The sequence below is a fragment of the Barbus barbus genome, assembly GCF_936440315.1.
Source record: "Barbus barbus genome assembly, chromosome: 8".
NCBI lineage: Eukaryota > Metazoa > Chordata > Actinopteri > Cypriniformes > Cyprinidae > Barbus > Barbus barbus.
The window spans coordinates 4,162,498-4,287,426 of NC_136736.1; the positions used below are offsets into that span (position 1 = coordinate 4,162,498).

Consider the following 124,929-nt stretch of genomic DNA (forward strand, 5'->3'; position numbering starts at 1 on the left):
CTGGATAAAGAAGTATACAAGATACATGGGCATTCTGGTTATGTGGTGACAGCACTGTCACTTCCTTTTAGCCACAATTTGTGAGAGGTACTTTGAGAATATTCAGTCTCCTCATCGGCTCATATTAAATGTTAAATAAAAAAATGTGCAAATAGCTGCAGGGTGACAGACCATCATCTTCTACACGCACCTGATCTCATGCTGAGACGCCGCCTGCCCTTCACTCTCCTCCTCGTCTTAATTAAATCCTGACAATATGGCGCTCTTCACGCACAGCTTCGACTCCCAGCTAACAGTGACGTCCAAATCAGGTGTCAGTAACTCTACTCTGTACCCCACACATGTCTCTATGGCAGGTGATATTGGCATAATATTACATATAATACATACACTGATCAGCCACAACATTAAAACCACTGAATAACATTGATTTTATTGTTACAATGGCACCTGTCAAAGGGTGGGATATATTAAGCAGCAAGTGAACAGTCAGTTCTTGGATTTCGTGTGTTGGAACCAGGGAAAATGGCTAAGCGACGGGTTCAGAGCATCTCCAAAATGGCAAGTCCATTTCCCAGTATGCAGTGGTTGTTATATCTACCAAAATTGGTGCAAGGAAGGACAACCGGTGAGCCAGCATCAAGGTTATGGGCACCCAAGATCACGCAGAAGAGCTACTGTAGTTCAAATTGCTAAAAAATGTACTGCTGTTCATAATAGAAAGTCAGAACACTGAGTGCGTTCCAGTTTGCCGGAGCTGCATAGCTGCAGACCTACAATGAGCATGTGAGCGTCAAAACTAGACCACAGAGCAATGGAAGAAGGTTGCCTGGTTTGATACATCACGCTTTAGATTAGGTAGATGGAAGGTAGCCTGACTACGTCAGACTTCGTACTTCCGCTCAATTTCAGTTTGCTTCTGTACTCAGTCTGATATAGCAAACCAGCTCCCAGATTATCTCCAGCTCCGCACCAGCCGTCCAACCAACGAACAGAGGGCGGGCTGAGAGCCGTGATGTAGATGCTAAACGCAGAATTTAAAATTGTAGTTTAGGTTAGGTAAATCTAAAACGACAGCGGACATGGAGACATGGGATGCTACATGGAGGTGATGTTGTGGCCCTACTCCCAACAGGTTTTGAAGCTCGAACAGGCACCCTTTTGACAGGTCAGTGTCTCCTTTCTTTTCCAGTCCTTGAATATTTCCATATCATGCTGTAATCTTGTAATTAAGTTGCAGCATTTCCGACAGACTCGAAATGAACGAAGAGCTGTGCTTAACAGAACTAATCCTAACTTTTACAGTTGGCTGCAAATATTTTCTTGTTTGTCTCTACTGTCAAATATTAGTTTAGATGCACTAATTGTACCGTGGATGGGTAGATTTACTTCACATAATCTGCAAAAGTCATTCACAGCCATCTTCACTCCGGTATTTCGCTCAATGGTTTTGTTTTCGCCGCATACCTGTGATTACAGCGGAAGTTTGAGGCGGCTGAGCCGGGCGCATAACATGCATCATAACCAAACGTTATGTGATTGGCTTACGGGTACACCAATGATTTTAAACTTCAGAAGAAAGTAAACCCCCACAAGAAAGTAAACACTTGTCAATTATGCCCTTCCAGACTCTACGAAGCAAGGCGAAGTAGCAGAGTTTGGTATTACTAGGCTAGATGGAAGGGTGCATGTGCATTGTTTACCTGGGGAAGCGATGGCAGCAGATTCACTATGTGAAGAAGACAGTCCGGCAGAGGCAGTGTTTTGCTCTGGGCAATGTTCTGCTGAAAAACCTTGGGTCTTAGAATTCATATGGATGTTATTTTGACATGTACCACCTACCTAAAGATTACTGCAGACCACGTACTCCTACGGTGGTCCAGTAGTGCACAACACAACTGAAATAAGTCGCAATACAATAAAATTAGCACAACACAACTGAAACAAGCCGCAACACAACGAAATTAGCACAACACAACTGAAACAAGCCGCAACACAATGAAATTAGCACAACACAACTGAAACAAGCCGCAACACAATGAAATTAGCACAACACAACGTAATTAGTCCTATGCATTGTGTTGTGGCGATTTTGTTGTGTTGTGCATAACTAAGCCACCGTATACAGCTCTTTATGGTCGTGGTGTTCCCTGATGGCAGTGCTCTCCTTCAGCAGGATAATGCACATTGCCAAACTTCAAATATTGTTCAGGAATGGTTTGAGGAACATGACGAAGAGTTCAAAGTTGTTCATGTTTTTGATATCTCTCTTATCTGTCACATGCATTTGAGGTCTTTACTAATTGATGAGTTGAAACAATATGTTTGATTAAGGAGACATCTAAAATGTGCACTGTTGAGGGTTCTACAGGACCAGGATTGGGAAACATTGATCTATGGGATGTGAACCAGCAAAACTCAGAGAGATAAAATCTCTCCCATGACGAGAACGTTACACTGTAATCTTTCGGATAACAGGTCATTATTTATGAGAGCAACACACAGTTCCTTATCTTCATGAGATAATGAACTTATTTTCTCTCCAGAATTCCATAAAGAACCTCAACAACACTCTTTGAAGATCAAGCCAGATAGTGACACTGCTTTCCAAAGGCTCCTTCAGAACAAACCTCTGGTTGAGCGACTGAGCATATATGGGCCGCTTCAGTGAAAGGAGCTCTTTAAAAATACCCTCTTTCATTCGCCCCGTTCAATGCCTGATCAAACAGGTCTTGACAGTATGTGTGGCACTGCCAGCTGTTCTTTTTCTTCTCTGTTGATTTTTTCTTTCCAAATACAAAGTAAGTCAATTGCTGGCCCTCAGGGTGTTTATTTTTAGACCCAATAGATCTAGGTATTTGTATGAACTCAGAAGCATTGTGTCCAGACATGTAGGAAAGCCTTAAAGGGATAGCTTTCGCCAAAAATGAAAATTCGGTCATCATTTACTCACCTTCATGTCATTCCAAAATGACGCACAAAAAAAGATATTTTAAAGAATACTTCATACAGTGACAACTGAGTCCAAAACAACACTGGACCACACAATTGAATGGACAAAACAACACAGAAATTAAATTTTTGGATGAAATATCTCATTAAATGTCTAAGTATAGAGTGAGAATACTAATACATTAAAGGTTAAGTAGCTATATACTATAACTAATTATTTAATCTTCAATAGTATTACTAAACAAAGTCTTACAAGTAGTCTACAACCAAGATACTTCTTCTGTAGTTAATCATTTGAGACTGTAATCGTTGCTTTCACTTAACCGATAAGACTTCCTAGATAAAACTAGTACGATTTCCTAAATTTACTGTCACACATGCAGTAAAATGCATTAAGGAGATACTTGCAGAAATTGCTTTTGTGGAGTTGTACAGTTGTACAAAAGTCAACACAACGTTATAAATATTAGACCATCTGCGAGGAGAATGTTACTCAGTCAGCTTCGGCTGAAGACCTCATTTATCTGTTTCTCGCCGAAGAACCCTGAGGAACATCAGGACAGATGACGTCCAAGAAAAGTCTGACAACATTAGAGAAGAGCTTAGAGAACAACTCAAGTCCAAAAGGTGAGTTATCGTTGCTCCAAATCCAGATATATTTCAAGATAATTAGTTTTGCACACTTACTCAGCTCTGACTTCCACTCAGATATAAATGTAGATAAAGCATCTCAGTGGTAATAAATAAAACAAAAGAAAACGTGTAATTATTTATGATTCAAAGGCCCTATAATGTCAAATCAATAGACTTGATCAATGCCACAAAGTTGTTTACTTGGCAAACAACTAGTCTAAAATGAATCTCTGCTGCTTAACATTAATGAAAGAGTTTGCTTTAGATTAAATGATTTCATTGAACTCTTCTTTTGCCTTCAGATGCTGCCGGTGTTCATGATAAACTACAACTATAAAACTAACTATAAAATAACTTTTGAATGATTGAGGTTATTGAAAAACCTTAAATTACGGCTCAGTGCAAAATGACTATACATTCAGTTCATATCTGTGGTATGCAATGCATACAATGCAGCATTTTTCTCTGCAGAAAGCACTGGAAAGCGGCATATGCATGTAAATTACATAGTTAAACAGTATGCTCTCAAAAATAGCTCTTAGAAGCTTACTGTAATCACTTTCTACTTCCAGAAGTACTTTTTCACTCTGGTGCACTCGAGTGAAATTACACCTCAAGTAAACTTTGTAGCAAAGTTTCACTTTAAACTTACAATGCTTATATGTTTCACATAATCATTAAACTTAAAAGAGTATTTTTGCATCTCTTATGATGAACATTATATACAACTGTTGGTACACACACATTATCCATTGCTTTCAAATTCAGTTACCACACTAAAACTGCATTATGTTCCACGGGGCTGAATCCATGAAATAGCTTCACCTGCAGGGTGCTGCTGAGGAAATGTAATCAATCTGTTTACACAGGCGATGTCAAATTCTATTCCTCGCTCTGTCTCTGTCCGCAGAGGATGAGATCGATACGGAATGTGGGAGTCTGCAGGAGCTGACGGCTTCCTCAGGGGAATTCTCCAGTGGGAATTACCCCAGCAGCTATAAGAATGGCATGAGCTGCAGTTGGCATATCACAGTAGAAGCCAATAAGGTACCGGATGACACTTACCTCAGCTCATTAGCCGTTAGCTGCTCATTAGGACACTGTGAGGTTTAAATGACCTACATGCTTTGGTTTCTGAAAGCATCTTCCACACATAAGGCTTCAAGTAGAGACTCAAAGTCTTAAAAACATTATCATATTTTTGTTTTTCATGTTATATGTGCTGTTTGATTTTGCATTAGATTTTCAAGGTATGAAATTCCTTATTATAAGTTTTAATTGTGCCTTTAATCCAATTACAAAGTAATGGGACACCATTTGTACCTTATTTGTGGAAAGTGGCAAAATGAGTTCTCTTGGTTTCTTCTTCCAGGTGATCCATCTCTGGTTTGAAGACTTCTCTATACAGGACTCCAATACGTGTGAGGCCGACTTTATCACTCTCAAGGACGAACTGGGCATTATTGGTGAGTCTTGTGCAGTGGCTGGTCATTATTTTGGCAAACCCATTTCTATTCCCTGCAGAGAGTCAGGAAAAAAATCACTGTAAGTTAATTACCATGAGCACAGAAGCGATCTGCCTGCATTTATTCCAGAGGGCATGAGGCAATTAACTGACAGATTGACTGAATGTTACCGGTCACCATTTTTTGGCTGTTGGGCCATTGCTTATGCTGAGCATGTCCTGACAAATTTTCAGTTTGAATGAGAGGACGCACAACAAAACTGAGATTGGCCACTCTACCTAAAGCAAAAGCGATGTATTTCCCTGGATTTTCTAGTCCAGCAATTCTCAACTGGTGGGTCACAACCAGTTCAGCTCACAGATGAAGACTAAGCTGTAATGCAGGCAAATATATTTCACAAATGCTTATAGATCAATAAAATCGTTTGGTTAACATGATCACAAGACATTGGGGATGCAATATATATGATAGCAAAATAGAAACATGAGAAAATCTTTCTGTTGATATTAATGGCTGTGTTGAATCAGAATCAGTGTTTTGACACAAATTCATCTGTCACTTTGTATGGACAGGAATTTTCCAATTGAGCCTGTGCCATTTTTATGGTTTATGGTGTAATATTAATAAATTAGAATTACATAGTGTTTGATTTCAAGAACATTTGGGTTACACTTTATTTTATGGTGTCCTTGCTACAGTGTAATTATACATTTAAGTACCAAGTAATAGTAATAAATAACTTGTAATTACTATAGGGTTAGGATTAGGGTTTGGTTTAGGGTTATTGCATGTAATTATGCATAATTTACTGTTATTACTACAGTAAGTACGTATAACAAGGACACTAAAGTAAAGTGTTACCAACATTTGTTTACTTTTGTTTTATTGCTATTTGATTGCTATTGTAATGATTTCTTTTTGGATTATTAGTCAATCTCATGAATAAAAGGTATTAAAGGGAAAGGGAAGTGGTGTGTGGCCAAGTATGGTGACCCATACTCAGAATTTGTGCTCTGTATTTATTTAACCCATCCAAGTGTACACAGTAGTGAACATACACCCAGAGCAGTGGGCAGCCATTGCTGCAGCGCCCGGGGAGCAGTTGGGGGTTCGGTGCCTTGCTCAAGGGTCTCACCTCAGTCGTGGTATTGAGGGTGGAGAGAGTGTTGGTTATTCACTCCCCCACCTACAATCCCTGCCGGACCTGAGACTCGAACCCACGATCTTCAGGTTACAAGTCCAACTCTCTAGCCATTAGACCACGACTGCCCCAGCAGTATTACTCAAATCAAACGAAAATTACGATAATGCATCCAGCCTTTTTGTTTTTGAGTTTGTTGAATTATTCTCATGTCTAACAAATCTAGTTGCCAAAAAATACTACCATTCTAAAAAATAGAATATAATAAAAATGTAAATTAAAAAAAATTATATATATATATATATATATACAGAGAGAGAGAGAGAGAGAGGCAATTTTTCATAAAACATTAGAAACAAATAATAAATGCAAAAATAATACAAAATATCATTACATGTATATAATATTACATGTAATATTATATACATAATTAATATTATTTGTAATAATTATATTATTAATATATGCACTCATCGGCCGCTTTATTAGGTACACCTGTTCAATTGCTTGGTAACACAAATTGCTAATCAGCCAATCACATGGCAGCAACTCAATGCATTTAGGCGTCTAGATGTGGTGAAGATGATTTGCTGAAGTTCAAACCGAACATCAGAATGAGGAAGAAAGGGGATTTAAGTGACTTTGAACGTGGAATGGTTGTTGGTGCCAGACGGGCTGGTCTGAGTATTTCAAAAACTGCTGATCTACTGGGATTTTCACGCACAACCATCTCTAGGGTTTACAGAGAATGGTCCGAAAAAGAGAAAATATCCAGTGAGCGGCAGTTGTGTGGACGAAAATGCCTTGTTGATGTCAGAGGTCAGAGGAGAATGGGCAGACTGGTTAGAGATGATAGAAAGGCAACAGTAACTCAAATAACCACTCGTTACAACCAAGGTATGCAGAATACCATCTCTGAACGCACAACACGTCGAACCCTGAAGCAGATGGGCTACAGCAGCAGAAGATCACACCGGGTGCCGCTCCTGTCAGCTAAGAACAGGAAACGGAGGCTACAATTCGCACAGGCTCTCCAAAATTGGACAATAGAAGACTGAAAAAACGTTGCCTGGTCTGATGAGTCTCGATTTCTGCTGCAACATTCAGATGGTAGGGTCAGAATTTGGCGTAAAGAACATGAAAGCATGGATCCATCCTGCCTTGTCTCAACGGTTCAGGATGGTGGTGGTGTAATGGTGTGGGGGATATTTTCTTGGCACACTTTGGGCCCCTTAGTACCAATTGAGCATTGTTTAAACGCCACAGCCTACCTGAGTATTGTTGCTGACCATGTCCATCCCTTTATGACTACAGTGTACCCATCTTCTGATGGCTACTTCCAGCAGGATAATGCACCATGTCACAAAGCTCAAATCATCTCAGACTGGTTTCTTGAACATGACAATGAGTTCACTTTACTCAAATGACCTCCACAGTCACCAGATCTCAATCCAATAGAGCACCTTTGGGATGTGGTGGAACGGCAGATTCGCATCATGGATGTGCAGCCGACAAATCAGCAGCAACTGCGTGATGCTATCATGTCAATATGGACCAAAATGTCTGAGGAATGTTTCCAACATCTTCTTGAATCTATGCCACGAAGAATTAAGGCAGTTCTGAAGGCAAAAGCGGGTCCAACCCGGTACTAGCAAGGTGTACCTAATAAAGTGACCAGTGAGTGTATATTATTAATAATAATATTATATGTTTCTTCTGCAGGGAAGTACTGTGGCTATTCTTCACCTAAACCGATAGTATCCTTAGGAAACAGCCTTTTTGTGTATTTCGACACCAATGACAGATACACAGAGAGGGGATTCAAAGCCCTGTATCGTGCTGTGGCCCCTGAGACAACGTCAGGTAAAGACAATGGGCATTACATAATGACTTAATTACATAATAGTATTATTAACACGGTAGAAGAACATTTGAGATTTAACAATGCACGTCTGCTGCGCCTTTCATACCATCATTTAGTGACTGTATCTTACTCTGCCGGATACTGAGAGGCTGTTTTATGTGTCTCGCTGCAGCTGACCTAGAAAGAGGCACAGCGCGTTAGTGTATGTGTGTGTGTGCGTAAATGGGGTGTATTGGGAGGGGGGCTGTCAAAATACCCTTTTGGTGTCTCTCTTTGCAGCTAAATCTCTCTCGTTCCCATGCTTCAAGAAATAGTTGGGTCTGGTGGCGTTCTTCAAGGTGACCATGGGGAGCTGTTGACCCCCGGCTTTCCCTCACAAAACTATGTGCACTCTACCAGGTGCTTCCAATGATCAATATGACCTCTACACCTGCTCTTGATTTATCACAATCTATCATTTTCCAGTTTGTTCTCTGGAGTCTGTATCTTTGTCCTTTTCCACCTACGATCCGATTGCTCTGAACACTGTGTTCAATATCAGCTGCCTTACTCATACATAACCTTCACCATCAAAATGAATAACATTGAATGAATAAATCCCTTTGTTTCTAAAACAGTAATCATCACTATAACTATTGCTCATACGTACAGTAAGAAATTAAGTTCCTCAATTTCTATGTTACTATTCCAAGTGACAGGACTTGATTTTTTGGTATATGATAAAACAGATTAAAGGAATCCACTATGAAAAGGAATATTAGCCATTTTCTAAAATTTTCAGTCATTTTTGTCAATGCAAATGAACCCAATCTGAAGTCCTCTTTATATGAAGCCTATATTTTGCAATCTGATGCACATTTTTGTTTGCAAGTCATTGCATTTAGAATGAGAAAGAAGGAAATTTGTTTACTTTACATTTAGAATGATGTCACCACGACATCACTGCAAGTAATTGATTATTGTTGTTTTTGTCTTGATGTCATATCTAAAAAGAAAACTGACATTTATGTCAAAAGAGGGTTTTTTCAGCAACTATTTTATAAATATTCAGTCTCCTCCACTGCCCACCTTGTAAGACGTAAAAAAAAACCTATGCACATCTAGATCTTATTATAAAAGGCATGTGCGCATGGTATTTTTGAAACCGATTAACAAGATAGTACGATTCAACTTGTCAATTTTTTTCCTATTGATTAGATTGTTGCAGATCTACACCACTCTTTTAAAATACTAAATAAATTTAATTCAGATCAAGCTCAGCTGGATCGATTGAGGTGTTTACATGAAGCCTTTTCAATACAATTGAGCAATCAATCCAACTATAAAAGTATTATTTGGATGCATGGACATGTAGCTACTGGGGCTGGTTTCTTTTGACCGTGCCAATATGTAATCACCTAACAACCATCCAGAACAGACTAGCAACCAATGCCTTTGCACCCATTCATATCATTCTACCATCCTGGCAGAGGCGTTTTGCACATGCACATTTTCCTCACAACGTCAAAAATGATAGTTCCACCACGCTTTGACAAATTGTTATGAATCATTACTCCAGTGACACTCAGATTGCACATACACAGGAAATTGTGCAGTTTGTGAGGTGGATTTGATGATCAGTTTTGACATGAGGGGCTTTGATTGTGGAAATCAGATTGCTGGAAGCTTTCTCACAGCGTGGCTCCATCTGGCAGGATATTTACCCACATCAGCTAATCTACAGCCAGCCTTCCAGCCTTGACTTGAAACTAACTAAAGATGCATGAGAAAGCACAATTTCAATCACCAGCCCTGTCAGGATACCAAAATTGCATTTGGATCAGTTTATGCATTGTACATGTGCAAAATCAAAATGCCAAAAAATAGCAGTTTAAATACAATGTGTTCTAGTTATTCAAAGGTGAAGATTATATATAATTATATAATATATTTAATTTGCATGGGTCGCCCAGTGGATGATAAACGTACCTGATGGGGAAAAGGTCCGGCTAACATTCACAGCGTTTAACCTTGTCCCAGAATCATGTGGTGACTTTGTGGATGTCTATGACGGCGCTTCAGGTGGTGTTGCCCAACTGGGTAAGAATTGACATTTACCAAATCCAAAAAAGCTTGCCTTTGTTCCTCGCCGAACATCTGTGCACTCATTTGTATCTGCCAAAATATATAAATCTCAATTACTGTAGGTCGTTTCTGTGGAAACAGTCTCCCGGCTCAGGTGTTGTCTAGTGGCAGTAGTATGGTGGTACGTTTCTAGTCTGATTCGAGTGGGACTGCCAAAGGCTTCAGTGCCACCTATACAGTAGCTAGTGCACCACCAATTACAACCACTTCAACGACCACCACCAAGACCACGACCACTGGACCAACGATTACCACATCTGTTCAGACCCAAACACCTGCTCCTGTAGGTAAGTACAATCAAACTGAATCAATGCATCACATACCTGATCATATTAAAGTACGGGGCTGTTGTTCACTGAACCTCCTGTAGTCTGATGACTTTCCACTGACAAGAATAATAATTCTTTCCACAACTAAAGAAGCATCTTACATAGGGGTGGGCGATATAATGGTAGGCACGATTAAACGGTAGAAATTTGTCAACTGGTAGAAATTTTGGGCTATCGTCTCCATCATGGTTACACGCTCACAAGACATTGGACATGAAAAATCTATCATTTGATTGCACTGTTAAGCACTGAGGTTTAAAAACAAGTGATTTTAAGTCATTGAAATGCAATCAGCAGTGAAAGAGAACTAATTTCTCTATATGTGCATGCTGTCTGAGAGTCGAGCGCTCATGAATACTGCAGGAGTATTGAACGGAATTATTTTTGCTGCTTTATAGGCCTTGAGCGGTTAAATACACACACTTGTATGTGTCAAAATGCGTCTTTACAAGTATCCTCGTAAACACAGTATTGCAGGTTTTAAGTTAAAGTACACAGTTCAAAGCAGCTGAAGCATTTAAAGAGCTCTTTTTTGTGTTTTTCTTTAATGTGTGCATTGGGGTGTTGGAGGAATTTCTGTGGAAAATATAATTTAGTGCAACACTTGAACAAAATCAATTAAATCTACTCTGTTAACAAGCATTTAGCAGTGCCATACATGACATGCTTACTACCTTACATGAAGCCAGATGATATTTAAACACTGCAAGGTCTGAAGAATTTCTTTAGTGCATTATTGTTCCGACAATAACGCTTGCTCTCTGTTCAGACTCTGGCTGCGGGTCCCCTGGGAAGCTGTTTGGACTTAAAGGTCAGATAAACTCCAAGAACTATCTTCAGGCTTATCCTGCAAAATTGAAGTGCTCTTGGGACATCTCAGTGGATGAGAGCTTTCTTGTCAAACTGCACATCACTGATCTAGCCATTGTGGGTGAAGCAGGCCAATGCGGCAAAGATAAACTCATCGTCACAGATAGTCAGCAGTCACTGGGTAAGATGCGACTCTGAAAAGACAAAGGTACAATGGCATGTTACTTGCCATTTCTTGGTGAAATTTTCTAGCAATTTCAGAGTTTAAATGGTTTCAAAGTAAACTTTTATTCAGTGTATTTCTTTATTTTTAATAAATGGTGCTTGCAAACTTTTCAAGGGTATTACCAGCCTGATCTCACGCCAATTCGTACATATTTTACGAGGTGGCTAATTCGGACTACCTCACTTGTATAAATTCATACGATTTTTGCTAAATCGTACGTATTTTACGAGTTGCCAATTCGTATGAATTTATACGAATGACCTACAACAAACTCTACCCCTAAACCTACCTGTCACTGGGGTTTAGACAGATCGTACAAAATCGTACGAGTGAGGTCGTACGAATTCGCCACCTCGTAAAATACATACGAATTGGTCATGAGATAGCGTTGGTATTACTCTCAGAAAACATAATCTAGTCTGTAATCCATAGTATGCAATCTACAGTCTGCTCTAAACAATATTGTGTTTAAATCCAAAAATCACCTCATTTTGCAATTGCCCGAAACTGAATTATTAAAACTGGGCTTAATATTTGAACAGACTTGTCCTATTTATATGTGACACATCCTCCAGTAATTTAATTAGATGAAATGTGTCAAGCCAGCATAGAACTGTGCCAGAACGTGGCCTATCAGAGACGACCTTCGACTCTGTTTTGGGGCCCATAACTAACACTAAATGGCACCGCTGGCGCAAGAGTAGCTGGCGTTCTCATCGCTCTCTCTTATCCCTCGCACAAAGGGGCTGTAAAAACTGATTATCATCAGTCTCAGCGAGGCATGAGCCAGCAGGCGAGCATACTATAAATTACGGCTCCTTATTACTGAACATCAAACAGAGCTGTGAGCAGCTGATACGCTTATCTGCAGCAGCTTTTCAAGGACTGCACGCCAGATACTGTCAATAAGTCCCAGTGCAGGTTGAGGAAGAATGGTAGAAAACGTTTGAGGGAAAAGACCAAGAGTTTGGGACAAGGAAGGACAAAAAGGACAAGTGTTTCACTGGCTGTTTGCAGAGCACTGAACGTGTAGAGGAATAGTACTCTCAAACAAAGTCACCTCATGTCATTCCAAAGTCGTTTGACTTACTTTCTTCCATGGGACAAAAAAGATTAATCACTCTTGTCTTTGTGATTTCAGTGAATGGGGAACAGAACTTTCAGATGTTAAAAAGTATAAATACAGTACATCGAACTATGTACTAAGTAATTTAAATTTATAACAACAGATTTATGTGGAAAAACAGATGAAAATTTAAGCTATAAATGCATGAAAAAAGCAACCAGTCCATGCAAAGGGAAGTCAATGGAACAACATTTTCATGAAACCACTGAAATGCAATATAACAGCACACTGAAATTAATTCAATTAATGAAAACAAGTTTAGTTTTGGTCCACCAGCAGTCATGGATTTTATGGCTCATTTGTCTCGACACTGTGCCCTTACTTGCCTTACAAGTGTGTATGTGTGTGTGTGTTCTCCACATCACTTTCTTTGCCCTGGCTGTCAAGACAAAACGGTGTGTTAATGTTAGTTCTGCTGACAGCCTGTGTTACCCTGAAAAGAGGAATAGTACAAACAGTTTGAACTGAAATGCATAACAAACAATGTTAACCATAACTCAGCTATACAGTGAATTCACATCTTAAAAATACTAATATTGCATCTTTAAGTATGAAAAGCCCTCTAGAAGTGTTTATTTGCAGTACAAAGAATTTTGTCAGTTTCACATACAGGTTTTTTAGCTTAATAATAAAGAGCTTTTTCTTCGCTGACAAACGATGTGATGCATTTCCATTGTGTGAGCGAATCATTTAAACTGAATCATGAACCGATTCAAACTGTTTGGCTAACTGAACCATTAGACCGGTTGAGTGAAAATAACTGACTCAGTCAGAATAGTTATTTTTTCATAAAACTCAGACACATGACATGATACTGAAATATTCTCAGATTTTTTTTTTTCCCGTTGGAAAACAATCTCTTGTCAGACAAGGATTTAACAGTAAAATCTGACTGGAGTTGGATATGATTCTAAATTGATATTGTCTTGGTAAAATAGTGTCGCACAAGAGATGACATAAAATGCCATAGTTATGACATGAAAAGACGCTAATTCATTATTATGAGATAAAAAGTTCTAACATAAAATGCTAACATCATAATTACGACATTTAAAAGTTATATTTATAATATTAAAAGTTTTATGAGATATAAAGTTATAATTATAGGTTAAAAAGACAATGTTGAATTATGAGATAAAAAATTCATGATTAAAAGTCAATTATGACATGACAAATTTGTCGCAATTGCTTGTCTAAATTATGACTTTTTCAAATAATTTCGACTTGTCATAATTTGGACTTTTAATGATGTATGTCATAGTTTGGATGTACCGGTAGTATGTCATAATTTCATAATTCCTTCCATAATTATAACTTTGTGTCTCATAATTTCCACTTTTATCTCATAATTATAATTTACCAAAGCAGTTTTTCTTATGTTGCACAAATTGTCTTTCATAATCAGTTATAGCATTTATGACATTGAAAGTATTATGAGATAAAAAGTCATAATTCTGAATTAAAAAGAAAAAGTTGAATAATAAGATAAAGTCATAATAGTGACAAACAAAATCAATTATGACATGACGAAATTGACATAATTGCCTGTCTAAATGACTTTTTCTAATTTCAATTTGTGCCATAAATTTGACTTTTTAACCTCACAAAAATTATGTATGTCATCATTTGGATGTACTATGTCGTAATTCTTTACATTTTTAGTAATAATTATTGTGTAGTATCTCATAATTTCCACCTTTTATCACAAAATTATAATTTACAAAAGCATCTTTATTTATGCTGTGCAAATGGACTTCCCTAAAAGACCCTTTTAATGTACAGTACCAGCCTGTTTATTTCTAAGTGCCAGGAAACTTATTTCTAAGTGTCTTATGTAAAACTAAATTTCAACTATTGATGTCTTGTTGATGCAAGCAACTTTGACTAACCTTGTACTGTAGGTGGCATTGAGTACACGTGATGCAAAACCAGCAATGTCAATGCTCTGACTTTGGGCCAGGAGATGGAGAGTGGTGCAGAAACTTTCTCTTTTATCTCTTTCTCTCAGGCACACACTGCGGGTTTGTTCTTCCCCCGATACTAATCAGTGTCAGTAACATGTCGCTAGGTTTCCAGTCAGACGCTCGGCTAGCTGACCGCGGCTTCTCTGCCACATGGGAAGCAGTGTATCCAGAGGACCTTTTTGGTAAAACACCTTATAAAGACATCTATCCACTAACACCTACACACACATACACACACCTCGGATGAATCCTGCTGATGTGGCTGTGAGCCAACAGCCATCAGCAACCCTGTGTGTCTAGCGAGATTTTCTATGCGTGTGTCCCCTATGGATATTTTGAAGTCAAGGTAATGAGGGTAGAATAGCAATTCAGAATAACCGTAGGAAACAGTGTCATAAACACACAGGCAACATCATTTAACCGTCCCATTTTAACAGTATTTCAATAATATTTTAGAAATTTCATTTTAAATCTGTTGCACATCCACAAGCTGGAATAGTGCCAAATCACTCAAATAAATGTCCCGGGTGACACAGTGGCACTTAAAAGAGCTATATTTCACAGTAAATATACATATTCTTGGATTTATGCAAAACATTTCCCCCTTCACCAGATGCTTTACCCCTAAAAAAGGAGAGAAAACCATCTGTAGTCATGCTGATTGAGGCCTGCATTAACATGCATTGCAAGCGCTCACAGTTAAAGCTTGTCTCTGTGACATATTCTCCATAGACTCACAGTAAATTCTGCCTGCAGTTTCCTTCTGCCTGTGCAGCCAACCAGAAATTAACAAAAAGAAGGCCTTATAGAACATTTTATACCACATTTCTTTGCATTATAAAGGGGTCATATGATGCGATTTCAAGTTTTCCTTTCTCTTTGGCGTGTTACAAGCTGTTCATGCATAGATAAGATCCCTGAAGTTGCAAAGACTAAAGTCTCAAAATCTTTGTTTGGGATTCCAAAAGAGGACACAACTAGAAATCAGTGGTTAAATTGTATTTACAACACTGTTCCAGAACAGTTCAATCCAAATATTAGAGTGTGTGCAGCACATTTTATGGAGGACTGTTTCCTGATCCTGGGAGTAGCCTGCCAGCTAAGCACAAAGGCTATTTCTATAAAGGGGGGCAATTCCAACTTTGCACTTCTGACTCACAGCCTGTAAGTACGTTTCTGCTACTGACGATTCAAACGCAAGTTTTGAGCAGTGTAGAGTAGTGCTTGTTGTTTGTCGTTTCTCCGATCACAAATGCAGATATGGCAATGTTTACGTGGAGCGATGCAACGCGACGTGTAAAAAGACAGTATAAGTCATTATAATCAGTAATTATGTCCCCACTGGATGCAACAAATGCCTCGTTTATAAAGGTTTTTATTGTTTTTATCTCGTCGTGCTGGGACACGGCATCACAATACGATAAGGGGTGTAACATTTCTGTCTCACGCTTGAGGTATACGGCCAATCACAGCGCACCGGATAGTTGGCCAATCAGAGCACGCCTCGCTTCTCAGAACGATGAGGTTTGTAAAAATCGGCGCATTTCAGAAAGGCGGAGCACAGAGGAGCAACAATAATGTACAGTATGTGGAAAATAATGTGTTTTTTTAACCTTAAACCGCATAAACACATTGCATTACACCAAATATACAAAATAATGTTCTTTTTAGCAGGGTCATATGACCCCTTTAATAACATTTCAGGCTTTTTCTATAATACAAAAATGCTAATAAGCCACAAAAATATGATGAACAAAATAAATCCTTACATTTTCTGTGATTCTCTAATGTTGCACATGATTTTAGAAAATTTTTACTGTGCATTATGTATAAAAGTTTTGTTCATAAGGCCAAAGATGTCAGTCTTTAAAATGATTAGAGAAATAATTGTATTTTTATTGTGGAAAAATATGATTCTTTCTCTAATCATTTTAAATAATTAGAAAATAATTTTATTTTCATATTTTTCTATAATAAAACAATTCTATTAATCCATAAAACCAAAAATACGAGGGACAAAATAAATCTTCACATTGCTTGTGATTAGTGATTGTCTGATCTTGATTTTGCAAGTAGCCCACTGACCTGTAGAAAAAAATGGGACCAATTGTCTCTACAGACTTTTTAAGTAGCAGACACGCTCACCACATATAGTTTTTTACCGACAAAATTATGATGCTTTTAGAAAAAGCAGTGCACTGTTTGTCAGAAATATGCACGGAAAAACATCTAAATTGCAATTACAACAAAAATATCTAAAAAACATCTTCCATTGGCAAGTATAGCAAAGAATTTTGGACTCTGGTGACATGTGGCATGTCCTAGACCTGGGGCTAAAACCTGAGATGTACCAGCTGACTTCTGCTATAATGGCAAGACACAATTTTCTGACATTTTGCTTGGTTGGAACAATTCTACCTTTAACTGTCACAGTTTATAGCCGTTACTCTGTCCGAAGGCACCAAACCTCACTTATGATGTCCTGCAGATATCCAGGGATGTGGAGGTTTCTCACAGGAGGAGACAGGCATCATCAAGTCTCAAAATTGGCCCACGAACTATCCAGCTAACAGCATGTGTCTGTGGACCATACGCGTTCCCAAGGGGAAGACCATTAAATTGACATTCACTCATTTTGACGTGGAAGAGGCTGGCATCCTTTTCGGCCAGTGCAATGACAACGTGGTAGTCTACGATGGAACACAACCTGGAGCGAAAAAATACGTTGAGCGAGGACAAGGATGTTATTAAATGTGTTTTCAAGGGCGCCTGTTTATGAGGCCCTTCAAATCAGATAAAACTGTGACATATTTATAAGCTTCATTCATTCAAACCAGACGTATGTTTATAATATACTGTCCACTAAAATGGTATGGCTTTCATGCATTCAAGGTCTATAGAAGGCAATATATTCAAATAAATTTACTTTCTCACAGGCCCCTTTTGTGGCTCCAAAATGCCTGCTGTCATCGAAACCACAACAAATGAACTTGTGATACGTTTCTTTGCCGACTTTTTCATTGAAGCCAAAGGTTTTCATGCACACTGGACTACCGATTCCACCTTACCGACCCCTACTGACCCTCCGGTGCCGCCCAACCCTTGGGATGACATCAAGATAGGTATGAGCAAATACATTTAATGTAATTTCACATTTAACATCAGTTCCAGCAAATTAATATAAATCATGAGCTAATAATCCTAACCAGACATTGCACATCAAATCAGTCAAGTCAATGTATTTGCATAGCACTTTTTGCATAGACATTGTTTCTAAGCAGATTCACAGAAAATCACGATGTTTATATTTATTATATCTTAATATCTTATATATTATATCCTTTTTATATACTATATGTACTGTATGTATGCAGGTAAAATATGGAGCTGTGCAGTGATAGTTTTACAAAGTGTGTTGTATTGTCATATAGTTGTTGAACATGTCACATGTCAGAACACCTTAGCACTCACTATAACTGCACCACCCAGAACACCCTAGCAACAACCTGAAAACCAACTATAAAGGTTGCTAGGAGCAAAACCCTGACATCATGGTCATCATTTTGCAAGCATTGCTCACATTTTCCAGTGCAGTACCAAAATATCCTTTGAAAACTAGTCTGAGTAATTTAGAGCGAGGGCTATTCACAGCTGAAATCATTCCACATGTTAGAAATCTCTGCAGATAAAAGCCTTCACCTGAATGCTGAGCCCTCTTCTTTCACAGACTGGCCTAAGAGCTGCGGGAAGCCCACGATCCCTCCGGATGTCAGCACTCGCATAGTGAACGGAGAACCTGCCAAAGCTCACTCCTGGCCGTGGCAAGTATCCATGCAGGTACAGTTAAGCCTTCATCTAATCTCACACCTTACCCCGAAGAGATTTCAGCTATCCTATATTACAGGAAAGATAATGCTTGTCATTTCATCTTATTAAAGATAAAATTCTGTTTATCCAAATCTAATGATATGTGAAATGCACAATGATATTACCAGGGTCAGTGTGCTTGAGGTCAGTTATTAGTTAAGCTTGCTGCTATTATCATGCTGATAATTATCTGTGTTTGCTAAGGGAAGCATCAATATTAATATACTTAGGACTAGGGATTTGAACAAACCTTTAACCCTAACTATTAAATGTTTTATATATATACTGTATGCATAACTCATGCTGCATCAAAATATAAATATAATTTTATTCTCATTTTTGTTAAAGGTTTGGCGTGATTCTGAGCCTTCACCCAAATTCGGTCATACATGTGGAGGAACTCTCATCCATAAGAACTGGGTCCTGACAGCTGCTCACTGCTTCATCAGGTATTATATATATATATAAATTTATACACACACACACACACACACACACACACACACACACACACACACACACACACACATATATATATATATATATATATATATATATATATATATATACTGTAGATATGCTTTAATTTATCTCTAATGAAGTATTTTTGTGTCTGGGTCTCGATCATCCTGTGATCACACTGTGTGCTGTGTGTGTGTGTGTGTGTGTGAACTTTTATCAGGTATGCCTATGAGCTGCATCGCTGGAAGATGTGTCTGGGGAAACACAACCTGACCTTCTCTGAGCCGACTGAGCAGTGCTTTAACGTGCTTGGCATCTATCGTCACAAGGGCTTCCAGTACCCAACTGTGCCAACTGTGGAGTTGCCAACAACTACATTGATTTCGCCTGTCTGCCTTCATTTGAGGAGGTCCTGCCCGGAGGGAAAAAAAGTTACGCAACTGGCTGGGGAGATGAAACAGGTTAGGTTATGGTGTTGTCAAGCCACTGAATTATAGCGATAGAAATGATAGTTTTGGGGTGGTTTTGCAATACTGCTGTAATTATGCCGTATACATATATAAATAGATGAAAGAAACTGAAACCAAAATAGAAACGGAAAATATAAAAATAAAAGCTAATGAAAAATATTGATAAACACTATAGTAACATATACTAACATAACTATGCAAAATGTAAACAGCTAATTTTTCATTATATTATATTATATATAGATGTTTTGTCAGTGATGGATTTTTGGTGGCATCTTAACAGTGTGTCTCTCTGCTACAAGCAGCTAATATTAGAGTGATCGGACTCATGGCATTTTTACAGCTCAAGCGAATGGCTCAAAAATCATGCTTTTACTTTTTCAGCAGCCCCATCTGATTTTATTTATAAACATGTTTGCCCTGATGTATAAAACATGCACTAAAAATATAAAGATCCTATATAAACAATATATACTCACTGGCCCACATATCTGATAGTCCCAAAGACTCTGAAGCGATTGCGCCCTCTGCTGTGCAGTTATTTTAATGCATCCTGAAATGAAGAATCATACCAGGTTAGATTAGAATCCATATTTACCTTTCAGCTACCTTTGCCTCTGAGAGACAATAAGCAAAGTAACCACTAATACATGAAGTCATCTTGCCCACAGGTAACTCCACCGCTCCCAACGCCGCTGAGGCATCGAACCAGGTGGCTCTGCCGGTAGAGCAGTATGACACCTGTAAGCGCATGGACTATTGGTGGTTCCAGGTTAAGACCTCCATGATCTGCTGCGGCTACACTTTACCTGATGAGCTCAAGTCTGTATGCCAGGTATGGAGCGATTCTGAGATCAAATACAGTAAGCATCTGCTGTATTCACTTACTGTTACACATCTGCTGTATCCTATGCCACTTACTGCGTTGACATTTCATTCGGTAACATTAGGCAGCTTTAATTTATATACTGTTTAATGTTTGATGATCACATTATTTTATGCATCTGCTTACATATGTGATCACTTGATTATTGACATGACTTTTCCTGACCTTTAAATATTTAAAGCACACATTGTGATGTATGCAGCAGTACTACCTACCACCTGGATGCTCTCCCCTCTTTTCTCAATTGTTTCTCTATCACCCTATTAAATTCACTGAAATAGTAAATGGAGAACATAATCACTGCTAGGTTAACAGAAATACTGTTAAAAAGGATACATTGGACACTGTGTAAAAATAATTCAATTTTCTTCTCTGACCTGTGATGATAATCAGGACCAGAGAGGAAGGCCTGCTCAGCATCCTGCAGAGACAAATTCTGATGCCCAGTAATTAACAAGCTTTCACAACGAACGTGCTACAGTTTATTATGCTGTCAATTAGTCAACACAGGCTTATCATGCAACAGTTTCGTTAAATGAATGTGCTAACAATTCATTTTACAGCATTAGAGGCTAATATATGATGGCTATGCATTAAAGACTATTTAGCAAATCACAATGACTTCGGCTACGTTAACTTTCCAATGAAATGCATCACAATTGATTTTAATGTTAAACAAATAAAAATTGATTCACACTCTGATTGTCATCCATCTTCGCTGGTCCTCTAATTCGGTAGGCGTTGTCACTAAAAACCTATAGGGTCCTAGAAATGCGGTCCTAGGACTGCGTTCCTGAAAATGCAGCCTCCGGTTTTGCAGACAGATGCTACTCGAAAATTCTGTCAGTGGCGGGGAAAGAGTTAAAGCAAAGCAAAAAACCAACCAACAACATTCTACAAAAATGTCTGTTGCTTATAGCATTCATTTCATGTAATAGGTGGACCCCTAGTATGCCAAGACGGCCCCTCAGCTGCCTGGGAGGTGCACAGCATCACTAGTTTTGGTCTTTGATAAGAAGCCCAGCGTCTTCACTCGTTCCTTTGCCTACCTGCCTTGGATTGAAAAAATCATTCGCAAAGACATCTATGAACTCACCAGTACATCCACTCAGCATGCTGGACTGGAGAATCTTTCTCATTTTGGAATCAATTAAAGATTTTAGAGTGGAGTTTAAAACACATTCTTGTTTCCTGAAGGTTCTGGTTGTGGTGGACTAAAGGATCTGGGTGGAACGGAGGACATGCTGGCATCAATGGATCATCCAGAGAGTTACAGTGACAGAGCTTCCTGCCAGTGGAATATCCGTGTGCCCACAGGGAAAAACGTCTACCTTCACTTTAGCAGCTTCTCCCTGCAGGAGACCACGCTGTGCCTCAATGACAAAGTCACTCTCAGTGATAGCGTTGGCACTCTGGGTACGTAGACATATCCCATTTGGCTTGCCATATATACTAGTGTGCTCTCAGGTGGGGCATCGTAGTGTTTAGGGAATGTGGATGAGATATAATACACTGTGTACTCTGCCTCTTTTTCTCAGGTACCTACTGCATATCTCCTCCGAGAGATCTAGTCACGGCTGGGGACACACTGACTGTCAGTTTCTCCTCCAATGACAAAATAGTGGACACAGGGTTCAGTGCCATTTGGAAAGCAGTGGATCCTGCTAACTTAGAGGGTGAGTGAAAAAACTAGGGCCTTATGATTTCCGCAATGCAGAAAACACGGATGGAATCACAGTATAATGTGGAATGTCATGTAATTTGCCAAACTTTGGATGAATAAATCAAAAGTAGGTAAGTACACTTAAATTAAAATGCGATATGGACTAGTGTCTGTGAATATTAAGCCACAAAAAAACTATTTTAAAACTAATTCTGTTCTGTGTGAATGAATGGCGCAGATGCACAGTTTTGTTTACTACACACATACTGAAGCTCGAGTGATGCTTGTGTTGTTTTCAGCCTCTGCCGCCTCAACATATGAGTATATGAACACATGAACATGATCTCTAGAACTGCCCTGAGAGTCACTTCATGAGCATTTTACCGTTTATTTCAGGTAAAACTATTGTCATATCATATACACACAGAAGGTCTTCACAGTAACCCGTCAAAATAAAAGTTTGGTTTAACTTGAAGAAACCGTGACAGAAATATTACTTAATGTAATGATAGATAGTACTACTACTACTAATACAATTATTTTATAAAACATTATTTTTTTAAAGATATATTTACCAGAATTGTTTTTAGCTAAAAAAAACTAAATTAAATACACAACACAATATTTCTGGAAAATAATAAAATAAAATAATAATAAATTACTATTTTCCCCCTTGCTTTTGATTATTAATATTATAATATTACAATTTAGATGATTTAGATGAATAGATCAATTTAGATTAATACAATTTTAACCATTAAAACAGAGCCTAGAAAAATTTAAATGGAGAACAACAGAATCCAGATCAATTAAAATGAAAAATTTGGGGGAAAAAACAAAACAAAACAAAACAGATTTTGGGAAAAAATAAAACAGATTTCATAGGGACCTAAAAAACACAAAAAAATTTCACCCTCTGAGTAAACAGCAGTCATGCCATGAGATACATTTAAAGTTTCACATTTAGGTTATGGGCAGTGGCATTTGCTAAGGCAAGCATTATTATTTCTATTTATCATGCTTTAATTTTATTTAAACAAACCCCTAACATCAGAGCAACTGCATAGCAACTATATTCCTTATTTAATGCATAGCAACTAACTAACAACTTAGAATATTTAGAATTGCTCCCCGGGCATCGCAGCATAAATGGCTGCCCACTGCTCCGGGTGTGTGTTCACTGCTGTGTGTGTGCACTTTGGATGGGATAAATGCAGAGCACGAATTCCGAGTATGGGTTACCATACTTGGCCGTATGTCATGTCACTATTACTCTTTACTAGTTATAGCATGAAATAAATATGAATGAACATCAGAAGGTATCATTTCAACCACAGAAAGACTTCAATACACATAATTTTACAAGTTCAAGTCCACCAACGTTAATCTACTCCCCGGTCTGGTTTGTTTGTCAGACAAAACTGGCAGAGAACACCTGTCAATCAAACTCCCTGCAAAGGGTCAATTGCATAGCAATGAGCTAACAATCAGAAGACTGTAGCAACCACATAGCAACCACTCAGTATAAAAGGATATAATCAAAATAACATCATGTATTCTGTTTTCCATACTTTGGACTACTTTTGTCTGTTCATCTCCAGCTGCTGTTGGTTGCGGTGGGCACTTCACCAGTCAACAGGGGGAGCTCCGATCACCCAACTGGCTCAATGAGTACCCGAGCCAAGCAGTGTGCACCTGGACTATCTCCATTCCCTCAGCCACTGGACTCCATATCACCTTCACTCACTTTGAACTGCAGGCTGTTAATTTGCTGGGGCAGTGTGTAGATTACGTGGAGATCTTTGATGCTGCTGGGTCATTAAAAGGTTTGATTATGCCCTATAGCATCTAGTTAATGATTATGATTTTAAAATTTCATTGGTTTATAGTCAGCTGCATTTTCCCATTGTCCTACTGTATTTTCTCTTTATTTAGGAAACTTTTGTGGCTCTAACTCACCATCTTTAACTGTCAACGTGAACAAGGCCACCATCCGCTTCCTCAGTAATGATGCTAACCAGAAAAAGGGTTTCCTAGGACACTGGACCACCGATCCTGGTGTTTTCTCTAGAGAACACTTATAATAACCGTCTATTCACTTTGCTTCCATCTGGTAAGCGCTTCCGTAGCCCGATGGCAAAAACTGAGAGACTTAAGAGGAGCTTCTTCCCCCAGGCCATCAGGCTCCTAAACTATAACTCTGTGTCATAACATCACTTGACTCCATGTAAATATCACTATATCAATAAGCTATTCATAATTTTTTCTTCTTCATATTGCTGCCATTTAAATACCAAATACAACTTTTTTGCACATTCTTTTGCACATTCCTCTTATATTACTATTTAAGTCAACAACATACTGACCTGCACATTTATATTTATATTTTTTATCTTTTATTTTATTCTTTTATTTTTTCTACTTTTCTTTTTCTTAATATTTGTATACTATATAATTGCACTGTCCTTGGAGCGGACCTGACTTACACTGCTGGTTATACTCTGTATAATTGTGTATGTGACGAATACAAATCTTGAATCTTGAATCTTGAATAATGGGGAAGAACTGTTGAGCGATTGGCTGTACAAATAGATTAAACTAAAAATCTTTTTACAGACTGTCAAAAGCTACCGAGAAGCAAACAGACTGTTGTAATCCATAGAAACAACTTGAATCCAGGCACTCAAAAAGTGGATTTGCCATTGACATTTTGTCACATTTGTTGAATTTTGGGGTAAAACCCATATCCTAGGTTATATATTGGATTGACAACTCACCAATGAAATCTTTACCATTTTATATTCTGTGTACCTTTAAAGTTTTTGTCAGTATTTTTAGCTACACCCTGGAAACTTCACCAGTATAGTAATGACCTACAGTAACGCAGCCACTCAGAGCACTATAGCATCAGCATAGCAACACTGGCAGCCTCCCAGAACATCCCATTAACCACTACGAACACTGTAGTAACAGCATAGCAATCTCCCTGCTGCTATTGGCCAATGTGGTTACCATGACACCCGAGATCAGCTGGGTTTGCCTACCCGAACCCTTGTCCATCATGCCTGCCGGAGATGTGTGTTAAGTAACAGGCCGGGCAGTGAGAGAGGTCAGACGAACAAAGACCTGTTCATTGATTTAGTTAAGCATCTGTTGTCATTTGTTCCAGTTGCTATTCAGTAATTAGTGAGTATCAGAGGATATTAATGGTGCGTTTACTGCGAAGGTGATTAAGATGAGAATGTAAGGACATACTGTGCCCTTAGACCTTAAAGAAAACCCATCTGAAATTTCAAGCAGTACTTTTGCACAACTTGACACTTGAACACATGCATGAAAACAATAAATAATCAAGCTATTGTGCCCTTCAGGTGTGCTAATGCTTAACTGGAAATGTCAGTTAAATTCCAATATTGCACTTACTTCCTTCTAGTGCCTCCTGCTCCTTCACACTCGAAACAATCTCTTCTTTCAGCCCCTCAGTGTTCATTAGACTGACTCTGGTGGTCTGCTTGTGTGTCAGCCGTCATGAAGTGCAGCATCAAGGGAGATTCATGGTATAGTGAGTTTTGGCCCCGTGAGATGAGAAGCCCTGTTTTCACCCGTGTATCTGGCTTCAATGAGTGGACAGAAGACAACGGCAAGTGCTACATGCAAGAGACATTGGGAGATAAAAATGTAAACAAATGACAAGTAAACAAATGCACCTTTAGACAAGGTTTATTGTTTATATATTTTAATTTAGTGAGTGCTATGTAGCTGCTCAGTCTTACTAATTTATAAAATATATTTTACGATTAGGATTTCAAAATCCTCCATAATCATGAAGGTCTCATTTTAAAGTTTTACAGTTAGAATAATATGAGAAAAATTGTACAGTTGGGCAGAATTCCATGAATTGTTTAATCTAAAGACAAATGATTGAAATTAGCTTTGTAGACAAATATAATTGTTTGCGTACATATGAATTTATTTACAGAACCTCTAAACTTGTTAAAAGAATCCAGCATACATGAACTCCTTCAATAGTTTAAAAGCATCCCAGGATGCACCTCTTGAAGATGGTTAAAAGAATAAACAGGGTTCTAAACTGGAAATGGGACGTGACGTTGAAGTATAATATTTCAAAAATAAGATTTGCTTTGGTAAATCCATTATGTATAAGTTTAGGATTGTTTAACATTTTTTGGCCACTGCACAATAATCCCATCCATCCATTAGTGAAGCTTTTGAGGACTAGTACTCTTTGTACTTGTTGTGCAAAGACTTTTTAATTCAGTACAAAAGCCTGTGCATACAAATTTACATGCAGTTTATGTTAGTCTTGAATTTCTGACTTAAACTGGAAAGGAGATTCTAAAATATCATATACATGCAAAAAAATAAAAGCAGAAATGTTTCAGTTTTTACATGATTTAAGTTGATTCTTTAAAACGTATGAAGACAAGCAAAGGCACCTTACATCAACACTGAAAAGTTGTGAATTGGTAATTGATGCAGCTTCCTCTCATTTGCCCCATGTGGAGAGACTCTCAAAGGTTTGGGCCAGCTGGTCATGTGACTCACATCACCAGCCAATTAGAGCGCAGGGCTCAGATTTCATTTGGTGAGGAGTCACTAAGCTCCACTGAGCTTTAGGAAAGGGAGGCTGACTCCTCTGCTTAGCCTCTGAAGTTTTCAGATATGTTTAGCCCATCCAAAGATGGACTAAACAACACATTATGACCCGGCGACTTTGTTATGGGATGTTGAGGCCACAGTAAGAAAGGAGGAGGAATTTGGGGAATTCATCACTCTGCAGGCTCTTCCTGGAAGAAGAGGGAGATGGGGGCTGGAGCAATAACCATCTGTGTAAGTACAAAAAACATGCTGGTCAACTTCTTATAAGGGAGGGAAACTCTCAGTATGAAAGTGTGTGTTTGAGTTTACACATGATTATTATGGAGTTTCTGCATGCATCAATAAATTAAAGCCGCTGGACTGAGGTCATTTCTTCCCATCTGTTAACAATGTCTCTTGTGTTAGGCCACCTGGAACTGACACTCTCTTGTCAGCTTCACACTTAATGAAACTTTATAAATAAATTAACATTGCTTTGGTGCTTCTTTTTTTATTAGGACAGTAACCTCAAATGGACAACTTTGTATCTTTGTATTCATAGTAGTATTTTAAGTATACATTACTACTCTAGGGTACTAATATGCACCTTTTAGGGTTAAACAAGGTACAAAGTTGTCCCTTATCAGAACTGAATCAGTGACAAGCTGCTGTATCCCTAAGATGCTAATTTTTCAGAGTGTTAGTGCTGTAGACTATGTGCTTGTGTTTCTATAATAGCAGAGGGGATCTGCAGCTGTTGCTGTCAGGACCACTTGTATGTACGCATGCGTGACAGATATGAATGAACAAGCCGAGACTCGCTTTATTCCTGTGATCAAAGCTGAATTTTCAGCATCATTACTCCAGTCTTCAGTGTCACATGATCCTTCAGAAATCACTCTAATATGTTATTTTGCTCCTGAAAAAATATTTATTTTTGTCATCAATGTTGAAAACAGCATTTTTTGGAAGCTGATACAATTTTTCAAGATTCTTTTTTGAATAGAAGGTTCAAAAGAACAGCATTTCTTTGACATCTTCTGTAACGTTATAATTTAAAAAATTACTTATCTAAACTCTTCAGCTAGAAACAATAAATATGATTATGTGATATGAGGGTTCACTGAGGTGTATTTTGCAGTTTATGGGGGAGGGTTTGAAGATCCATTGACTTCCCAAAAGAGTCAAAGCAGGGGGGCATCATTAAGTGATTAGGACTTTGTCTGAACCTGTAATGGAAACTTGCAGCACAAAGTGAATGGCTGTGAATAGCATGCCAGTATGCTAACGCTTGGCTCTTCACATATGAAGTGTTGTGAGGACCCGTGTGTGAGGTTGGGGTGATTTCATGGACATCTGTTCCTGTTGGTCTCTCATGAGTAGCTCAGACAGGCTTATGTTCTTAATATCTAGGCTACTTGAGGAGCAAAATGCTAGAGACTTTAGAAAGAATATTCAGCTAAAAAAGCTTCTATGCTAATAATTAGTCATTATTATTTGAAAGAAATTGATAATTTTATTCAGCAAAAACAGTTTTTAACATTGATAATCAGAAATGTTTCTTGAGCAGTAAATCAGTATATTAGAATGATTTCTGAAGGATCATGTGACATGATGTCATTCAGTAATGATGCTGAAAATTCAGCTTTGATCACAGAAATAAATTACATTTTAAAATATATTCAAATAGAATTTTTAATTAAATAAATGCAGTGTTGGTGGGCATTTCTGTTAAAAACTTAAGAACAAATCTTACAGACTGTCTCACTGATTATGAAGCAAATAATGCCTTAGTTTGTGTTTGTGAAGTGACACTGAAGCAGATCACCATTGATTCATCTCAGATTATGCTGTCAAGCCTTCAAAAATAAATGCACTTATACTTTATGGTACTCCTACTATTCATTACATAACAACATAAAAATTACATAAACAACCCTTTAACAATCTACAATGGTAAACATACTCTCTGCTAAATTAAAACTAGCTATTATCTCATTACTTATCAATCTATGTTTTGAAAACTGTTAAAATTATTTTTTTTAATGATCAAAAAATGAAATTGTAAATAATAATAATAATTTAAAATGACAAATAAATATCAGTTTAATTTTTTTTTCATAATTTTTTAGCAAGCTAACGGTTAATCAGATAACTTTTTTGTTTTAAAAAAATCATGTTTTTTATTTCTCTGAATATAAATATTAGCTAATATAATATAATATGAGCAAACTATAAACTAAAACTTAATAAAATCTATATAGACATTAAAAAACATGTAACCTAATAAATACAACTTAATTCAAAATAAACTAAAACTTAATAAAATCTATATAGACATTAAAAAACATGTAACCTAATAAATACAACTTAATTCAAAATATTAACAAAAACTAAAATAATATATTAACAACACTAAAATAACACTGGCTTATACTTTGCGTGCAATACCAATAAACCTCTTCCTAGTTTAACTTCAATTTATTATAGTTTTCATTTAAAGAAAATTTTTACATATTGTAAATATTTGTTCACCATTAGTATAACTTCCTGAATGCATAACATTCAAAGCTTTCCTCCTCTAATCCATAACAAACCCTGTTCTCTAGGCACAGCTGAGTTTGATATACTGTCAGCTTGAGTGTTTCCTCTCACCTGGTTACAGGTGCATAGCAACCTCTCCTGACGTAGACAAACGCGCACACACACACACACACACACACACACACTAGACTCCCTCCCTTCTGTTTCCTGCCACTGACAGATCCCCCTACACCGGCAGTGGGAAAAATAGTCTCAGTTATAAAGGGTGATATGGACTAGGGGTCTTCAAGATGCAGACAGTCAGAACGGTAGATGTGGTTGACTGCTCTTTTCTCTTCTGCTTTTCCAAGCACAACAAGGCAGCTGTTCAGATCAAGGAGGACATGAAGAGGATGGTGCAGCTGCCCATGATCAAACCCTCTCCGGCCACCTCCACAGGGGGGAAGATCTTCGGGATGTCCCTGCTGGAGTTGAGTGATCTGGGACTTGTCAAGGACGGGGTTCCTGTGGTGGTCCAGAGTATGGTGGAGTATCTGGAAAAGCATGGTAAGTGTTGCTCTCAGCTCACGTGTTAGACCTGATCGCAGAAATCTGATCTGGGGTCAATGATAAAGAATTAAAAGTAACCTGAGTATTTCTTTGGTGAACCATTATAATGCTTTAAGCAACTTATAGCACATCACATCCAGGCCTACTGCATTTTCACAAAGAAGAAATCATCAGGTGACTGATACAGGCCTAAGAGTTACTGGGCAATTTATAATTTATGATCATTGTTTTCAGAGGTGTGGCAAATGCTATAACAAATAGCAGAATACTTTGTTTTGCCCTTTTGAACTTTATAGGGAATGATTCGAGGGCAAAAAATATAATATAATATACCTTTCACTTAAACTTTATGGGAATGATCCCAGGCGAGACACATACCCACACTCACACACGCACATATATATATATATATATATATATATATATATATATATATATGTGTGTGTGTGTGTGTGTATGTATGTATGTATGTATGTGTGTGTGTGAGAGAGAAAAGTTAAAAACCTGTATTATATTAAGTTAAAAACACAGTTTTCTTTCATATTTGTTTCATATTAATATATTGTATTCTTTTTCTGTGTTGTTTTCTATTTTTATTTTGACATGACAGGTTTTTTACATAATATAGATATTTTAATTGTAGGATATCAGAGACTGAATCAGACAAATTTAAGATTCGATCAGAACATCGAAACATGAGAAGCTGAGTTTCCACAAAGAGGGGCCTCAAAGCTGTAACAGGACAACGTCATAAATCTGTCCAAATCCTAGCGCCAACTAGTCTGAAGCAAGCAAACTAACCAGCAAGCCTCTTTCACAGAACAGCTTACAACCTTGAGACAAAAGAACACATTGATAATTCCAATTCAGGAAGGAGACTGTCAAATTTGGGGCAAGTAATCAAGACTGATGGTCACATGTAAACCTGTGATAGAAAATCACGAGCTACAGACTCTGACAGGGTCTCCCCCCATGCAAGACAAAGACTTAGACTGAAATTCCTTAGGAGACTTCTTATTAACCTCTCTCTGATCATCACAGAACATGCCTCTTATTCTCCATAGAACCACACAGAGACAATCTGTTCATATGCACTAAAAATAATCTATGAAAAAGGACCTATGAGTTATTTCTCTGCATAGAAATAACCTATATTATGTTTGTAACCCACACATTAGATTATCATGTTTTAATCAAATATTATGTATGGTTATTTTAATCACGTTTAATAGCATTTTCTTATACATGAACTTCAAAGTTCAAACTTTTTAAAATCAATTACATTTTCTTTTTGTGTGTGTGTGTGTGTGTGTGTGTGTGCTCCTTTTGAAGAATACTGTGGGTTCATTCAGTGCACTCGGACCATGTTGGCTGAAGTGAATGAACTGGCAAACAGTATGGTTTTCTACCTGCCAATAGTACATGTTGTCTAAGAACATAAAGTCACAGCTTTTACTACTTTAGTGAATGGCTCCAAGCCTTTAGCCAACAAAGACCAAGCTGTGACTATTACAATTAGGTAACTGGGTACCGGATCAAGGTCAAACCAAATAAAAAAGGAAAGATGAGTGCACTCAAGTACCAGAATGATTTGTAATCGTATTTATGTAAAATATTCTGTAATATTTATTTATTTACGGTAAAAATACTAAGTTTAACATTATACAGTCAGTAAAAAAAAAAAAAAAATTTAGGAAGCATTTTGTATTATTTATTTGTAAACACAAAAGATAATAAAAAGCACATTATTTAAAGTCACAAATATTTTAAAATGTACCAAAAACAATTCTTCCCACCTCGGTCCTCTAAAACTCATTTGTTAGTAAAGAACTGTGATTGACAACAACATGACAAAACTGCAAGGATGAAATAGAAAACAGTAATATTTTATATAGCAATACTGTTCAAAATATTTTATATTATATTAATTTCACTTCCTACTGACAAATAACATTACTTGTGTTAGAATTTTCCATTAAATTAACTTTCAATACTTAAAGACTATAATTCATTAAACATTATTGTTTATTACCATATTTGTTCCAAACTGTAGTACATACTGTACTCTGCTAAATCTGAAGCCTAGAAGCTGCAGTGGTGCTTGTTTTCCTCTGAATGGTGCTATAACTATATAGATGAAAATCACTTACTGGGCCTTTGACAAGTCAGCACGAAACTGTGCAAGTATTTTACTTGAGCTTGATTTTTCTGTAGACTTTATGCCGTTGATCAAATATCTTCTAATATATATATATATATATTTTAAAAGATTAGTTTGGAAATTAAGCTAAGAGTGTCATAACTATTGAAACCCTGAAATGTTGTTAGTTTTAACTACAAATTGACTTGTGTCTCTCTCATGGTGCCACTATCTGCCAGGTCTTCATCTGGAGGGTCTGTTCAGAGTGAATGGCAGCGTCCGGACTGTGGATAACCTGCGGAAGAGGTTTGATGCTGGAGAAGAGGTGGATCTTCATCAGGATGCAGACGCCTTTGCTGTAGCCAGTTTACTGAAGCAGTTCTTGAGGGATCTACCTGAAGGTCTCATCCACCCCTCCATCCACAGTCCTCTCATTCAGCTGTACCAGGGTGAGTCTGCTTTAGTCTTCATTCATGGGAGGTGTGGTGTAGTACATCTGGGCTGGTGTTAACAGAAAGATTGTAGGTTTAAACTTCATAGCCCGGCTTAAGGGGACATGGTGAGAGAAAAGATATGACATGGGAGGAAAACCCTAATTATATTTGGGAAGTAATCATTTTGACTTTCATTTATGCCTAATTATGTTAAGAAACCATGTTTTCAATTCAAAACGACCATTTTTAGAAAAAACGTCGATTAGTTTGTACCCCTGGGTATTTTACTGTCATTAGTTTAAGATTTAAAGTAAAAATGTTGTCATATTAAACGTTTCGCTATTTCCATCCCACCTCCTTCTCTTTCGACGATTCTCGCGCTGAAACTTGAAACAAATTAGAAAATTTAAGCAAAACTTATTTTGTGAACTCTAAACCCCGCCTACTTTGATTTGATTGGCCATCTCAATCGAGGCAGAGCCTAAATAAAAAATAAAATAATCACTGTTTTTGTCATCCTAACAACAAACATACATCTATCTCCATCTTCAAATATGTGAATGAATGACTGTGGTGTGAAGTTCACACCACAGTCATTCATTCACATATTTGAGCCTTAAAGGAACTGAGCCTTAAAGGAACACTCCACTTTTTTTGAAAATGGGCTCATTTTACAAGTCCCCAAGAGTTGAGTTTTACCGTTTTTGGATCCATTCAGCCGATCTCCGGGTCTGACGGTAGCACTTTTAGCGTAGCTTAGCATAGATAATTGAATCTGATTAGACCGTTAGCATCTCGCTCAAAAATGACCAAAGAGTTTAGATAATTTTCCTATATAAAACTTGACTCTTCTGTAGTTGCATCGTGTACTAAGACTGACGGAAAACGAAAAGTTGCGATTTTCTAGGCCAATATGGCTAGGAACTATACTCTCATTCCAGAGTAATAATCAAGGAACTTTGCTGCCGTACCATGGGTGCAGCAGGCGCAATGATATTGCGATGCGCCTGAAAGTAGTCGAGATGGTCCTCACTGCAGAACACAAGATCCAGGGGGTGTGCTTGGATCTAGATCCAACTCCTCCCACCTTACATATACCTAAACCTACCCATCTCCACCCCCTGATCCCAAAGCCCACCCATCTCAACCCCTAAACCTACCATCTCCACCCCTAAACCTACTCATCTCCACCCCTAAACCTACCCATCTCCACCCCCTAGATGTGGATCCAGCCCTGCCCCCTGGATCTTTGTTCTGCAGTGAGGGGCTAGTACTGAAGTAGTCCCCAGCTATTTCATAGTTAGTTACCTAGATGGGGACTACTTCCAGGCGCTGCATAATTTCATTGCGTCTGCTGCAGGGTACAGGGTCCACGACTGATCTAAAGTATCCAGACAGGAATTTTGTTACCCATTCTCAGTGGGAAAGTGCCCAAGGAACATTGCTCTGTGTATCATCAGCATAAGAGCCCTTAAAGGGATATGGTAATGAAAAATAAGCTGAAATGAAAAAAAATATATATATTTCATCGCTCTCAAAACGTTTTTTAAGGGGAACGCAGTCGTTTTACAAGATAATGCAAATGTTTTGCTTGCAAACGCAAAACCATTAAAATATAATTTTCCCTCTCATAAATTTCATCACCTAATGCACGTGTATATATATGTATATATATATATATATATATATATATATATATATATATATATATATATATATATATATATGTGTGTGTGTGTATTAACAGTATTTACATTAACATTATAATGTGTTTAATTCATAATAGCAAAGTAGGTCAGCGGTTTAGTGCCAGTCAAACCGGTTAAGCTGTTGATCAACTGAAATGATTTAGGTGAAGGTTATGGTTCTATCTTAAGCTCATGAGTCATAGTGAAGATAAAGACTGAGCAGAGCGGCCTTAGACTTTAGTGTAGACTATATCATAGTAAGTGTTTAAAATGTTCATACTGCCTGAAGAGCTCTAGGCAAGATTTTGGCTTCTGAACGGTGTAAAAGATTAGATAGTGCTTTAATAAATTACATTATTTTGCTGGCTTACGTCCATTGGGTCCATTCAAACTTGAAAAAATATTACATTTGCAACTGTATCATCCTTCACTGGCCTCTGCGACGTGCAGAGAGGAGACTTTGCTTGATTAACGTTGTCTTGCTGTCAGAGATCAGCGGTGCACCAATAAACACCTCAGTTTCATATTAATGCTTCCCAAAAAAAGATTTCCTGAAGGAATTATGTGAGCTGCTTTCTCCACAGACTTGTTTTCTGCAGTTTATTTCTTATTCTCCCTCACTGTTGGTGTCCCAATCTCCCTCTCTTTGTGGCATGTGCGAGACACTATATATCCTGTGCAGATGGTGCATCTCGGATGCCAGAAAACAAAGATTAAAACAGACACATATTTGTATTGGGAATGTTGTGTGCGCATGCAGATACCGTGGAGTTGCATAGAAATTTAAGATGAACTCTTGGATTTGATTTCAAACTCAGAATGTGAAAAAATAATAAATTGTTATTAATATGAATATATTCAAACAACAATAATTTGTTGCTGATTAAAAAGAAAATATGACATTTCTTCTCACCATTGAGCCCCCAACATCTACTATTTTAAATCTATATATGAAATATATATGATTATTGCTAGTAAATTCTCCCTTACCTTTCAATCATAGGGAAGTTCCTCTATTCCATTAGTAGTTATAGCAGGCACACTTCAGCACTTCAGTTCTCTTCCCGTTACTCCACCACTGTTTTACTACATGTCCACACACTATTAAAGCCGTCACCCTTCTCCTACTTCTTACAGAGTATTTCTGAGTCAGCTCTATTCACTTCCACATTTACTATTCACCTTAAAAGTGCCACAAATAATCCTTGTCAACACTTCATGTTTTGCAGCTTTTCCCCAGCAACTGTTACTGCTCTGTTACTGTTTCTGTGACAGCTATAGTTAAAATAGAAAATATATTATATATATAGCAGTGTATTTATTTTTTGACAAATGAGTAGTAGAATTTGTTACTGTTTTAAACAAAATAGAAAAAATATAACAATAACAACATTATAATATAAAATGTATTGTTACTGTAAATATTAATGATTAATACTTTATTTAGCTATTTAATTATAAAATACATAAGTACTGGAATTTGTCACCGACTTTATAAGGTGTTTAAATAATTGAAAGTAGCATTTTCTGTTTGTTTGACCACATTTCTTTTGTATTTAATATCCTATTTAATCAATGAAATTCTTTATTATATTTCTGTATTTTTCTGTCAGAATCCAGTGAGGATGACTTCTGTAAGGACCTGCGTGAGCTCCTACTCCAGCTGCCAGATATTCACTACAGTCTCCTGCATTACTTATGTCACTTCCTGTCTCAGGTGGAACAGGAACATGCTCATAACCGCATGACGGCCACCAACCTGGCCATGGTGTTTGGGCCCAACGTCTTCCAGTAAGTCACACAGTTCAACATGAGCAAACCAATCAAATATATTTTTCACTTCTATTAATTATATCAGCTGATCCATAATCAGCTGATATAATAACTTGAAGACCTATCGTGTCTTCAAGTAAATACTTTACTTTGCATTTAAGTACACACATTTTACCTTGAGCTATGCATGTATCCCCAAGCTATTTGAATTATGTTTCGTCCACTCATTGCCAAAAGCTGCATGTTATGTGGTCTGGGTGTCATGTTCTCAGTTTCGCTTGCACAGTGATGAATTATTCTGTTACTTCACATTATTATGTTTATTTATGTATACTGTATACTGTTTATTATTATAAAAAAAAATTACGGGGTATTTGACATGACTTTTTTTAGTTGATTATTCAATGTAATTTTTATGACTTCATATTAATTGAGACACTATGTAAAATATCAATTTGCCATATCACAGGACTGTTTAAATTTTAAAAAGCGTGATATTTTTCAGTAACACTTTATTTGAAGGACCAATTCCCACTATTAATTAGTTGCTTATTAGCATGCATATTACTAGCATATTGGCTGTTTATTACCACTTTTTAGCCCATATTATTGCCTTATTTTGCATGACCATATTTCCCCTTAATCCTGTCCCATACCTAAACAACTACCTTACTAGTACCTTACTACCTTACGAGTCAAAAAGTTGAGACAAAAGTTGTAATTAATTATTAGTTAATTGTGAGAATTGATCCACAAATTAAAGTGTGACCTTATGTTGCGGAAATAAATAATCCATACAAAAGTATCATAAAAAGTCATCATTAATCATTTGACAGCACTAATAAATTTCAACCTAAATTCTTGATGGTTTAAATTGTCATTGCATCATTAAAAGTAATGCTTTGAAATACATGTTGGGTGCAAGTCTTATGGCTATCCTGGCTTTGGACTCCAATAGAGGGGGCCAAAGTCCAGGTGGAATTCTTTACTGGATGTCAGCGCTAACACAAATATCACTTACATACTCTCTGTGGTCATAAATTACTTGGTTGCTATTTTCAGGCACAGAAGCACTGATTATTCACAAGTGAATAGCTCTGAGAAAAAAACAGCACAAGAAAAGCTCAGAAAGCATACAGATGTGAACCTCCATACATAACTATCTATATATCCAGATTTAAGCCAACACCCTTCAATATTTTCAATGTAGTTTATGTCTTACAGAGACTGGACGTGAAGGAATGTGATTTTACAAAATACAAGTTAATTGTTGCATCAATTCATTTTAAATATTATTTTATCTGTTCCATGTTATAGTGACTTGTAAGCAAGTTGCCAGCTGTTGCAATATAAACGCAACCCCTAATAATAAATCAGCCACTCAGTTTCAGGGAATCCCTGTGACTACAACATGTGCGTTTGACACCTCAGCGTCTGTGTATACGCAATGTGTGTAACCTCAGATCAGTGAGGTGGAGGTGACAAAACTGTTGCCTGTTTTAGGCACATACCTTTCTTCGCTGTACAACATGTTCTCTTTGTCGGGAATAATTAAACCACAAATACAGCTGTCAGACAAGCACTCAGTGACCCCATACAGTAGCAGCATTTACTGCACATTTTATTACCCTCTATCGTGGGACAGTATCTCAGTGTGGCCTCACACACTGAGAGAGTAATATTATTTAGTTTACAAAAAAGTTTTTTTTTTTCAAACCTTTTACCTAAGTGACAGCAAATTGAAATTGACTCTACATTGTTACCTTAATCCCGTAATGACACTTTTTTATAAAAAATCTATCAGATTTTATTTAGTTGTTTTATTCTTGATTTAATTTCGCATCAGCAGCAACACTATTTACTTTTATTGCATATTGCTCAATTGATTGTGATATGTCATTGCTTATGATTTATTACTAAAAAGGGCTTTAAAAAGGGAGGTGATGTTGTCCCTGGTTTTATCATTTAATGTGGCGGCACTGTGTTTTCTGCAGTGTGTCATCTGGTTTTGATGGTATACGGGAGCAGAATATCTGTAACAACATTATGGCCAAGCTGATCCAGAACTACAGCGCCATCTTTGAGTCTGTGGTGGAGAGAAGGCAGATCGAAGAAAAACCTTCAAACCTCATCATAGTCAAAGTGAGTACTGACAAAACATATTAACTCCCAATGCACTGCCACTTCACTTGCCCTCGGTTGGCAGTCAGCTATACCATAGACAAAATTATTAAAGAATAATAAATATAATTGTTCAGTGCAACAGAATAGTCCTTGAAATGGAGGCATTTAATATTAGTACATGTAAACAAACTAAAATTGGGGTTGAAACCAGTGTTGTTTTAGTATCCTTACTTTACTATCTTAGTATTTATTAAGATTTTGAGTTCTTTTTAAATTAAGAATAATAATTATAATTGTTGAGAAAATGAAAAATTAATAAATGCAAACAAACAAAAATTGGGATCCAAGCCAGTGTTAGTATCTTATACTATATTCGTGTTTTATACTTTCTGTTTGCCTTTTACTTTTAGTTGTTTTAGTCATTTTTTGTATTTTTTATATTGGAAATGTTTATTTTGCAACTATCATGAAATAATTTAAGAACAATTTTAAAATGTAAAAGTTTTTTATATAAGTTTTGGTAACACTTTACAATGTGTCATTTATTAACATTAGTTAATGTATTAACTAACATGAACAAACAATGAACAATGCATTTATTACACTTTATTCATCTTTGTTAATGTTAGTTAATAAAATAAAGTTGTTCATAGTTTATTCATGTTAGTTCACAGTGCATTAACAAACACAATTATTGTGATTTTAATAATGCATTAGTAAATGCTGAAATTAACATTAACTAAGATTAATAAATGCTGTAGAAGTCCAGTCATGGCCAACAATATCGGCACCCTTGGTAAATATGATGAAAGAAGGCTGTGAAAATTAATCTGCATTGTTAATCCTTTTGATCTTTTATTTAAAAAATTCACAAAAATCTAACCTTTCATTGGATAATAAGAATTTAAAATGGGGTAAATATCATTATGAAATAAATGTTTTTCTCAAATACACGTTGGACAGAATTATTGGCACCCCTAGAGATTCTTATGAGTAAAATATCTCTGAAGTGCATTCCCATTCATATTTACAATTTTGAGCACTCCAGGGTGATTACGAACATGAAATTATCCAGCCATGGCTTCCTGTTTCACAGAAATATAAATAGGAGGGAAAACAAAGCCCAAATTCCCTTTATCATCCATCACAATGAGAAAAACCAAAGAATATATTTCTGATGTGCAGCAAAAGATAATTGAGCTTCACAAATTAGTGAAGTGGCTTAAAAAAAAAGAGCTAGGGCAGTGAAAATTCCCATTTCCACCATCAGGGCAATAATTAAGAATTTCCAATCAACATAAAATGTTACGAAACTGCCTGGAAGAGGACGTGTGTCTATATCGTCCTAATGCACGGTGAGAAGGAGAGTTTGAGTGGCTAAAGACTCTCCAAGGACCACAGCTGGAGAATTGCAGAAAATAGATGAGTCTTGGGTCAGAAAACCTTAAAAAAAAAAAAAAGGTCAAACAGCACCTACACACCAGATGTTGTTTGTGAGGGTTTCAAGAAAAATTCTCCCAGCTCATCCAAAAACAAACTCCAGCATATTCAGTTATCAGACACGACTGGAACTTCAAATGGGACTGGCTTCTATGGTCAGATGAAACTAAAATATGAGCTTTTTAGCAGCAAACACTCAAGATGGGTTTGGTGAGCACAGGGATAAAAAGTACCCCACGTGTACACTGAAATATACTGCTGTATTTTTGATGTTGTGGGCCTATATTTCTGCTGGAGGTCCTGGACATCTTGTTTAGACACATGGCATCATGGATTCTATCAAATAGCAACAGATAAAAAATCCATAAGTGACTGATTCTGTTAGAAATCTTATAATGGGCCATGTTTGGATCTTCCAACCGTACAATAATCCAAACACAAACCTCAAAAACAACACAAAAATGGGTCACTGAGCACAAAACCAAGCTTCTGCTGGCCATTCCAGTCCTCTGACCTGAACCCTGTAGAAAATGAGTGAGGTGAACTGAAGAGAAGAAGCACCGTCATGGAGCTGTGAATCTAAAGGATCTGGAGTGATTCTGGATGAAGGAATGGTCTCTGATCTTGTCAGGTGTTCTCTAACCTCATCAGGCATTATAGGAGAAAATTTAGAGCTGTTAAACTGGCAAATGGAGGTTTCAAAAAGTATTGAATAAAAGGGTGCCGTTAATTGTGTCTAATTCATTCATTTCAATTACTGTAAATGTTTTTATAATTGTTTAGCTTTAGTTAAGAATAACAACACTGGTCCAAAAAGTCATGGTACTCTGAGAAAATCAACTGAGAAAATCAAACCCATGTGAAAGATGTGTTTCTATACGACCCAAAACATGTCAATTTCTCCTGCTTCAGCCTAGTGGTCACATGCATAGACTGTGTCTGCCTGACCTTGCTTTGTTGCTGTTTGCACTGACTCGCCAAAACTTCAAGACGTCATCATGCTATCTCTCTTACGCCACCATCAACAATGTCTGATTTTCTGTATTTTCACTTTAGTTTCAGTCATCACATGAAATTGTGTTGTCTTCTGGATGCATCAGTCATGTGCACTGGCGCTTTGTTGCTGTAGTCAGTGGGTTCAGGTGATCTCGCGTGAATTCCTGAGTGTATTGTTTTGTTCCCAGGAGGCCAACACAAACACTGAAAACACAGAGACTTCAACTTTTACTCCTGCTCCGAAGGCACACGCTTCACATGTCAAGAAGATGAAGGTACAGTTGATGGTATACAGTGTGTGTGTATTCGTAGATGTGTGTATGCCTGTATTATCAACCTGCTACGGTACACAGAGTCAGTGTGGGTTTGTTTCCACAGTCCATGTCAAATTCCAGTGACATAGCACTTCAAAACCACCAGCAATCCAATAACACTAGTCACCCTGAGGTGAAAGGTAGAATCACAAGACTCAGCTTTGAGTTTAATCCAAATGATGCAGATCTTAAGTCAGTCAAAGGCTGTTTTTTAAAGGAATAGTTGAGCCAAAAATGAAAATTTGTTGAAAATGTATTCACCCTCGGGCCATACAAAATGTAGAGTTTTTTTCTCTTCATCTGAACAGATTTGGCGAAATTTAGTATTATATCACTTGCTCACCAATGGATCCTCTGCAGTGAATGGGTGCCGTCAGAATGAGAGTCCAAACAGTTGATAAAAACATCACAATAATCCACAAGCAATCCACACCACTCCAGTCCATCAATTAACATCAAATCTACATGTTTGTAATGGACAAATCCATCATTAAAACATTTTTAACTTCAAAATGTCACTTCTGGTCCATAATCCATAATAATCCTTCCTCCAATAAAAAAGTCCATCTCCCTTTGTGCGATCACATTAAAACCAGCATATTTGTTTAAAGCTATTTTAGGCTGTTTTAGCATATATCTCTCCTGATTCAGACCAGATGACTTTCACTGGAGGAAGCAATATTGTGGATAGAGGACTTGTATTTTAGCCAGAAACAATGGTCTGAAGTGTAAAACATCTTAATAATGAATTCTTCTTTCTTAGAAACATGAAGCTTTTCACTTCACCAGACATTAGTTGATGGACTGGAGTGGTGTGGATTATTGTGAAGTGTTTATCAGCTGTTTGGACTCTCATGCTGATGACACCCATTCACTGTATAATGCTAAATTTCTCCAAATCTGATGTGATGAAAAAACAAACTCATCTACATCTTGGATGGCTTTTTCTTTAATAGTCATTTGGGTTTTTTTTTTTCAGCACTTAAAGACTTTTACCACAGATGTGCCTGCATGAGACATAAAACTGGGGGCTCGATTAAACCTCTTAGTATTTACATCATGCTGACTTTGGATCGGATTCTTGTGACCTTAATTCCCATTAAAGGGCCCGGCTAGTGATGTATTTGTCTTTCCGATGGGTATTAAAGTTACACCCCTGAGGAACACAAAATGTGTTTTTATGGACTACAGGATGTGTTTGCTCATGCACTGAGGAACAACATTGAGTGAAAGATGAAGAACAGATCTACAGTAGCTCGTGCCAAGTACACCTCTTGATAAACACTAAGTCAATAAATATATAAAGTCACTTAGTCATATTTGCTCTCTTGATAAATTCCACGAGCAGGCATATTGTAATTGAGTTTTCCCAGACTCTCTGAATTTACTCTTACACGCCGGATGTTAAGAGCTCTGTTTTCTGTAAATTGAATTGAATTAACTTTCCCTCTCAATTGGATGATGTCAGTTGCATATGACGCTGGTCATGCGTACGTGCTCAGAACCACTCGGTGTAGTGTTTACGTGTCTGCTGGAGACGGGCTGTGTCTCATGTTTGTGTATGTTCTCTCTATGAAGCAGTGTGAACCATGACCCTCTTAAATGACTGGCATGATGTTTTGATAACAATAATATTGTTTCTGTAGATTGAAAAACCTTGTATGAAAGTACTACTTACTACCCTCTGGGCACACGTTTTTCCAAGTACTGTTCAAAGGTGTGGGGTCAGTAAGATTTTTAAAAGAAGTCTCTAGTGCTGTCAAAAGATTAATCGCGATTAATCACATCCAAAATAAAAGTTTTTGTTCACATAATATATATGTGTGTGTGTGTACTATGTATATTTATTATGTATATGTAAAGACACACACATACAGTATATATTTTGAAAATATTTACATGTATTTACATTTATATATTTATGTTCATATAAATGATATCATAAATATATTTAATATAAAAACGTAACATATTTTTCTTAAATATACACTTGCATTTGTGTGTATTTATATATACATAATAAATATGCATAGTGTACACACATATATTTTGTAAACAAAAACTTTTATTTTGGATGCGATTAATCCCGATTAATCATTTAACAGCACTAGAAGTCTCTAATGCTCACCAATGGCGCATAAAACAACTGCTTTTTATTTGTGTGTATATATATATATATATATATATATATATATATATATATATATATATTCAAATGTGATGGAAAGCTGAGTTTTCAGCATCATTACTCCAGTCTTCAGTGTCATGATCCTTCAGAAATCATTCTGATATGCTGATTTGCTGCTCAAGAAGCATTTCTTATTATTCATATTATCAATTATGAAAACTCCTTAATATTTTTGTGGAAATAACAAAACATTATTTGACATAGAAATCTTTTGTAACACTATCAGTGTCTTTATTGTCACTTTTGATCAATTCAATGCATTCATGCTGAATAAAAGTATTATTATTATTTTTTTTAAATCATACTGACTTCTAACTTTTTAACAGTGATGTATTTCTGCAACTCTCTTTTATGTTTTATACAGTTTACTGTTTTTGAGATGCCCGTGTTTCTATAAACTTTAAATGTAATAAATTGTATGTTGAAATCATTTGATCAATCACTATCATTTTGTTAGGTCACACAATGCACTCCAGTTGAAAATTTAGATTATTCAAGAGAAAAGGAGACAAGTCCAGACAACCCTATAGCGACACCAAGAAAAAAGACGGTAAGAATCGCCAACATTCGCTAGATATTCTTTGTGTTTTAGAGACTTGCTTCGTCAAATAGACATTTGTAGTGAGAACCTGACTGAATTTACTAGCTCTTATCTTCTACAAAATATGATTAAGATCAATCTGGCTTCTTCATATGACAAATAAAACGTCACACTTCCTGCTTCTGGAACTGTTGTAAATTACAAACCACATTCACAAGTTACAAATCAATAAAATGGATTGCAGTGTCAATAAAGTTATGTGCAATTATAGTCGTTTCATGGTATAATCAAGTGCTTGTTGTGTAAATTCCCTATGGGCCTGATCGATTTATCATCCAGCTTTATTCTATTAACCAGAAGTAAGTGGAGTTTAGATCCTCATTGTGGCCTCCTGGAAGGAAGAGTCTTCACATTCATAAATCTGGAATATTTTCCCCCATCTTCCACCTTCCAGAAATATCTCAGCCGAGGAAGGTCTTAACACACAACGGCTTATGCTGTGTTTTTGTGTTATCTTTGAAATCCAAAGCTATTGAAAGTCCTCTGTTTACATAGACATGTAGTGCTGATCAAACCGAGTTTGACCAGATAAGGCCTGTGGGAGAACCGTCTAATCGGCAAACTGATGTCGTAAACAGGCTGAGAATTGCTGATGGAAAAAATACATGATGTGACTTTCATGAAAAATAAGACCACTTCCTACGGCGGAGACGTTTCCAATTACATAAGGGGTCAATGAAATCTTTCAGTTTAACACGTAGCGCTAGCCGAACTGGCTCACTCGGATTATCTCATTTTGTTTTGGGAAAACCAGCATAAATAAACAGAACTTTATACACGGGACATCTGTTGACATCTACGCTGATTATGTTGGAGTGATAGTTTAACAAGTTCGACAGACGTTACCTTGACTGTTTTGCAAGTTCATAGCAGATAAAGGAGATTGATTTTATTTATTGACTTATTTTATAGCATGAGTGAAATATGTTTTATCTCTTGAAACTTGAACATTTCCTTGTTTTGGAGGATTCCATTGTACTTGGCATTAAGTTTTATGATTATTTTTTTCTGATCAATAGTAAACACGTGATCACAGAATCATGAAGGAAATGGTTTGCTTATCAGTAGCCTTCACTGAACATGGGTCAAAGGTTACAGAGACCATATTTGTCCTACGTTTACTTGAACTTTCCATTGGGATGGTCTTGGGCATCTAGAACATTCAAAGAGTTTACAAAAAATGTACAGCATCTTTGGAGCTGCCACTATACTAACCATTGATATTTGATGGTGTCAGCTGTAGCTACCATTTTTTTTGAGTGTTTTGTTTACTGTTCAGTCGAGGTGATTGATTAGCAACAAGGAGGTGAATCTGGTAGGTGTGTTATAAGTCTCTGTTGAAATGTAACTAGGGACTCAGGTTTGTTATGAGAGGTGAGGACAGAGAAACGTCTAGATCTGGAGTCTTGGAAAAAAGTATGAAACTCTGGTTTATTAAAAACTCTGATACCTCAAATCATGCGGTTTCTTGTTTCAAAATTTAGTGGGTGTTAAAGTTGGCAAACAGATCCGGTAGAAAAGCACCACTCACATGCTGTACAGAAAACATCTAGTAAAAAATCTAGTTCTGTCATTCTGGATGTTGTTTTTAAAATCAGGTTTTACAGTTTACTGTAAACACAGAATGCATTGTTTATTAAAACTGTCTTTTTAAGATTTGTAGAGTGATTTCTCTGTGTTTTTGTCAGGTCACTCAATGCACTCCAATTGACAAAACAGACCCGTCTAGAGAAAGCGAGTCTAGTCCAGACAATCCTATACCAACACAGAGAATAAAGAAGGTAAGAAATGCTGCAAGGATTCAGCAAAGAGCAGAGAAAAGTTTACTTTAATGGAATAGTTTACCAAAAATAATGCAAACCATCATGTTGTTCAAACACCATATTACTCTCTGTTTTCTGTTTAACACAAAAAGTGAATTTTTATAGAATATGGCCACACTCTTCAATATAATATATACAACCATTCACCAAGTTTGGGGTCAGTAAGATTTATTGATTAAAAAAAATAATACATTTATTCAACAAGAACACATTAAGTTTATCAAAAGTAAAAACATAATCCTACAAAATATTTTTTATTTATTTCAAATAAATGCTGTTCTTTTAAACCTTCTTTTGATTAAAGTATCCTGTTAAACAGCACAACTGTTTTCAGCATTGATAATAATAAGAAATGTTTTTGAGCAGTAAATCAGCATATTATAATGATTTCTGGAGGATCATGTGACACTGAAGACTGGAGTAATGATGCTGAAAATTCAGCTTTGCATCACAGTAATAAATATTCAAATAGAAAACAGCTATTTTGAATTGTAATAATATTTACCAATATTACAGCTATTTTTGATCAAATACTGTAAATGCAGCCTTGATGAGCATCAGAGGCTTCTTTCAAAAACAAAACAAATCTTATTAATCCCAAATTTTTGAACAATAGTGTAAGTGAATGAGTACTGAGGCCAACAATTTACATAAAAGAAGTTTATATTATCTGTGCACTATATTCCAAAACTACTAAAGCCATATGTTTGTGGGACGAGCTGACTGAAATGTAACTTCTAATTTTCTCATTTAGATAACCTGTTAATTTAAGTCTATCATCTTAAAGATCACACCACAGCGTCCTGTGCTTTTACATGACGTTAATGTTTCGACCCTTCTACAAACAGTCAGTCGAAAGCGTTTAACGCAGAACTCAATAAAACAATGATTTTCCGGTGCTGTTTGCATCATTAACACATTAGTGTATCGATGTCCAGATCTCGCTTAGTTACTGTGCCTTAAATGGGTCCCACGTGGGCTGCGATCGATAGTTTCCTCTTTACCGTAGTCAAAGCCATTACCTACTGACCGTCTGTGCCTTCAGGACTAAGTGCGTTGAAGATCAATCTAATCCTATTGTAGTCTTTGTGTTACGTGATTTTGTTACATGATCTCATTTGCTTTGTGAGTTAAATTGGTTCATCTCTTCCACTTTGCTGTGAGAGATTGGCCTGTTATTCACAAATCAATGCTTAAAAGTTTGGATTTCAGACTCCCTTCTGGCCGAACACAGTTGCGGTCCCAGGATAATGGTGGTGTTGTTTGCTGCAGTCTTGAAAATACAAGTGGTTTAGTATAGTTTGTCTCTTTATCATTTGCATCATTAAGTGGCAATGGATCGATCTGAATTTGACTGGGCTCATGTGCGTGTGAGATTTTTTAGCTATCACACTTATTCATCTGGTTTCCGGCATGTACAGCCTTTATCGGTTAGAAAGGTAAGACACATGTGAGCTAAGTTTATTCATAAATACCTTTTACTTTTTATTGTGCTGTATAATTATCTTCATGTTGGTGTTTCCTGGGGTCATCAAACTAATGTATGTTCTTGTAATGATTTCTGTCCCTCTGTCTTCATCTTTCTTTTGATTTCTGTCTTTCAGGTGAAGAAGATAAAGACAGAGGCTGTGCAGAGATCTTTTCCTGAGCCGGCTCCCTCCGGTGATCCCGTCTCCAGGCCTTTGCCCCATCTTCCAGACAGAAGCTCGGGTGCTAGAGCTCAGTTTCCTCCACACTCTCCAGACCGGAGCATCAGCTCCAGCGACGACGGCATGAACCTCAGCCCTCGGACCGTGAGCCCTGCCAGATCCACAGAGACCTTCAACAGGTCAGTGTGCTTCACATGGACATTTACTGCTGCATGCTGAATTATTATTTTTTAAATACTTACCAAGGCTGCATTTCTTTGATCAAAAAATACAGTAAAAACAGTAATATTGTGAAATATTATTACAATTCAAAATAACTGTTTCTATTTGCATATAGTGTAAAATGTAATTTATTCCTGTGGTGCAAAGCTTAATTTTCAGCATCATTACTCCAGTCTTCAATGTCACATGATCCTTCAGAAATCATTCTAATATGCTGATTTGCTGCTCAAGAAACATTATTACTATTCATATTTTATTATTATCAATGCTATTTTTGTGGAAATCGTGATACATTTTTCAGGTTACTTGATTAGAACGTTCAAAAGAACAGCATTTTTAAAAAATATAAATCTTTTGTAACATTATAAATGTCTTTACTGTCACTTTTGATCAATTTAATGTGCCCTTGTTGAAAAAAAAAACTGTTCTGTATATATCATTTACTGTGTGTGAAAATGTAGAGCAGCAAAACAGTACATAACAATTCAAATATAATCATGTCAAATATTCTCTTATCAATATGTTAAACTATACCTATGTATGCAGGTTAATTACCTGCTTTAGGTTGTATCCCTTATCTTTACTGCAGGGCTACAGAAATGCCAAAGAAAGTTAAAAGATTCAAACCAGACAATAATCCTATGAAATCTAGAAAAGGTGCACACGGTTTCACAACATTAAAAACTCTTAAATTCTTATCTAAGCTGCCACAGCCTACTTGTGTGTGGGTTAGGTATTTATTTATTTATTATATTTCATTGTACTTACCAATATTTCCCCTATCCTGATCATCAGACACTGATAAATGGAGAACTGTTCTCACCATGATGGAGCCTGAGCAATTTCATTTAACTAGCTTATAAAGAAATCTCCATGTTTTTTTCCTTTTCTCATTAACTTCAATTTTAAGATTAACTTTTCACACTAAAAAGTGGTGTCATTCTTAGATAATTACTATCTGTGACTGAACTTTATAATCTAAATATACAAGCACTCAAAATTTCCTCTTATCAGTTAAATGATTGCAGTGATAAATATAACATTTTAGTATCCTTTTTCCCCTTTCACCCTTGTCCTTTTATGGCTCTGTAACATGTTGTAAACTGGGAGGTAATATGATGCTAGTGACTCATCATGAGTTTTTACCATTCAGCTGAAGTTAGATGAGCTCTTGCGTGCCAGATGTTAGACTAATTTTGTAGAGTCAGGTTAAGGGGTTTTAAGATGAGCATTAACATAAGACATGTTCATTCTAATACAAAATCTAGTTCAGTAAGCTAGTTGTCTCACTGTAAAACTGAACAGTGAAATGAATTAATTGAAATAATTTCACACAAATAATAATGAAAGTTCATTGGACTTAATTGAAATAAGTTCTGTAAACTCAAACCCCCGGTTTCACAGACAAGGTTTAAGCCTAGTCCCAGACTAAAATGTAAGTCTGAGCCGTTTCAACTGAAAGAAACTTGCATTGACTGATCTTTAAATATATCAGTGCCTTTGTTTTGTCTAAAGATGCACACCAGTAATGTTTTTAATAAGACATGTTTATAAAAATTACTCAAATGTCCTAATTGAACTATGGCCTAATCCTGGTTTAGTCTAAGCCCTGTCTGTGAAACCGGGCCAAAATGTCGTTGTAGTAAGGTGAACTAAAAATGATTGCGTTTTCTAGTTCCCAGCATGCTTCGCATCAGACAACAAGGGAAATAAATGTAGGAATTGTGTTATTTTGTGAGTTTTTGCACAAAATGAACATAGAGAGGCATAAGTTAGTACTTAAATGTTGTGTTATGTTAGGATTTACATATATTTTGAGTCAAATTGTTACATTTAATCAGTCAATTAAGATAATACACATTTAGGCTGTTACTAAACAAATGAAACCAGTATCATCAAAATGAATCTTTGCAGAAGTTGCATCTGAAGTGGCATTTAGATGTCATTTTAGATTTAGACATGTTAGATTTAGACATTTTAAACATAAAGCATTGAATACTGATATTTACAATGATTTAAAAATGAAAATAGACCTTAAATGTGACATTAAAACCGCCAGTAGACAGCAGAAAGTCACTGGTAATAAGTGAGTCATTGCGACTGAACCGAATCATTTAAACGGTTGATTCATTCAGGAACGAAGCACTGTAATGTTGCTCAGACACGCAAAACAGTGCTGTTTGGAATTATTTTTGTCGCGAAATGTAATACTGGTCTCAAATACTGGTTCTTCAGACAGATTCAACATGTTTGAAAATGTAGTCACTTGTCCAAAATAGATTTTTTTCTTACACAGACGCCACAAGCATATAGGTATGTCAATAAGAATAACTGATGTGAGAGTGTCTGTATACCTGACACACTTATGTAACTGGTCTGGGGTAAATGTCATCCCAAACAGTCCAGCAAATGGTGTTATGGTGTTCAGTTCAGCAGCTTACAATTTACAATTGTCTTCATAATCTTTCAGTGAAATTCAATAACTTGCTCCATCTCTGAAATGACTTTTCTTTTCGGAGCTGATGTTATTAAACCCAACACCTGGTCCCACTGTAGACTAACATTATCTCCAACTGAGAAAGTTTAGGAGCAGTTACTGCATGAGGATTGTGGCATAAAAAATGAGATTGTATTCACTTTTAGAAAACTATATTTGTAATATTTCATCCAACAGATGAGCCTTCCAACAATTAAACCTGGATTCAGTAAACAGTACAGTATTTCAGTTGCTCTTGCTGTCTTGTCAGCTTGCTGTCACTTTCTGTACGTATATGTGGACCTTGCATCTTCCTGTGGGCCCTTGAAAGGAACAGAAATCCCGCAAACTCGCCTTTGTGCCAAATATAAGATGGATTACAGAATACTTCTGTGCCTGCTGTAGAGTTATCAGTGTTTACATCTCGAGAATGGATTTGGTGGAAAGTTCTTGTGATGTTTGAACCCGGTTGATCAATAAAATTCTCCTTGATGTAGCGAAGTGGTACTTTTCCACCATTTCCGCAGAACAAAAGCTTTGTCAAAGGGTCTTGTTGTTCACTCGAGGAGGTGGTGGCTAAGCAGGATTTCCGTTTTGTAATTCATGACGACGGTTATTATTTTAATACCCTTGTCAGACTGTGTAACACCACTTAAGAGCTTCAGTGAAGTGGAAAAATATTTCCCTTCTACTCCGATTCTCCAAGAAATCTTGCGAAATGTCTTTTTAGGTACGTGCGGTACCCTAATTCTTAGCAGGCTTTACGGTGAGATGGCAATTTACGCATTTGACATTTTACAACAAGAGGGAAGCACCCCGCACACACACACAAACGCAAAAGAACTTTGTTTGGAAATCATGTGATTCTTCAGATTTTTGGAGCCAAATGGACTTGAATTTCTTTTGTTTCATTCCTGTGTGAACAGGACCTAAATCCTTTTTATTGGACTGCTGTGATTCAGTGCAGCCAATACTCTGATTATTTACTTCCCTTTTAACTCCCATACACAGCTTACAACAGCGTTCATGGCAATGCTGCACGTACTTCTGAACGCTGCGTGCCAAATCACTCAATGAATGGACCACATTTTTAAAACTTTTTTTTTTTTAAACCCAATCCAAACATAGTAATTAAATGATTTATAACAAGAATGTGCGCCCACAGAAACACAAATTACACATATTTAAACATCCATCATTGACAACGCTATACGCATATACATATGCCCCTTGCATTCGTTTATGAAATATTTTGGCTGATTTAATAAAATTTTCAGCTACATATAAAAAAAAGGGTCTCATTTTCCAGTTAAAAACCTAGATATCCTAAATAAATAAGATCATTTTAAAGATTTTTCTCAACTATTTGTGTTCAAAACAAGAAAAAACAACAGTAGAGCATGTTGCTAGCAATGCAGGGATGCAAACACATCATGGGTGAAAAAGGTCACAAAGACACAATACACTGATCCGATAAAATGTATTGAATACGATGTGAATTTCTTTGGATTAAAGCGTTTGATGAATACATAAATCTAAATGTAAAAGTTTTGATATTTAATATTCAATATATTTGAACAATTTAGATTCTCTAGTAATTAAATTTTATTTGATCATATTTGTATTATCTGTATCTGTGTTTATATGATCATATTTTCTCTCATTTATCTTTATTTTGTCTTTAGTTTAAATCATGAAAAATACCGATTTCAATTTAAAATTTTCATGTACCTAATGATTGCTTATCATTGTTTGTAAAAACTGAATAATCGGATTTATATATTTGTTTTAAAATCTATATGCTTCAAACTAAATAAATTATTTTACATTCAGAACTAAATAAGGTTAAATAAATGTTTTTACTACAAAAAGGGAAAACCAAAAATGTTTCAAATAAAATTTTCATGTATCTGATAAAAAAAAAACATATTTTTGTATTTGATGAACATTTAGTTTAAAGAATGTTTAGATATTTTTACTACAAAAAGTGCTTCAAATTTATGCACCTGATGATTGCTCATCAACACTTTCTAAAAATTGAACACGTCTTGGATGAACATGTATTTAGTTTGAAGGGTGTTCAAAAACGGAAGAATATGGATTCAAATTGAAGTATACATGAACCTTATGATTACTTGTTTTGCTAATTTATGGTTTATTTATTTATTTTTGTAGTGTAGTGTTTCCATTGAACACATTTGACCATTTTTAAGTCCATTCCACAGATAATCCTCTCAAAAAGCCAAGAAACTGTGATAAAGTCCACCTATGGTTACTTTATTAGCTGTTGTTTATTGGCATTAATGCAGTCCCTCTGGTTTCCTGGCGGTGTGGATTCTCAGTAGTGACATCAATTCCCAGCAAATCTGAATCTGTGGAACATCCACTCCTGAGCTCATTGTGTTTTGTTGGCCGGGCTCCAGCATGTGGAGTGGATACGGTTCTTTCCAGCTGTAGTAATTCCTGGAGACAAGTCAAACAAAAGCTCTGAACGGCGGCGCTGCGTGTGCATTGTTCACCAAACAATAGGCACCCTGAGACCCTTGGACCATGTGCTCCCAAAAACTGTTTTGTTTACTCCACATATGTTTAGATTAAACTTATCGGTGAGCCTGACCTCTATTTTTATTTTTAATTTTTTCAAGATGAAAGACCAATATCTCCTTTCTTTATTAGGTAGGACCACTATTTCTAGTATTTTAGTATAGGACCAGTATTTCTCACTCTTTCTTTATTTTTTCCCACTTTTGCTGAAAAACATGTTATAGTGGAGGCGCGAATGACATTTTATTGTGCAAACAAGGTCTCAGTTTAAACCCTCAGTTTGTCACAACTTTGTGTTCTTGAACATTCAGTGTCAGTAGGTGATGAATTCATGTAGTACAGCAAACATCACAAATGTGATTTGCACAAACCATCAGAATAGTACGCACAAATGATCCCTCAAACAACTGGAATCCTCTTAGCGTCACGTCAGGGACACGTGCTAATAGTTTCTGGTTGAATTCAGTCTGAGCGTGATGGATCCGGTAGTGAACAGTTCAAAACAAACCTCTCCTGTGCTTGTTTTCTCGGTTCCTTCATGTGTTGACTCATTGCATCAGCTCTGGTCCCCTCTCATACCATAGCAACTGACCCTTCACACATTTCCCATCACGTAGTCTACCGATGCAGCCCAGCTCTCATGCTCTCATTGGCCATAGTGCTGTGAATTTGAGCCTTAAAGGAATAGTGAAATGATGGCAGAATTTTCATTTTTGGGTGAACTACCCCTTTAAGGAATACAAGCAAATAACTTTACTAGTGTATTTTCTGGAACCTTTAACCTCTTGTTGGACTGAGTTTATGGTTGAAGTGTGTTTGCCCACTTGGCCTCATGTCAGATAAGTTGTCAGTCAGTGAATAAATCATTTTAGCCTGCCGAATATAGCTCTTATTAACTGTGTTCTTTTATAGTTCTGGAGTTTTATACTCCAACAACAGGTCATATCTATTGAGAGAGATATATATATATATAATATTACTGTACATATTGTACACATTACTGTTCAAGTTTAAAAAAATAAATAAATGCTCTCCCAGGCTGAATTTATTTGATCAAAAATGTATTCAAAATAGTAATATTGTGAAATGTTATTACATAAAAAATATTTTTGTTTGAATATATTTTAAAATGCAATTTATTCCTGTGATGCAAAGCTGAATTTCTTTGCTCCAGTCTTCAGTGTCCCTTCGGAAATCATTCTAATGCTGATGCTCAAAAAAGCATTTCTTATTATCAATGTTGAAAACTGTTCTGCTGCTTCATATTTTTGTGAATTTTTTGATGAAGCAAAAGTAAAAAAGAACAGCATTTATTTGAAATATAACATTAAATATAACGTTTTTTAACATTAAAAATGTCTTTACTGTTACTTTTTTATCAATTTAATGTATCCTTGCTGAAAAAAAATATTTTATTTATTTAAATAAAAGAAAATACAAATACAAATCTTACTAACCCCAAACTTTTTACGGTAGCAAAATTATTTATAAAGTTTATTAGTTCTAAAAGATGTGTTTTAATTTAGTGTGTGTGTGTATGCATGTGTGTATATATATATATATATATATATATATATATATATATATATATATATATATATATATATATATATATATATATATATATATATATATATATATATATATATACATACATACAGTGCCCTCCAAAAGTATTGGAACAGTAAAGAAAAAATTGCTCTGTTGGCTGTGGAGTCAAGACATTTACAAATATGATTAAAAGATGAATATGAGACAAAACTACAGAATGTCACATTTTATTATTAGCCGTTTCAACACATACATGTTTTACCAAGTAGAAAGAACAGCACTTTTAGAGTTCATTGATGTGAGCATAAGTATTGGGACAGTTGAACATAAGGCAGATATAAAAGATTAAAAGCTATTATTTAGTAGCAGATCCCTTGCACACAATCACAGCAGTGAGTCTGTGACCCATAGACATCACCAGACTCTTGCTCTCATCCTTTGAAATACTTTTCCCAGCCTTTAATGCAGCCAATTCCAGTTGTTGCTTGTTTTGGGAAGTTTCTGCCTTTACTCTCCTCTTCAGCTGGTGAAATTCATGTTCAATCGGATTTAAATCTGGAGATTGACTTGGGCAATCTAAGACTTTCCATTTCTTTGCTCTTATAAACTCCTTGAGTGAACTGGCAGGGTGTTTTGGGTCATTGTCCTGATGCAATATGAAGCACTTCCCAATGAATCTGGTGGCATTTTCTTGAATATTGGTGGGCAAGATGGTTTTGTATCCTTCCAAATTCATTCTGCTACTGTCATCATACATTAAGTCATCAGTAAAGTTGAGAGGGCCTGTTCCAGAGACAGCCATGCATGCCCATGCCATGACCCCACCTCCACCATGCTTTACAGATGAGGCTGTATGCTTGGGATCATTTGCAGTTCCCTTTTTTTCTCCACATTTTTGCTTTCCCATCACTTAGATAAAGGTTCATCTTTGTCTCATCGGTCCATAAACACAGACCCAAAACTCTTCTGGCTCACCTTTGTGCTTTTTTGCAAACTCTAATCTTGCCTTTCTATTTTTGGTGCTGGTCAGAGGTTTGCATCTTGCTGTGTAGCATCTGTAATTCTGTGTCAAAGTCTCCTGAGGACAGTAGATTGTCAGAGCATCACCCCAGCTTTCTGGAAGTTGTTGGTGATTTTACAGACACGTCTTTTAGGATTCATTTTCACAGCTTTTATGATTTGTCTGTCATCAACAACTATTGTTTTCTCAGCCGATCAGGTCGTTGTTGGTTGCTGGTGTCTTCCAAACTCTTGATTTCTCCATGCCCTTTGTTTAGCTGTAATTGACGTCCTCTTTTCTTTTAGCATCCAAATAGCTTGCTTTTCTCTCAAAGTCAGCTCGCTCGTCTTCATCCTGGTTTGTGTGTGTCATCATCGATTGCAGGATTCAGAATGTAGAAGTAATGGATATAACTGATACGACATTCCCTGCTTTTAATATCTGAAGAATTAATGCAACAGGACACAGCTGATCACTTAGAAAGACCTGTGAGGCAACTGTTCCAATACTTATGCTCACATCAGATAGGGGGATCATGTGGTGATCATCTTAGCTGGTAAAACATCGGAGTTGAATCACCTATTAATAAAATGTGACATTCTGTAGTTTTGTCTCATATTAATCTTTTAATCATATTTGTAAATGCCTTGACTCCACAGTCAAGAGAGCAAATTTGTCTTTACTGTTCCAATACTTTTGGAGGGCACTGTATATATATTAGTGTGTCATGTTGTCGTTTGTTATTATTTTAGGTAGCAAGCATATCCTTGAATCTGGCCTCTTTAATCAACTCTAGTTTGATTCCCTCATGTTACGCTGACTGCTGTGAACTAGATTTGGAAGATGACTGTATGGAACTTAACAGACTAGCGGGTTTTAGTGCCAGCTTGTACTCAGGCCAGTATTCAGGTCTCGTCATCCTCACCCCTGGAGTGCACCGTATGACCTCTGTGTTATGTAAGACCGACAAACCTCATCAAATCATCTTTAGTCCTCCGTCTCAATGCATAACTGTTCTCACTGGCCTTTTCTTTGTAGCCTTTGATACCATCTACGCTGACATCTACTGATCATTCCTTTTGATAGCGCTTGATACCAAGAAAATAGTTTGCTCATGGTGTTTAAATAGTGAGTAGTCAGCTGTGAGCGGGTAACTGGCTCTGACCCTGAGAGCGCTGCTGGTAAGAACACAACTGTTGTTTCTGGACCCTCAGCCTATTTACGGATACAAAACATAATGCCGCTATTTTTACTGTGGAGTCATTTTTGGAACTATCTTTCCAATCTACAAGTATTTAACTTTGTTTTTTTGTGGTAAATCGTAATTGTTTCTCTGATTTGGATGGTCGGTTGAGGTCACTAAACCAAAGATTTTTTGGCTTCAGTGACTGATTTCAGAGCAGAACATAATGATATTTTACATCAAAAGAAAAACAACATTAGCACAAAAATATATATTGAAGTAGCTCCCTAGAGACACAGACTCAAATGCAATACTCACTTTAGGGGGTCCAAAATCAATTGTAGATTGCAAGGAAAAAGATTCAGATATTTTCTTTGTAATATTTATGCTATATTTGGACCCAGGGCATCTTTTCAGTGCAAAATTGTGTTATTTGTGATACTAAGGCAATCCTAGAAAAATCAGCGAGTCTTTTGATGTCTGTCAGTCCTGTGTCTTGTGTTTCCCCTCCTCTCGTGCCCATATTTGGTCTAGTTCCTGTTTCCTGTTCTAGTTTAGTTCTCATTAGTTATTAGTCTCCAGCCGTGTTTCATTAATTATCTAGTTTTCCCCGACATTCTGAATGTCTATGGCCATTTCTCAATACCAAGTTCGCAGAGTCTGGACTTCCGTCCTTTCGAGTTTGGACTTGCCAAGTTCGACTCAGAAGAACGAACTCTCGAGGACGGGAGGACGAACTGAATTCTGGGTTATGGCCCGTATCAAGTCCGCACAAGTCACCTCTCGATGCATCCTCGGTAAAAGGGGCGGATCAAGAACTGGACTTGGCTAGATGTGAACTTTGAATTGGAACAGTACTTGGGCAGCGACTGATGATGTTTCACAAGTCCACAAGAACACAAGTACAGACAAGTACGCATATTGAGAAATGGCCTATGTCATGCCTTGAGTTCTGTGTCTCCTGCGACTCCTATGTTCTAACTTTCGTATGAATAAAAGCATGTTTGAAGAGTTCCTATGCCTCCTCGTTTCCCTGGCTCCTACGAAGTGTGACAATGTCATTGTCCTTTCATAACAAATTAAAATGCACCGAGTTGATTAGAGCAACCATAATGGATGAAAATATATGTATACTTTATATGGTAATGCTGTATTTTAAGGGCCAATTCGATTAGTAAGCGATTATACAGAGCCTTATATGACAATTTAAATTATTTTAATAAAGGATTATTCAAGCTTCTGAATAGCTAGAAGAGTTCCATTATTCATGTAATTAAAGCAATCATCGTTTAACCGTTGACATGTCTGTCTCTCTCTCTGTCCAGTTTTCTGGAGAAGACCATTCACTCAGCGGTTGAACAACACCTCTTCAACTCACAGATGCACACGGGTCAGAGTTCAGAGGGCTTGGGTCCGACTGCCCACTCTTCATCTCCTGTGACAACAGCCCGAGAGAGGAGGAGACATCTACGAGAACAAGAGGAGAACTTCAGGTAAGAGCTGGTTTCTTCTTTTTCTTGGGCTCTCTTTACTCTTTACTCCAAATGGCATGGTAGCTTGTCTGTGCAACCAGTTAACCAGGTCATTACAGAATGTCCAGTGAACTTGTTCTAGTCAATGTTTCATGTTTCTCGGTTGCTCAAGATGTTTTTCCGATCATCAAAAACAGTTTCATCAACTTGCATTGGCAGTTTCGCTGCAGTTGACATCTGTGATGCTGATCTGCAACTCCCACAATAATTAGCAAGTCTTTCGATGTCATTGTGAATGACAGAAAAATGCACCGAACTGACTAGAATAACTATATATCTATAATGTTACGGAAGATTTATATTTCTACTAAATGCTGTTCTTTTGAACTTTCTATTCATCAGAGAATCCTTAAATATATCGTTGTTTTTACAAAAAATATTTAGCAGCACAGCTGTTTTGAACATTGATAATATAATGAATTATAAATTACATTTACCATGTATTTTATTTAAAACATTTAAATATAAAAAAAACAGAACAAATTGAAAATGTGTGATGTCCAACTTTCCACAGCTGGCACTGGGGTTTATGGATATCAGTCCATTGCTGAAAATCTTAAAATGGACAAATATCTGCAAACCTGCCAGTCTAGGTAAAATACTGTATAATTGACCTATCACTAATTGTAACCTAGCAGAAGTATTTCGTTAATCCCATATTATTACAGAGATTTGATAAAACGTGGATTAGTAATGATCCATTCCAGCTTGGGTCATTGCTTGCTGGCTGGATCTCCGAGCGATCTAACTAATCCTGTTGACAGGAACTCTGGGCAAACTATCCACAGAGTCACTGAAAACATTAGATTAGTGGCTCAGCAGTTGTACTGTGTGACACACACTGATCCAACTCGAGACTGATGTAAATAAACAGTCAGATGAGGTATCACAGCGATAGCTTCATTTCTGCTCCGCTCTTATGAGTTGATCCCTTGAGTAAAGGGCAAGCACAGAAAGTCCTCATCTCGTGTTCATTTTATGGTGTCTGAAAGCGAACCTGTGTCTTTCTCAGGGTTGAAGGTGATAAAGAGAACGTCCCGTCTCTGGGTGTAAGGGTCACAGAGGGGGGTGACAGGCGTCTGCTGCTGCCGCCACACGAGGCTCTGAGGTACAGGAAGCCCAAACACAGTCCCACACTGACCGAGCACTCAGACAACCAGGATTCTCCCGCCGTAAGTGTGTTTTTTAGGCTTATCTCCATGGCCTTCTCTTTTTCTTCCTGCAAGCATCACTATTACTACTGCTCATACTAAGTGGGAGAGATTAACAAATCCAACTTCAACTTGTCCGGCAGTTTTTATGCTACAGAAATGAGTTCTATATATATATATAATTAACCAATAATGGTAAATTCACAATATCTGATGCAGTAACTAATGTTAATAGTTCACCAGAAATAGAGAGAAAATTATCATTATTTACTTGCTAAAATGTCGTCCCAAAGATTAAAGACTGACTGACAACTGTGGAATGCAGAAGTAATGCTTTGAAAATTGCACTGATAATTTTTATTTATTTTTGGCAACAAACAATGAGAGTAATTTTTGGGTGTACTATTCCTTTTATGTCAATGACTCTGTTTCTGGCAAGAGAACATCAACAAAAAAATGAATTTATACATGAGAGTAAACAGTGACAGGAACAGCTAATTGTCTTAAAATCCTTCTTGTCCTTGCTCATTTGGAGACAGCAGATAATGCATCTTTGTGGAAAATCAGAGGTAAATTGCAGGGCTTGCTTTTATCAGAACAGTGTTTTGACGAAGACCTCTCGCTGACTCATGTTTATGCTGTTAGGTTTGTGTTTGGATTCTGGATTCACCTCAGCAGATCAGACCACAGTGTTCAAAGCATCTGTTGGTACACCACAGTGACGTGCATTAGACACATTACAGATGTTTTGGTAATGTCTCGGTTTTACTAAAACATCTCTTGGTCAACTTGTGGTCGACCGATATGGGTTTTTTAATGGCAGATGACCAATATAATTAGATATATCGTTTGAAATGTAGTCAAAAATCTGACTCCACATTTTTTTTTTTAAATAATTGAAAATGTAACTTAGAGTAAACCCTAAAGCAAACATGTTCAATTTTAAATGCTAAGAAATTTTGAAGTTTTAATTTTTTTTTAAATCTACATTTCACTGAAACTGTTTCTCTCCTAGATTTTATAATGAAAACATTGGACCCTACTGTATATTGTTGAATTTAAGTGAACATTATATTTATTTTAAATCCACTTCATTGCCTAGAGCAGGGATCCTCAAATCTGTCCCAGTCCTGCAGAGTTTAGCTCTAACCCTAATCAAACACACCTGAGCATGCTAATCAGAGTCTTCAAGATCATTAGAAAATCACAGGTAGGTGAGTTTGATCAGGGTTGGAGCTAAACTCTGCAGCAGATTGGACCTCCAGGGAAAGATTTGAGGAACCCTGGCCTAGACTGTAGATATTGGACGTTACACTTGGTGGATACTGGCTGGTTAAATTGCATGTCACTTTGATTGCTGTACATGCAACTTGGACATGCAACATGGCTTTATGGCATTGCTGAAACTTTATTTTTAAGAGTGCAGTTGTTTTAAAACTAAAAAACATCTTAAAGTGAATTGAAGTGAAGTGCTATTGTTTTTTTAAATGAATGTCGCTCGGTTTATTTAACTTATGCAATGACATTCATTCATTTTTAAGAGTGGCTCAAGCATCCAAATACTTAGAGAGTCAATGAAAGAGTTGATATAGTCGCGAACATCCTGTGTTGAAATTTCTGTATTTATGGTTCAGCCTGTAAAAGGATCCAGTCTAAATCTGGAGATCAAACAATTCAGTTTCCTTTCTCTTCATCTTCCAAAGACGTTTGTATTATATTGGTTTTGCTAAGCCCAGCTTGATCCGCACTCATTGTGATACATGTTGAATCAGTGTGTAACTGCATGCCGTGCATGAGCTTCATGCGCTCTAACAGTCAGAACATGTTGTACCCAGCTGTGACACGTATGCAGTTCATTGTGGTATAGGAGCTTCTCACGTATTCGATAGCTGATTAGAGACTTTTTTCCGTGAACGTTTTGAAAAGCACAATCCTTTACTAATATGCAGTTAACCACAGTGTTTATGAAAAGTAATACTAAAGCTATACAGAGAATGTCAATTTATTTATTAATTTAGATATTTGCGATAAATGATCTTGTCACACTTTCATTTTTGCTTTTAAGATGCATTCAGTAATTTTGTTGTTTTATAAGTATTATATAGAAAGGAAATAGTGTTGGTGAGAAATTTATTTCATTTAATTTGATTTTTCATGCACAGATTTTGAACGCTTTCCCCTCCAACTTTCTTTCAACAAAAAACTTTTCTTCTCGGCTTTTCATAGCCCTCAGTTTGAGTTTCTTGACCAGATTACTGCTGTTTTGGCATCTCTGGATATGATTAGATTCCTAGATTGAAATATTTATATCCATAATAAAACAAATCTCATCAGTAACCAGCAATATAATCTCATTAGTTGTCACCTCTTTAATCACGACGTGAACAGGTGATGACAAGAAGATTATGTGATGAATTGTTTACTGTTGATTGCCCTTGATTGGAGAGATTTTAGGCAATGTTTTTCTGGGCCAAACATTATGTGAAAGCTGCAAATCTACCGAAAGCCTGTTGATCTAAGTCAACTGACTTCCACCACTTAAAGTCGTTTACGTCATAGTTTCAGCAAAGCATGCATACGTTGTCTATACATTGTTTTAAGAGAGCAGCTGGACTGTGCGTGAACTGGTGTTTAGTTTTGATGAGTGTGTATTTGTGCAGTGAGGCACATTTGTGACCCTGGACCACAAAACCAGTCGTAAGTCGCACATGCATATTTGTGGCAATAGCCAACAATACAATGTATGGGTCATAATTATAGATTTTTCTTTAATGCCAAAAATCATGAGGACATTATTAAAGATCATGTTCCATGAAGATATTTTGTAAACTTCTTACCGTAAATGTATAAAAACTTAAGTTTTGATTAGTAATATGCATTGCTAAGAACTTCATTTGAACAACTTTAAAGGTGATTTTCTCAATATTTAGATTTTTTTGTGTACCCTCAGATTCCAGATTTTCAAATAGTTATCTTGACCAAATATTGTCCTATCCTTACAAACCATACATCAATGGAAAGCTTATTTATTCAGCTTTCAGATACAAATATATTTACCCTTATGACTGATCCAAGGTCACATTTGTATGTGAATTCAAACAGATATTCACAGTTAAACAGATCTTCACATGCAGGAAGTCTGGACTGTATGTTTCCCATGCCGTTCCTTATCTCTTCTTGTGGTAATAAAGTCACATCCCTTGGCAGGCTGACAGGGGCACAAAGTCCTGTTCCCATGTTTGGATTGACACCATATCAGCAGTGTAGCAATTATGGACCATGACGAGCACGTTATGAAAATCACAATGCCACAAATAGCACGTCTGCAATGGCACAAGTGCGTTTCAAATCCAGTTGCATTAGCATGAGTAAGCCCTGTCTGCCGTAATATATCGGTAAACGGGACTTTCAGTCATGCTGTCAGTAATGCGGGGCATGTATTGAGGAAAAGGCCCCCCTCTGCTCCAAAAATAGACCCCGTCCCACGCCCCAGAGCCGGAAGTGTGTGTTTGTGCGAGTGACCGAGTTGCACATTTATTCCCTCTGTTTTAATATTGAACAATCATACAGGAGGGGCTGTGTAGGTGCAGATGGATCTAATCCAGATAAATAGGGAGAGTTTCGGAAATGCTAAAGGGAGAAATCGGGAAGGCATTTCGGACTGCAATCTGCCTGCGTGCTTTGCGTGCTCTGCATGTTCTCTCTCTCTCTCTCTGGGAAACAGAGAGAGAGAGAAAAGAACATAAAATTAGCCACACCTACCCTGAAAGGAAGGTGGGTGGGGTTTGAGCAGAGCAGGCAGCCAATCAGCAGGCAGGGGTTTGTCCCGCAGCGCCGCCCCCTGCCTCCTCCCAGGCTAAGTAGACGAGCAGGCTCAAGGGTATTGCTCAATTTAAGAAGCGCTCTGCCCCCACTCTGGTGTAGTTGGTGTTTATCCTCCGCTCTTTTCTCTGCTAGACGCCTGCCATGAAGATCCAGGAGGCTCTTAGTGGCGCAGAGCCGTGTGACGATGTCCCTCGACTGGACCTGTCTACTCTGACGGACGACAGTAATTGGGCAGGTCAGTGTTTTTATTTATTTATTATTTGTCTCTCTCTGCACATGGGCGGCAGCTGCAAGTCTGCCTTGCCCACATTGTGTCCTCATGCAGTGGATCTTATTAAGTCATTTAACATAGGAAGAAGATTAGAAGCAGTCTGCAAGCTGTTTTCCTCATATTCTGGATACGGTGTTATGTTTAATCTAAGAGAGGTTTATTTTGCATTGCAACAGAATGCTAGCGATGCATTTTTCTCTGCACGTTTGTTGTAAATATTGAGGTTGAAGCCACAGATTGGTGCTTCTTCAAAGCCCTGCAATGTCCCTGGAGAATTTTGACTCTGATGCCTCTGGGATTTATTGAGTTTGCACTGGATTCATCTGCGGTTCTTGCAGTTGCATGTTTTTTTCCCTCCTCACACTTCCCCTTTAGCCATAATCCTGTGTTTGTAAATACTAGACGGGCTACTGATTGCATATTTGCGCTTTTATATATGTTTGTATATATTAATGTATAGATGAATAAATATAGATTACAGCAGTTTTTGTTCGGAATATTAATTTTAAGTGCATATGTGTATATAGACACACATGTTTTAATGATTTAATGTATAAATTACTAAAATGTGTATAGGTTTTTTAATTCCATTTTACTGTATATAATGAATATAGATTGTCACTTTTTTTGTTTATTCATAATTTTTAAGATAAAATAGAAGTTATTTAATTTTAATGTATAAGTTGTTTTTAAAAATGTAGATTCTAGCATATTATTGTTTATTTGTTCATGTCGCCTCCTGAGATTTAATTGAATTTTAGTGTATAGATTAATAAATAGATTACTGCACTTTTTGTTTATTCAATTTGCTTGTCTTTTTTAAATATTAATTTATATATAGAATGAAATTTCATTTTAGCGTATAGATTAATACATACAGATTTTTTTGTCATTTTCCTTATTTTTAGCATTAATATCAATATGATTAATCGTGTTTAACACCATGTTTTATGCAAGCAATACACAGAACTTCACTGAGCAGATGCATCTGAATAAAATGGATTTTATCATTTATTTGATGCATTTTCACAGCTGTTGCATTTCAGTCAAGTTTAGGATTCACAGTATTTGTCATCTTCAGTGTTGGGACTAGAAACAAGTAGATGTGTAGCTTTACAAGTGGAGGGCCTTGTAGTCATAGCAACTGGGAAGTGAAACTGGAGGAGGTTTAAATCCAGGCGTCTGGGAGCTGTTGCTATGTGCACGTCACGTATCAGCCTTTAAAACTTGTCATGGCTATGCACAATAGTCCCCCTTCCTGTTTCCTCTTCAGTTCGTGCAGCATGTGCCAGTTGTAGACTTGCACAAAAATGCGCAAACACACCCCTTTTCACCATGACCTTGGAATATTTGTCGTGTACGGTCTCTGTGTTTAAGGAGGTCTGGCACGGATACACCCAAGACTGTGAATGGCACATAGCTTGTGGAGCAGCCCTGCTGAGAGGGTTGCCATGTTGATTCACAGTTACCCTTTACTTTAATATAGCGCTTAATATTGTGGTCACAGCCTTGGCAGAGTCCCTATACTGTAGCATGGACTTGTTCTATGGCACCCTCTACTGAGAGCTGTACACAGCTGCTTACATAATGACACATCTCGCTTGACATTTACACTAAGATGGTCAAAACATCGCCCTGTGGCTTTGCAAGGTCTTCACAGAGACATTCCTAGGAGTGCGACGGGAGATATTTCCTCTAGGCACTGTTCTGTTGCCTTGTGTTTAGAAATTATTTCCCAATGCATTTTAGTTTGGTATATGTATTGTGTAAAGTGCTATACTAGTGAATAAAATAGAATTTAATATTTTTAATCATTTTAAGGCCGTTCAGTGTGTTTTTGCGTACACAGATCTTTGCAATAAAGTTTGGCATGCTATGCAATCACATGATAATGATGAAAAATTAGTTTTGGTGTGCTTTACAAATAAATAAACCGCTTAATTTTGGGGCGCATTTTTCTAGTTTTTATGATGCATATCCTAGCGATTTAGTTTATGCTAAACAGAATGACTTAAGACGAACATGATGGCAAAAGGAACAATATTTATTTTGAAAAGTGCTATACAAAAAAAAGTTTTGCGCAAATCCTAGCAATTATGTTTGTTGTGCTTAGTGGAACAACTTAATTACAGATAACATGATGAAAAAGATGGCTTTGGGACAATATTTATTGTGAAAGTGCTTTCGCTTTCGAAAATTGACTTATTTTGGGGGCAGTCAAAATGCCATAGTGCATTGTTACCTAGTTATATGCCACAAATCACATAAATTTAGTTAGTTAAGCTTAGAAAAACAAAAGATAATTTTAGAACAGCGTTTTGAGAGCTACACAAATCAGTAATTTGAATAGTTTTCTGCACTTAACCTAGTTATATTTAACAATTATGTTTGTTATGCTGCTTAATAATGCTTAATCACAGATATCATGATGAAATTTATCCGCTTTATGTGTGGTAGAAAGCTTGATACAAATAAAAGCTTTAAAGCAAAGGCTGTGTGCATGTTCTACATATTGTAGCAGTTAAGTATATTATATGCAAAGTACAAAATCACAGATGAAAAGCATAAATGATTATACAAGCTAAAATGTTTTTGGAAGCATATGCTTGCTTAAAAGGAGCTCACGCGACTGTAAAATACTGTTGCTCCATCTCATGGTCGTGGGAGTGGTCAAATGAGGGTTCAGGACGGTATGTAATGTTGAGCTGCCAGACCTTTGTCCCACTGCGGCCGGTGCCAAAGCATATTGCGGTGACCCACTGCGGTGCCAAGAGGCAGCGGTTTTCCCATATGTTTGTCAGCTGTGATTTCCACAATCTTATTTAGTGTTTATTATACACTCCCTGCATTTTTGTTCGCTCTCTTGAGTAAAGCCTTTTCTTTTGCCTCTCTTTCCTTTTGTGTTTCAGATTCTCACTTCTTTACTGCCCCTTTCCTTGATTTTAAAAGCCTTTTAAAATCAAGTCACAATGAGGGTAAGGGCTGAGATCTGCTTTTGTTAACAACTTGATATCCCTGAGCCCCATCTCTCACCAGTGACCTTTAAACGCTGCATGGAAATCCCATAAAACACCCCAAACTGGCATGTACCCACCTAGCATATAACAACCTGCAGCTTCTGAGGACAGGCACAGTAATATGTGCCTTTATTTATGCCCGCAACGGCCTACTGAGACTTTTTGTGAGTCTTTTAGTGAAAGGCCATCTTGTACCACATGCTCGGATGTATTATGTCGGCTCAACAAAATGGCTCCAAATGCGCCATTAGGGAGAGGTCCATCTGACCCATTAGCTTCTCAAGCATGACTGTAACAAGCACATGACACGGTACAAAAAGTGCAAAGAAGCTGTGGGAATTCAGGCTCTACCAGATTGTTGCACAGCATTTTGGAAAGCATGTTGAGCTGCTGTGTTTGAGTGAGTGTGCATGGATTGAAATGATGGTATTGCTTTGACTGCAAAGCTCCATTCTTCTCTTTAAAATATATAAAAAATCTAGTCTATTTTCTCATCAAGTCCCATAAACTGTTGACGTGTAATGTTCTTTTAGAGCTCAGTTGGTACATCAATTAAAAAGGTGGTTATAATAGGCACATTGTTTGTTCTTATGAACGTCGCCTTGTGCAAACACTGAAGGTTGCACTTGCACTTCAGCGCTGTAAATACACCGATATCAACTTTATAACAACAAATAAGATCGAGTTTGATCCTTCATGCATGCCAGTTCAACAGGTCACTTTGCAGACAACGTTTATCGCAACATTCTTCTGGATGCATCATTAAATTGTCCTGACCTTTCTTTACGGTCACGGCATCTGCATAATAAATATACAAAACGCTCAGGTATTACAGCATGTGCTCGCTATGTTTGAGAAATAACCTGTAGTGTACGAAACTTAATCTTCAGAACACGGTTTCATTTAATCTACAATGAAAAGTACACGTGGACTGGGTGATAGTCTACTTCTATTTCTCAAAGATATAAATAGCTGGATAGCACAATTTTTTGTGGTTTCAGCTATAACAGTCGACCTCAAGGATGCCAGAAATAGCATCGAGGTAAATAGAGTATCAGTCCAGTTAAAATATAATAAGTACCAAAACATTTGGCTATATCAACAAAGACTAAATCTACCTTGTGGATGTCTTGGTGCCAGTTCTTCCCTGTTTGGCTTGCTACTTACTGGGTGACTTGCTAAAATCCAGACACGCTGCTTATTTCCCTCCATATTAACGCATGCATGTTTGCGTGTTGACAGAACCAGTCCCAGCCTACTCATCGTGGCAAAGGGAGAGTATGGACCGCGAAGAAGCTCGTCTGTCACCCCACGCTGGTGGAAAGCTGATTCGCCAGCTCCTGGAGGAGGACAGCGACCCAATGGTCTCGCCGCGGTTCTATGCTTATGGAGACGGTCAGCAGTATCTGGATGACACTGAGGTTCCTCCATCTCCACCCAATGCTCACTCCTTTGTCAGGTAAAACCACAAACTCTTGTGAGGTCTGGAAGATTAAAAACAATGTTTTTTAGAGGGTGATATTAATGATGTTCTCCATTCAGTAGGCGAAGAAGTTCATCATTAGGTTCCTGCGATGATGAACGGGAAGAGCTCACTTCAGCCCAGCTTTCAAAGCGGATCCATGTACTCAAGAAGAAGATCAGGAGGTTTGAGGAGAAGTTTGAGGAGGAGCGTAAATACAGGGTGAGCAATAGAGATGCATCTGATTGCATGACCCACTTTCTAAGCAACTTACATTGACTGCACTGATAACCCAATCCCATTATAATCAATAAAGCAGTCTACTCTGAAAAGCATTTTCTATATATGCACCAATCCAAAAGATCAATGCAAAACGTATTTATCTGGATTTGCTACAGATTTACAGTTTGTGTCTAAATACATTTTGGTGTTTTCGCTACAGCCTTCACACGGCGACAAAGCCGCCAATCCAGAGGTTCTGCGGTGGATGAACGAGCTGGCCAAGATGCGCAAAGATTTAAAAGGTATGAATATATATATATAGCGACGGTTACTGTTATGAAAGTGATTTGAATCACATAAGTCACACTAATCCAACCTTCATAATATGTAGTTGGAACAAAATGTCTCTGGTGTAATTTCTCCCTAACCTTTGTGGGTTGGGCCTACCAGGAAAACAACCCCTGATCTAATTTGCTCAGCTCATGGCTTGCAAAGTTCTTAAAAACAAGTGGCTCCATGTTCTGGCTTCACAGATCACAAGTTGCTAAAGTCAGAAGAGGATTTGACGCCCATCCCCCGCCAGCGCAGCAACACTCTTCCCAAGAGCTTTGGATCTCAGCTGGAGAAGAAACCCACTGAGACCAAAGCCCCCAAACCCCCTGTGGAGAGCACGCTAGAGGCAGTTATGAACAAACTGCAGGAGAAACGCAAGGAGGCTGGCCGACCTGAAGACATTAAGGTGCGATTTCAAAGATTTTTGTTCTTCATTTAACCCTTTTTATTATAAACAAATGCATGAATCTTTAAAATTTCATCCTTTGTTCTTCTTTAGGACATGACCCGTGAGCAGATAGCAGCAGAAAAAGTGTCCCTTCAGAAAGCTCTATTATATTACGAGAGCATCCATGGCAGACCAGTGAGTATGCAATGCTTCAAAAAAAGTGCAATAAGTTCACCTTCTGAAGGTTAAGAACTTAAGTCGAGGTTGATTTCAATGTCTCTCTTTCTGTCATCCTTTCTAGATCACCAAGAACGAGAGGCAGGTCATGAAGCCTCTATACGATCGGTACAGACTCATCAAACAGATCCTCTGCAGAGCGTCTGCCATTCCAGTCATTGTAAGTTATGTTTTTCCAACATATTTCTTGCTTTCCCTCTCCATTGTATCCTTGTGTCCCATTTCGGTTTCCCCATTTACTGGAGAAATCGTTCAAGTAGGAGTTCATATACAGCAGGAGTGTCCAATCCTGCTTCTGGAGGGCCACTATCCTTCAGAGTTTAGCTCCAGTCTTAATCAAACACACCTGAACCAGCCAGGTCTTCAGGATTACTTGAAAACTTCCAGGCAGGTGTTTTGGGATAGTTTGGAGCCAAACTCCGCAGGACATTGGCCCTCAAGGAGCGGAACTGAACACCCCTGGTTTACAGTTCCAAAACCTAGTGAGATACATGCACTTCCAATGTTGAAGGCTGTTGCAAAAGATTAATATGCAACTTTATTATCCTGCCTTCTACGATAGATCATTTTGGCCATATTTAAGCCAGCATGATTACTTCAGAGAATAATGTAGCACCCTTAAGAAAATTAACCATGGTTTTACTATAAATTTAAACCAAATATTATAGTTAAACCATGGTAACCACAACTTATCCATAGTTTTGCTACACTAACCATAGTTTAACCATGGTATTTGTAGTAGAACTGTTGTTATACAAATTGTAATCTACATTCCCAAAAAAACATGGTTACTACACTATACACTACACTTTTACTATAGTAAAACCATGGTTAGTTTTAGAAGGGGCAAGATGGCTAAGTGAGAGGAATTTCATTCAGTATTATAAAAATAAATGGGTTCTTTTACCTAATACTTGATCATACTGTGTATTTTCATTCTTATTTGAGTGTGATCAACTTAGCAACATGCTAACATAGCCTATTGAGTTTGCTGCCTATGTAGAGTGTTCCAAATCAGTCACTTCCATGACAGAGTTGCTGCCCATGTAGGCAGTTGGCAGCAAGGCAGCTCACTAAGTTTTGGAAAAAAGATAATACTTATCCGAGCCACGTTAGCAGACATGCATAAGCAAGTGTTATAGTATTAAAGGCTAGCTAGCTGCCATTTCTACTTTATTATTGAACTAAACCGTATGGATAAATCTCCACAGTATTAGTAGAGGAAATAGCATTAGCAGTAGCACAATATAAGCATTTAGCTGCAGCATTGATACGGTGGCAGTGCTGGGGCTTGTTAGCATCGATAAGCCTGTCTTTAGCAAGAGCTCAAGAGTAGTTCACTGAGGCCATATCGTGTAGCTGGATATTTGCAACAGTATTCCTTAATTCCTAAGTCTATTACACTTAGCATTAAACAGCCACCCTGGTCATATTCCCACACCGCTGATACAGAGTTTTCCCTCTGCTTAATGCAGTATGATATGTATGTGAAATACAACAACAAAAAACATCCTGAGTGCATGCAAATATCATACTGGTATGTTTCGGGTTATGTAACACAAAATGGATATTACCATTATATAATACTTGAAAGCCTGATTATATTTGGTGGAACTTCTGTGTGCGCTCATAAATTGTATTTTAGCTGTAGCTTCTCCATGTTTTAGTTAATGAGATGCTGTAAATTTTTGATTAGCATCAGTTTGGCTTCTCTTTAGCAGACCCATATGCCCAAAAACAATGGTTCCAAATCCTGGTCCTGGAGAACCCCCAACACTGCACATTTTAGATGTTTTCGAATCAAGCACACCTGATTCAACCCATCAGCGCATTAGTAAATACTCCCAAGACCTCAAATGTGTATTTCAGATCAGACATAAAAAAAAAACTTGCATTGTTGGAGGATCTCTAGGACCAGAATTGGGAAACACTGCCCTAAAACATAGGTCTTCAACAGTCCTGGAGATCCACTATCCTGCTAAGTGTAGTTCCAACAACACACCTGCTTGGTCATCGAGTCATCCTGAAAACCTTGATTAACTTGTGTGTTTGATTAGGGCTGAAGCTAAAACATGTAGAACAGGGTCTCCAGGAGCAGGGTTGAAGACCTCTGGCCTAAGATAATTTCTTGAAGTGTCACCTTCAGATTTCATGGTTTATGTAACATAAACCTTATAGTCCATTAGTGAGTCCTGCCCTGAGTGGGCTGATGTGTAGTTTACCGGGTTGTAATGTCACTATTAACACCACCACAGGGCTCGCCTTCCAGCAAGCGCAGAGGCCCCCTGCTGCAGCCCATTATCGAGGGTGTACCAGCCCTATTCTTCAGCGACACCAAGGTGAAGAGCTATTACTGCTCAACCAACCAGTGATTCGGCTGACCCACCTCCTTCCCCACCACTAGTTTCCTCATTAATCTAATCATGAATCAGTAACTGCATGGGAGTGCTGTGAGATTCGACTCCTGCTGATTCCATTGCCTTTTGATCACACCCCTATTGGGTTTTGTATTAAAGAAAAATTTGAATCGGTAACTCGTGTAAGGCAGTGCACTAAATGCTCCAGTTAGAATGAATATAATTTTCTGCACTGCTGGAGCACTGATGCTTTTCATTTGTACTAACTCTTATCATGACAGAAGCTTGATGCACAATGATTACTAAATGGCAATGAGGTTTGCCTTCTAAATCAATGTTATGCTTGATACTGCTCAGTCATGCTAGTATAAACTCTCGAAGTTAAGCTGCAGTAGAGCTAACCAGCACCATCTGCTCTTTTCCAGGAGGAGGAGGAGGACGGCTCGGACGACGACAACGACACCAGGACACAGTTCACAGTCACGGTTAAGCCAGAACTGAGCATGCTGGGACTTCTCGACCAGCTGGATGAGGACACAGATGGTTTCATCTCGCCTGTTGATGAACTCTCGCCCTCCAAGAACACTACTGACATGAGATTGTCCAATTTGCATGCTGCTACCATGTAAGTATAAGGTTTCGAGATGAAACCACATGTCTTAGGGCACTGACACACAAGATAATGCTTTAACAGTGTTTTGAGGATGTGGAAAAAGTCTGAATTCAAGTAGGAATATGCCAGATTTTTGAAAAACATCAAAAGTGAAGCAAATATTTGCATTGCACAACAACGCATCATGCAAATTTCCCACTCGAGTTGAAATTTTTCAACTTGCGCAGAAGACGCGGTTGAGGTGATATCACATGTTTGCTTTTAAATGAGCTTTTAGTGGGCACGCACCATAATGACCAGGTCTCTTTCAAAAAAGTGACTAACCTGGGCTGTTCCCCAAAAGCATTGTAAACCCAAGTAGATCGTAGAGACCATTGGTGCCAATGGATTCTACAAGCCATTTATGCTTAAGATGACTTTTTTGAAAACGCAGCCCTGGTAAAATAAAGGTGTAAATTGTTCTCAACTTTTAGATGCGATGTAGCATCACTTTTCCTAACCCTTTGAAATAAAATAATTTGGGATGTTCTCTGACCTACAATTGTAGTGTGTAAGTATCCCTACAGACCTTTCACTTTTCTTGTGTTCATAGTCTACCTTTTGTGGAGCTACAAGGCTGAATATACAATAGGCTAAAATTAATTTGTACGTTTAAAAAAGCTAAATGTTCAGTATTATGTACCAACTATTGAAACCTCAAATGATTGCATTGTTGCTGTGGTGGGTTGAAAGAGTCCTAAAACTTTCCACTCCTTCCCAACCAAACACACAGGCAGGAACTTGTGGAGCAACTCCAGGAAGCCCGTGAAGAAAAGAAAAGAATCCGCAAAAGCCTCCGTGATTTTGAGGACCAGTTCTTCAAACAGAACGGCAGGTAACGAAAACTTCAATACGCATTTTCATGTGCATGTTTGTTCTAAGAATTGTAAATTTTCTTAAGCTTGAATTGGTCTGTACAGAGAGAAATTAAGTCTTATTACTGAATGCTCTACTTTTGCTGTTCCCATAGAAACGTGCAAAAGGAAGATCGTTCACCCTTGACTGGAGAATACAATGAATACAAGCACATTAAAGCCAAGCTACGGCTGTTGGAAGTGCTCATCAGTAAAAGAGACTCCTAAGTTCATCTAGTGCTCAGCTGGGACTTACTCTACTAGCCAAACAAGGACCATCCACTGCTATCCAAAGCAATAGAGTGTGTACAAAGACAACATTCATTGACTCATTACAGGCACATTTGGCTTTGAAGGACGCCAAGACTTGCCTGGTTCACCAGATGTACAGTGCTGTTTGTTCCATTGTACAGCAAAAAGTACTTGTGTTCTGCTTTGGACTTACGATTTTAATTTTTTTGCGTCTGTTATGAGGCCGTGGATTTCAGAATACAATCAGATTACTTGTGAATCTCCGATCTTAATTCCCTTTGAAGCCCAGAAGAATGTTTCTGTTATATTTTGTTGTATTATACGACGTATAATTTTTAGCTTTTTTCTATATTAATTTTGCTGTAATATAGAAACAACGGTTTTCGCAATCAGACAAGCTTTGAAGAACATTGAGAGAATGTGTCTTAAATCGTCGGTGTATATACTTAGAGATGAGGAGAGTTTATCACTATAGGAACATTTCGTATTTGATGATTTGAAGAAGGTAACCGATTTGTGGAAGGAAAGCTCTCTGCCTATTATTTTGTGTTATTTACTGGTGCCATAATTCTTTATTTTGAACATTAATCCTAAGCAAATGTATTTTTATGTTCATCGTTAATCAAATTTTTCTCCCCCAACTAAGACCATTGACTAAGCTAGAGTTTACTTTACAAAAAAAAAAAAAAAATGCACAAATGAACCGTAAGAAAAAATAAATCTGTTGCCATTTTCTAATGGTGTAGAAATGCACAAAGGCACTATAATTCAGCTTTTATTGTTATTTTTGTAGTGTTTTTTTGTACTCCAGTGTCTAACTGGTCAAATGAAACTCACTGTTTAACAGTGATGTGTGTGGATTGAATCCCCTCAAAACCGTCTCTATTGTTAGCGAGCAATAGAAAGCAAAACTGTGGGGCCTCACTGAGCGTTTGTGCCTCAAATGCAGATACAAACAGAGTGAGCACATCACCCCCTTCTCTTATTCTCCAGATTGGAAAATTGTAGTGTGACCTTTGTTTTTACAGAACGTGACCAGGCTGATGGATAAAGATGAATACTGTGTGTACATTTTAGTACATGATTGTATTTGTATTTTGTATACATGATAAAAAAAAAAAAAAAAAAAAAAAAAATTTCTGAATATACTGGCGTTGGGTATTCATTTCGATGTCATTTAGTGCAAGAAAATGCCATGACGTTTGATAATACTCTGAGGTGAAATAATTTTATTGTTCTGGAAAAAAATAGATAAAACAATATTCCATTTGAAAGCTATAAAAGTAAATATACTTTACTAAAATAACAATGCATCAGTAGCCACTAAGAAGCCCTTGTTTGTATACATCGACAGAAAGGAATAAGTTGGATAGAAACACTTTATATGACCTTCCATCAAGTACAAATAACATCTCATGCAGCTAGATGCAAAACACCTCAGGCCACAGCAAACACCTCACCGTGGTCCTGACAGTCCTCTATCATCCACCATATCTGAAAACCACAAAGGTAAGTCACTCTGATCCATTTTCAATAACAACCCAATATTAATGCTTCACTCAAAGAAAATGCGAGTAGAAAACAAATCCCTTTTACAGCATATGACCTTCCTGTGAAACAACAGGAGAGATTAAATTGAAAGCGGCAATGGATTGACTGGAAGAAGAACACAGCTGTTAGAATATTCACATTTGTTGGATTAAAGCATAATTAAAGTCCAATAACTAGTACACGTACATCAACCAGTAGTTATTGCTGGATTTGTTCCTCAATGAAAATCTCAACCGATGTCGCTATCTGATTTTTTACCCCATAGTTAATTAAAATATTTTTAAAAAGCAGCTTCGGCATTCAACCTGGACATGGCATGCTCATGCATGCCAATCATTGAGACATTTTTATGCTAATGCCTTGCTACTGTACACAAAATGAAAACCAGTGGAATGGATTCAGGAGGTGCGAAAATGCATAACGTCCTATATGAGCATGGATTGAAGTGGTGAAGCTTGGAAACGAAGAGATTGTCAAGGTAAACCCTTTAATGTATTGCAGGAGTGTCCAATCCTATTCCTGGTGGGCCACTGTCTTGCAGAGTTTAGCACCAACACTATTTAAACACACCTGAACCAAATGTAATTAAGGTTTTCAGGATTACGTGAATCTTCCAGGCAGGTGTGTTGGGACAAGTTGGAGCTAAACTTTGAAGGACATTGGCCCTCCAGGATCAGGATTAGACATCCCAAATGCATTGTGCCTGAAACTGTCTGTTCGGTGTACTATGCTGATTGGGCTGTTTTACCTTTACCGTCTTTATCCCGGACGAGCCCCCAATTTGTAGGGTTGCGATGGCTCTTTCTGAATGAGATTAACCACTCATCTATGGTCAATAATGAGCATTTAGTGGGCGTTTCATATGCTTTAACAAGTAAATTTGTTCAAAATTTGTTTACTTCCTTCCAGAACTTCAAACTGGCAAAATGACTGCCCAAGCTTGCTCATGGAGAAAAGTTGAGTTTCATTCCAACCAGTTCCAACACACTTGCCTGGAAGTTTCTAGTTGATCCAAAGATCTTGATTAGTTGGTTCAGGTGTGTTAAATTAGGGTTGGAGCTAAACACTGCAGGACAGTGGCACTTTAGGAACAGGTTTGGACACCCTAGCAAAATAACGTGGTCTAGACAAGAGCAACCTATGTTTTAAAATCTGATTCAAAAACAATTACATTTACAAAATATATAAAAGAACGTCAAATTAATTTATTTTGCCAACAACTCTATCCTAATCTTATAATTTATTTGTGTCATTTAAAAAATATAAATTTTTATAACCAAAAAGCAAAAAAACAAAAAAAAAAAAACAAAAACTGCACATCTCAAGATTCAACCAAACAAGCAAGTCAGAGTCTGTCTGTAAAAATAAGAAAATAATAGATTTACTCATATGAGACTCAGGATGTGCTCGTCTGTGGTAAAATAAATGCGAGAGCAGCGTTCATTTCCATTTTCTCCACAGGTTTAAAGTGCAGTGTCAGCATACAGAAAGCCACCTCTGTAGATCCCGCTCAGACCAGACTGAAGCCCTCGTACTGTTCCACGGCTTGCGTGAGCCGGTGCCGCAGGGTCTCTTTGGTCTGGTAGCAGGGCATGTCCAGCATGTTATAGCAGGTGTGGGCCACAGGAAGGTAGTGCTCTTCCGCAGCAGTGGATTGGATGATGATGCGTAGACTGGCCATGCCGTGGATGGGGATGCGGTCACTGCCAGTCAAAAACACTGCGGGAAGACAAAAGCACTTATTTGGTCTGTGTTGTAAAGGCACAGTGGCATTAGCACAAAAAGGTCCATAGGCCAATAGTGTAATTATGCACAAAGCGCCACTCACACAGAAGTCACAGCATATCAGTGTTGCCAAGTCAGAAGTGGCTTTTACACTGTTGCCACAGATTGTTTTTTAGTCTGCGGGTTAAAGCGATCCCCACCCTCCAAAACTCGATTTTGACGGAGGCGACCCCCGACCTCCTGGGAAAAACGTGATTGGGCAAGTTTTAAACAGCAATTGGGCTGGTTTTGTTTTGCAGACCTGGCAACCCTGCAGCATATCAAAGCAAGCAGCATTCTGTGAAAAACTTGGTGTTGGTGCAAAATCTGCGTGGGGGAATGTTTCTCCCTTATGTAAAATTCCCCATTTGTGTGAGTTCCTCTTAAAAATGACTAGCTTTTACAGTGAGCAATGGTAAATGTGACAGCAAGTTATTTATTTATCATTTTACATGAACAGCCATTTTATTTTTTGATAGCCCTATAAAAATGACCTACAAATACTTTTTTCTTCATATGGTGACAAAACCAAGGTTATTATCGTTAACTGAAGCAAAAACTATTAATATATATAAATAAATAAAAGTGAGAAATGTTTCCTTGGCAACGAAATGAAATATATTTAAGCTGAAGCACTAAAATTTCTGGAAATTTATAAAAACTAAACGGAACCAAAACTAAAATAAATTAAATAGTTACATAAAAACTAATACAAATGACAAATTGTAAAAAATATAAATATGCAATTCTAAATATTAATAAAACTGTAACAGAATATAAATATTAAAACAACATAGGACAAAACCTTATAACCAATAAATTAAGCTCTAGGGTCACATGTCCCAAGCCTTTATTTTATAATCAAAATCAACAGCTGATGCTAATGAATCAAAATCTATTTTGACAGCCAAAACCAAATTTAGAAAAATCTTGTTTAGAAGAGCCATAGCAAACTCTTCGACACTGCTTGTTTTATGGTTGTTCATAAACTTTAAGCAGTGTTTGGATTTCTTCATACTCTCCTCTGCAGTATATGGAGGATGGCAGACCAGAGGTGCACAATATATAGTTCTGGTGTACATTTCATTTTCATTCCGCAAAATAAATGAATAGGTTTGTTTTGCGTAGCATTTTCATTTCACTTTTGGTTTGAACAGGTCTTGAAACAAGCTTTATATTCAGACAGTTTTATATAATACATACAATAGTACCAACTGTTACAATGTTGACTCTCACTTACATAAAAACTGTTTCTTTTTCTCCAAGGGGAACTCATGAAACACCTCCCAAAACATCTTAACTGTTGGGTGGGATGCAGAGAACTCGCCCTTGTAGGAGGCATTCTGGGAGAAAAAAGAAGAAATGCACCACAGTGCATTAAGATTATGTCTTAAGATAGTGAAGCACAGCTGTATGAAATGTGTCCCACCTTCTCCATCACCTCCCAGTTGTAGTTGTTGTTGCCCACCACCATGGCCATGAGCTCAGAGGGCTGGAAGAGAGAGAGAATCTCCCCACCACAGACCTTCAGGAAACCGCTGGAGAACGCCGAATACTGCTCCTGTACGGCATCACTGAACACATACTGTAAATACGCCTGAACAAACTCCTTCCTGAGAGACAAACACACAAGACGACACACATACTGTATGCATCTAGAGTTTTTGGCATCTGTGACTTCTTATGACAATTAAATCACATTTTATTCAATAAGCACATTTTTAAACAAAACCTTACTCATCACATTAATGCAAAATAATTATATGTTAGTATCGGTAGTATTCCTTTGTGCTGATTATAGTTTTTTTTTTTTTATCAATCATGATATTATAGTGATTTGATAAAGATAATGAATGTTACATAATAATTCCCATTAGATTAATAAAAAAGCAGTTAAAAATACTGTACAAATAGTAAGAATCTAATGTAAATCACAGAGAGTAAAACTAAATTTGAATGCATTGCTGAATTGACTTAAAAACGGATTTTGTGGGCCTAAAAATAGGATTCATTTTTCAATAGGCTTCATTTCTATTGATTTTGTTGTCTCTAGAACAGGACATATCTGGTTAGGACATTGTGTTAGTTACCCAGAAGAGTTTACCTATTATTAGTTAATATTATCAATGATTGTACTGTACATGCCACTGAAAGGGAATGTTGAACTATGCTAGCTAGTCAACAGTTTGTAAAATCTCCCCTTTAGGATCAATAAAACATATCAGATGAGTGTAATCCAGTGCACATATTCCCATGCACTCGTGCACCAGACCGAGTGAATTAAGACTGATAATCTGAGCTGGGCTATAATCTCTTCAGGAGGTCATATATCAGCATCAGTTCTTCTGAAGAACGTGATCTCTCTGTCTGTGTGTGTGTGTGTGTGTGTGTGTGTGTGTGTGTGGGGGAACGAGTCTTGATCTGAGCTTGAGATGACTGGCCCTCGGCCTAATCTTACTGTCAGACAGCAGGACAAACATGCAAATAAAACATGCATATTTCAAACAAATATTACAACAAATACCATTTTCCTTTCCATACAATCTCCACTTAATGTTTTCCCTGAAATATAACCTTGAATGCAGCAACAATTCTTTATACATCACATCGTGCATTTACATGTTTTTTTTGTCTGGATTTGTGTTTTGGATTGTTTGGATTTGTGCTTTCCCATCTGTTCCTGCAGCTTCTGAAGCCTTTCAATTTTGTCCCCACTGACAACACACACACACACACACACACACACACACACACACACACACTGAAATATGGAGCACAGGCAGGAACAGCAGGACCTCTTTCAGACCTTTATTTAAAGAGACACACACACCTGTTTGTCTTGTCCACAGCGATGGTCTTCCCGCCCTGTACCAGCTCTTTAACCTCCGTGATCCCGTAATACTCTCTCGTGATCTGTGGTCACAGTTGTTACATTTTGTCATTCAGCATTTTGGCTTGACCAACACAATTTTCCCTTCATCCCAGTAAGTACGTCCACGACACATTCCACAGGGAAAGAAATCGCTATTCCATATTTGTGCACAAATATCTGATAAACATAAAAATTGCAGATTCACATTTTAAACAGGGTTGGGCGATATATTGAATATTTAAGGTCATTTCGAAATTTTTGCACATTCGAAAATAAATACGACCTCATGTTGTGTCAATCACATTTACACAATGCCTCCGAAACGTTCGTCCGTCATAACAAATTTAGGTTTGATTTTCTGCGTTTTCACATCTGTAGCATGCATTTTGATAGGAAAGGATGACAAATACGAAAAAACGCATACAAAAATTTCAAACTCTGTGCAACACGTCAAATAGTTTAATTTATTTCTAATTTTTTTAAATGCAAGTTGTACATTTAATATTTCTAATTGTTTTTTTTTTAAATAAATAATTATTTTTTAGTACTTTTTTCTTCAATGACCAAAAATCAGTTCTAGTTTATCTTATGAAATATGAAATACCAAAAATGTTGTGTATATATTACCATTTATCATCATGTGTTGTTATATTGTTACATTATGATTAAATATCCATATTCATTTAGTGAAAAGTTATTTATATATCCTTACATTATTTTTTATTTGAATATAAAATTATAATAAAAATAACAACTTCATTAGCCAGTTCAGAGCTAATATTGCCAAAACCTGGAAAATACTGAGATATAGTCGTTTTATTTTCATCGCCCTTCCCTAATTCTACATCATAAACTAAAAAACATCTGCGGAATGTCGTTCCATCATCCAACAGGAAACACTGATGGCACATATGGCACTTCATCTTCCAGATTCAAAGCGCACACATCAAATAACCGTCTTGGCAGCATGTGTGTAATATCAAGGACAGCTTCAGTTGAATTTATTTACTAAAGCAGGGACTTTCTTCATAATATGAATTATAGTTTTCAGTGATATTCCTCTAATCAGAAAAATGCTCTTGCCTGGACTTGGCCTAATTTGAGGGGTCATATTTAGTTTAGTGTCCAGCAACTTACTGCAAAGTTGAGACAGAAGGTCTCCTCCACATCACCCTCATACTCCAGCAGCTGCTGAAGACTCCTGCAGACAGGTGAACAAACATCGACAGGCATTTAATTGACTTTTTTCTCCTGTAATCGCAGCTAAGAGCTCACCAGCTGCAGGATATAAAAGCAAACCCCTGGCTTACCCGAGCAGGACAGGGGCCACACATCATCTCCTACTTTTAACAAATGACAGTTTTCTGCCTATCACTCTATAAACCACATTTAAATCATGTTTGCAGAGATTTTAATATAAGCGGCCAGTCAGAAGAAAGATTAAACTGAGCTCTCAAAACAAGGACCAGGACATGTTTATAGCTAGCTGCACGAATACATTCAGTTTACATTTAAAAAAAGAAACATGTAAAAGGTAACTTCGATGCCCTCTTGCATACTGAGGTTAGTTTCTGCCATGGTTTAAAAAAAAAAAAAAAAAAAAAAAAAAAAAAAAAAAAAAAAAAAAGTTTACTATATAAAAACATCGTGAAAAAAAAGAAAAAAAAAGCATAAAAAGTAAAAAAATAAAATAAGTGAAAAGGTTATAAATTTTACAACCCACCTGCATGAAAAATTACAGTGCAACAAAGACTTAATCTACTTAACAATAACAACACCGGTTTGAATAGCAATATATTTGATTTCTAAAATAGAATATATTGTTAATAAATATATGTTGTGTACATATTGCTGTTTGCTACATATGTATTGTTGCATTGGTGCGTAAATGACTAATGAGTGATAATGAGTAATAATGAGCAATTTCAGAGCTAATATTATCAAAGCATGAAAAAACTGATATAACTTATTTGAATGGCTGTCCCTAATTCTAAAAAAAAAAAAAAAAAAAAAAAACCTAATTAAATTTAATTTCAAAATGTTACAATAAAAAAGCAAACTAATTAACAGAAAAAAATTAAAAAGGGACTACAATAAAAAAAAAAATACATACATACCTAAATAGACATATAACAGTTCAAAATTCTAAAGTTTAACAACCCTGGTCTGTATTTGTTTACTTAACATAAGTTGTTCATCTTAAAGTCAAATAAAGTAGAAGCTGAGTATCCTTTTCAATTTGATGTTGCTGTAAATCACTGTATTTGTTCCTGAGCTGTTGATCAGATTAAAACCGTCCACGAATGAATTCAACAATGTGTTAAACACATCTAACTGAGTGGAAACCAATTAATCCTTGATCCTTTTAAACGCATTAGCACACAGTCAAATCATCCACCACGGGCGGCGGTGCAATATTTGCTGATGCTGGTCTTAAGAAAGTTATAATTGCCAGGTCAAGGTCTGCTGATGGCTGCTTTCATAAGATGTCATGACTCAAAACTATGTGGGGAACAGCCTTGAAGCCGCAAACACGATTACAGACTTGAACCGGCCATCAACTCTGGGCTGGCTTGTCTGCTTCTGCAAACAATTAGTGGTCTGATAGTGACTCACAAACTCGAGCAGTTCAAAAAGCTTTTTGGGTAAATTTTAATTAACGTTATATAAAAAACAACCTGTTTATATAACGCAGTGGCAAAGGACACCGAGCGTAGGGCAAAAAATTAGACAAAACAGTTGCTATTCATTGGTCTGTGCAGTCTGTTTAGGACTTTGATTTCTCAGTAAATGCCTCGGGGGTCTAAGGAAGTCCATTGATTTGGTCTAACGAGGGCTGTGATGCAGTGGTCTGCAACGCCTCTGGGGGAGGCCGAGCTGATTTGATTAGCGAGTGATGGCTTTTGGTGCAAAAACAACAACATGTTGCCTACAAGTGCTAAGTGGTATAAGTTTAGAACATGAACAATCTTGATCCAACACCTCTGGATCCTATTTTAAATGATCTACCATCTCATATGGAGAGAAAAAAGGTTTGTTTTTTGGTGAATTCTGGTTTAAATTCTGGTCTGTATGGCCTACTTTTATGTTTTTGAACAACACCTTTGGATGAACAATGCAAAGTCAAGAAAAGCATCATGCTGCATACCTTCCCTCTGTAGGCGAAAGCTCTTTCAGGTCATCCAGCGTGGGCAAAACGTTCAGAAGCTTCTTGTAGAGCACCAGAGGAAAGTGCAAGTCCACCACAGTGGAGTTATAGATAGCTAAACCACAGATGATCCCAATCAGGTGGAACCAATTGTGCTCCACAAAACACTGCAATGTAAACAAACAGGCACTTTTACATACCGATGTCACCAAGATTCCTTTATCTAACAGCCATCTCTCCATTACAACCCTTTAATTATTCAAGAATGTTTGTCTACAAATAGATCTCTCTGGCAGAGAAAGCAAATTAAATCACGTGTAGTCTTGTTTTGGACACAGCTGTGGTGTTCTGGAAGTCATGCCATATAGAAATCCATGTTTGCATGAAAACAGCTGAGCTGGCCCAGATGTTTCAATATCAACAGGCCGATAAGATTATCTGTTGATGTTCTCATTCACCTGTCACTATAGAGTGCTGCAGGGATGATATGTTTTTGCTGGGCAAAAACTGAAACAACTTAACATTTTAGCACTGGTTCCATCGCCAAGAAGTCAATGGTTTTTTGAATGGGTTTTTGGTTGAAATGAGGCCTGTTGTGAACAAGCTCAAGATATTGTCACATTTTTGTATTCTAAGACATCTGTGTGAATGAATGGCGCAGACGCGCAGTTTTAGCATCTGCCGCCTCTGGTTTCAGGTGTTTTCTGCCTCTGCCTTCTCAATATATGGTATATGAACACATGAACATGATCTCTAGAATTGCTCTTAGAGTCACTTCATGAGCATTTTATCGTTTCTTTTGAGTAAAACTATCATATCATATACAAACAGAAACCTAAAAGGTCTTCACAGCAACCCGTCAAAATAAAAGTTTGGTTTAACTTGAAGAAACCGTGACAGAAATAGCACTTAATATAATAGTACTACTACTAATGAAATTTAAAAATACATTTAGCAGAAAAATGGAAATACACAACATAGCATTTCTGGAAAAAATGAGAAATAAATAATATTATTTTTAATAAAATCAATTAATTAGAAATGCTTTTGATTAGTCATATTTAATTAAGCCATTAAAATGTAATCCAGAAAATTTATAGTAAACAGAATTTGGTAAAAAATAAAACATTTCATAAGGCCTTAAAAACGTCATTTTTGTTAAACTTGTAAGACATTGCTGTTTAATATTGTAAGCTCCATGATTTCAATTAATTAGACATGCTTTCTGATTAATAAAATTTAATTTAAGCGGAAAAAAAATACATTTTGAAAAAAAGAAAACTGAATTTGGGAAAAAAAAAAAAAAAAAAAAAAAGACAGATTTCATAAGACCCTAGTTTATAAAGAGAGTTAGGGAACATTAACCATCATTACACTGAACAGGTAAACTCATTTACTTGACTTTCACTGATTTATTTGTGTTTATAATGGCATTCCTACAAACTATTCCAACTCAAACTTTCAGGGAAAATGATTGTAATTAAAGACTGAAAGAGTTGATGGATGTTTAATGGTGGTGATGTTGAAATCATCCAACCATGGTGTGGTTTGTACATTTAGCTTTTGCACTTAGGCTTCAAAATTCATAAGAGCTGTGTTAATTTGTGAAGATTATCTTGATGAAAAAACTTGTAAGAATCATAAACTTTTGTTGGTCACAGAGCTTATTTTCTGCAATAATCTGATGGAAAAATCCTATTGGGTTTTTGTAGAGGGAACCAGCATGGCAGCGATGTATTGTTACCGGTGAACAACAGCTATGAAGGACACATGCAATTCATCCTTCAGGCTCTTCCTATCAAACACTGCATCTAACATTAAGACTGGAGTACAGTGCATATGCAATTAAATATTGTTTTGCATTCAAATTATATCTGAGACATTTGATCACATTTGCTATAAATCTTTTTCAGTATCTTAGTTATTATCACAAAATTCAACATACTACTAAGCTGAACTCACTTTATCAGAGAACCACAGCAGATTGGACTCTGAATATTGGGTGAACATGCCATAGATCGGATCCATCAGCTCTTTCAGCAGGAGCAGGAAGAACTCCTTAGTGACTCCTCCAGCATCCACAGCTTCCTCTCCATCAAAGATGACCTGCAATGATCAATAAATCTCTGTTAGTCAACTTATGTCTAAGTGGGCGGTCTTGGCCAAAATATGCTACAATATGGACCAGACAACAGTCTGGCATTGGGATGATAAAGACAAACCTTAAGTGGCTTCTTCAAGTCTACATCATTGTAGACTGTAAGCTCCCGGAGAGCATCGCTGACTAAGTGGTTCCTTCTTACGTGGAGGACCAGGAAAGGGTTTCTTGCCAGCAAAGGTTCCATAGTCAACAGCATGAAGACGTTGTGCAAGTTAGCGCCACTTACTGCCATCTGAACAGTAATCAAGCAGGCAAAACTAGTCAAAGAGGCTGAATAATAAGAGTCAAGAATCATAAATCATAGCAATTTCATAGCAGGAAGAGCAATTTCTCTGTATCCGCTCTGAAACCACCAGCAAATCATGATTTTGCAAGGCTGTACCATGGACGAATGCAATATGTACTCCTAAACTTCTTAAGATATTTTCTGAAAGAAATATTAAGAATTATAAAGAATATTTGTATTCAGTAAGGATGCATTCAATTTATCAAAATTAATAGTACAGACTCAAAAAAAATTTTTTTTTTTTAAAAACTTTCTATTAATCAGAGAATCCTAACAAAAATGAATCCTAAAAACCATTGGTGTTTGCGGATCACTGTATGTCATTTCCATGTTATTGTTTAACTATGCCAAGGTAAAGACAGTTTTTCATTCTATGGCACCTTTAAAATGTAATAAATTTTCAAAAACTTTTTACCTGCATTTGCAGCTCAGCATCTGTTTGCAGCACGGTTGTCTTGGCTTGCGCGTTCAATATGAACGGATAGGCACATAACGTGATAGAACCCTGGGAAATAAGATTCGGATTATCAAGCTGAGACCATCACAACTGTCTAAAGATACATTTACATAGAGCTATTTAACCAACATACCTGCACTGGAGGGTATCGCATTTTCTGCAACAAGACAAAACAAGGAATTAGGTTCATTTTCAGCTTGCTATAATCAAAATTTGAAGCTTTTTTGTGTAACTAGAACCATATTTTTTTTGTGAAAAAATATTTAGTGCTATTGATTAAATTTCTCATGTGTCGACAATCTTTGTTCATGTGTCAAAAATTTGTTTGGAGACACTTTTTGTCGAGAAAAGGGGCTTTAATGCAAATAAACGTGGTGTCACATGACAGAATTAGCCTATAGGCAGCGTCCGTGTTCATGGTGTTGCTCACGTTAAAGCACCGTTTCCCTGTAGTTCAAAAGCACATTAAATCATATTCATATTATTAAATTGTATCTAAAATTACTTCATACATAGTAAGAAAAAGACGAGTTACCTCTCAAACATATTTATCTTAATTTGCACTGCTCAGTTTAAATAGCCTGTAGTCTGTGTCTTTCAGCTTGTCCACCATACCCCCGTGATGATATGCCAAGCACATTTTGTTTTACATTGATATTGGAACGCGAAGTATAAAATTTTAAATTAATTCGTTTTGGCTTGTTAGCTTATATTTGTATTCTTGTTTTGTTCCGAGTTCTTTCTACCGTTATATTTAAAGGATTTGTTGTGGAGTGAAGGGAAATAAAATAGCATGTTTTTCAATATGTTTGGCTTACTGCATTTTATTATGACAATGAACATATAAATATATATATAATAATATTATGTTTTTCTCCGTTTGCAGAAGCGCTGCAGGTGCATGTGAATCCTCACGTTCATGTTGCTTATGCTGCTTTTTGCGTGTATAATATTAATCCCTGGAAAACAAAATTAGGCATTTTTAATGGGTCGACAGCCACTTATCAATTTAAATTTAATTGTAATTTAACAATCTTGTCGGTTAACGGTTAATATGGCTTAACGACCGACAGTTAGGAGAAATAAAATAACCGAAACGTTCCTATTCCTATAACATTCATATATCGTTCCTATTACATTCCTATTTCCTAAAAACGCTAATCAGAAAAACAATACAACTGCACCCGTTTATGATTATTGCTTGATTATCAAATAGCCTAATAGTCGATAACAAAGTACAAAAAATAAAATAAAACTCATGACACTTGTTAATAAAATAAATTTTATGTATGCCTATACAATTTAATAATAGGTTGTTTGGTTTCAAATGGACGAAGAACAGGCTATTAGCCTATATCTTATAATTTACGCAATAGGTGAAATTATGTATGGAAACAGCTCCAGGGCAATACACCAAAACTTATGCGCCTTATTCGTTTTTTTTAGGGATGACGTCATCACGAACACCATTTTATCGGTAAAAGGCCAGTTGGATGGAAACAGGCTGTAGACAGCAAATTTCACAAAGTTTTTTTTTACGCATATTCTGTTTGTCGATAACAAAACGGCACAAAAACTGGATGGAAACTTGATTTATGAAATTTTGTATGCACAATGGGGTCTAGCTCATGTTCACATTAGCACAACTTTTGCAGTTCATCTGCAAACGGAAAAGTGACATGGAAATCTATGTGTGTGCAGCAATATACGCACAATATCAGCTTTGCGCAGAAACCATTTGAGGTAGTCTTCCTGGATGTCCACCAGGGTGGCGATGTCAGGGATGTAGAAGTGGTTGTATTCCACACGATGGGCTTTCAGATTGACCTGCACCAAAATATTTGGATCAACACTTGGTTTATCATTTAACAACGCAAACTAAATTACACAAGCTTGTCTGCAAAAACAGATGAAAAACAGCAATTCAGCTCTGAAGCTGGGGAATATTCAATCAAATAGCTTGTTACTTTGTTCATCATTTACTTATTAAAACTGTTGAGTGGATTTTGGCTGTACCTTGTGTAGCTTCTCCAGCAGTCGCAGGGCGGCACTGGTGTAGCTCTCCAGAAACACAGGCATCAGGAGTGCCTTCCCACCAGTCAACAGAAACACAACAATGCTTTTGTACATCTCCACTAGTCTGGTGAAAACCTCGCAATCCATTAGAGACCACCAGTTATCTGAGAAACCAGAATAAGATTCATTTCAAAAGCCCTTTTGATCTTGAACTCTGATTAATTTTGTAACTAAGCAACTAATGGTGTTGCTAGGCAGTGGAATATGTGCATACCGAGGACTTTGCTGGGGTTGGCGTCCAGTCTGAGGATGGCTATGGCTAGAGGGATGGTGAGAGAGATGTAGTTTTTAGAGTCCTGGAGAGCAGGACATTCAGACAGGATCAGGTAGATCCGCATGGCTTCCACGTCAGGAGGAGAGCAGGGCAGCTGGGGGATCAGGAGACTCTCAAAGCTCTTTGAGGCCTAGAAGAACACATTTACGGCCTGTTTATTATTAAAAATACATTTACACAGACTAAGATCAGTAGCAAGACTTTTTTTTTTCCTGAGGACAGTATGGAGTAAGAGTATGAAGTCAAGTCAATATTATTTGTATAGCACTTTTAACAATGCAAATTGTGTCAAAGCAGCTTTACATCAGCTTGATATAAAGCTGGGTGGCTTTATATCAGCTTTACAGTATTTAGACGGGGAAAAAGTTTGTCAAAAGAGTGTCATTCTCCTCTGGGCAGACAAAATCAGCAGTCTAAATCTAGGCTAAAGCACATACACACTTTTTTTGTTGTTAAATTTCTGCCGAAATAATGCATGTATGCCTGGGAGAAAATAATCACTATTAACCAATAAAAAATAAGTTTTACTCCCGGTCCTTCTGATCAAATCCAATTTAACCAATAAATTCACTTTTTTTTTTAGATTTTATTCTGCAAGGATGCGTTAAATTTATCAAAAGTGACAGTAAAGAGGTGTTACAAAAAATTATATTTCAAATAAATGCTGGGTTTTATTTGGTGTCAAAGAATCTTGAAAAAAAAATCCACAAAAATATTAAGCAGCTTAATAATCAGAAGTGTTTTTCATGCATGAAATCAGCATATTTCTGAAGGATCATGTGACATTGGAGTAACGATGCTGAAAATTCAGCTTTGCATCACAGGAATAAATTAAATTTTTTTATATTTTCAAATAGAGAAAAGTTACTTTAAAATTGTGAAATATCATTACAATTGACTGTTTTTACATCATTTTTGCTCAAATAAATGCAGCCTTGGTGAGCATAAGAGGCTAATTCCAAAAACATCTACCAGACAGCAAACTTTTGAGCAGTAGTGTTTAAAAAGGAGCAATGATTCCTTTAATTAGATTGAAAAGTATACCACCTTCACCCACACAAACAAGGGCTTTGAATGTTTTAGAAACCTGATAAAGTCTGCAGCAGAGTTAATGCCTTCCAAGTATGCAGTGCTTTAAAGACCTAAATAAATGATGAGATGAAGCCAACATTTCAAACGCACACACCTGATCCAAAAGTCTTGCGAAGGCTGGTTTCATCAGCGTCTCAAAAAGCAGCCTAATAGCATTAAAATCGATGCCCGGGACTTTGGGGTTGGTTTTGAAATGTCCATCATCACTGTGAAAACAGCAGGTGGAAATTAGTATCCAAATGGTTTGAAATAAGCCGTATAGCTACACAGTATGAAATCTGATATTGTACTAATCTAATTTACTAATTGAAGATTTAAAAAAAATGGTCTGCGTTTGCTGAATTAGAAACTATATTAGTTAAAACTGTTTGGAAACACATAACAGTGAGATTTAGTATCTCCAAGCAAGTGCAGGGTCATGGCCTGGGAACTAGTCAAGGAACAGATGAACAAATAGATGGATCTGAGGTGAGGAGATTTAAGTCTTTCCTCTCCATTGCTCTTTATCTGTGTCTGTCGCTCTGAAGAGATGAAAGCAGGATCACACGCTGGGTGTAAACACAGAGCCGCAGGTGTTTAAGCCTGATGCTGATCCCTGCACTACAGAGCAGTGAACCCCACACGCATGAGCACATGAAGCAGAGCCAGTGCATTTTGAGCATGACAGGGTAAGATGACTGATCTATAATAAACGACCTGTCAAACACCAAGACGTGTTATTAATACGAGTCCAGTTTCAATGAGATGGCAAAATGTGTTTAACCTTTACATTCAATCCATTCCGAATCAAATCACTTAGATTCCATTAGACTTCAACTAAATCCAATTACAAATTTGAATCAGTTTAATAGAATCTGGTCCATATGAATTTGATTCGATTGATCTGATTCATTTCAACTTATTTCTAATGCATTTAATTAGAAAGATTCATTATAATTCAGTTTAGTTGGATTTGAGCAATCTGACTCATTTCAAATCAATTCAGCTGCAATTGACTGTTCTTTTTTTCCCATTGGAGTCATCTAAAAACGTAAATAATCTAAAATGTCATTTAATTTAACTATTGATTACTGTTTTGATTCAAATCCATTCCAATCCAACTTGATTTGATAGATCAGACTAAGTTGAATCCAATTACATTTGTTTTTTGGTCAAAAAGAATAATTGTGGTGCAATTAAGACTTAGTTGAAGTGATTCAATACAAAACCAATTCGATCCATTTCAATCTATAAACAAAGATGCACAGTCAGTAGTGCAAATCTCTGACCTACAGAAACTTCTACACTTCAACTGAATTAAATAAAGTAGAGTCTATGGCACCATGTGTTGCTCCAAATACCTGTCAACCCAGCGTTGGGACATGTGCTCAGCAGAGTTTTAATCACATGCACAATTTAAAATGAAGATTTGACCTCACAACCCATAATACCCTGCCTGAACACCAGCAACACCAGTTGTTCCTTATGTAACCAGATAATCCCTTGAAATGTTTTCAACTGCAGTGCAGATTATGAACATCGAGGACTGCATCAGGCAGAATGAGGCAGAACGATTCTCTCATCAGATAAAGATATCCATCAAGTCCCATTTGCTCTGTAAGCGGGACTGCTTTTTTACAGAAAGAGCTGTAACCGAGAGCTCTGCTGGTGTCTACAAAGAATTTTCCTACTGATGTTAAGCAGACGTCACCCATGTGCCCTGCTCTCCATGGCGTCACCCTATGTGCGTATATGTTTACTGGCAAGGCAGAAACGCCTTAACTGCTCACCTTTGATCCAAAAAGCTGGCATTCCAACATGCAGTTGAGGAAAACAGGAGTATGATGTCACTAGATGGGGAGGAGTCAAGAGATTTGAATTCAGCATCAAAATAATAACATATTTTACACAGTATGTGCTATAACAGATATATCACAACTGACCTCATTTATTTAAAAAGTAATCATTAAATTTTTTTTTACAATTTAATAACATCAATTTTTTTTTCGCAAGGATGTATAAAATTGATCAAAAGTGACATTTAGATGTTACAAAAGATTATTATTTCATATAAATGCTTTTTTGTTTCTATTCATCAAATAACCATTACTGCTATGAAGCAACAACTGTTTTTAACACTAACAATAATAATGTTTCTTGAGCAGCAAATCATCATATTAGAATGATTTCTGAAGGATCATGTGACACTGAAGACTGGAGTAATGATGCTGAAAATTCAGGTTTTATTACAGGAATATTTTACAATTTAAAATATATTCAAATAGAAAACTGTCTCTTTAATTTGTCATAATATTTCCCAATATTACTGCTTTTACTATATACTTGATCGAATAAATGCAGCCTTGGTGGCCACTTTTATCAAAAACAGACTGAATGTTAGTGTATGTCATTCTATGAATATTTGAAATATTGCCAAGTAGAAGATTTCAGCGAGGCTTCTGTCATAACTGTAATGAAAGCGGATAACGTCACAAACTCACTTGGTGATGTTTGCATCATTGTTGTCATGGAGCTTCATCCTCCAGCTGTCCAGACTCTCAGAATTAATCACAGCGATGCTTTTGGTGGTATTCATAATGCGGAAATCCTCGGGACAAGATGAACCCTGTTCTCAAACACACAAACAAACCCTTAGAAACATAATACTCGCAATATACTCCAAGTATAAACACAACAAGATGGTTTTAGCATTAATTGGTCTACTAAAGAAGAAATAAAACATCACATCAGTGAGAGCAACAGCACTGTTTTTTGTCATGTCCTGTAAGCCCATTATATTGATGCAACGGCGCCACCATGCGGATAACAGCAGGTCCTGACCTCCTAGCAGACACTTTTTTAATTTTAATTTTCACAAGCGCAAATGTAAAACTGCCTAAATGTAAATATTAAAATCACACAGAAGCTAGTAGTATGAACAAGTACTGACTATACTGAAGAATGCACTAATTTATTGAATATTCTTGTAAAGGAAACGTATTCAAACAATCAATTCAGTACAGCATCAGCTGGGGTGAGCACTCCAGTGAAAATAAGCATGGTTACCTCCTTAGTAGACAACAACAGGAAATTGTGATCACCTCCACTGTGAATTTTACAGATGGTGTAACGCTCGCCTTCTGTAGACAAAGAACATTAGTGGTTCCTTTTATACAGTAGTTATATAATAACAAAGCATGAGTTCAAACCGTTCCGTAAAAGAAGCAACAATACTAGAATGGATACCAGGTACTTTTCTGCAAAATGCATACTTACTTTATGTTAAAAGTGGACATTCATTTCAATAGTATCTGCATGCAGGACAGATGACTTTATAAAAACATCTGAATGAGAACTAAAACAAAATATTAAATTATTTTTACACATCCAAACATACCAAATTGTCCATTCAACCTTCTATGCAGTCATCAAAACAAAACATACACACATACATCAAGGCCTCTGAAAGATCTAGCCATCAGATGAATCACAAACCAAACAACAGACACTCTTCAATGCTGTCTATTTATATCTGACCATCCCTGCATGGACACACGGTCTCTATAACGATCCCTATCACTCCAGTTAGAGCACTAATTATTCACTCCCTCAAAATAGCAGACCCTCTATATCTGCTTCAGACGGAAAAGCATTAAAGCATGGTACCACAAAACAAAACACTCAACTATGGTGAAATTATATGGAGGTTTTTCATTCAGTATAGCCTTGCACTAAAATACACGAGTGTGCTCAAATTGACCTCTATTCAAAATACAGAAAGTATTTTGAATTTTTTTTTTTTTTTTTGGAACAGCTGAAGTCTGAACTGTTTTATTCTTTTAATTATATTTATTTCCTCAAAAGGAATTCACATTAAAGCTCTAATATTAATGTTAAAACACACACATAAGACATGAAAAAAATTGAGGCCAGATTTGCTAAACAGGACACATCAGAGATAGCAATTCTATAAAAGTTCTGTGGTTGATCGACTGACAACGCACAAATAAAAGAGCACAGGTGCAGCCGGATCATTTTCATAATGACCAACACGATCTACCAAGAGCAACACAAATTAGCAACTATCACAGCCTTAAGCGCAAAATGAGATGAGACATTTTTGGGCATTAAATAATGGTGCAAATGAGTAAGTTAACATTTGGCATTTATTTAATCCATTCAGAATATACAACAATGGCCTGGTAAACATACTTGTGTGTGTATTTCCAAAGCACAGGGGTTGGAGGTTCCTGACAGGAAGTGGGCTCTTAGCATTTCCTCTGAGGCCTGTACCCAGCTGGCCCTGAGTGTTGCAGCCGAAAGCGTAAACGAGACCAGTGGAGGGCACGAATGCCAGGGTGTGGTGCCTGTGACGTACACACAGAGATATGCTGTCAAATATTTCTTCTCATACTTATCTTATGACTGCATTAACCAGATTAACTAGTGCGTTTTGAACACTTGTTTATGGGGAAGTATAATTACTATTCGGCAATAAATGGCCCTGTACTTAAGAGTGGAGGATAAAAGAGTGTGTTGAATGACTATTAGTCAGTTTAAAACATGTTTTGTGTTAACATCATATTTCTGTTCCTGCCATTTTTGTCACACATGGCTGCATAAAATAGTTTGATTCATTTCAATAAATTCTACTGTATACTAATGGTTAAAGGGACAGTTCAACCGAAAATGAAAATTTAATTATTCACCCTATGTTGTTCCAAACCCGTAAGGCCTTCGTTCATCTTCGGAACACAAATTAAGATATTTTTGATGAAATCCGGGAGCTTTCTGACCCTGCATAGACAGCAATGCAACTGCCATGTTCAAGGCCCAGAAAGGTAGTAAGGACATCGTTAAAATAGATTTCACCAAATATATCTTCATTTGTGTTCTGAAGATAAACAAAGGTTTATTATTTATTCACATTTTAAGGGAGTGCCAGCATCAAGGCTATTTTCATGGCAATCTCAGAATAAATTATACAAGGTATACAAATGTTACAAAAGATGTTTCAAATCTACACTAGACAAAAATTCTAAAATACATACAGGTGATACATTTTTACATGAAGGCGAGTAATTAATGACAGAATTTTCATTTTTGGGTGAACTATTCCTTTAACATATGGTTTTTCAGTGGATGCTGATTTCCAGAGATCATGATCACATTCATTTATTTTTTAACTGTTTTTATTTTTATATACATATAATTTACACTTCTGTTAAAAAGTTTAGGAAGATTAAAAGATATTTTCATGTTTTTCAAAGATCTTATGCACACCAAGGCTGCAATTATTTAACCAAAAATACAGTAAAAACAATAATATTGCAAAATAGTGTGATTGAAATTTTTTTTCTATTTGAATATATTTTAAAATACAATTTCAGCATTATTACTCCAGTCTTCAGTGTCACACGATCCTTCAGAAAACATTCTACTCTGCTGATTTTCTGCTCAAGAAACATCTTATTATCAGTGTTAAAAACACGTGCTGTGTAAACCATTACATTTTTCAGGATTCTCTGACAAATAGAAATTTCATTGAAAAGAACAGCATTTATTTAAAATAGAAACATTTTGTAACATTATAAATGATGTTACTGTCACTTTTGATCAATGTAATGCTTCTTTGCTAAATCTAATTAATATTGCATTAATAATCAATTGTTTTAAAGCTGTATTAATACACAACGGTTACTCAAAAATATGTGCATTATCCATACAGTGATAGTATGTTTTGGAAATGACACAAATTAAAGCGAACACTCAAGGAAATCAGCACATTCACCAGTCTAAAACAGATGGACACAGAAATGTGCATCTTGTCTAGTGCATATACTTACCGCCCACAAGCGATCTGAGACACCTCAGTGCCCATGAGCTCCATAACTCTGCGCGGAAGAGGCTCGTTTCTGGTGGAATCGTGGCCCAGCTGTCCTCTTGAACCGTTTCCAAATGTGAACAGACCCCCTTCCTGAAGCAAACACAGCCCAAACAGCAATGCTTAGGATTGAAAATGACAAATACAATTGAACAACTTTCCATATTAACCAGTTCTATAATTCTTATCAAAACATTTTCAGCCTAACTAAAATAAGAATAACGATTAAACTAATGGATGCTCAAATAACTACAGCAATTAGACTCAAATTCAAACCTTTACATTTGGATACATATGTAAAATATTGCTAAAGGGCAACACTGTCACACATTAAAAACCAGGTCGAATGAGTATATGTTTTTCAGCACACTGCTATACTTTGGCTGTAATGATCAATACCTTGGTCAAGGCAGCGGTGTGCTCCTCTCCACAGCTGATGTACACCACCTTCTGTGACCGCAGGAACTTGATGTGACAGGGAACAGCCCGGTCTAGGAGATCATAGACAAAAAATTATGCCACTCTTTTAATCCAAATCCAATACAAGTATGGTTTTAAGTCCATAGCAGAATTCAAGCCAGCAACCTTTTGATTACCAGATTTTTAACCTCTGGGTCAGCGTGTGCGTTTTACCTTGCTCGTCATTGAGGCCCAGCTGCCCAGCGCTGTTCTTCCCCCAGCCGAACACGGCTCCAGACAGGGACAGGGCGAAGCTGTGGTCTCCTCCAGCGCTGATCTGAGCCAGTGGGATCCCACACAGAGATTTGAGCGGTTGAGGAGACCGAGTGCTCGGCTCTCCCTTCCCTAAACCCAGCTGACCGCTCGAGTTCTCACCCCATACAAACAGCTGACCATCTGAGACGAGGAGGACAGTGGGAAAACCTTGTTTACTGGCACAGCAGAAAACAAAACTATTGATAAATCAGTGAAAGTCTACACTTACCTTTTGAAAGTGCTATGCAGTGTTGGTTGCCACACATTACTTGTGAGATTCGATGATCGTACAACTTTTTAATCAACCTAAAGAGATACATAAACTTGTATAAAAAAAAAAGCAAGTTCTGGACTACATCTAACACATGTCCAGTACCTGGTTAACCAATTGCTAAATAACAATACATTCAAAATACATACGTTTATACATATTCATATACAGAGTTCACATGGAATGTGATTTTTTTTGCAGTATCTGCATCAATTTTGGAAGTCAATCTGTGAAATTTAGAGGAATGGATTTAACATTTTGATTCATTAATTATAAAATTCTCAATTTAAAAACTCAATTCACTGAAATTCAAAGGGGAAACATGTAACTTCTAAACAGACTTTTCCTTCTCAACCATTTTTTTTAGATTATATTTTAAAATAATTATATATTTTTATATAATAAATCAAAATTATGTATTTTGAGGGAGTTACACATCTGTGCAAAATCCACTGCAGAAGGTTTTATATAAATAAATATTAAAATCCCAGAAGTACCTTACATATTCCTTGTTGCGTAACTAGTTTCTGAACTGACTGTGGGGCGTGGGGGGGAACCTGCAATTTTGTGGAATGGATTTTTTTTTTTTTTTTTTTTGATGCATTACTGAATTAATGGATGCATTAATGGATTAATTAATGAAGGGGAAACAATCTGAAGTTCTTAAAACCATACTCATTCCTATTTTTTTTATAAATAAATAAAATAATTATAAAATGTGTTATATAATAATAAATAGGAAAGCATGTAAAAGGGTCAAAGGTCCAAGCAGGTGGATGCATTGTTGTAATGTAATTTTGTAAAAAGTTAAATATGGTGACTGCTTTGTGTTAAATGAACCTGAGAGTACTGCATTATTATTGGTAACTGAAAGCATTATCAAAGTATCCAAAATATTTAATGAAATTCTTGATTTACTGGCTGACCAAGAATCTCACAATCCAACGCCAGTGGCCTTGATCTCATCACCACCACGAATCCAAATAAATAACCCTTAATCATTAACTTGCTCTGGCCTCATTGCGCTTGTAAAATCATTCAAATAACAAGATGACAAGTGATGTTCGCATTCAAATGAAGGGCTGCGTGTCAGGAAATGTTGTTTTATCTGTTGTGGGTTATTCAGCAGTACTAGAGCCACAACAGAACAGAAGAGCTTTCAGTAATAGCACATTATAACTATCATTAAGTCCAAATCACTTGCGTTCAGGAGCCCCCTGCAGTGTGAAAGGCCACATGCAGGGACCCCCTCACGAGCACGAGGCAATTAAATCCTCATTAGATTCCCCTATCTAGATCAGACTTTACAATGCATAGGAAGCAGCATCTGAAAAAGCATTTAAACCACAAATGAGGAACGTATAAATGTAATAACAGGAAGCAATGCATCACATGCTTGAAACTTGAGTGTTGAATGTTCTCATGTACAGCTGACAGAAAACAAAACAGAAACACTGAATTATGAGTCTGTAGATCACCATATATAAAGTGTTTTGGTGAACTATTCCTTAAACTCTGCTTTGTAAAATATTCTTATTTATTCCCATAATTTTTGCATAAAGAATGGAACGTTTCACCTGGGCACACGGACCGCCTCTTCAGCCGTACCCAGACCGAGCTGCCCTCCTTCTCCAGCCCCCCATGCAAACACCTGCCCCTGCTCGTTCACCGCCAGAGAGTGAGCCTGGCCACACGACACACCGGCGATCTTCTGAGCATCCAGAGCACCTACCAGCTCTATGAGAGACACACAAACAGCCATTAGATTACACTCTCCAGAATTGATGCTTGATAGACATCATTCATATCCCATGTACAGGTTTACTGCAGACACTGCTAGATTATTGCTTGACATCTGTTAAGAATTTCATGCTTAACATAGTAAATAATAACCAATAGAGCTACTTATAAAAAAAATAAATACATAAAGAACTAAACCACACCAGAATGTATTTCCACAATGTAGACCTTTCAGAAACCGGCTTTTTGGAGAGATCAGTTTGAGCATCAGTTTATGTCAGTTACCTGGCCTCCATCCTCCCTTGTCATGGCCCAGCTGACCGCAGCTATTGGAGCCACAGGTGTAAACGCTCCCATCATGCAACAGGAAGAGCGAGTGTTGGCTCCCACACGCAATTTCTTTAAGACCCCTCCCGTCGAACATGCAACAGCTCCTCGGCTCAAAGACAAAGGCTTCTGACGCCCCGATGGCCAGCTGACCCGAGGCACTGCTTCCCCAGCACAGCATCATGATTCACACATAAAGAGGGAGACAGATGGAAGGGTCCGGAATCAGGGAGAGCTCCTAGGCTGTACCGCCTTGCCGTCTCCGCCTGTACGTGACGGATCTGGAACAGAACGCAAAGTCTGGCATGAGACACTGGAAAGCAAATAGGTGAGAAATCAGTAGAGGGGAAGGGAAGAGGTCACACCCCATTCCTCTTTCCATCTTGGGCAGTGTGTGTGTGTGTAAATGACAGCTAGTGTGGACAGAGAATGCAGATCATAAACCACCTGGTGTGGTTAAATAAAACCACAGATTTACTAATCCATCTGTCTAACTCCAAAACCTACTGAATCATCAGAATTCATCAACGGATTCACTCTGTAAAACATGTACTAATAAAAGTGGACGTTTTTGTTTAGGCAGGAGACAGATTTGTGTTATCATACTAGGGCTGGACAAAATATTTTAATAGACTTACAGTTTTGTTAGTAATATATAACCATGCGACATCATGAATATTAAAATGATTTTAACGTGCCTGGCGCGTTCTGAAAGTTTGAAACAAATGCAGGCGCATCGCTGCCATGTTACAAAATGTATGTTCAAAATGAATTTATGGTGAAGGTACGTTCTGAACATTAGGCTACGTTCACACTGCAGGAAAATGAGGCCCAAATCTGATTTTTTTTTGCTCACACGTGACTCAGATCTGTTTTTGTCATGACAGTGCGAACAGCACAAACCGCATGGAATCTGATCTTTTCAATTCCGATTTGTGCCACTTCAGCTTCGTTCAGACTATCAGCCCAAATCCGATTTTGTGCATATCCGGATAGAATCGGATTTGAATAACTGGCTGTCCACACAGCATATCGCAACTGTTCATATCTGATTTGTGTGTCCATAAGCCCTCTTGCGTTTTACCGACTGTGCGTTGATTTCTATGGCAATGATGCTGCGTTATGTCTACAAAAAACATACCAAAAGTTATTATGATAGTAGCAAGTGGAAGTACAGTGATGTGTCAGAAGTCATATGTATTACAGTGACAACTCCACAAGCAAAACATGAGGGCTCCTGTCATAAAAGTGGGTTAACGTGACCCCACTAACGCGATATTCACCCCTGAACATGATTGAGCTAGTTCTGGACTAGTTTTGAGAAACAATTGGCGGATTTTGTTGTGAAAATCTGGAAACCCCGTTCGTATCGTTCTTTTGCGCATGGGCGTCAGTTCAGAACCATGATCTGTTCACACTGTAAATCTGACGTTGGCCACATTTAAAACAACAACGTGAACAGCTAACGTTATACAAAAAAAAAAATCTGATCTTAGAAAAAAAATCGGAATGGGCACTAAGGCTTGCAGTGTGAACGTAGCCTCAGAGTCAAATTTTGAAGCATTATAAATGACGTTATAAACGTAAACGAGTTCTAAATGTAGTTCCTAGAAAATCATAGGCGTGTCCTGAACATTCATATATTATTTTTGAGCAGCTAATTAGTGAATGTCCGAATCTAATTGTTGGGGCATCATCGGCACGTTCCGAAATATCAAATTATATTTGTGAAGAGATACGCGCTCCGAAAGATCGATTTTTTGCACCATTTGCGCGTTCAGGGGTGCGTTTCCCAAAAGCAATTATGGTCACAAATTCTGTCGTTACCAATAGAGTTCAATGGAACTAAAAGCTAAGGACACTTTTGGGAAACGCACTCCTGAACGTTTGAATCGAATTCAATGCCATGCCTAATTCATGGCAAAGGCTAATTTTGGACCATTCGAATCTAACGTTCGAATAATTACATTTTTGAAGAGACATGCGTTCCGAACGTTCGACTTTTTGCATACTACTGATGCGTTCTGAAATCCTGAATCGAATTCTAGAACAAATGCAGCCTATTGTTGGCAAAAGGTACGTTCTGAACATTATAATCTAATTTTGAACGGAAGTATTTTGAAATATATAAATGGGTAACGTTACTGCTGAACGCTCGAATGCATTTTCTATAGAATAGGAGTGTTCCGAAAATTCGAATCATAGGCGTGTTCTGAACGTTCATATCATGTTTTTGAGCATCATGAACAAATTCAGAACGTTCGAATCTAATTATAGGCGCGTTTCGATATAACAAATTATTGGAGACGTGTGCGTTTCGAACATTCGACTTTGAGCGCGTTCTGAAAGTTCGACATTCAAATCGATTTTATGAACGTCATGGACGTTTTCCGAACCTTCTAATCAAAAGTGCCTATGATGGTCAGAAATGACTAACGTTAGACAGCACGCTAGGTTTAGAAACAGCTGAAACCTTCCATATGTGTGTCCTGTCCAACCTGACTTCGGCCTGTAAGAACAAGCCTGACACATTTCATGTCTTTAAGCCAATTCATGATGTAGTTCATAGACTGCAGATATTAATACTCAAACATCTCATCGCACTGTACATGCAGTACCTCAATATTAATATTCAGGATAATATCAAGACAAACTGACACCTAACTGCGCACTCACTGAACTGTCATCACGCAAATGCAGTCCCCTTCTAACACAAGTCAAAAATAAACATGTATTTAGGGAGGAGATTTAAAGCAAATATTCTTACCTGGTAATATGCATTTCGTCTCCTGTTTATTTTGACCGTATATTACTGGAATGGTTCCGACAAAAACAAGGAAGTTACGACTCAGATTATAGCGTCATTGATCACGTGACTTCTGTCAACCAATAGAGGCCGACAATGGGTTAATTTTTGTCAGTGTACATGTGGTACTGATGTGCACATCAATTAATTAAAGTAGCTTATTAACAAATGCAGTGTTGGAGACTGATTTGTTTTAAAGTTTTGCCATCAGTAATTGTACAGGAAATAGCAAAGTACCACGTCAGATGTAAAAAGTCAAGAAATCCAATTGATAATATAACATAAAAAATATAATGTATAACATTCTGTGTATGTTTAAACTCTAGTGCATAAGTACGGTTAAAATATGTGGAATTTTATGTTGCTTCAGTCGCGGAGTCCATTGTAGTGGAGATGAAAAAAATTAAAATAAATTCGCACAAATCTTGTTTTTAAGACCGATTTCTACATTAGAGAAGAGAGAAAAAAAAACTCAAAAATCCACACTTCTTTTTCCATTTTTTTTAATTATATTTTTTCATTTAATCTTGGTTTGAAAAAATTAAAATAAAATAATTATTTAAAATAAAAGTTTAGATTTAAAATAAAAAATTATTATATTAATATTAAGAAACATTTATTTTAAATTCAGTTAATAAACACAACACACCACAGAAATTACAGCATTTAGAAAATAAACCTCTCCTATTTCTCTGGTAGTGGATATAAATGTAAACTTTGCATTTTCCTTAATTGTTTTTCACACATTAAAGCAGAAACTGATGGTTAAATTTCTTACAACAAACCCAGATCTCCCGTATATATTAAGAAACAATCCCTTTTAATGCCAAGGAAGATAAAGGATCAAACTTTTGATTTTAGTTAGTGTACTCCAGCATCTGCCTCATTCTTCCCAGAACCCCCTCTTGTGGTTGATAGCTTCAATTACTTTAGCCTTTAGTGTTTCCTTGTTCTGATAAACAGGAAGCTCTAACAGATCATAGCAGGTGAAGGCCTCTGGTAGATGGTCCTGAGTAGAGTTAAGCCGAGGTCTCACTCTCATCTTCACCGCACTCATACCAAGAATGGGCACTTTCTCGAACCCGGTCAAGAACACTAGAGAAAGGAAAACAGGGAAAGATTTATTTGAAAGCACTCTGGGTGTGTTTTGGCATACAGCACAAAGTCAAAATTGCAGGAGAGTTAGAGTAGATGCAACAACTAAAAAAATTGTGATTTCTTAAACCACATCTCTATTCAAAAAAACTATGAACTTCAACAGAACAAACAAAACGGTGCTCTTTACTAGTCAACTTACACAGAAAGGCCTTCTTCTCATTTGATGTCAGTTCATCAAACACCTCCCAGAATGAGATGATGGTTGGATGCTCAGCATTAAATGATCCTTCATATGTAGTGTTCTATTGATTGAAAGAATATGTGTAGTCAATATTACTTGTTCACAATAGCATAGTAGTTATGACGCGTCTGTTTGACATATGTGTTAGCATGGACCTGTTTGAGTATGTCCCAGTCATATTCCTCATTGCCCACCAGCACTCCTCTCAGCTCCTCCGGTTCAAACATCTCCACCATGCACCTGTTACATGCTTTGAAGAAGCCTCTCTTGAATTCTTCAAACACTTCCTCCACTGATTTATTCAGGGTATAATCCACATACTTGTCCACAAAGTCTTCTCTGTTGAAGAAATGATAATTTTGCTTACTAAGAATATAAAATATTATCCTATGTCCAAAAATAAGAATAAGCAAAAAGAATACAATGCTCTAGTGGCGGTTATTTTGGTATCTCTGTAATATTATATTTCTTTAAAAAAAAAAAAAAAAAAACCCTGACCTGTTAGAATTTGTGACCATTTTTCCTGGCTCAGCTGGATCCAGTTCAACTTCTATTCCATCCCATTTAATCTTATGTATAAAGATAAAAAAACTCTTATTTTCACTAGTGTGCGCATTGTGAAATCTGTGTAAAAACATTATCACTAGCAGCTGATGATTCACCGATAACTTTCATTCTAAAATATATTCGATATTTATGAAAAACTGAAATCATACATACGCAAAATTCACACACTCTGGCTGGCCTTACAAACACGTTAAGATTACAGTTTATAAATAGATATTTTAATATATTTCATCATAAATAAGTAAAAAAAAACATCCTCTGCATAAAAACGCAGTTGTACGTACAGCTGGTTAATGATATACGTTTGGGCGTGTTTTCTGCAAAGTACATGACAATCAAACTAACCGTGTAGTCGATTTCCTTTTCCTTAACATCATTCCTGTAGTCTAAGATGTACTTCAAACTCCTGAGAACATCATGTTTCAGATTCATTAAAACAATGTTACTCGATTTGTGATAGATGGCAGCACATTCATACAACATGGACATGCATTTTAGCGGTATTACAAAAATATACCAAGAGAATCAAGATAACATTGTAAAAACACTCACTTGCCAAGACCTGGATCAAACTCTGTCAAGTCTTCAAGAGATGGTTTGACATTGAGAAGTTTCTTAAACAAGGCTAAAGGAAAAGGCAGATGCACTACAGAGTTGTTGTTGAAGGCCAAGCCACACAGAATCCCAAACAGGAAGTACTTCTCCTTCTCCATGCTGAGCTGGTGTGGGATGATACGTGGTTAAGGCCAAAGAGAACAAAATAAAAATGGGAAAAATAGGAAAACACAAAAGCGGCATTAGGTATCTTACATTTCCCATTCTATGTAAACACGCACTAGACTGATGTGTTTGACTGTTGCGCTCATGTCTCACTTCTTTTGCAGCATCTAGCGCATGACACGGTGTTCTAAAAACACTGAGTTCAAGTTAAACGAAGTTTAAATGCAAGGCTCAAGACCTTGCATTTTTTCCCCATTTCACTGTCCGCATCTCACAACCTGATGTAACTAATCTTTGTTACATTTACGTCTTTAGTATGATCTAATGAAAAAGGTTTTTGCCTTACCTTTGTTGGGAACCAACTCATAGTTTGGTTATCATTGTACATGAGCAGCTTAGACTCTGGTGCACAAAGCTCTTTAAACACTTTGTGAAAAAAGTCCCGCTTGTTGACATCTGTTCTTTTCATATCCTCTGTGTAAAACACCTGTGTTAGATAACCAAAAGAATTCATTCATACTGCAGTTCATTACTCTGTTTGTATGGTCCCATCTTGGTTTGAAAATAAAAAGTACACACAAAAAATGCCTTGTATGTTATCAAATCAAAGCTTTGCATTGTTCTCTTTCATTACCGACAGCCAAAATTCTCGGAGATGTTGCTGAGTGGCTGTTCTCAGCTGAGAGAAACTGTCCTCCAGCAGCGCTGTGCGTCTCAGATTCAGATGAAAAGAACCCTGCAAATAAAAGTTTCATTCTGTGATTAAAAAAATAATTCCCAGGAAACTTTCTTTTTTTTTTTTTAAGGTCAAAACAAAATTACCTGCCATACTCTGTTCTTCATATAGCTACATTTGGCCTCCAGGTTAAAGATGCATGGAAGTGATATGAGATTTTTTAAGATTGCCTAAAACAAAAGAAATAGGAAGCATCATGTTAGTTGATCTGAAATTTGGATGCATATCATATCAGATATGGCCAAATGCCTTTTGTGCTCACATTGTAGTAGTTTTGCTGGTCTACCACGGCTTGGATTTGTCCAGTCCAGTTCAACATCTCCCAGTTGTTATTCATATCGTCATTGATAGTTTGCAGCTGTTGATTTGGGGAAAAATATTTTTTTTTCTAGTATTTTTGGTTTTCTTCTAAAAAAAAATCTTTATTGTAAACTGGAATTAATATTTGAATAGTATATTAATACTGAAAATATCAGATATCTAAATGTGTTTTCAAATGTTTTCATGTACTGTATGTTTTGAATAACTTCAATCATATTTGTATGACTAATACAGCGATTCCTTCCATATTTACTGTTGTCAATCAAAAAGATATAGATGATATGATTATCTGCATTTTTTTTTTTGGTTCTCACCACATCTAGTAGATCATTGATCTCACGGATGATGAAATCACTCTTTGTGATGTTTCTGTTGGCACTGCAGCAGACCTTCACAACAAAGACACAAATGCATAAGACATTTAAAGGTTAAATTTTTAATTCTGATGAAATATATATATATATATATATACAAGTACAATAAAGGCACCTGATAGACCATCTGAAGGATCTGCACAAATTTCGGCAGGCGTGTTTTTATGTCCAAATTCATACTGTCAGCAGCAATCCTACTTATCAAATAAGCTGAAGCTTTTTTAAATAACTTCACCAGGCGTCTGAGCCAGCCATCAGGGAGATTGGACCAGTACTTCTCTGAGAATATAACATAAAAATACTTAGACAAATACAACAAGGACAACAACACAAAGGCTGAAAATTTCTTCCAGCTTTACCCAACACCGTGCGGGAATCAGGATTCAGCTGAAGGATTTTGGAGACCAGAGCTTCAGTGAGTTCAGTTCTTTGTTGTTCCTGGAGATGTCTGATGAGCTCAGGGAGGAGAAGATAAACTCTCAGAGATTCCACACCAGTTGGATCTGGATTCAGAGATGGCAGCAGTGTCTGTTCAACCACCTTCACTAACTGAGATACAAAAACCATTAACTCAATCTTATTGTTTAAAATGTAAAGAGCAATTTTTGCAAATGTTGGATTTATCATTACCTCATATATCAAGCTTTCATTCTTTGATAACTTTGCAAAGTATGTTTTAACCAGATCAAAATCCAAACCACAATGCTCTTCAGACATCTGATAATGATCATCGCAACTACAAAAACAGATTAAAATCATCATTTTAGGCACAAAAAGGAGGAATTACTAGATAAGACTATCTAATTGTGATTAGGATATTTACCTTGTTTTGAGGAAGCTTCCATTCAGAGAGGCAGCAGAGGAGAATGCTTTCTTTATGTCCCTGTAATCAACAAAGCTATACTTTAAGTAATATTTTTAATAGTTTTTTTTATATTATTTACTATGTTCAATTTTTCATTATTATTATTCATTTATATCTCACTGGCACTGACACATATGTCTTGATTCATTTATGTTAATAAAGATGTTAAGAAAGACTATTTTATGGACATACAGTAGTACAGTATACAAAAACTCAGGAGCCTTTAGCATTTATATCTCACTGTAAGCACTATATATAAAACTGAGTCAAGCACTCACTTTGCCATTTTCCTTTGTTCATTTCTAGATAGCTGTTGCCATTGGTCAATCACGCTGTCATCTAATGTCAAAATCACTCTGCTTGGATTTGGTTTAGGCTCATTCCCAGGTTCCTACACACAAAACACATAAGTAATGACAGTGCAGGAATAATTTCATCATTAAACATGAATTAAATCTGCCTGTCTTGCCGTACCTTGAAAAACAAGGCAAAGGAACGATTCTCCCCAGAAACAAGTTTTTCAATCATATATTCATGATTACATTCTGTGTGCAACAAACACAGAGTTCTGAACAACATCTTGAGTAAAAAGCATTCATAAGAAAATAACCTGCTAAAAGATGATTTATAATTACCAGTTGGCAGATCCACAGGGAAAGGCACAGACTTATTGATAATTTCTCCGTTTCCCAGCTGCCCTTGCGTCCCACATCCAAAAGAGTAGATCAGCTTTGATGATGTGATTGATACGAGTGTGTGATGTCTTTATGAATGAAAGAATCAAAAGCCTAATTACTGAGCAGAACTCAAACATCAGACATGTTAACCATGTGAGGAAAGAAATCTTTACTCTTGCTCTGAGATGCTGATTGCTAATTAAGCTTATGAACAGTCTTTACCTCCCACATGTGACCTGTGACACTTCAGACCCCCACAGTTCAGCAACCACCCGCGGATGATGTTCATCTCTAAATGAGTTGTGCCCCAGCTGACCAGAACCTCCTGATCCAAATGTGAACACTGTGCCGTCCTGAAACATAAACCATTACACTTTCTGTCCAGTTTGTTGTATGATAAATATGGTATTACAAATTGAATATATAGAATATTACAAAAAAAATACCTTTGATAAAGTGGCAGTGTGCTCCCCTCCACATGAGATGGACACAGTTTTCTTCCCGTTCAGACTATTTACAACCGTTGGGACGTGTCTGTCTGTGGTAGAAAAACAGTACATTCATCACTTCCAAATACCTCATATTCATGCTTTGATATATATTTGACACAGTATTGCACAGATTTAGTACATGTATGTGTACTTTCATACTGTTACTGATTTAGCTTTTACATGAAGAAATAACCAGACCTGTAGTGTCTCCGAGGCCCAGCTGTCCAGCAGAGTTCTTTCCCCATCCAAACACGACTCCAGAGAGAGACAACACAAAGCTGTGGTCTCCTCCAGCGCTGATCTGAGCCAGCGGGATCCCACTCAGACTCTGAACATGTTGAGCAGACGGAGAGCCGGGATGATCTTTCCTCAAACCCAGCTGACCATGAGAGTTCCCACCCCACACGAACACCTGACCATCTGAAAGAGCAACAGTTCTTGTCAATCCTCATATGTCAAAAGATAAAAGCAAAATGGCAGAAGTTAGATGGAATAGTTGTTAATAACCCCTAGTTAGTGCCATTGAATGATGGTCTCCACATGCGATCTGAATCACCTGCCTGTTTTCCAGACTTTTGAAAGGCCTGCAGAGACAAGACAATCTGTCAGACAGATAATTGTTATTATCATTTATACGATCATATCTCCATAAACGTACTTGCACACAGTAGATTTGTCCATAATGAGAACTTTTCCTGAATCAGAAAGAAGAACCGCGCCATCTCCTCCACAGACTATCAGTCTGATTCTGTTATTCTTTAGCTGTAGTTGCTCTGGAGTAAATAAAATATTTTCATCAGTTAAACTGTTCTTTAGACTATAAATAAACAAACAGACACTTATATGATTAATTCCATTTATAAGTCACAAACATTATAGGCTACATTATAGCTCAGGAGCTCATGTAATTTGAAATATAAACATACGAAAATAATTAAACAATGACGTCTTCAAATTTATGAATGAAATGAAGTATAATTTGGTGTATCATACTTAGTTTTCCATCATAATTGTAATCTTCACTGCGCAATCTCAGGACCGAGACCTTCCCATCCCGGATGAATCCAGCAAAACTCCTTCCAGCTGACATGTCCTGAACAGCTGTTTTCGGACATAAGGACCGTATTCCACATCTGCCATGTTTGACTTGGTCAGGATTTACCAGCCCCAAACCCTCTCTGACCTGCGCTCCCCAAAAACACAACATGATCAGACTCCAGAAGAGTCTCTCTGCAGTGCATCCTGGTCTGCCGAACACTCTCCTTAAATATAAAGAGAAAACGAGAGCGAAACCGATGACTGTTTGGAAAATTATTGATTTCTTACGAAACGAAAGTAATGTTTGTTGTCATTCTTCCGCGTTTATAGTGAGTCACAGACAATGAATGCATGATCATGGGAAAACGAAAGCAACATCTGAGCAAAATTCCTCCACTGTTTCATTTAGGCTATTTAATAAAATTGCATCCAACTGATTAAAAAGAAGAGTGCAGCGCGCGTTGTCACGTTAAAATTAAACGAGTTCAACAATGACTTTCAGGAGGGTCGACTTTTTAAATGATTTAACCGTTTTTAGGGGTGTTTGAAGCCGACCTTTCCACAGGTAGCCTAATAATCTATATTATTATTAATACAAATACAGGTATTATCTATAGCCTATGCATAATAAAAATAATTAAATAAAGACATTAATTTTAATACATTTATTTTTAATACAACACATCAGAGAAATTACAGCATTTTGAAAGATCTCTCTCATCTAATGTCAAAGTTCTAGAAACAGAAAGCACCAGAAATCTTTATCTGTTTGTAGATTGACCCCAGAAGAACTCCAGCATCTGCCTCATTCTTCCCAGAACCCCCTCTTGTGGTTGATAGCTTCAATTACTTTAGCCTTTAGTGTTTCCTTGTTCTGATAAACAGGAAGGCCTAACAGAGCATAGCAGGTGAAGGCCTGTGGTAGATGGTCCTGAGTAGAGTTGAGCAGAGGTCCCACTGTCATCATTACTGCACTCATACCCAGAACGGGCACTTTCTCGAACCCGGTCAAGAACACTAGAGAAAGGAAAAGGAGGATAGATTTCATTGACAGCACTCTATAGTAGATGCAGGGCTCTCAAGCTATAGCAAAAGTTTGGAGTGAGATTTCATCTGTTAGGGGAGGAGCCACTCAAATATTTGCAGCAGCAGGCCCCGCCCAATTCTCTCAAGTTTTTGCTAGCAGTTAAATTTTACCCATTGTTCACAATGGACCAGCACAAATAGAAATTATAACAACTAGTAAGTCTGATAAAAGACAGCCAAATGCATCCAAATAAAATAGATTCTTATTTCAAAAATACAAATGTATCAAAAATAAAATGAAATTTGGCCCCAAACGAGCCAAATGAACAGCAGTGCTCAATGTACATACCGTACACATGCAGAACTTTCCCTGCTGATGTATGCCAAGCTGTGTGTGTGTGTGTGTGTGTGTGTGAGAGAGTACACATTTCAGCTTGGTTTTTTTTCCCTGTTGGGTTTGTTGCACAGCTTGATGCCTTGATGACAGGGGTAGAAGGCTCCCACTTAAAGCACTGTGGCTCAAGGCCAGCAATTTTCACCATCATGATGAATGATAGCATCATGATAGCATTCCATCATTTGTTAATTATTAGACACAATCAGAGCACCATGAATTCTAATCACTAGTGAACTTACACAGAAAGGCCTTCTTCTCATTTGATGTCAGTTCATCAAACACCTCCCAGAATGAGATGATGGTTGGATGCTCAGCATTAAACGATCCTGTATATGTGGCGTTCTGTTGCCCGAAAGATATATTTGTAGTCAGTAATTAATTGTGCATAATGAGAAAGCCTATTCTGAATAAGTCAAGAGGATACTAGTTAGCATGGACCTGTTTGAGTATGTCCCAGTCATATTCCTCATTGCCCACCAGCACACTTCTAAGCTCCTCCGGTTCAAACATCTCTACTATGCATTTGTCACATGCTATGAAGAAGCCTCTCTTGAATTCTTCAAATGCTTCCTCCACTGATTCATTTAGGATGTAATCCACGTACTTGTCCACAAATTCAGTTCTGTAACAGAAAAAAAAAAAAATGTAAGACTATGAAACATTTTTAATATCATCCTTTTTAGAAAAAAACCCTGACCTATTATAATTGGTGACCATTTTTCCTGGCTCAGCTGGATCCAGTTCAACTTCGGTTTTATCCCATGTTACCTTATCCAGAAAGATAGAATTTAAGGAATTGTGTTATGTTTTTAAAGAAATAATGTCTGTAAAATGTATTTAATGTAGTAACCATTTTATCCATGGATCATGAGATAAAATCAGAAACAAACTACCGTAAAGTTCATGTCCATTTCCTCAACATCATCGCTGTAGTCTAGGATGTACTGCAAACTCCTGAGTGCATCATGTTTTAGATTCATTAAACACTCATTATAGCATTATCTTAAAAAAGACACTGTAAAATTATAGATGGTAGCACTCTGGTATGTTACAGTTTAGTGGTCATTAAACAAAATAATTCCACCATCAATTAGCCGATCAAAATGAAGTATTTCAGAGACAAGTGTAATAATGAGATATTAAAAGAGAATCAAGATAGCATGGATTAAAAACACTTACTTGCCAAGAACTGGACTAAACTCTATCAAGTCTTCAAGAGATGGTTTAACATTGAGAAGTTTCTTGAACAAGGCTAAAGGAAAAGGCAGATGCACTACAGAGTTGTTGTTGAGAGCAAAGCCACACAGAATCCCAAACAGGAAGTACTTCTCCTTCTCCACACTGAGCTGGTGGGTGGTTAAGGCCAAAGTGAAAATATAGTAAATTGTAAAAACACATTGTATATCACATTAAAAGTGGCCTGACTTAAAACTTTATTATCATGTACATCTTTTGCATAATCATCTAATTTAAAATCTTTGCTTTACCTTTGTTGGGAACCAGCTCATAGTGTTGTTATCATTGTACATGAGCAGCTGAGACTCTGGTGCACAAAGCTCTTTAAACACGTTAAGAAAAAAGTCTTTCTTGTTGACATCTGTTCTTCTGCTCACATCCTCCTCGTAAAGCACCTGTGTTAAATAACCCAGGGAATTCATTCATGCTGCTGCTCATAACTCTGTTTGTCTGTTGCTGTCTTGGTCTTGAGAAAATAAATTCAGTACAAAGTACTTGACGTTTTTGAATCAAAACTTCACATAAATTCAGTGTATGTGAATTCAGAGAAGTTCTTGCCTTACCGACAGCCAGTATCTTGTGAGATCTTGTGAGGTATCAGCTGTTTTCAGCTGATGGAAACAATCTTCCAGCAGAGCTGTGCGTCTCAGAGTCAGCTCAAAATTGCCCTGTAACAAAAGCATTTAAAAAATCTATGAGCACACAGAATATGGACAAAAAAATAAAAAATTCAGGACAATTTCGAGTTGATGAATTACCAGCCATTCTCTGTTATCCAAAATGCTACATTTGGCCTCCAGGTCAAACATGTATGGATATGATTTCAGATTGTTTAGAGTTGTCTGCAACAGAAGAAATTAAAAAAATTAAGCTATTTTATCTGAAATATGCTTTTATGTCAGATGTATGCGACCAAACATCTTTGGTACTCACATCATAGTAGTCTCTTAATGCCACACATGAACCAATGTCAGTACACCAGCAATCATTCAAATCTTCCTTATTGACATTCAGCTGTTAATTTGGGGGGAAAAATCTCTGGTATTTTATCCTTCTTTAAACATTTTCATGTGAGCTTCAATTAGTGATCATTCAATATAGCAGACCAGTATTTGACATTTTGAAATTAAACAGACACCCATATTTACTTATTATGATAGCTACATAATAGCATCATCTATCTTCCACCCTGCTCCCATACTAGTTAACCACTAAGAAGTTCACAATTTTTGGTTCTTACCATAAATATTAGAGTATTGATCTCATGGATGATGAAATCACTCTTTCTGTTGGTATTGCAGCAGACCTTCAAAATAGAAAATGGCCTTTACATGGTACGTACAGTTGTAGACAGCAAGCTTTTCTTGCAATCTTACAATGTAAAAATATTGTGTTATGTAATACAAGTAAAAGCTATAAACTAACAACATTTAATAAAATGAAGAGTTTATTAAATGTTTGGTTTTATAGCTTGAATTTTATAGTTACAGTTTTCATACTTTACTTTCTCTTAAATTAACTCAGTTTTAAGAGAAAGAGTTTTAATGAAATGCTTTCAACTGAATATTGACTGTTTACTATTGTCTTGGTTTCATGCGTAACCTGAGACGTCCCCTTTAAATGTACTGTAAATGTACTGTCAGGTCTCTAATAGGACCCAGTTTGAAAATATAATGAAAGCACACCTTACAGTAGCTGGGTACTTTGTAAAAAGCCCTTACATTTTTTTTTTAGTAAATTTGATCTTATGATATAATGTGTAACAAAGGCACCTTATAGACCATATGAAGGATCTGCACAAATGTCTGCAAGCGTCTTGGTATGTCCCAGTTTATAGCTTCATAAACAATCCTGTAAATTAATTTAACAGATTCTTTTTTAAATAAGTCCACCACGTTTATGAGAGCGTCATCAGGGAGTTTGGACCAGTACGTCTCTGAGAATATAACATAATAAAAATGCTTAGACAAAATAATATAAAATAATATGCTTAGACAAAAATACTTCAACAGATACAAGGACAACAGCACAAAGGCTGAAAAGGTCTTCTAGCTTTACCTAAAACCTTGTGAGCATCAGGATCCAGCTGAAGGATTTTGGAGGCCAGAGCTTCAATGAGTTCAGTTCTTTGTTGTTTCTGGAGATGTCTTATGAGTTCAGGGAGGAGAAGATAAACTCTCAGAGATTCCACACCAGTTTGATCTGGATTCAGAGATGGCAGCAGTGTCTGCTCAACCACTTTCACCACCTGAGGTACAAAAAACAAACAAACAAAGCATAAACTGAAACGTATTGTTTAAAATGTAATTAACATTTATTTTTTTTATAAATGTTGGATTCATCATTACCTCTGATATCACGCTTTTATTTTCTGATAACTTTGCAAAGGATGTTTTAACCAGATCAAAATCCAAACCACAATGATCCTCAGAAGTTTGATAATGGTCATCACAACTAAACAGACATTTATAATAAAATCTGTGCTGGAACTCATTTAAGGCACAAAAAGGAGAGATTAGCCGATTACAAAACGACCTAATAATTATGAGCTACCTTGTTTTGAGAAAACTTCCATTCAGAGAGACAGTAGATGAAAACACTGCGTTTATTTCCCTGTAAATGACAAAACAATTTTCAATCATCCTTTTATAGTCTATTAATATTCATAATCACGTCTAGAATTCATTACCTCAAATTTCATGATTCGATTATTACTTTAAATAGATATTTAAAAAGACCATTTTCAAAAGTAGCATGGGCATTTACAAAAACTTAGGTTCCTCAACAACAGCATAATGTCCGTGGAAGCACTGTGTATAAAAATGAGTCAAGCACTCACTTCTTTATGGCTGAATTTGCATCACTTTCAGACACCCAGCAGTCAATCATTCTGTCATTCAATGTGAAAATCTCTCTGCTTGGATTGGATTTGGGCTGTTCTAACTCATTCCCAAGTTTCTACAAAATACAAAAGAGTTAAAAAAAGTGCTATGCACTAATGGTTAAACTCTTAAACTGTGAAAACTGTCGGTCTTACTTTGAAAAACAAGGCAAAGGAATGATTCTCCCCAGCAATGAGTTTTTCAATCGTATATTCATTATATTCTGTGTGCAACAAATACTTAGTTCAGTTCAAATATTTAGCACTGAGCAAACTCATGAAAATAAAAAATATCCATAACAAAATAGTCTACAGATGATTTATAATTACCAGTTGGCAGATCCACAGGGAAAGGCACAGACTTATTGATCATTTCTCCGTTTCCCAGCTGCCCTTGCGTCCCACATCCAAAAGAGTAGATCAGCTTTGATGATGTGATTGATACGAGTGTGTGATGTCTTTATGAATGAAAGAATCAAAAGCCTAATTACTGAGCAGAACTCAAACATCAGACATGTTAACCATGTGAGGAAAGAAATCCTTACTCTTGCTCTGAGATGCTGATTTCTAATTAAGCTTATGAACAGTCTTTACCTCCCACATGTGACCTGTGACACTTCAGACCCCCACAGTTCAGCAACCACCCGCGGATGATGTTCATCTTTAAATGAGTTGTGCCCCAGCTGACCAGAACCTCCTGATCCAAATGTGAACACTGTGCCGCCCTGAAACATAAACTATTACACTTTCTGTCCAGTTTGTTGTATGCTAAATATGGTATTACAAATTGAATATATAGAATATTACAAAAAAATACCTTTGATAAAGTGGCAGTGTGCTCCCCTCCACATGAGATGGACACAGTTTTCTTCCGGTTCAGACTATTTACAACCGTTGGGACGTGTCTGTCTGTGGTAGAAAAACAGTACATTCATCACTTCCAAATACCTCATATTCATGCATTGATATAGATTTGACACAGTATTGCACAGATTTAGTACATTTATGTGTACTTTCATACTGTTACTGATTTAGCTTTTACATGAAGAAATAACCAGACCTGTAGTGTCTCCGAGGCCCAGCTGTCCAGCAGAGTTCTTTCCCCATCCAAACACGACTCCAGAGAGAGACAACACAAAGCTGTGGTCTCCTCCAGCGCTGATCTGAGCCAGCGGGATCCCACTCAGACTCTGAACATGTTGAGCAGACGGAGAGCCGGGATGATCTTTCCTCAAACCCAGCTGACCATGAGAGTTCTCACCCCACATGAACACCTGACCATCTGAAAGAGCAACAGTTCTTGTCAATCCTCATATGTCAAAAGATAAAAGCAAAATGGCAGAAGTTAGATGGAATAGTTGTTAATAACCCCTAGTTAGTGCCATTGAATGATGGTCTCCACATGCGATCTGAATCACCTGCCTGTTTTCCAGACTTTTGAAAGGCCTGCAGAGACAAGACAATCTGTCAGACAGATAATTGTTATTATCATTTATACGATCATATCTCCATAAACGTACTTGCACACAGTAGATTTGTCCATAATGAGAACCTTTCCTGAATCAGAAAGAAGAACCGCACCATCTCCTCCACAGACTATCAGTCTGATTCTGTTATTCTTTAGCTGTAGTTGCTCTGGAGTAAATCAAATATTTTCATCAGCTAAACTGTTCTTTAGACTATAAATAAACAAACAGACACTTATATGATTAATTCCATTAATAAGTCACAAACATTATAGGCTACGTTACAGCTCAGGAGCTCATGTAATTTGAAATATAAACATACGAAAATAATTAAACAATGACGTCTTAAAATTTATGAATGAAATGAAGTATAATTTGGTGTATCATACTTAGTTTTCCATCATAATTGTAATCTTCACTGCGCAATCTCAGGACCGAGACCTTCCCATCCCGGATGAATCCAGCAAAACTCCTTCCAGCTGACATGTCCTGAACAGCTGTTTTCGGACATAAGGATCGTATTCCACATCTGCCATGTTTGACTTGGTCAGGCTTTACCAGCCCCAAACCCTCTCTGACCTGCGCTCCCCAAAAACACAACATGATGCTCAGATCAGTCTCCAGCATCTCTCTGCACCCCTGGTCTGAAAAACACACTCTCGTTTAACATAAATCGAAAACGAGAGCAAAACTGCCGGATTCACACGAAACGAAAGTATCAGTGATATAGAAATGTTGGCATGTTGTTATTTTTCCGCCAATGTATGTGAATGTACTTTTAAAAAAGTACAAAAAAATACAATAAAAATTTAGTTTTTTTCAGTCCTGGGTTGGTGCATTTTTATGGAGCTTATATAATATGACAAAACTATTTGAATTTGAATTATTGACAGGTGTCATTGAACAAAACTGAATATAATGTGGCATTTAACATAGTTCTGAATTTAATTTTTTTAAAACTTGAATAATGAACATTTGAAATTAAACAACTTAATTTTTTTTATGACGTATTTTCAAACAGCGGATTTTTTGTTCTGAATTCTTTGAATGCAAATGTCCAGTTTTAAAAAATACAGCGTCAAGTTTTCAAGATCAAGAAGAAATTCGGAACATTAAATTCAATATTAAACCAAATCAACATTTAAAATTCAAAAGCGCAGAAATTCAGATCGTACAGAAAGTAGGTCAGAGGTCATCCACAGGGAAGAGTAGATGATCTCCGAAAAGTCGAACGAAGCATTTACTGCGACCGGGAGGGGATATGTTCGGTTCACTTAGGCTAGTTTTGTCCTGGTCACACAACATATTAACTCGTGGGAGTGTGATAATATGTTGGGGCCACCATATATATATATATATATATATATATATATATATATATATATATATATATATATATATATATATATGTGTATATGTCTATGGAGGGAACAACCATAGATATACTAAATGTAAACTAAATACTAAACTGCCATTCTGTGTTCTCTAAGTTTAGTTCATTTCGTTTATAGTCTCGATCCGCATCTACCCAACCCATTACGTATCATATGCACACCAAAGTCCATTTCTGTGAATAAATAGTAGGCCTACGCCAAATCGAAACATTAACCACAAGTGCTACAAGCCCAGCTCCGGCACGAGAACCATCACCGTTACGGTGGAAACAGGATAACAAAGCCTGGTTGATTACAATTGAATTACTTATAAATGTATAACTGTTACTAATAAAATGTTTGTTAAACATTAGACAGAGAGAGTTAGCAAGTGCAACAATTTTCCTCAGTGAAAACACCCATGTGTCTCCTGTCACTGAATAATTACAAGCTATAAGGTTGATGAGAGTGAATAATACATCAGTCTGTCAACTATGATTAATACTCCCATATGTATGTGAGTGAGCGGCATTTACTAGCTATACAGCTATGCAGAAACACTGGGGATCAAGCCCAGACCCACACTAATATGGAGTATGCATTAAATCAACAGGTTACCTATAATGCTAAATTTACTTTTAAAATGTTATTTAATCTAGCACTGGACCTCATTAATAGTGAGTAATGGTTAATTAATGAGACAGTCTGTCTTTTGTGTTTAATTAAGGTATGCAGTTTTGTGCATTATAAACTTTTTTATATTATTGCTTATTGTCCTAAGTATACTGTCTTTTTTTGGATGCAATACAAATTCAGCATTGCCATAAATGCACTTAATTCCAACACTACTTTTGTATATATAACTAATGATTAAAAGGCCTAACTTATTTGCAGGCTGCGTTTGGCAGAAAAACAGCATGCGGCTTGTATTAAGGCCAGTAGAAACAATCCACCACTTTAACTTCCTGGAAGCATATGTGTACCTAGATTCATCAGTGATGACTGTTCAGCGTCTATCTGATGTCAGGAATGATAACACGACAGGTATGGGCTTGTTAGGAATAAGGTCTTCACTCTAAAGGGAATTATTTGAAAAGCCTTTTTTTTTTTTTACAAATAAATATGCCTAGAAGCTGACTTTTTTTTTTTTTACAATATATTTCTGGCAGGTAAAAGAAAGAAAAAAGTATCCTTAAACCTTTAGAAAAGACTCTTTGGAATGCTAACCTTCAAAAACATTTGATGTTAACCACCTGGTGAAAACAGGTGTGACTATACTTAACACTGACCGTTCAACTCAGATCCAAGCATCATGCTCAGAAAGAAAACAGAGTGGTTCAGAATAGAAGTCCATCGTCAGAGTTACACTTATATCTATACAGTATGGCTATTCTGAGTTGTGGTTAAAACCACTTGATGATGTTTGCAGTGGTTTCCAGACCAAAGTGTCAAAATGATGACACCAGTATGATATTGGCACCAGAATCCACGCTGCCAATAAACATCACCTGCTCTGGCAATCACTGTTCTGTGCTACTGAAAAACACTCCCAGGAGCGAAATAAAGTCTAGAGATATGAAGCAATCGAAAGCATTGTTGGCTGTTACAGTTGTCATATTTATTGTTATTCATTATATATTGCTTTAGTATTTTACACTTTCTCCCACACTTTTAAAAATAAAGGTTCCAAATAGGAGTTCTTACAGTGATGTCATAAAAAGAACCATTTCAATGAACGGTTCATAAAATATCATTTTTTTCTTGAAGAACATTTTAATAATCGGAATAATCTTTTTTCACTATAAAGATCCTTTTGTATAATTGATGTCGAGGTTCTTCATTGAACCTTGAACCACAGATGCCAATATAGAACCTTTATTTTTAAGATTATATTCACCTATTCGCTGCTTTTCTTATGTAATTTATTTTTGGTGGGCTCATCCACATTTTATCGCCAACAGGGACTACCACTCTTTATAATATACCTGTAAACATTTTTGCAATATTTTTTTCTATTTTAAGTGTTAAAAATGTTTCAAGTTCAAGTATTAAGTTCCATATGGAAATGGCATAACACAGCCCCAAACATGAAAGTGTGATGAGTCTGATGACTCTTTCATGTTTTATGTTCATCTCTTTTCAGTGAAATTGTGCAGACCTCTACTTTGCTTTAACTTGAATGTTTCTGTGAAAATTTCAACCCTGTGGCTAAGGGGAATTTCGGTTTTAAATTTTGCTTGTCATTCCTTTACAGTAAATCAAGTACTGTATAACAAAAAAAGAGTACGTCAAGTAGCCATTAAGCATTAAGAAAAAACACAGCAAAAGCAAAATGAAAAAGACCTTTCTTTTGCATTTTTATAAAGCACTGATGCTTTCACAGTGTAGAAGTTTGAAGTATTTTTGATTGAAGCTTCCAATATAGGTTGCTTACTTAGACCTCTGGGCATTGAGAGAAACTGACATGTATACCTGTCTAAGACATGTTCAAACACAGTGTTCTCCAGCACTAGCATGAAAAACACAGCCATAAATGCAAAACCGTTTCATGAATTAGAATACATTCTTAAAATATATTATAATAATTGAAATGTATTAGTATAGTTCATTATACGGTTGATAATAGATATTTCTGTCTATAGGAGAAACGCAGGGTCAATAGCTATATGATATCTAAAGCTCATGTCTTACCGTTAATATTGACTGATATTATACAAGTTTCATATATTGCAGCCAGAGGAAAATGCCTTGAGTAAGCTCACTATTTCCTTTTTATTCTTTGGTAAAAATAAAAGGTTTTTCCAGTAGCACATAATTAAATGGGAAGTCGTGGCCTAATGGTTAGAGAGTCGGACTTGTAATCCGAAGGTTGCGGGTTCGAGTCTCCGGCCGGCAGGAATTGTAGGTGGGGGGAGTGAATGTCCAGCGCTCTCTCCACCCTCAATACCACGACTGAGGTGCCCTTGAGCAAGGCACCGAACCCCCAACTGCTCCCCGGGCGCTGCAGCATAAAATGGCTGCCCACTGCTCCGGGTGTGTGTTCACGGTGTGTGTGTGTGTTCACTGCTGTGTGTGTGCACGTTGGATGGGTTAAATGCAGAGCACGAATTCCGAGTATGGGTCACCATACTTGGCTGAATGTCACTTCACTTCACTACCACTACTATTCACTTAAATTTGCACATAAAGAAAAAATCCATTAATTTTCTGCAAGAAATTTCAATATTTCTGTGCTTCTTTTTTTTACATTAGGTAGGTCCTTAAAAGAGCAATTTTCTTTTGGTTAAGACATATAATAATGATAATACAGACACACACACACACACACACACACATACATACATACAGATATACATACATACACACACATATATATATACATATATCTATCTATATATATATATATATATATATATATATATATATATATACAGGTGCTGGTCATAAAATTAGAATATCATGAAAAAGTTGATTTATTTCAGAAATACCATTCAAAAAATTAAACTTGTATCTTAGATTCATTCATTACACACAGACTGATATATTTCAAATGTTTATTTCCTTTAATTTTGATTATTATAACTGACAACTAATGAAAGTCCCAAATTCAGTATCTCAGAAAATTAGAATATCAATTAAGACCAATGCAAAAAAAAAGATTTTTAGAAATGTTGGCCAACTGAAAAGTATGAACATGAAAAGTATGAGCATGTACAGCACTCAATATTTAGTTGGGGCTCCTTTGGCCTGGATTACTGCAGCAATGCGGCGTGGCATGGAGTCGATCAGTCTGTGGCACTGCTCAGGTGTTATGAGAGCCCATGTTGCTCTGATAGTGGCCTTCAGCTCTTCTGAATTGTTGGGTCTGGCGTATTGCATCTTCCTCTTCACAATACACCATAGGTTTTCTATGGGGTTAAGGTCAGGCGAGTTTGCTGGCCAATCAAGAACAGGGATACCATGGTCCTTAAACCAGGTCCTGGTAGCTTTGGCAGTGTGTGCAGGTGCCAAGTCCTGTTGGAAAATGAAATCTGCATCTCCATAAAGTTAGTCAGCAGCAGGAAGCATGAAGTGCTCTAAAACTTCCTGGTAGACGGCTGCGTTAACCTTGGACCTCAGAAAACACAATGGACCAACACCAGCAGATGACATGGCACCCCAAACCATCAATGACTGTGGAAACTTTACACTGGACCTCAAGCAACGTGGATTATGTGCCTCTTCTTTCTTCCTCCAGACTCTGGGACCTTGATTTCTAAAGGAAATGCAAAATTTACTTTCATCAGAGAACATAACTTTGGACCACTCAGCAGCAGTCCAGTCAAGACGCTTCTGACGCTGTCTCTTGTTCAAGAGTGGCTTGACACAAGGAATGCGACAGCTGAAACCCATGTCTTGCATACGTCTGTACGTGGTGCTTCTTGAAGCACTGACTCCAGCTGCAGTCCACTCTTTGTGAATCTCCCCCACATTTTTGAATGGGTTTTGTTTCACAATCCTCATCAGGGTGCGGTTATCCCTATTGCTTGTACACTTTTTTCTACCACATCTTGTCCTTCCCTTCGCCTCTCTATTAATGCGCTTGGACACAGAGCTCTGTGAACAGCCAGCCTCTTTAGCAATGACCTTTTGTGTGTTGCCCTCCTTGTGCAAGGTGTCAATGGTCGTCTTTTGGACAACTGTCAAGTCAGCAGTCTTCCCCATGGTTGTGTAGCCTACAGAACTAGACTGAGAAAACATTTAAAGGCTTTTGCAGGTGTTTTGAGTTAATTAGCTGATTAGAGTGTGGACCTGGATGTGACGCGAGTTCGGGAGAGGCGTTTGCTTTCCATTTGTTTGCTCTCCCACGTTTACTTTGGTGTTTGTTCCTGTTTTTGTTGTAATTTTCAGAGTTTGAGTTGTGTGTTTGAGTTTTCTCTACGTGAAACTTTACTGTTCATTGGCTGTGACTCGACTCTCGGTTTATCCGAGTTTATTCAAAGTCCTTTTCCAACACATAGTGATGGCACATAGCATGTCACATGACTTAAATCTTACAACATGCAGGGTAAAGTTGTCTAAACACACTAGTTCATTGAGTGCCATTTTCTGTATTTATGTTTGTCAGGCATTCTATGCTGAAGACGTTATTTTCTTTGATTCCTTTAACTAGCACCAATTAAAACGAAACTAAACAGAGTGTTTTTGTTTTATTGTTTTCTTTTCTTTAGCACCGCTCTTTTCACTCACTTTTGTTGTCAATTAATTACTTTTGTACATAATTTGTAAATAGATATTTGTTGGTTTGTTTGAAGGTATTTTGTTTTGTTTATATTATTATGGAGAGCTTTGTAATATTTAATTATTTCTCACTAAACGCAATCTTTATATTCAGTTTTGCTTCTGTCTGCTTCTTAATTGAGCACACCTCACTTCCACAGTAGAGAAGTGTTTTAAGCTTAAATATCCTTTTACTTATTAAATGTTTTGTGTTACCTCCCAAAACCCTAGACACCAAATAATTAGGGAGACGTAACACCCTAGCAGATAGCCGGGAGGCTGAGAGTGAACGCAAGTTACGTCGAAAAGTGACATGTGGAGGGGTATCTGATGTGTCAGGAATCATGTTGAGGTTAAGAGTGAGGAGGAAGTGATCCGAGGTGTGCAGTGGAGTAACCAGTACATGATCAGTGGAGCATTGTCTTGTGTAAATAAGGTCCAGTTGGTTGCCTGACTTGTGAGTAGCCGTAGTTAACACTCTTTTGAGATCAAGAGGCAAGTAGAGTGTGGAAGTCAGCAGCCTGAGGTTTATCTAGGTGGATGTTGAAGTCTCCAAATAAAACTAAGGGAGTACCATCCTCAGGAAAGGTCAAGAAATCCAATTCTTCCACAAAGTTACCTAGTGGTCCTGGAGGACGATAAACAACTACAAAATGGATTTTTAGAGGGTAGGTAATAGTAACCGAATGTGATTCAAAGGAGCTGTTGATACTCAGAGATGGTAAAGCAGTAAATTTCCAATTATTAGAGATGAGCAGACCAGTATCTCCACGTGGTTTGCGAGTGGTAGTGATAGTATTGATCTGAAAACACATAGTAAGAATTGGTTATAAAAACTAAAACAGAAGTGAAACAAGTAGTAGGAAAGAGGAGAAATAAAAAGCGATACTTATATCCCTGCCCGGTGGAGTCGCACGGTAGAGTCGATGGTCTTTACACTCTTCGGTCTTCACACAAGGAGGACTTCACACGACCGCTGCCGCGGTATGGTATAATAACCTTTTTTATACCCATCTAACAAATCACTATTTGAATTCAGCTGAACACACTTTCCTGTTTAACACAACAAATGGCCAAGCGATATGCGATACAGTACGAGACCAAACGCAATTTCAGCAAGTCAAAAAAAATGACAGACCTTATTATAATAATGTATTAATTATATATATATATATATATATATATATTACATTTCTTATAATGCATAATATGCTTTAATCTAAGATTTACTAATTAAATGGGTAAATCAATAACCATCAGTCAGTTTAAGACATGTCAACGATTTATGGAGAGTAAGATGTTGTAATGACAGATATGATTGATAAAATGACTCCATGGTGACTCATTGAGGTGTGTTGCTTCGTTCCTTCACACCTGTTCAAAAATAACAAAATACCCAAAAGGATGATCATGATGAGCTCACTGTGTTTCTGTCACACTGGATGGCAGGTGTGTGTGATATTTAAAATCAATGAAAGTTTACATTTCTTCTCATCAAGGACAAGAAGAATATGTCTAATGCTCAACATTCTCTCAAGCATTCTAGCCACATAATTTATGGTTTGACATCTTTATTCCAGTTTGTGATGACCATTTGCATTCCAGCAGTACAAATGGTCATCATTACAGCCAAGCGTTTGGATGCTCAGTGAGGAATTTGAAGGGACTTCATGATTTTCCTATTGCAATTGATAATTCTCATGACTCCAATATATGCATCTCATATTTAGAAATAGCTACAGAATGTAATGGAAGCCAGACTTATTTTCATAACCTATAGAACAGGTTGCAATCTCTCCTCAAGCCTTAATTAATTCCACTTAAGAACTTTCGCCCAGGCGATTTACCTGGCCCATAATGATTTTTGTTCCTTGTTTTTGCAAATAAAAGTGCCTCAGGTGTTTCATGTGACAGCCCCCTCTCCTTGTCAAAACTCGCATGTAAGTGGCTGTAGGTCAGAACAACTGGTATATTGCATGTAAAGGGGTAAAAAGCATGCATGCCGGGTCCTGGATTACTCTCATGACATCTGAACGTGCCTGCTCGTAAATATAATCGCTTTTGGAGCACATCTTTATACAGAAGAAAAGGGGTGCAACAAGATTATACTCATTTCTCCTAAACAAGAATCAAGGTGAGTTTTAACATGCTCTTTTAAATGAAACATTGCTGTTATGCTATAATGGGAGACAGAATCCGCATTTAGTTTATATGACTGAACTTCAACTATTTTCAAGTTCAAGTTTGTGTGTTCACAGACTGGAAAAGTCCGTCAGGTTGGTGATAAACTGTTCTAGGAACAGCCAAACTGCTCACTCATTAATGAAAAACACTGGCAATGAAAGGGAGAAATATTTGGCTTGTTGTCAGGCTCCAAACTGAAATATTCAAAGAAAGAATCTATTATATAATCCATAATATAGAAGAATCCATTTTTAAGATTTGATCTGTTTGTAGTGATGTTTGATGTTTAAGAATGACATTTTTTTCCAGCTCAAAAGAATTCCAATGATTTGTAGCTTATATCATTATCATACTGAAAGAATCTAATCTGTAAAGGAACATCTCTTGTAAATATTCATTTGCAGTCATGAGCTTATTGAGTTTATATGTGTAATTTATGATCAAACCAAGAAAGAAATGATGTTAGGTAACCACAAACACATTACAGAACAAGCACAGACACATACACATACAAAAACATGGGTTTGCAGTGTGGGTTTAACTGTTGTTCTACTTTAGTTTTATAATAGATTCATGACTGTCTCTCTCACTCTGCTATTCACAAATGCCTCATTATCCAGAGTAATTTCTGCTCCTAGAAAGTCTCTTGAAAGTGAACGAATGACAGGTGGACGGATCATTACTGTTTTAAGCGTGTAATGATGACTATTACGCAGCAATAGTGGTGGTAAACATTGCTTTGAAAGGTGACAACAGCAAAGGTGCTGAAAGTCTAGATTGGTGATAGATGAATGTATCAATGAATGGATGAATGAACAAATTAATGGATGGACTAGAATGCAGTATGCCTACTTTTATTATAAATCATATAATATTGCTAGAAATTTGTCTTATATTTATTTATATTAAGATTAATCATTCTTATACAAACCCGATTCCAACAAAGTTGGGACACTGTACAATTTACGAATAAAAAGGGAATGCAATAATTTACAAATCTCATAAACTTATATTTTATTCACAATAGAATATAGATAACATATCAAATGTTGAAAGTGAGACATTTTGAAATGTCATGCCAAATATTGGCTCATTTTGGATTACACATTCAAAAAAAGTTGGGACAGGTAGCAATAAGAGGCCGGAAAAGTTAAATGTACATATAAGGAACAGCTGGAGGACCAATTTGCAACTTATTAGGTCAATTTGCAACATGATTGGGTATAAAAAGAACCTCTCAGAGTGGCAGTGTCTCTCAGAAGTCAAGATGGCAAGAGGATCACCAATTCCCCCAATGCTGCGGCGAAAAATAGTGGAGCAATATCAGAAAGGAGTTTCTCAGAGAAAAATTGCAAAGAGTTTGAAGTTATCATCATCTACAGTGCATAATATCATCCAAAGATTCAGAGAATCTGGAACAATCTCTGTGCGTAAGGGTCAAGGCCGGAAAACCATACTGGATGCCCGTGATCTTCGGGCCCTTAGACAGCACTGCATCACATAAAGGAATGCTACTGTAATGGAAATCACAACATGGGCTCAGGAATACTTCCAGAAAACATTGTCGGTGAACACAATCCACTGTGCCATTCGCCGTTGCCGGCTAAAACTCTATAGGTCAAAAAAGAAGCCATATCTAAACATGATCCAGAAGCGCAGGCGTTTTCTCTGGGCCAAGTCTTATTTAAAATGGACTGTGGCAAAGTGGAAAACTGTTCTGTGGTCAGACGAATCCAAATTTGAAGTTCTTTTTGGAAAATTGGCACGCCATGTCATCCGGACTAAAGAGGACAAGGACAACCCAAGTTGTTATCAGCGCTCAGTTCAGAAGCCTGCATCTCTGATGGTATGGGGTTGCATGAGTGCGTGTGGCATGGGCAGCATACACATCTGGAAAGGCACCATCAATGCTGAAAGGTATATCCAAGTTCTAGAACAACATATGCTCCCATCCAGACGTTGTCTCTTTCAGGGAAGACCTTGCATTTTCCAACATGACAATGCCAGACCACATACTGCATCAATTACAACATCATGGCTGCGTAGAAGGAGGATCCGGGTACTGAAATGGCCAGCCTGCAGTCCAGATCTTTCACCCATAGAAAACATTTGGCACATCATAAAGAGGTAGATGCGACAAAGAAGACCTAAGACAGTTGAGCAACTAGAAGCCTGTATTAGACAAGAATGGGACAACAATCCT

The 124,929-nt window shown here is 37.0% G+C and overlaps 3 protein-coding genes and 1 pseudogene across 6 annotated transcripts; 2 read left to right on the top strand and 2 right to left on the bottom strand.

The window, feature by feature from the left end:
• Positions 1–3,515: 3,515 nt before the first annotated feature.
• On the top strand, positions 3,516–25,673 carry LOC306873762 (cubilin-like; annotated as a pseudogene). Its single transcript has 21 exons — positions 3,516–3,579; positions 4,496–4,632; positions 4,958–5,051; positions 7,915–8,055; positions 8,365–8,455; positions 10,009–10,135; positions 10,243–10,467; positions 11,279–11,500; positions 14,680–14,817; positions 17,124–17,378; positions 17,572–17,757; positions 18,363–18,472; positions 18,851–18,951; positions 19,185–19,425; positions 20,106–20,269; positions 21,240–21,418; positions 21,518–21,736; positions 21,859–21,996; positions 23,585–23,809; positions 23,919–24,041; positions 25,507–25,673. The product of its transcript is annotated as a cubilin-like (transcript).
• Positions 25,674–26,588: 915 nt separating this feature from the next.
• On the top strand, positions 26,589–73,484 carry LOC306873696 (protein FAM13A-like). 2 transcript variants are annotated; one of them, XM_079423159.1, is made up of 22 exons: positions 26,610–26,834; positions 29,477–29,672; positions 32,055–32,264; positions 35,551–35,728; positions 37,705–37,852; positions 40,459–40,545; positions 43,230–43,322; positions 45,062–45,154; positions 46,801–47,024; positions 57,147–57,314; positions 58,366–58,525; positions 62,462–62,564; positions 66,860–67,076; positions 67,160–67,301; positions 67,522–67,603; positions 67,835–68,040; positions 68,134–68,217; positions 68,324–68,419; positions 70,515–70,598; positions 71,042–71,241; positions 72,002–72,103; positions 72,239–73,484. In XM_079423159.1, exons 1-22 carry the CDS (start codon positions 26,808–26,810, stop codon positions 72,348–72,350), a joined length of 3,012 nt encoding a protein of 1,003 aa, XP_079279285.1. In that variant the 5' UTR covers positions 26,610–26,807; the 3' UTR covers positions 72,351–73,484. The 2 variants fall into 2 exon arrangements, with proteins under 2 accessions (XP_079279286.1, XP_079279285.1); XM_079423160.1 differs by lacking the exon at positions 70,515–70,598 and having other exon boundaries at positions 26,589–26,834.
• Positions 73,485–73,586: 102 nt separating this feature from the next.
• LOC306873695 (putative E3 ubiquitin-protein ligase HERC3) lies at positions 73,587–99,851 on the bottom strand. 2 transcript variants are annotated; one of them, XM_079423157.1, is made up of 25 exons: positions 99,738–99,851; positions 96,929–97,251; positions 96,481–96,640; positions 94,862–94,938; positions 94,552–94,773; positions 94,318–94,409; positions 93,881–94,011; positions 92,247–92,401; positions 91,101–91,174; positions 90,536–90,660; positions 89,825–89,884; positions 88,150–88,261; positions 86,904–87,093; positions 86,630–86,793; positions 86,327–86,440; positions 84,747–84,770; positions 84,572–84,661; positions 83,932–84,102; positions 83,672–83,815; positions 81,710–81,876; positions 79,699–79,762; positions 78,520–78,602; positions 77,119–77,302; positions 76,930–77,032; positions 73,587–75,644 (listed from the first exon to the last, which is right to left on the bottom strand). In XM_079423157.1, exons 2-25 carry the CDS (start codon positions 97,152–97,154, stop codon positions 75,436–75,438), a joined length of 3,141 nt encoding a protein of 1,046 aa, XP_079279283.1. In that variant the 5' UTR covers positions 97,155–97,251; positions 99,738–99,851; the 3' UTR covers positions 73,587–75,435. The 2 variants fall into 2 exon arrangements, with proteins under 2 accessions (XP_079279283.1, XP_079279284.1); XM_079423158.1 differs by lacking the exon at positions 73,587–75,644 and adding an exon at positions 75,754–75,890 and having other exon boundaries at positions 99,738–99,844.
• Positions 99,852–100,378: 527 nt separating this feature from the next.
• LOC306873694 (E3 ubiquitin-protein ligase HERC2-like) lies at positions 100,379–114,565 on the bottom strand. Its single transcript, XM_079423156.1, has 48 exons — positions 114,300–114,565; positions 113,965–114,079; positions 113,814–113,890; positions 113,505–113,726; positions 113,262–113,353; positions 113,039–113,169; positions 112,775–112,902; positions 112,601–112,668; positions 112,403–112,521; positions 112,117–112,176; positions 111,912–112,017; positions 111,622–111,811; positions 111,336–111,499; positions 110,804–110,869; positions 110,497–110,577; positions 110,322–110,405; positions 110,127–110,231; positions 109,815–109,958; positions 109,507–109,673; positions 109,221–109,281; positions 109,025–109,095; positions 108,766–108,949; positions 108,567–108,669; positions 107,755–107,921; positions 106,860–107,049; positions 106,525–106,639; positions 106,374–106,450; positions 106,065–106,286; positions 105,822–105,913; positions 105,598–105,728; positions 105,334–105,461; positions 105,173–105,243; positions 104,977–105,089; positions 104,657–104,716; positions 104,464–104,569; positions 104,193–104,382; positions 103,949–104,112; positions 103,774–103,848; positions 103,401–103,496; positions 103,225–103,308; positions 103,037–103,138; positions 102,749–102,889; positions 102,235–102,401; positions 102,028–102,088; positions 101,614–101,684; positions 101,271–101,454; positions 101,074–101,176; positions 100,379–100,871 (listed from the first exon to the last, which is right to left on the bottom strand). Exons 1-48 carry the CDS (start codon positions 114,535–114,537, stop codon positions 100,660–100,662), a joined length of 5,898 nt encoding a protein of 1,965 aa, XP_079279282.1. The 5' UTR covers positions 114,538–114,565; the 3' UTR covers positions 100,379–100,659.
• Positions 114,566–124,929: the final 10,364 nt, after the last annotated feature.

What these genes read in the sequence shown, in the direction of transcription:
- LOC306873694 (XM_079423156.1), bottom strand. Translation starts at nt 114,537, where the DNA reads ATGCTGGAGACTGATCTGAGCATCATGTTGTGTTTTTGGGGAGCGCAG. An exon ending in GACAAATCTACTGTGTGCAA is followed by an intron (nt 113,891 to 113,964) that starts GTACGTTTATGG and finishes TTGTCTCTGCAG; the next exon opens with GCCTTTCAAAAGTCTGGAAA. An exon ending in AAATGGACATGAACTTTACG is followed by an intron (nt 109,096 to 109,220) that starts GTAGTTTGTTTC and finishes TTTCTGGATAAG; the next exon opens with GTAACATGGGATAAAACCGA.
- LOC306873696 (XM_079423159.1), top strand. Translation starts at nt 26,808, where the DNA reads ATGGGGGCTGGAGCAATAACCATCTGT. An exon ending in GGACGACAGTAATTGGGCAG is followed by an intron (nt 62,565 to 66,859) that starts GTCAGTGTTTTT and finishes GCGTGTTGACAG; the next exon opens with AACCAGTCCCAGCCTACTCA. An exon ending in AATGCTCACTCCTTTGTCAG is followed by an intron (nt 67,077 to 67,159) that starts GTAAAACCACAA and finishes TTCTCCATTCAG; the next exon opens with TAGGCGAAGAAGTTCATCAT.
- LOC306873695 (XM_079423157.1), bottom strand. Translation starts at nt 97,154, where the DNA reads ATGATGCTGTGCTGGGGAAGCAGTGCCTCGGGTCAGCTGGCCATCGGG. An exon ending in TTCTGCGCAAAGCTGATATT is followed by an intron (nt 84,771 to 86,326) that starts GTGCGTATATTG and finishes GTCTTGTTGCAG; the next exon opens with AAAATGCGATACCCTCCAGT. An exon ending in CCTTCTGTCTCAACTTTGCA is followed by an intron (nt 78,603 to 79,698) that starts GTAAGTTGCTGG and finishes CTGTGACCACAG; the next exon opens with ATCACGAGAGAGTATTACGG.